The sequence below is a fragment of the Hylobates moloch genome, unplaced genomic scaffold (assembly GCF_009828535.3).
Source record: "Hylobates moloch isolate HMO894 unplaced genomic scaffold, HMol_V3 SCAFFOLD_8, whole genome shotgun sequence".
Classification (NCBI taxonomy): Eukaryota; Metazoa; Chordata; class Mammalia; order Primates; family Hylobatidae; genus Hylobates; species Hylobates moloch.
The window spans coordinates 62,623,711-62,746,192 of NW_026652283.1; the positions used below are offsets into that span (position 1 = coordinate 62,623,711).

The following is a 122,482-nucleotide window of genomic DNA, read 5'->3' on the forward strand; positions in this document are numbered from 1 at the left end:
TATTTTGAGCTATTTATGGCCTTTAATAATTAAGGAAGGTATACTGCTATTATCAAAATTTGGAGCATGTTTGTTTCTCTGTCTCTGCCCAGTTCCTCCAGAATTTAGAACCTATCTGTGAGTATTCTTAACTTATGGCAATATAGTTGTTTGCATCCATGCAATAAGAATCCATTTTTCTCCATTGGAGAAAGTGGTTATTTTACCAAGGCTTTGACTGGAAGGATATGCTTCCTTTTAAGGAGTTAATCTCAACTGACAGAGCCAATAAAAGCCCAGTGGGGAAACTGGCCTCATACCCTTGTCTACACAGTCCCTGTACAGTGTTCCTGACCTGTGGTCAGTAAAGAATGTCACTTTCTAACAGGTCTAGGAGCTCTAAGTTTATCTTGGGACCTTAAGAGGAGAGGATCACTAAACACACAGGTGTTTAAGGATAGAAACCCATGGATGGGCTCAGTTTTAAAAGGTCTTATCTGAGACTCCTTTTGGAACAGACTTCCATCAAAGCCAATCTAAAAGGCCTGTATAAAAATAATTATTCTTGCTGCACTTTATGCAAATAATCAGGCCAATTATAACACTAAAATCTATTTAAACAACTAATTCCTATGATTATTTGTTTCTTAACAAAAATGAGGACTGGAGAGACAGAAATTATGTTCCAAAACTTATCATACATTTGTCACTAAATTCTAAACTCATTAGTTGTTTTTGAGTTTTTGCCCATATTTTAGAGTAACCCTGCTTGCTCCTGTGAACCAACCAGCAATCCCTGGCTGCAGCTCAGAAAGAACAAAAGGGATGGGTAACATAGAAATCTGGATAAAAAGTCTAGTTCCGAGCAATTATCCTGCAAATCCTGCCAGCTGATGGGAATAAGTAGGATGTCCTAGACTTGGAGGTTTTCTTTTGGGGAAAGTAAGACCAAGGGAGCTAACCAAAGCCGAGCATCATGCACCCAAATCCCAGCAAGCGTAACTACAGCTACCAGTTATCTGGGTGTGTCACAAGACATCTTTTCCTCTCCCTTGTTGGAGGAGGACTTAATTCCACAGCCTCACTTTAGCATTTGGCTTATGATAAGGAATCCATGCAACCCCCCAAGATACATTCTTGTCCCAGACTCAGTTCCAAGTGTTGAGTCAAAGCCCTAGGAAGAAAACTGGATCTGAGGAATCCAGAGGCAGATAGCAACGAGGTTAAACGGCACAGCACAGGCGAGTGTGGCTCATTCCTACTGATTAAGCCAAGCCCAAGCTTCCTGTTTCATGGATAAAGGCTATATTAATATCCATAGCATAAATGTGATCTAGGGAACGCCAAGATTACTGACAGCAGGGGAAACGGCATACGTGGGTAAGAGTGGATGACTCCCCTGCGGCCCCCCCCGCTTCATGGGTGCAAGTCACTTTAAAACCCATGGCAGCGCCTGCCAAGGTCACTGGAACTTGGGGATGCAAGGATGGAAGATGAAAAGAGGACACTCTTCCCTCTCTCCCTCGTGTATCCTGTGTATCTGCTAGGAAAAGAAGGGAACCAGGGATGTCTGCTCTCCTCTTTCTAGACGGGTAGTGATTCATCTTCAGTCTGTACCCCTTTCGAATGCATCCTGAACCCCTGGGACTCCTTTAAAAAATGCCTTCTTTTTTCCTTTTTCCTCCTCAGTTCTCTCTTCACAAATAGGTAGTTGCATCTCCATACTATGAGACACTCACATCAGATGCATCCTCCAAACTGGAAAGAGTTAATTTCCCAAACCTTAAACTGGTTGGCTTAGGATTGGGCTCAGGGGAAGGAAACCCAGAAGCCCAACATTCCGGCAAAAAGGTGAAGTTTTTTACTTTAAAAAAAAAATTTTTTTTTAACCAGTCGGGCTTTTGGCCTCCCTCTCCCTGTGCAAACTGTTAAAAGACCTTGGAATTTTTGAGCTGTCTTTGTCCCTCCCTTTGTTTTGCTTTGATATATGTTTTCTAATAACCCGGTTTGTTTGTCCTTGCCTTCAGGCCATCAAACTCCAAATGGTCATGCAACCAGAGCCTCTGACAATGGCCCTTTTTGCCAGAAACCCTTAAATAGGCCTCTGAGGAAGCTCTGACTGCCGTTTCCCCAAAACAGCGCCACCTGTCAGCAGGAAGCAGTTAAGATTGGTCTTTGTCCTTATCCTTATTCTAAGGGCAGTTAGATGTACTTCTTTAGATGGGGGAATGAGACAGCCAAGTGGGAGAAGGTCCCTGGAAAAACTCCAACCGGCCTGTGCACTGGGGTGGAGCCTAAAAAATTTTCACCATTAGTAGCGGGGAGGAGCCTGGCTCCTCCTCTTCCCGTGTGGAAACTGGAGTTTGAACTCCAGGGCAGGAAGCACTCTAGCAAGGGACTCTGGCCTTGCAGAGAATCAGAGAATCCCTGTTTCCTTTTAATTCTTCCTTTTTACTCAATAAAGCCCTGTCTTACTCACCATTCAAATTGTCTGTGAGCCTGAACTTTCATGGCCGTGGGACAAAGAACCCCGACTTGAGCTGAACTAAGGAAAAATCCTTCAACAGCACAAAGCAAGAGCAAGTGCAGCCATCTCTGTAGAATAATAAGTCATGTGGTTTGGCCGGAAAGCAAGCATGGTGGGCATAGCAGTGGGAGGTAAGGCTGGGAAGATAGGTTACAATCAATTAGAGAGTTTTGAATGACAAAGGAGGTGATAAACCAGTGGCAGCCATGAGAATGTGCCTCATGGATCTCTAATATAGTTAGTATAGGCAGTATAATTGACCAAGCTCTTTAGCTGCTGTACTTGAGATACATTTCTATGCTTGTGCTAAGTCTTGCTTTCCTATGAGCTGTTTTCAGCCAGTGGCTAAGTATGTTAGAGAGACTTGGGACACCTTTGGTGGCTTGAAGACTTCTCAATGGCCCTGATGAATCTTCCTTAGACTGCACAGCAGTCTAAGATGTTTCTACCCAACCTTTCTCCCCTCTCTTTTTCACTCAGTATCAGACTTGTATTGCAATCTGATGACTCTTCCAGCTTTTCACTCCTTTATTTTAGTCTTCTTTCAGTTACTATAGCAGAATATATAAAGCAAAATAAATTTATTTTCTTTTACAAAGAAAAGAAATGTATTTCTTATAGTTCTGAAGGCTGAGAAGTTTAAGATTAAGGAACTGTCATTTAATTGGCCTCTGGTGAATGTCTTGATCTGCAGTATAACATGGCAGAGAAGTGAAAGCGGAAGTGGACATGTGCAAAAGGAAAGAGATGGCTGCCTGAATTCCTTCGTGATGCTGGAACCTCCCTGACCCAAACACCTCTCACTAGGCTCTACCTCCCAACACTGCTGCATGGAGGAATTAAGGTTCCAACTCATGGACTTTTGGGGGACACACTCAAACCTTAGCATACTCTCTCTTTGTTTTCTTTCAAATGGGTATTTTCCTTAATAAAATCCTTGCATATTTAGTCTCATTTTGACATCTGACCTGGATTAAGTAGAATCTAGTCTTAGAAGCCTTTTACTTAGCTTCATTAATCCATTTAGTCACAGGGCATAATGGGCAAGAAAGTGAGTCCTGTTAACACATTCTGCCTCCTTGGAAACAGCCAAAGTTGCAGGTCAGTAGCGGCAGCTTCCAGGATGAAAGACTGATGATACGAAAGAGGCTTCCCTTTTTATCCTCATTATAATGTGGATGCTGGATTCTTTCTGGGTTAAGCATTTGCAATCTTTACTATTTGAAGTTATTGTTTCAAATTTTATTACATACCATGGCCCTAGTATTTTATTTAAAATATCTTTATTTTTCTGTAAAGAACAAGTGTGCCATATTTAGCTTTTGATAGAAAAAATTAAGAAACTATCATAAAGAGAAGAGTTAAAAGAAAGGTTAGTAAAGGGAGCCATCACAAGGAGAGATTTTGGAAAAGAGGGGTGTCTTAGTGCATTTTGTGTTTCTATAACAGAATATCTGAGACTGGGTTATTTATAATAAACAGAAATTTATTTGGCTTAGTTGTAGAGGCTAGGAAATTCAAGACCAAGGGGCCAGCATCTGATGAGGGCCTTCTTGCTGTGTCCACCCATGGCAAAGGTGAAGGCAGAAGGGAAAAAGAGTGTGTGGGGAAAAGAGGGAGCCAAACTTGCTTTTATAACCAACACACTCCCGAGATAATGGGATTAACCTTTTCATGAGGGCAGAGACTTCACCTAATCACCTCATTAGGCCCAGCCTCCCAATACTATTGCAAGCTCCAAACACGTAACTTTGGGGACGTATGGAAACTATTGAAGGTGATAACCAGTTGACATTCTTTACAGGAGAAGAACAAAAATTGTAAACTGCAGCTGGAGCACCAAGGCTGAACAGAAGGAGGAATTTGTCCTTGGAGAATGGGAAATTTCATGGGCTACTCTCTGAAAGCAGTTTTTATTTTTATTTTTGAGGGATCTCAGACTAATGGTTTCCAGATTTAATGTACACAGGAATCATCTGGGGAGCTTATGAAAACTGTGGATTTCAGCAGAGATTTCTATTCAGTAGGTTGAATTATTACTATATTTTTATTCAGGAATCTTCACTTCTATAAGCTCCTGAGTTATTGTGATGTAGGTGGTCTGTGGCTAATATTTTGAAACAAACTACTCTAGATGGTTTTCCTGGGATAGTTTGATGTTCAGGATATATGGAGGCAGAAGGATAGACTGATGAGCCTTCTTTAACCTTTGAGTCAACCTCAGAGGCAGGGTTCTCTATAAATAAACTGTTTACATTTTTCAAAGATACCAGAACATTTGGAAAGATTTCAAGAGATTTCTAAAAATTTTAGGGATATAAATTTAATAACATTTTCCTAGTGGAGCTATATTTCCTCACTGATTTAGCATTAACCTGACAAATGCTTTTCAATCTCTTCCACTGTAGAAGTAAGATAACAACCATAGCTACTAAATGGGTAGTGATAATGATGAAATAAGGCAAGTTATGCAAAACAGTTATGCAAGTTATACATATTATAAAGCAGGAATTATCAAACTTTTTCTGTGGCAGGTGAGAATGTAAATATTTTAGCCTTGTGGGCCACACGGGTTCTGTTGCGACTACCCAACTCTACAATTTTAGCTTGAAAGCAACCACAGAAAATAAATGAATGAGTGTGGCTGTGTACTATTGTAAAATTTTATTTACAAAAACAGATAGTGAGCTAGATTTGGCCCACAGGCAGTGGTAATTCACTGACCCTTGCTATAAAGGCTTGATAAATTTTATTAGTATTATTAATACAATGACTTACAAATAATCTTTAATACTTAACAAAGCAATATATTTTTTAACCAAGAACTAAGTATATACCTCATTTACAATTATTTTAAAACAAATTTGCTGATGGGAGCAATGAAAAAAAAATCTTGCCTGTAAATCCTGGTGTAACTTAATTGAATTTTAAAGAAAAAGTTTTAACTACAGAGACTGACTGACATTCCATTGTTCTCCGTCCCTGAGGGAGAAATACAGGCCAAAATGAAGAGCAATGTTCACAAAGGCTTGGTAGAAATAAGAGGAGAAATTTGCTGAAATCTTCAACATCTCCGACCTTTGTTCTCTCTTGGAAGGGCTTGGTTTGGACTCAGGACAGAGCTTACCTTGCAAAGCACAGTTCAGGGAAGGAGCAGCTGTAACAAATGTTCCCTTAGGAGATGTTTGTCTATTATGTTGCTCAGTGTCTATTGACATTGAATTGCTTTTGTTTGTTTCAGACTTCAATTCTAAAAAAAGTTTGTCTCTCCTAACAGATCAGTATACTTCCTTTTACCAAATGTTAGAGGTACATATTGCTTATTTAGCTTTTTGCCTTGGTTATCTGTAAGACTGGAGTTAGATTCAAGTGTCAATCATTATAATGCTTTGCATCTACTTGGGAGATACACTTTTTTTCCTCAATTCTTATTTTTCCAAAATGTCAAAGATTATCTTAAATGTTATTGCATAGGTATCTTTCATTGTAAATTCCTTCAGCTTTTTAGATCTAGCTGAAATATAAATCAAAAATTATAAATAAAAGTAATTTGGTCATATTTGTCAAAAAGAATGCTGTTTTCTATGTAAAGCGCCTCCCAAAGTAGCAGATATATGAGTATAAATAAGATAAACTGTTAGTAAATCTTTATAAATAATGAAGTGTTTTGTAAATAAATATATTACAAGACAACGTTATGATCTTTAGTTCTAGAGTTCAACAAACCTGGGTTCCAATTCCAGCTGCTTCACAAGATCAGCTGCTCTGAATCTTAGTTTCATCATCTGTGAAATGACTATAATAGCTGTAACCATCTCACAGAATTGTTGTGAGAATTAAATGAAATAATACATATGATGTGCACATAGCACAATGTCTGGCCTATGATAAGCATTAAACATATATATATTTGTTAGGTAGCTGTTATGGCATCTTAATGTTAATTTTTCCAGCAGTATCTCTGTCAAAATATAGGAAGTGTGGCCATTTGCTTAGCTCTTAATATGAGGTCTTAAAAGTTCATCTGAGCATCACTGATATTTTCTAAATCTATCCTCTCACTTTTTTGTCTAGTAGTTTTGAGTGATCCCCGACTGAGCAAATGAAACATGACCTAACATCTGAGAACTTTGTTACCAAATAGGGTGGATAGAAGACCATCAAAAACATTGTTCAGGAGTTTTAAATATTTACCCACAATTTAAATTGTCTAATAATTTAAACCATGGTCTGCTTTCATGCTGTGTAATTCTACTATTTTTCCATACAACTCCCCTATATCAGGGTTGGCAGCACTATTTACCTGAGCCAGTCTTATTTTATGTTTTGGTGACTTTGGTGAACTAAGGGAAGAGTGGAATGGCAAAATTTCATGACAAAATTTTGGTTTTGTACATAGACCTAATTCTGCTAATTCTTTACAGTTTCCCCCTCACCTGTACTATCTAACTCTAAAATCTATAATTAGAACATGAATTTAATATTTTTTCTTCTAGTCTTTTTTTTTTTTCTTTAAGAGGTAGTGACTGACAAGATAATAAAGCCCAAAGTGTTATGCTGACTAGGACCACTGAAGTTGGCAAAAAAAGGCCACAACAACAGCAAGAAGGCCCAGGATTTTCAACAGAAAAGAAACTGAGAAATTAGATGAATCCTTCAGGGCCCGAGTCTTTAGTGGCGTCAGTATCCTTTGTTTCTGGGTAAAGATGGCACTCCTGGCTCCTTCCCATTGTCCAGGCCCAACCAGGCGATACTGATAGGAGTTGCAGGGTCCGAAATAGAGTCTCACAGCCAGTTTAGGATCTTTGAACAAGAGAGAGCAGAATTCTGGCTTCGCACCTATCTCTAAGGCGAGCTCGTCCAAGTAGTCAACATAATTGGTCTGCAACGTCTGGCTCTGGCTTTCTCCAAACCTTAGTGAAGAAAGTAAAAAGGGAATATTCACAGAATGTTCTAAGTTTTCTAGAATATTAGGCATTCAAAACTGCTAAAGGAATGAAGGAATGAGTGAATATGTGAGTGAGTTTTGAATGAATCTCGGTGGAAAGTCTGAGTTCATCATACCAGGAGGCTCGTATCTCAGATTGAGAATACGCCCTCAAATAAAGAGCCATGAATTCATGGATGCTCTAGAAATGTGACAAGATTGGTAACCATTGTTTGGCATTTTTTAAGCAGTGGCAAATCTCCAGGCAAGTGCATGCTAGCCAGGATGACTGCAGGAATTCATGAGATAATGCATATGAAAGCATAGCTTGGTGTCTTGCTCAGAGGAGATACTTAATATTTGCTTGTTAAATTACTAAAGTACCTGGCAGTCTGGATGGCATACAGTAGATACTCAATCAATGTTAGGTAAATTTGAATTTGAACATGAGAAAACTCCTTACACCTGATATAAGCCCCAAATCAACTTTCCAAGGGTACTCGATCACTTTTGAACCTCATTTTACCTCATCACAAAGCACAAATCCTTGAACCTTCACACCAACCCCTTCCCAATTTATTTTGATGGGGATTCTCTAAATTTTCACAGCTATTCAAGCTACTATCACCACTACTGTCTCATCCCATTCCCTCTCTAACCACAGAGTGTAGGTGGCTTGAGAAGTTATGGAATCTGACATGGGCATCATATAAAACTGAAATGAAATTAAGCCAAGGAGAAGTGCTCTGATTTGGTACAATTCTTATCTTTAAGTATTTGGTTCTTAACCTAGTATGTATAAGAATCGCTTAGGAAGAAGATAAAAATGCAAATTTTTAGCCTCACACACAGCGTTTCTGATTCAATCATCTGGGCTATAGCCCAGAAATTTGCATTTTACCAGGCAGCTAGGCAGTTCTTGTAAGTAGTTAGATCGCTGTACTTTGAGAAACACTGTTTCATGTAAAGAATTAAAAAGAATTCTTACAGGTCAATTCTTTTTTCATTCCTTTTGATAATGTCCATCATCATAGTTCTCTCTGAGGGCAGGCTACACAAGCCTAAGGAATAAAAGGTTGGTTTGAATAGTAAGTTTGAGTCAATATCATTACTTTATCTATTTGTTGATTCTTAAAATTAAGCTCTGGATGTTGAACCATGTCATACCAGTCAGGGCTTCTGTGCTGCTGAACTTCAGGGGGTGCCACTCCCATAGCACTCTATGTGACGCTGTCCAGGGAGCACAGTCTACGGCATGGACTACAAGATGGAGAGGGCCAAGAGAAGAGGCTGGAAAAGGGAAGCGTGTCTGGGAGCCTGGCAGCCATGACTAGTGGTTTGGGCTCTATCCCGAAGGTGACAGAAGGCCCCAAATCAAATCAGTGGAATAGTATTCTGAATGAAGTGAGAAGATCAGATTGATTTTTTGGAAAGATCTGTCTGGCTGCTGAATTTAGGAAAATGGATGCCAGGGAGGCAAGCCCAAAGTTGGGGAGACCAGTAAAGGGGCTGTTGAAATAAACCTGGTGAGAGATGAGAGTAGGGCAGTAGAGATAGGGAAAGATTGATGCAGGGGTTATTATCGTGTGCTCATGACTCCATCGCCTGCCCACAAGTGTCCCCTGAGCTTTGGATGTGTTGAAATATGGACAAGTTCCCTTGCCTAGGGTAATCAGACATCTCATATTCAAGTAGTCCAGACCTGAGCTCCTCACTGAAGCCCTCCTGTCCAGACTTGCATCACTTTCTGCACACCCCCTCTTTATTCACAGCAGTATTGTCCACCTGGTTTCCAATGCCAGAGATCTGTAAGTCCTCCTTGATTCCTCTCTATTTCTCTGACCTTCCCACATTGAACCAATCATAATGTCATGCTGATTTTTCCCTCAATGATTTCTCACATTTATGGCTTCCTTTCCACTTTGTATCTCTGCCCTGGCCCAGGATGCGTCATATTTTAGCATAGGCTATTTCAGTAGCTTTCTCTTTCATCCCTGAGGCTGTAGTCTTTCCCAATTTCAAATCTATATTCCACACTACTGCTGAAACAATCTGTCTAAAGTGTAAATCTGCTAATGCCTGTTCCTTGCTTATAACCCTTCATTGGTGTCCCGGGCTGAAGAGCTTTCTAAAATGCAGATTCCAGGTCCCTTGGCCAGTCTTACTTAATCAGGGTCCCTAAGGATCCATCAGATGATTTTCATGTGTGGCCATATTTGGGAAGAACTGATCTATAATTTATAATCTAAGCTCCATAGCTTAGAATTTTGCATGTCTTACAAAATTCCTGTGTCCTGTCTCCTTCTTCTCCAAGAGTAATCGCTCATCTCTCTCTGCCTCATACGTCATGCTCTAGCAATGTCAAATAGCATGTGCCTTTCCATATGGATCATTGCCTCTATGCTTTTGTTCAGGCAATTCCCTTTTCTGCCCCTGAGAAATGCAGTTATCCAGGACATTTTCCTTTATCATGTGCCCTTCCCTTATTCTACCGTGATAAATGCCCTTTCTCTCCTTCTCTGAGCACTCCATATATTACTCAATCAAAGCATTTGTCATGTTATGTTGAAATGATCTGTTTAAATTTCTCTCTGTCCCACCAGTTCCCAGCACAGGGCTAGGTATTCAGTAAGCTTTTGCTGAACAGAATTGAACCCTGGAGGCAGGGAGATAACACCATTCTGAGGAGTATGAAGTGCTACACAGACACTCAGAAACCTTTTAATAATTTTATAACTTGTAGGGATTTGTGAGGTTGAGCTGCTCGGGTGTTAAGAGTTAAATTGATTTGCAGATATGCTGAGGAATTTTTAAACAACACATAGGTAAAACCAGGAGACACAGATCTTTTTCTTAAACTTATCTCTCATGATTCAAAGAAAAGTTAACATGCACTTAGCTTTATGCCAGTTGAAATTCTCTTGACTGTCTAATATTTTAAAAGGATGATTGCAGGTATTTATTATTACTAAATTCCTGTATTTGTTATTGTTTGAATTCTCCAGTAACTTTTTAGAATGTTAGTCTTGTGAGAGCAGCCAAGGTTGTCAAACTTTTTCTTGGCAACCTTTTTATCTCAGGCAACCTTCTTATCATTATTGATAAACTTCACCAGATCTGAAATGCTTAGCCACTCACCTGCCTACACACTTACCTTTGAAAACTCTTGTCACCCAACGAGCTTGAAGTTCAGCAGTTGGGAAAATGGAACCTAGGGGCTGGATGAGACCAATGCATGCAAGGGTTGACTTCTCCAGGTGAGCGGGGAATATATATTTATACAGTGAGACCATATTATTCTCTACTTTAACAAGTGAATCTTCAAGGAAGGGAAAAGAGAAACTATATCCTGTTGCAAAAATGATGACATCAATGTTCTCCTCCACTGTTCCATCCTCAAAGATGGCAGAAGTTTCTGTGAGCTCTTTCACTGTAGATTTCACCTTGATGGCTCCACAGAGTAGACGACTTGGGACATCATCATTTAGTACAGGTTCCTTCATAATGTATCTGAGACATACAGAAGAAAAACATTCTGAAGGATCATTTACTGAGGAATCTTGATATTTTTGGGGTATGGCTCTGAAAATAAAAGGGCTTTTCAAATATCTGTAAAACTCTAACTTAACTGGTTGTCTGTTCAAATCCTTATTTTCTGACTTAATTCTCATGTCACAAATGTCTCCCATCAATAAATAAGGGAAAACATGTAGGCGATGTGAGTGAAAGAGATTTTAAGGAAGGAAGCATCCCCAAGGGCTTAGACAAAATGCCTGTGCCTATGGTCAATCCCCAAGTATTATCGTGGTTATTATACCATTTCTGTTTTTAACCTTTTTCATGCTATCTAGCTTTTATTATTTTGCTGTTTTATTTAACCCCTATTTGATCATAAGAAAGAAAAAATTTGCTAAATTTCCACTAGTTTTGAAATCTATGAAGAGATCAATGTGAAAATTAATGTATAAAATTAGGTTTGGTGATATTTGTTAATCCCAAATATCCATGGAGTCTCTGTTAGTAATAGCATGGATGTTGATGCAAAGTCCACCTATTTTTTTTTGTAGATTTGAGAACATTTTCTTTTTCTTTTTTTAATAGACAATACATGTCACTTATGTCAGATCTTAGAATATGGTAGTTACATGGCAGGCATTTGTTAAAAGATTCTAAAGCTCCTCTGTTTTTTTAAGGGAAGAAGCCTCTAACATCTCAAGCAAAAGAACCATTCATAACATTTGCTTATGCTTAAATCACTAACATATAACTTTGACGTCAACAGAGATTTGTCTTTTAGCAAAGAAGAAGGAATGTGTTTTCAAAGGTTTCCCATGGAAAGAACCTTCATGCTATAGGGTTAGCAAAGCATAAATTATTAGATGGAGAATTACATGTTTCCCACCACATCCCTCTGAAAGGCAGGTCGTAGTCTCTTAAAACAGTTTTCTCCAATGTTAGATGACTCTGGGCGTTAGAAAGTTCTCCCCTAGTTTTGCTTTCTGGAGCAGCTTATAACACTTCTCCTTCATCTTCTTAAGTATTTTTTAAAGGCATACAGAACAAATTTAGAATCCAAACTCCAGGACCTATAAGGTACTCATATTGTTAGATTGTAGTTTTAACTACCGTCTTAGCAATTTGAATCTTTGTTAAGGGAGACACCTTCAGACAACTTTGCTCACCAACGAGTATACCATTAAAAAAGCAAAATAACTCTACTTGTTTTGAGGCTCAAGGCCGTAATTTTCATGGTTGAACCACCGATTCATCTGTTGTTCTATCATCCATTTTACAGCTGTTCGTGGCAGAACATTGCGGAGCATAGAACGAAAACGGGTGTGGAACACCGAGTCCCAAGGATAGCCATCTTCAGAGATACGGCTCATGACCCAGGTGCCATGCCTGGTGCTAATAAAAACCTGGCAAGCAAAAAGAAATGCAGTTTAAATTAGGGCATTGTCCCATTTAGGAGGAATCTACTATGAAGGTCATGTATCACATGTGTAGCCCCAGAATTTACAGAGGTTCTCTTTTAAAGATGATTGACCTCAATATAAAGTACCTCCTAAATAGGGGTACCCAGTGGCATTTATGCTGATGCAGGAAGACTGCAACAAAGTCTTGAGAACTTCATGGAGACATCAGAAAGTCTTTGGGCTAACTCTGATGACAAAATCCACAAGTCTTTCCCATGTTTACAGTTGTGGTTTGCTGCTCCTTAAGAGAAAGTTCCTCCCTCCCTCCTCTCATGTTTTCCACTCACCTAAGTTTCTTCTATAGTGCAGGTAGAATGATTATAATCCTTGGAAATGTTTGATTATAGCCTAGTGACTACACAAGTATAAGCGTATGCATCTGAATATCCCTGGATGGAGAATAACAAGGGAAATAATCTTCCTTCCATATTTAAAAGACTTTATTATTGTGTGTGTGTGTGTGTGTGTGTGTGTGTGTGTGAGACAGGGTCTTGCTCTGTTACTCAGGCTGGACTGTAGTTGTGCAGTCATAGCTCATTGCAGTCTCGACCTCCCAGGCTCAAGTGATCCTCCCACCTTAGTATCAGACAAGTACCACCACATCCAGCTAATTCAAACACATTTTTTGTAGAGACGGTCTCACTATGTTGCCCAGATCGGTCTCAAATTTCTGGGCTTAAGCAATCCTCCTGCCGCAGCCTCCCAAAGTGCTGGGATTACAGGCATGAGACACAGTGCCTGTAATATATTTTAAAAGTTAAAAACTCTGAACTTACACTCTGATTCTCTTTCTCTTAAAGTGCACATCTGAATCCTCTTTCAGATGTATTCTTTACCTTGTTTACGAAGATTTCCCTTGTTTCCAAAATGTACATTTAATCTCTTTTCAAATGTATATTTTGCTGTGTTTACTGTTACTCCCCCATTGGCCAAATGCATACTTGAACTGCTTCTTAAATTTTTACATACCATCCAGTAAGTTTTTGTTCAAGGCTATACTTGGTAAACACATAACATTCACTTGCAAGGTAACCAATTTACTTAAGAGGTTTGGATACAGACTGCTTGGGTTTGAATCCCAATCACACTACTGTGGGTGAACTATTTCAATCTGTGTTGCCATGGCTGAATTATTTCAATCTCTCTGTGCCTCAGTTTCTCTCTCTGTAAAATGGGGGTATTAAGAGTACCTACCTCATGGCATTCTTGTGTAGATTAAATGAGGTGGTACATATAAAGTACTTGAAATATTGCCTGGCAAGTGATAAGTACTGCTAGCTGTTATTTTGTAAAGTTAGGCTGGAAGAGAGGAGTTTCATACAATGCCTTATGTCTGGAGTGAACCAGAATTTGGAGACAAATTTTGTGGGGATGGGCCTTACATTCCTTGCTTGTGAAGTAGCACCTATACCAAGCATTCCCGTATTGCTGGTCTGTGTGTGGTATATACCTATGTTGTGAATGTCTCCTGCCGTTGCCCTTGTAGGCTGACTTGGCAATACTTTGATTAGATATTAGATATGAAAATATTTTCATTAGTGTCTCTTTCCATTACTTACTGTCCCCTCTTCTTTCTCAGGGGCAAACCATGTTTCAAATGGAATGCTCTGCCTGTTTGATTCACTCTTTTTCTGTTGTGACCCTCCCTACAGCAGGGGAGTCTAACCTGCCTTAGTGACACTAGCTGCAACAGTGAGAGAAACATGAGGATTTAGGCTCAGGCTGCTTTCTCTGAGACGCATGCTTTAGGTCAAAGGCCAGAGATTTGCATTTTGGTCGGAAGTATGTAAATGACTAATATGGTTTGGCTGTGTGTCCCCACCCACATCTCACCTTGAATAGTAATAATCCCCACCTGTTAAGGGCAGGACCAGGTGGAGATAATTCAATCATGGGGGAGGTTTCTGCTATGCTGTTCTCCTAATAGGGAGTAAGTTCTCACGAGATCTGATGGTTTTATAAGGGGTTCCCCCTTCGCTCTCATTCTCGCTCCTGCCACCCTCGTGAAGAGGTGCATTCCGTCATGATTGTTAAGTTTCCTGAGGCTTCCCCAGCCATGCCAAACTGTAAGTCAATTAAACCTCTTTTCTTTATAAATTACCCAGTCTCAGGTATGTCTTCATAGCAGCATTGAGAATGTACTAATACAACGATGCAGCACCATCCCATATGATCTTGAGTGGTGCTTTTGGATTGTGGTAGAGGGTGCCGTATCCTTATGAAGGTGAATTTCTTTTAACAGAGCAGTGCACACTCAGAATTTTGGTGAGTTCAGGTTGTAATTTCAAGTTTTGCAGATGCACCTAGTTCCGTTCCTAGCATGTATAGCTCCTGTAAAGTCTCTGGTTAGTCTTTTCACAGAAGGCTTGAGAGTATATTACTCTGTGTAAAAGGTTTTATCATAGTTATAGATTTATGTTGCTACTCTAATAAATATTGAAGAGATTAGTGCAGATGAATGATTATAATCCTGGAAATGTATGATTATAACATTATATTTAGGAGGAATCTACTATGTAGGTGATGTATCACATGCATAGCCCCAGAATTTACTGAGGCTCTGTTTTAAAGATGATTGACCTCAAAGTGAAGTACCTCCTAAAAAGGGGGCACCTAGTGGCATTTACACTGATAGAGGGAGATGGCAACAAAGTCTTTTGCACTCTGTGCAAAAGATTAAGGAGCTGTAAGGCATGCAAATAGAGCCAAGGTAGTTTCTTAATATTGAATCTCGCACCATAAGTCTTTCTGTAGGGTAAGACACATACGAGGAACTGGTTCTTGCCATCTAAGATTTGATATCTTTGGAATGAAGAGATCTAAGTCCAAATCACTAGTCTGACAACATGCAGTAGTCTAGGATGGATCTTCACTTGGCTGACTGCTGTATTAGCTCCTCACATACTGTCCCATTACACACTGTTCCTAAGGCTTTGCGGGTATTCCTAGCATGAAAGAGCCTAGAGCTGGTACTCTCACTTTCTGGCTCTGCTCTGCTCCAGGCTGTCACAGTTCCTGCCTCCTCACTTGTTCTTCACACTGAGGTGATAAGTGACAAGAGGTTTATTTTCACAAAGTGAAGACTTACTGAGTCTAGTAAGTCTCTTTGTGGTGTTAGTGACCTGCTCTGTTCCCAGGCTGGCACTAACTGACTGATAGATGACTCTGACAGGTCCCAATATAACCCTTTCATTAACCTGCTGGGCAGGTGTCATGTTTGCTTATAACTTTTGCCACTGGGTATCTAGAGTCCTGAAACTGTAAGACTCAGGATGGAAATGATTTGTTGGTTGTGCATAAGGCCATGGTAAGCCCTGGGTGGCCAGAGACATCAGGCTGAAAGAGCTAGGGTAAGAGTGATTGGGCATCTGGTTCAGGCCTTCTTGAGAGGGGATACTTTGGGAGAGGACGTTTAGTGATTTTTCCCTTCTTTGCCTAGGTCTGTCCTTGCAGAAGGAGTTTATTTTTTGCTATTCCTGACCACCACTGTCAGCAGCATCATCATGTAATGAATGTTTGACTTTTTGGCAGCTCAGCTGGTGTCATTCCTGAGCAGGTGCAAAGATGACAGTGGTTAGAAGGCCTCAGGAAGCACCTAAATATCTATGATTTTAGTTGAGAGACCTACTATCTATTTAATCTTTCTTTTCATAATATTTGGGTAACTGAAGGTTATCTATATTTCAAATATAATTCAAATATGCACTAAATTTCTAAAAGCCACCCTCCAGAATATGAACAGATTAACCTCTCATTAAACATCCAGGTAGAAACAAGGCCTCTTGGCTGAGTGTGGCTGTGCATGCCTGTAATCCCAGCATTTTGGGAGGCTGAGGCGGGCAGATTGCTTGAGTTCAAGAGTTTGAGACCACCCTGGGCAACATGGCAAGACCCTCATCTCTACAAATATATGAAAATTAGCTGGGTGTGGTGTGGCATGTGCCTGTAGTCCCAGCTACTCAGGAGGCTGAGATGACAGGAAGATTGGAGCCCAGGAGGTCAAGGCTGCAGTGAGCCATGTGGACGAAAGGCCTCATGTATGGAAAATCATCTGGTCAAAAGTTCCCATTTTAAAAATGAGGGAGCCATCGCTCAGAGAAGTGAAATGAATCACTCTAGGATTCATGGCTGGTTAGTGACAGAGCTAGGAGGTAAACTGGTTTCTTGACTTCCAGATTTTCTATGCCACAATGAGCTACCAACCAATTAGTTAATGAGGATTGGAGCCACGATTACATGGCTGGGGTTCTCCAGTATGGCAGTCCCAATCCTCCCCTCCAGGTACATGGTAAGCAGAGAGCATCACACCTGAGCAGCATTCTTACTCAGCTCAACAGCAATATCTGAGCCCGAGTTTCCCATTCCAATCACCAGGATGCGCTTTCCCTCAAATCCATCTGGATGCTTGTATTGGCGGCTATGGAAATATTGGCCTTTGAACTTCTCAATACCTTCAGGGGGAAGAATAGAGAAGTCTATGAACTCCAGAGCAACTATGTCAAGCTAATTTTCAATAAAATTGCATTGCCAGCTTTTCCTTTCTGGAGTCAATAATTTGTTTTGCCTCTTCTCCTCTATAGGAGTAAAGCACATAAGCAAACTTAGGTGCCAGACCAGGTGGGGGCCTGTAATCCCAGCGCTTTGGGAGGCCTAGGCGGGTTGATTGAGCCCAGGAGTTTGAGACTAGCTTGAGCAGCATAGCGAAACCCTGTCTCCACAAAAATTAGCTGGGCATGGTGGCGCATGCCCGTGGTCCCAGCTACTCGGGTGACTGAAGTGGGAAGATTGCTTGAGCTTGGGAGGTAAAGAATGCAGTGACCCCTGATTGCATCAATGCACTCCAGTCTGGTTGACAGAGTGAGACTCTGTCTCAATACCAAAAAAAAACCACACAAGACCAAAGGGGTTGATTTTTGATTTCAGAGGCTGCAACTTAACAGCTGCGGTTTCTCTATCAGAGACAAACAAATGGTGATGAATACAGCAGGACCAGATACTGTCTTCTGGCTTCCCATTATACTATTTTGGACTATATAATGACACTTGACACTTTAATATCACATATTAGGCAGGGTGTGGTGGCTCAAGCCTGTGATCTCAGCACTTTGGGAGGCCAAGGTGGGCAGATCAACTGAGGTCAGGAGTTTGAAACCAGCCTGGCCAACATGATGAAATTCTGTCTCTACTAAAAATACAAAAATTAGCCAGGGGTGGTCATGCACTTGTAATCCCAGCTACTTGGGAGGCTGAGGCAGGAGAAATGCTTGAACCTCTGGGAGATGGAGGTTGTGGAGGTTGCAGTGAACCGAGATCATGCCACTGCACTCCAGTCTGGGTGACAGTGAGACTCCATCTCAAAAGAAAAAAAAATCACTTATCAGATACTCTTAAATATTTCTTAAGCACATTATGAAGTGCTATTATAATTGTGTAATAGAATACAATTTAGCAATCTTATTTTCCAAAAGTAAACTAAAACTAAAAACCAGTCACATAAGAGTTGGTTTCCATATTGTGTAAGTCAGTGACTTGCTGGTGGTTAATCACAGACAAGCTTCTCTGTGTCCTTTCCTAGTTACTACTTTTATGCTTCCCAGAAACACATGACTTTATAAAGTATTTGCCATTGATGGTGGGGTTGCTTGAAAGAATCTTTAGATTATTGGTTCTCAAAGTGTGGTCACATGGCCAGAAATATCAGCATTGCCTGGTGTTAGAAATGCAAATTCTCAGCCTCATGTCAGAGCTACTGTCTTAATTTGTCTTCTATTGTTTTTAACAAAATATCTGAAACTGAATATTTTATAGGGGAAGGAAGTTATTTCTTCTGGCACACAATTGTGGAGGCTGAGAAGTCAAGGTTGAAGGGCTGCATCTGCTGAGAGCCTTCTTGCTGGTTTGGACTCTGAAGAGTCCCAAGGCAGCATAGGGCATTGCATGGTGAGGGAGCCAAGCATGGTAACATGCTAGCTTAGGTCTCTATTCCTCTTCTTATAAAGCCACCAGTTCCACTCCTGTGTAACCCAATAATCCATTAACCCATTTATCCACAAATGGCTTAATCCATTCATGAGGGCAGAGTTCTTATGACTCAATCACCTCTTAAAGGCCCCACCTCCTCATACTGCCCCATTGGGGATTAATCTCAATATGAGTTTTGGACAGGACATTCAAGCCATAGCACCTATTGAATCAGAAATACAGAGGGTGGGGCCTAGCAATTTGTGCTTTGAAAAGCCCTCCAGGTGACTCTATTTGAGAACAATTGCTTTAGATGAGCAGGCCTTAGTCCTGACTATATATTAAAATCACCTGAGCAAACTTTCATTGCTCTAACCCTACTCCACAGTGTTTGAATCTTTGGGGGTAGGTCCCCAGGCCATCAGGGCTTTAGAAGCTCCCCAGGTGATTCTAATATGAGGCCTGGACTATGAACCACTATATTACATATTTTCCTAAGGGCCTTGGGAAAGAAGTGTGTTCTCTGAGGAAAGACTTGGGTGGACCAGAACAACTGGATGCAGGGTTCTATTCCTGCACTTCTCTCCCCATCACTAACTTGCAAAGCATTTCTTTCTAGGAGCTCTCCCCTTGTGTGTGAGCATGGCCCTGTGAAAAAGGCTTGGTGTTTGGCAGGGTAGAAAAAGGCCAACGCAGGCACATGGCTAAAAGGGCCTCTCCAACAGAGAACCAGTTTGATGTGAATTCTCTAAAATTATGCCAAGGACTTAGTGACTTCCAAGGAAGTTGGCTCTGAGATCTATGTGTGATGAAGACTCAGAGGCCAATAGAAACAAAGATGGTGTTTGGTGTCTTTCATCTTTCTAGCTCTGTCTCAATCTTATTGAGCCAAGTTGTGCCCAGTTGCAGCAATGAATCCTGCTTGTCAATACAAACTACATATAAAGTACCTGGAAACCTACTCCAAAAAGCTGGGAATCCCAGCAGGTCTCACCTGGAAATGACTTCAGTGGGATATGAGGTAGAATGTGGTGGCCACTGCAAACCATAACTGCGTCAAAGACAGCACTCTGCTCCTTGCCGTTGCTCTGAGTGACAACTTTCCATTGGCCAGAGGATGAGAAATCTGGACATTTTCTCACACTAAGGACAGTTGTCTTGAAGAAACACAGAGAAGGCATCATTGAGAATTACTCCAGGATAACATGGGCCAAGTGTGTCCTTCTCATTGCTGCTTCGTGCAAGAGGCCTGACTCAGCAGTGGGACTAGTCTGTTAAGGGTGTTGAATGCTGAATAAGGACTTGAAAGAAAAAAGCAAGTTCTTATGAAAACTGTCAGAATCCAGATGGAGTCACTAATGTTAAGAAACCCAAAACAAATAGAAGTGGGAAAGGCCAGAAAGAGCGGATTCTCATGGTGTGTGCCTGATAACAAAAAAGACTACAAAAACCACCACTTTGCACAAAGACCATCATAATCTTACACAAAAATGACTTCTACAAGAATATCTGCTCAGTAACTGTCCAATCTCAGCCTGGCATCACCCCTGTTATTGCTCTTTATATAATTATTTCAAAACAATTATGTAATTATATTTTTTCCCCATTTAAAAACCTTTATCTTCCTTTAACTCCCTGAATACACAAATAGTTTACCATGGCATGTACATTCTCATTACAATGCTCTATTACCAAATAAATTTCTTTTAAAGAACTTCTCTCTGTCATTTGATAGTCTGAACAAGGAAACAAACTAATTCAAGTGATCATGCAATTGGCATATGTCAGGAACGTTTTATGTAGCCGCCTCTTTGTGGACTTTGTATTAGAGAAGATATTTCACGCAAAACACTTTGCAGAGTGCCTGACACATGGTCAGCATTCCACTGAATGATAGTTTTTAACATTTACTATTTTTAAAACAGAGTACATCATGTGAGCAAGACAGTTCATGATCTCGTTTGAATAAAATGATTTCTTGGTTCATTGATTTTTTTAATGTAGCCCACTGGAGGTCTGTTAATTTTTAAAATTGTACATAAATGTTTCATATCTGCTGGATTAAGAAACAACGTCAAGTGGAAGCAAAGTTTATACAAGAGGAATGGCATGCTGCTCATTTGCAAGTATTTTAGTGTTTTATATATCTCAGATTTTCAGACATTTTTCCAACTGCTGTGTTGGTAATTTTTAAGCTGTCTCAATTTAAAAATGTATATGGAATATTAGTAGAAATCTTGTAAAAGGGCTTTAAATATCTGGGCAGTTTTCAGATGAAAGAAAAGATTTCAGATGGTAGTTCAAAGTAGTATATTAACTAAGTGCTATAGATCCTTGCTATTCAAAATGTGATTTGAGGACCAGGATCTTCAGTATCACTTGGAAGCTTGTCAGAAATGCAGAATTTCAGAACTTACCCCATACCTATTAAATTAGAACCTACATTTTTAACAAGATATCCAGGTGATTCATGTCCACATTAAAGTTTCAGAAGCACTGATGTAGATTACATTGACAATCATAAGCAACAGGGCTTGTTACAGTTTGCCTGCTTCTCGAGTTGAGCTCTAACACCTATGACTTACACCAACTCAGAGACCAATAAACAGAAACCAGTCTTCCCAACCCCTCTTCACTCTCCAAAAAACAAAAGTAGCAGTAACACAATAACCAAGAGAAATGACTCCCTTGCAACTCTAACGTGATCTTTAAAAGAATGGAAGTTATATATCATAAGAAGGCAATATATTTGTTAAGTAGATTGATAGTTAAGTGCACAAAGTTACAAAACCTTCTGGTATACATAATCTGTTATTCACAAATTAGATCTACCAGGAATTGGTGAAAAACTACATTAGGAGAACTGGACATTTTAATGGAATTTATAAATACAAATTTTCATCAAAATTTACTATTGTAAGTTGATATTATATAAGCCTAGCATTAGAATTACTAAGAAAATGAGATGTATTCAAAAATAAGCCTCACTAACAGTTATTTATCCAGAAATGTTAGTTATTTACTTTGAGACAGGGTCTCACACTGTTGCCCAGGCTGGAGTGCAGTGGCACAATCACCACTTATTGCAGCCTTGACCTCCCAGGCTCCAGCGATCCTCCCTTCTCAGTCTCTAGAATAGCTGGGACCACAGGTGGGTATCAACATGCCTGGATAATCTTTTAAAATTTTTTTGTAGAGACAGATTTTCACAGTATTGCCCAGGTTGGTCTCAAACTCCTGGGTTCAAGTCATCTTCCTGCCTCAGCCTCCCAAAGTGCTGGGACTGCAAACTTGAATCACCACACCTGGCCAAGAAATGTGATTGATATTTTATTTTCTAAGCATAGTAGCTATTTCTCAAAGTATAGACCATTGATAAAAATTCAGCATGCTTAATGAAAATATTGTTTTTTGTTGATTTTGAGGAAGCACAGGAAAAGGTAATTCCAAGTGTTTTTCAAAATGATCTGGCCATCTTTAGGTTGCAAGAGATTGCATTCAGAAAAAAATGATAAGCAAAAATACTTGCCACAGCCTTCTAGTATGAACAGAGACCAATGAGTTTATTTAATACACATCTAAGAAATCCCATTTCTATGAAGAAGCTAAGAAAACAAAACAGTGATTTAATTTTGGTATATGCCCTTTCAAGGCAAATGAAGCTAGGTGTATTCAATGATAACAGATATTAGTTTAAATGAATTTTTGAGGCTGGGTGCGGTGGTTCACACCTGTAATCCCAGCACTTTGGGGGACTGAGGCGGGTGGATCACTTGAGGTCAGGAGTTCGAGACCAGCCTGGCCCAAATGGTGAAACCTAGTCTCTACCAAAAATACAAAAATGAACCAGACATGATGATGTGTGCCTGTAATCCCAGCTACTCTAGAGGCCGAGGCAGGAGAATCACTTGAGCCTGGAAGGCAGAGGTTGCGGTGAGCTGAGATCATGCCACTGCACTCCAGCCTGGGCAACAGAGTGAGACTCTGTCTCAGGGAGAAAAAAAAAAAGTTTTGACATCAATATATTATTATTCAAACCTTTAATTTTAACAGATGATTTTCCTCTTCAATTAATGTATATAATCTATAATATCAAGGGTAATGACACTACTTTTTGGGTTTTATATGAGGCTGTTATATTTCAACAAATACTTAGAATGGGATACTTCATTCATAACTGCTTTCATTATCAGAGTCACTTTTCTATTTAAATATGAGCTGAACTAATGTAGAGAAACCCATTTCCCCAAAAATACAATACCTGGAACTGAATATATTTTAACAGATCAAATTTTTTAGCAAAAATCCTGAAATATTCCAGAAGTTTAGAATTATGCAGGAAGTTTGGAAAATCTTCAGGCATTGGAAAGTCACTGAAACAGGACATTTCTTTGCTGGTGTTGGTAACGACAGATTGATAGATACTTGCTCGGCCATCTTCCACATTCTCCTGAAGGATCAAATAAAATAATTAGTGATAATGACGCATTCAAAAATTTTTTGTTTGTTTTTTACTCTTCCTACATCTAACCCCTGGGTAATGTGATTGTCTTTGGTTGCTGCAGTGTGACCACAATGTTTAGGTAATGAGTGCAGTCTATGTGTTCCATCAATCATTCTGTGATGACACCAGTTTGTTGCCTGCCTGTGACGCTCACTGTGAGGGGTAGGGATAATATTGGCAATAGTGAGGTTGGGGACAGGGACAATTATTTTGGCACATTGCAAGATACTAGCATCCTAGGTCTCTACCTATTTAATGCTAGTCTTTGTGACAACCAGCTTACTTCCTAAATTCCCCCTGGGGAGGCTGTAATAACCACCACCTCTTTAGAAACCAATAAACCCTAGGACACTGGGCAGAGAGCATAATAGAGAATTCCAGTGTTATAAAATGAGTACTTTTGGAGGAAGAGAGTTTGCAAATTTTGATTTGAATCCTTTTATACAAATCAATCATTGTCAAGTGATAAAGGTGAGTAGCACTGATACAATCAAATCATTTTTTTTTTTTTTTGAGACAGAGTCTCACTCTGTCACCCAGGCTGGAGTGCAGTAGCGTGATCTCGGCTCACTGCAAGCTCCGCCTCCCAGGTTCACGGCATTCTCCTGCCTCAGCCTCCCGAGTAGCTGGGACTACAGGTGCCTGCCACCACGCCCGGCTAATTTTTTTTTTGTATTTTTTAGTGGAGACGGTTTCACTGTGTTAACCAGAATGGTCTCAATCTCCTGACCTCGTGATCCACCCGCCTCAGCCTTCCAAAGTGCTGGGATTACAGGCACCATCATGCTTGGTTCATCCACTGCACCCGGCCAGAATCAAGATTTAAATGGTAGCTTTGCTGTAATTTCAAGTAACTTGGTAAAAGCTTATCAGGTTAAGGTATGCTAGCTTTCTAGGTAGTTAGAATTTAGTATGGTGTTATTGTTAACTATATATATTAAGATCCAAAGAGAGTTTGCACTAGAATACAAGGGGGTTTCTGTCTCATATACAAGGATACAATAATCTGAACTCTGGATAAACAAATCACGGTACAGTGTTTTATTTTCAAACACTGGCTTCAAATGGCATAATACTGATGTCAAACTGATGTGTAAACCATTTCTGGATGTTTCAGCATGATTGAATGTAATGTCATTGGCAAGACAATGAGTTTCTTAATCAAGTTCTCAAAATGGGAAATATTTTATGAAGCAAAAAAATACTATTTTTTCTCAAGACCAGATTATTATTGTTATTATTTTTGAGACAGGGTCTCATTCTGTGGCCCAAGCTGGAATGCAGTGGAATGATTATGGCTCACGGCAGCATCAACTTCCTGGGCTCAGGTGATCTTCCCACCTCAACCTCCCAAGTAGCTAGGACTATAGCCTCATGCCACTACACAGGCTAATTTTTAGTATTTTTTTTTTTTTTTTTTTTTGTAGAGATGAGGTCTTACCATGTTGCCTAGGCAGGTCCGAAACTCCTGAGCTCAAGCAATCCACCCACCTCAACCCCCAAAAGTGCTGGGATTACAGGTATGAGCCACTGTGCCCAGCCCCAAGACCAAATAATTTTATGAGTAGTATAGAGTAAATAGGAGGGTTCTGGAGTCACACTAACTGGGTTGATGTCCTAATTCTGCCACCTTTAATGGCTTTGTGACCATGAGCAAGTTACATAGGTCAGTTTCCTCATTTTCCTCTGTAAAATGGAGCTCATTGATAACTTAAACATGCAACAATTGTTTCAAGGCTTTAATGAGAGTGAATAAAGTGCTTAGCAGAATCCCTGGCCCAAAGTACATACTTAAAAATATTTATCCCTTTTCTGTTATTATTGGCCACTAGAGTTAAATTTACTAAGCCAGCCATAGTTTTGAATCAGTTAAACTAAGACTGTTACACTGCAGCCAAAATTCTAGTTTTTGAAAGACCCAACAATTTGGCTTAAAAATGTGGTTGGCTCCTCTATCAGGTCAATTTTAAGGGAATTTTGAGTGATGAGAAGAGCTGATTTGATGTCTGAGGCCCTACAGTAATCTTAGGGCCAGGGCAAAACTCGCCTTTGGGAGATTTTACTTGTGTAGTCTGTCAGCAAACAATAATGACCTCACTATTTTTCTGAAGATCAAGTGATAATCCCTTTTTTTTTTTTTTGAGACAGAATTTTGCTCTTGTTGCCCAGGCTGGAGTGCAATGGCATGATCTTGGCTCACTGCAACCTCCCCATCTTGGGTTCAAGTGATTCTTCTGCCTCAGCCTCCTGAGTAGCTGGGATTACAGGTATGCGCCACCATGCCCAGCTAATTTTGTATTTTTAGTAGAGGCGGGGTTTCTCCATTTTGGTCAGGCTGGTCTTGAACTCCCAACCTCAGGTGATCTGCCCGCCTCAGCCTCCCAAAGTGCTGGGATTACAGGCGTAAGCCACCGCGCCCAGCCAAGTGATAAACTTTTATTGTTGGGTTAATTGGCAAATAGCAGCTAAAAAGACCCCCTTGTCTTTATATGTGCTTCCTTCTACATTTAGTTTGCTGAAGTAGGCATCTGTGTATTTAAACAAATCTGGGTAAAATTGGCATAGTTTTCCTAGTTATGAAGAGATGATTAACATTGATTTAATAGACAAGTATGTATCAAATGCTTGTCCTGACCAGGGTCTGAGCTTGGAGTTAGGGATAAGATGCTAATAGTACGAACATAGTTTATATCTTTATGGAGCTTATTGTTATATTAAAATGCACTTGAACTTTGGAGATCTGAAAGTGGAGACAGAGGGTTTATTGTCACTCAAGAGGAGGACAGAGACACAGTTTTCAAAACAGATAAATTTAACTCACATATTTACTTAAGTACTAGTACTGCCTGGATAATGTATTTAAGCATAAATATAGTCTGAATTTCCTTATGTATAGAATTTGCTATAATTTGTTTAACATAAATTATCACATAATAAAGAATTCTTCTAATAGAGAATTTTCAGAATGTCAGAAAACTCTAGCAAACCAAGTTAATTCAGATAGCACTTGTTTAGAATTTATGATCTTTTGATCACGAGCTGAATTGAAGTTTGTTTGACTTCATGACAATAAAAAGGTTGTAAACACTAAGTTTTTTTTTTTTTTTTTTTTTTTTTTTTTTTTTTTCTCTGTCGCCCAGGCTGGAGTGCAGTGGCGCGATCTCGGCTCACTGCAACCTCCGCCTCCCGGGTTCACGCCATTCTCCTGCCTCAGCCTCTCCGAGTAGCTGGGACTACAGGCGCCCGCCACCACGCCCGGCTAATTTTTTGTATTTTTGGTAGAGACGGGGTTTCACCGTGGTCTCGATCTCCTGACCTCGTGATCCGCCCACCTCGGCCTCCCAAAGTGCTGGGATTACAAGCGTGAGCCACCGCGCCCGGCCCGTAAACACTAAGTTTAAAGAAGATTATAAGGGTAATATTTAATCTACTCAAGCAAGGAAATTTATTTTATTATTATTTTTTTCATGGAAAAACCCTCTTGTTTATTTGATTAAACAAAATTAAAATAAGCTGCATAGGAACAATTTTAAAGTCCAAAGAGATACCAACTTTGTTTTAAGGCTGTAGTAGCTGATACAGCGTCTCCTTGCTACCTCCTCCAGCCTTCTCTGTGGACCACAGTGATACATTCAGAAGCCTGTTAGCTAACACAAGAATTTTTGAACACTTTTCCATTGGTTCTTCACCTGCTCATTGGCTGTCATGTCTGCGGCCTGCAATAGTAACATTTAAGATTTAAAATGTGAAAGCCAAGAGGCGAGGCGAAAAAAACCAAAACCAACCAACCAAAAACTCACTTTTGCCTAAAGGTTTGGGGGGAATCTTCATTTCCCCACCCATCTACTGAATTGATGGGATTCACATTACCACGGCAATGCCCATTTAAAAGTGGCAAATGGCAGTCAGCACCCCACCCCGTACAGGCTTGCAGTGTGGTTTCTGCGGCCAGGGGAGTTACTACGGTAGTGCATATTCCTTATATCATGTCTGCCTTGGACAAATACAAATTAAGAGGTTTAACTTAGTCATTCTAACATAAGGCAACTTGCCCACATTAATTCCCCCAATTCTGTTTATTAAAAAAAAAAAAAAAAAGACAAAAAGACTCAACCAAGTCACATGTTTTACCGTTAAAAATTAAAGCATTTTGCTGACGCGGCATGAGAGCTAATGGACAGTATTAAGCAAGATTCAGTTTAACAACCCTCCCAGCCACCCAAGTATAACTAACATGCTAGTTAAAAAACAACACCCCTTACCCACCCACCCTTACCTCCATCGATTTTAGGAGAAAAGAGAAAAAAAGAAAGGAATCTTACCACCCTAAAAGCAAGAAAACCCCAGAAATGTGAAAAATCTTCCTCTGAAGAAAGGCAACTACACAGACTGCTAGAAACACAAAGAACTTACAGAGTTACAGAGTTGGTTATTTAAAGAAAGTAAACACGTTGCTACACACTTCAACATTCAGTCAGTGTGCTCTGAGATAGAATCTTAAGAAAAATACTACCTGAGCTTGTAAGTTAATACAATCGTTAAAAGGAGGTCTAAGACCATGTGCATACACAAAAGTTTTAGAACCATTATTGGTTAAATGATGATGGAAAATATCCCACCAGGCTGGCTTGTTAACCCGTAAGATCAGTTTTAAAAATAGACATCATTGAGGTATTTCTTCACCATGACATTTATAAGCCCCTCATGATAATGACAGTGGTCTTAGGACCCTCCTCTCTTACAAACAACCAAAAATTAAGGCAGAAGAGAGGTGGGAGGGTCAATACAGTATATCCTGGTAATGTGCTTCTCAACTTTATCAAGTATTTAATAAACAAGGAAAAAAAACCCGTCAACATGTTACCTTTGGTAGAAAAAAATCAAAACACAAAACAAAAGAGCAATACACACTTCAACAGTCACTGCTCAGTCAAAACAGTGATTGTTGTAACATTATGGTGATGAACGTCCTGCTGGGTCCAGAGAGCTACAAATACAATCATGAAGTCGAGAGGATTCTCATTCCCTTCAAATATTTGATGTTTCCAAGAACTAGAGCTTTAGAATTGCTCCTAAAGGGTATTATTTGCAGACATTCGAAATACAGATAAAATACTTTTCTCTTTTTTTTTTTTTTTTTTGAGACGGAGTCTCGCTCTGTCACCCAAGCTGGAGTGCAGTGGCGCGATCTCGGCTCACTGCAAACTCCGCCTCTCGGGTTCACGCCATTCTCCTGCCTCAGCCTCTCCGAGTAGCTGGGACTACAGGCGCCCGCCAACACGCCCGGCTAATTTTTTTGTATTTTTAGTAGAGACGGGGTTTCACCGTGTTAGACAGGATGGTCTCGATCTCCTGACCTCGTGATCCGCCCGCCTCGGCCTCCCAAAGTGCTGGGATTACAGGCTTGAGCCACCGCGCCCGGCTAAATATTTTTCTCTTGAAGAGAAAGAGACCTAAAGGTCTTTATTTGTAGTTAAGTCCTCCAATAGGTCAGATTAACCAGTAGTTTCATAATACTGAACAACAGTAATGGCATGCCTAATTCTTTTTGAGGGGGAAAAGCCAGATTGCTAAGAACTACTTGGATTTATGACTACATTAAGCAAGGAAATTTATAAAGCAGAAACAGATTTACTTATTATAAATGTGAATTACAAAAACTTACGAATTTAAACTTTTTCTTTGTGAAACATCATTATATTGACCCTTACCAATCAATATTTTTGCTTTCATGGGTAGTTATCATAAGCAGTTAGAAAGAATAAAATTGCCTTTCTTTAAGAATATTCTGTGATTCTATCATTTCACTCAGATGGACCTTACATCTATCTGCTCTGTTACTTGAATTGAATATGATTGAAACTCTTCTTACTTCCTTGTCCTACAATTAGAGGCAAAAATTGCAATTCCCAAATGCCAGTCAGTGGACCAGTTGCATTAGAAGATGGGTCCAGATGTGTGGTGGCACAAGGCTGTAATATCAGCTAAATCGCTTGAACTCAGGCGGTGGAGGTTGCAGTGAGCCGAGATTGCGCCACTGCCCTCCAGCCTGGGCAACAGAGCGAGACTCCATCTCATAAAAAAAGAAAAAAGAAAAAAGACGGGCTCAGATTTCTGTATTTTAGAAGTTCTCCCTGGCTGCTTCTGCACAATGAACTTTGTGAACCACATCTCTATTAGAGTATTGCTATCTTCTGTCATCTTTCATTAGGCTGGTGTCTCCCTTGATCACTGGCCTTGATCACTGATAGAGCCCCCTAATTAAGCTCCCTGGCTCAGGTATTTACCACTTTTTTTCTGCTGCTTTCAAGGTAAAGGGTATACACTCATTGGCAGTATGTTTGGAATATTGGATCTTGGGGGAGCCATGTTGTAAGAGAGAAAGTGATATTTCAGATTGAACTTAGAGGAAGAAAACCAAGATTGAGATATGTTTAGCGAGTATTACATGGAAATTAAAATAACTAAACATATACATCTGGAAAAGGAAGAGATCCAAATCCAAATATTACAAGAAAACCCACAGGAAAAAAAATGTACATGGTAACTCCCACGTGAATACAAGGTATTAGGAACAATAAAGGAAACAGAGAAGGTTAGCGGCTGAAAGAAGATCATGTTTTCCTCCATCAATACTTCAGCAAGGTTATTAAGTGTGAGAGCTCCGAAATTGTAAACCCTCATTTTCTTCCCGCCACCTATGTTCCCCTGAGCAAATTCTTTATCTGAAAACTGTTTCTTCTTAATATGTAAATAAAGATAATCATAATACATACTTCCTAGCAGTATTGCAAAGAAAAGAAGGCGATGCTTGCCAAGTGCTTCCCGTTGCTGGAAACAGAACGGAAAAATATATGCTAATTACCCACCTGTCCCATGGTCCATATGTGCCACTAGGGGGTGCTGGAGAGTTTGGAAGAATTCTGTATTGTCTGGGTTGGGTATAGGACAAGGATTCTTAAATTTATTTATTGTTAATTTGTCACCACCAAATATGTTAAGTAATCTCAGGATTTGTGTAAATACAAAAATTAATAAATAACCCATTTAAAAAATTGCTTCTGGATGGTAGAGTAGTGAAAAGGCAAAGTTTACCAGGGAAGGGCATGAGGCTCCCAGCATCCTTCTTGGAAACTCCCAGTCACCTGGTAACCAAAACCCTCACATAGCCCTAGTGCAGGCAGCCTGTGAAATTTTGCTTATTTTATGTTTCACTCTGCAGGGATACTCTTTGGACTCTTTGACTTCGTTGAGTGGAGACAATAGTTTACATTCCTCTTTTGGATATAGTTTTGAGAGAAATTTGAAATGTGATACTGTTACAAGTTCCACAGTTATATACTTAACCTTTAATATTCAATAAAGCCTAATTAATCAGGTTTTAATACAGTTTTTCTAGTGAATAGGAAGGTATCTCTAACCTGAAATTTTAGATACAGGCAAAAGGATAGTTGGAGCAATATTTTACCCCAGAAAATACCTTCTTAGAATTCATCAAATCATATTGTTGGCAGACTATTCAAACTAACTCTTGTCTCTTTTGCTGACAATAAATCTGTGGGATGTGAGTATGCAAGGATTTTGGTATACTGGGGGAGGGAGGTTGTGGAGCCAATCTCCTGCATATACCAAGGACCAACTGTAATTTCTACATTTCTTGTTTAGGTTAAGAATCTACCTGGGAGCAAAAAAAAAAAAAAAAAAATTCCAGCTGAAATCTACATGTGAACCTAGAGTGGACAAAAATATCTTTGGTTAAGACAGGAATGACCATCATATCACTATCCCAGGAAAAACTAAAATGATGTTAATCATCAGCTTTTAATAAGAAATGAACGTGATTTAAGCTGTTTTCTTTTTGCAAAGCTACCTGTCTTATAGAAGAATCAATTTCTCCCTTCTCCCTCATTAACTCTGAGTGTGTTTAGATAGTAGAATGATCAGATTTTTAAATTAGGTGTTTGTGTAACAATTACCAAATTTGTCTTATCATAGGACTCATTTGAGATGTTTATTAAAAACCCCCAGAAGATTTTGATTCAGTAGATTTGGGGTGGTGCCCACAAATCAGTAATTTTTTTTTTTTTTTTTGGTGGCAGGTTTAACCAAAGGAATCAATATCTTTCAGAAACTCTCCATGGCTGGGCATGGTAGCCTAGGCAACAGAGTAGGACCCTGTCTCAGAAAAATATTAAAAAGAAAAGAAAAGAAACCCTCTAGGTGTGGTTTATGGTCATATGTACTTGAGAAGCCTAATGTTACATGTTAAAAAAGATCCCTGTTGGCATGAGATTCAATTTGAACTGACAAAGCACGCACAGGTCCTGGATCACCTTGCCATCCTCCTAACTAGTCAGCCTGCAGTGAGAGCCCTTTGTATGGTCTCTGCTGATATGAGTTTGATTTTCATGTATTCAAACCTTTTGCTCCCATCTGGAATATTCTTATGTGTTTTAATATCTCAGAGATACCTGATTACATAATTCTAAAGTCATTGCTTTTGGGTTCTGAACTTAAACTTTTGTTGAATCTTTTTGAGCAAGAATGCAAGTTAGGGCATGGTTGTAAGTCAGGGCTTATCTGTTTAGAAGTCATGTAGGCCCTGGTTTGGAGGCCAGTTCCTCCAGTGTGTGGCCCTGGCCATCTCACTTAACCTCCCTCACTTTCAGTTTGCTCATCTATAAAATATATAGTTATTATTAGTAGCTAACATTTATTGAACTCTATTATGAGTCCAGAACTTAGATCTAAGTTCTTTATATGAATTATCTCCCTTAATCTTCAAAATATCACTATGAGGTAGTCACACTTTCCTGTTATTATATCCATTTATAACTGGGTAAATTGAAACACAGGATGTAAATAACTTGTTCAAGATCTCACAGCTAGAAGGTGGTAAGCTACTACCTATTGAGAGGTTGTGGGAAGGAATAATTGTAAATCCTTATAGCTATCTATGCAAATTTCTAATTTTTATACAAATTGTGAAGGATAGTGATATGGTTTGGCTTTGTGTCCCCATCCAAATCTCATCTTGAATTGTAGTTCCCACAATCCCCACATGTCGTGGGAGGGACCTGGGGGGAGGTAATTGAATCAAGGGGGCAGCTACCATCATGCTGTTCTCATGATAGTGAGTGCGTTCTAATGAGATCTGATGGTTTTATAAGGGGCTTTCCCCCCTTTGCTCAGCACCTCTCTTTCCCACTGCCCTGATTGTAGGTTTCCTGAGTCCTCCCCAGCCATGTGGACCTGGGAGTCAATTTAACCTCTTTCCTTTATAAATCACCCAATCTCAGTATTTCTTCATAGCAGCATGAGAATGGACTAATATAGACAACTAGCATTATCAATATTTGGTTTGATTAATAGAATAAATTTAATTAATAAAACATTTAACAAAGAGTTTCACAGCAGTTATACTAGAATGTCATTGATAAAGCTCAGTAAACAAACATGGTTCATTTGTCAGAGAAAAATAGTAATGATAAGAGCATGGTCTCTAAGGAAGCATTTGGTTTAATAATTGAAACAGAAGTGATATCTTGAGAAGAATCCCTGTACTTCTATTTTTGTAAAATGTTCTCTAATATTAGTGTATTAAAGAATGACAAAAGTATGGGCTGTAAGACAATTGCTGAATCCAAAAGAAGAGATCTTTTACATGCCTGGGTCGGCTACCTGGGTTGGGTTAGTATTGACGGGAGGAGAGATGCCAGCCTATGACTTCAGTTCCATTATGGCCACATCAATAAATAGAAATAAATCTGATCAAAGTTGTTTAATAAATTTCTCAATATGACCCATCAGTAACTACGATTCACCCTGAAATAACAACACAACCTGTTCAAGACCCAAGAAAATCTCACTTACTTTGAACCTCCACACTCCTCCAATATCTTCAGTTCTCTCAAAGCAAGTCGGTTCAAGTCCCTCATCCACACAGCACTTCAGAGAAATCAGGCCACTGACCCCAGCTCCAATCACAGCTACCTTCTTTGCCATCAGCTCCTGTCAAGGAGTTGATCAATCAACATTATTTAACTGGGGCAACCGGTAAGAGAATCCTTATGATGTGGTCAGGTAATTGGCTTTAAACATTGTAGCAGTGGTAATTTAATAAGCAGCACTATTGAATAAAGAGCCAGTCAAAAATCCTGCTCTCTTCTTGCCTTTGAGAAAAGCTGAGTTGTCTTACGGACTTTGTTGCAAACCTTGCTTACATCTAGCTTTTACATTTAAAAGCAAGCCATTCAACAAAGCCAGACTATGCAGTAACATACTAGGGATGTGAGCCAAATTTCCAGCTAGAGTTCTGAGCTTTTCCTTTTCAGCTTCTTTCCCCAGCAATCATCCTTACCTTTGTTTTTGCCTTTTGGCACCGTCTCTTTGACAGAATAGTTTTCTCCCTTGGTTGTGTGCTGGGAGGCAGTTGGAAGCGTTTTTAAGAGTTGGAGGTGGCTGTGAGAAATGGGAGGAGCTCCATATTCCTCCAGCATTCTTCCAGCTGAAACTCCAAAGACTTAGCTAGGAGTCCTAGAATTAGGCAAGAGGTGCATGCTCTGAGGTCAACAGTAGTAATACAATGTCTTTACAGTAACAGCATATACTCTTACACAGTAGCAACATATACTCTTACACATACAGTTTAAAAATCCTTTTTATAATGATGTAATAAATATTCATTCACAAATGAACATATAGGGATAAACAACAACCTCCTAACTCACCACCCAGAGGTAACTGCTGTTGACATTTTGGTATATCCTTCCACCTATTTGTAGATACATACACACAAACAAAAGTGGAATAGCAGTCTAATTTCCAACTTGATTTTTTAACTTTCTAGTATATCAATATTGTGTACCTATAGCAGCGTTTTTCATTGTTGCATGAATCTCATTTAGTTGATGGTTTACTTATCTAACAAATATTCAGTTCTTACAGTTAAGCACGATTTCTGGCAGATTACCATGCCTGGATGAACAAGACAGATTATGTCCCTGATCTTATGGAATTCACATTTGTGTTCTGGCTTAGTTTTCATAGACTTGATGATTTCTGGGTCCTAGCATATTGTGTTCATCTTTTCCCAGATTGCTCACCCTGTCCAGACTCATATCTTATTTTGATTTTTCTGCCTATGTGTATGGTGGCTTGGATGAACCTAGTGGGACTTCTAAGACCTTTCTATCCACTGCTCTCTTTTTGCCTTGATATAGAACTGGATAATTACCTCTGCTAACAATTTCAGTTATTAAGGTTAACATTTATTAGCAGACTAACTTAGGAGACTAGCAAGCCCTTGTGTATCTTAGATAGAGTCTAACTGATGAGGTAAAGAACTTTATTCTCCAACCCCAAAAGACCAGTTTCTCTAAGGACTCTGAGACGTTTTACATAAACTTATTCAATAAATATTTACTGAACACTTCCTAGGTGCCAGAAACTTTCTAAGTGATGCAGGTACAGCAGTGAATAAAAATGACAAAACTCTCTGCCCTTGTGGAGTTTACTTTGTAGTTGAGGGAGCCAGACAGCCCATCAATAAAATAAAACAAGTGGTGACGATCACTATGGAGAAAAAGAAAACTGGAAAGGGAGGTCTGGAGTGCAAGAGCGAAGAGTTGTTTTATAATGTCAAATAAGGTGTTCTAGAAAAACATTTTCCCTGAAATTTCCTAAAATAAATTGGTCGTGATAAAAGGCCTTCTCTGTGTAATAAGTACATCAACTCTATGACAAGACTAACAGATACAACAAAAGTGATGATCAATGACTAAGGAACAAAAGAGCTGAACACATTTCTCAGTTAAAATGAAAAAAGGCCAGGCACAGTGGCTCTTGCCTGTAATCCCAGCAGTTTGGGACGCCAGGGTAGGGTATTACTTGAGCCTAGGAGTTCAAGGTCAGCCTGGGCAACATACTGAGACCTCATCTCTACAAAAAACAAAACAAAATCAGCCAGGCATGGCAGCATGCACTTGTAGTCTCAGCTACTTGGAAGGCTGAGGTGGGAGGATTGCTTGAGGCCCTGGAGGTCGAGACTGCAGTGAGCTATGATTGTGCCATTGTACGCCAGACTGGGTAACAGAGTGAGAACCTGTCTCTAAAAAATAAGTAAATAAAATAAAAGGATACAAAAGAAAAATTTAAAAAAAAGAAAATCAAGCCACTTCATTGACAGTCGGGTACACATTTTGTAAACAGCCTGTTAACAATTCTCCAATATTATCTTTGCAGTGTCTTCTCTAGTTATGATATTGATGGAAGCTCTGTTAAAAATAATTGTACCTGACCAACACACAGAGAAAAGAAAATACCTAGGTATAGAAGCAAATTTTTAAACTGACTGAACCCTTAAAAGATGATCGAGGCAGATGGCTTAGTTCTCCTCCAGGAATAACTGATGTGGGGATAGTAATGCCCTTTTGCGTCAACTAAACATACATCTGTGTTCACGGCGGCATGCATCAGCAGAGGAGCAGGCATCTTCTAGGTACCAGCACCAGCTGAGAAGAACCAGCTTGCTTTATAAAGTTAGCCTTGTCTGGCAAATGGTGTATCCATAGATGAACCATAAAGCACCTTGGCCAATTTTCTATAGTGGAATTTTAAGTTCTTTGTAAGCTTTTGCTGTTATAAAAAATGCTGTGTACTTAACCTAATCATTTTCTCAGGATAAATACCTAAAAACAAGGATTGCTTAGTGAAAGTGTTTGCGTATTTTTAAGTTTACAGAGCTCCTCAGACTTTAATGTGCAAATGAAACACTTGGAGATCTTGTCAAAATGCAAGTGGGATTTAATGGATGTGAGGTGGGCCTGAAATTGTTTCTTGCAAGCTTGCAAGTGATGCCAGGTGTACCTTAGACCATATTTTGAGTTGCAAGTTTCTAATATGCTTTGCCAAATTGCCTTCTATGAAGTAGATATGTTTTAATAGTATCTTATGTTTACAAAGTGTTTTAAGTTGTAAAAATACTTTCATATATGTTAATTCATTTACTAGTTCAGGACCATAGGCCTTACCACCTATCCATCTTTCATGCATGTGGAAATAAGCTTGGCTTAGCTACCAGAGAATTTAAGAATAACCAAGATGGCAATGAACTTTTTAAAGCCATGTCACATAAGGGGCCACTGAAGAAACTTCCGATGCTTAGCCTAGAGGCGATATTGAAAAATCCATGATAATTGCCTTCAAGAAGGTTCCTATATGGAAAAGGTCATACAAGCCTATTTTGGGTAGAAACAAAAGTCTCTCTAGGATTACATATGTCAATGATACAGAAAAACTGAGTTTGTCTCAACGTGAGAAAGAACTTTCTAGCCAACCGTGCTGTACAAATATAGAGTGAGTTGTTTTGTAAAGTAGTGAACTCCCTATCACTGTAAATATCAGAGGTTAGATGACCACTTGTTAGTGGATAAGAGAGGAATTCAGGCAGCACGTGAAAGAGGAGTAATGTCACTAACTGCAAGAGTCTAGGGTCTGACATGTGAAATCTTATCAATTAAAGTTTTAAGATAGGCATAAAAATGCTGAGAAGTATTTGGATTTGAAAGTACTCCGGTTACTATAGGAGAATAAGAGGGTGTTGGCCCCCTTCACCCCTCTACATGGTTAGGGGTCCCATAGTCACCCCCCTGAACCATTCTTGGATGAGTCCAAGCTCCCTTAATTGTGTATATTATCATAAGAACAATATACATATCAGCCCTGGTATCTCCTCCTTCGTTTTTAACTTTCTGTTACATATTTCAACAGAAAACTCCTTAAAACCACGTTGTACTTTTTGAGAAGCACAGAGTTGTGAGGACAAGTTCTCTCATTAAGTTGCCTTACACCTTAGAGAAATAACAAACCAACAAGTTCTCTCATTAAGTTGCTTTATACCTTAGAGAAATAACAAACCAAACTGGTTTTCTTTTCCCTCGCCTATGACTCAACTTGTTTTGTTTTTTTTTTGTATGAACTCATCTGCATTTCCTGTATGACATATATAGTTCCATAACTTCTCCGTGTCCTCTATATTTTTGGGGGCAGTTCTTTTTAAAAATAGTCCCTCCAAAGCTTCTGAATCAACAGTGGACTGAGCAAGCACATTTGCTACCCCTTTCAAAAATCTCATTAAAGTGGTGAGAAAGTTATACAAAAGAACTAAATCCATGACAGCCCTGAGAAAGTGAAGTGTTCTGTGCATCAGATTTTTAAAAAGCAGTTTTGTGATGTAATTCATATACTATAAACTACATCAATTTGAAACGTAAAATTCAATGGTTTGGAGTATATTCACAGGTTGTACAATTATCACCACAATCAACATTAGAACATTTTCATCACCACCCCCTCCCCCGAAAAATCTCCTGTATCTGTCAGCAGTCTCTCTCTATTTTGCTTCAAGCTCCCCTCACTCCCAGCCCTTGGCAACCACCAATTTACTTTCCATTTCTATAGATTTGCCTATTCTGAAATTGTATATAAATGAAATCATACAATTTTTTTAAGACTGGATTCTCTCACTTAGTGTAATGTTTCCAAGGTTCACACGTAGTACAGCATGTATCAGTGGTTCCTTCTGTTTTTATTGTTCAATAGTATTTTATTGTATGAACATCGTATTTTATTCATCCAGTCATCAGTTGATAGACATTTGGGTTGTTTCTACTTTCTGGCTGTCATGAATAATGCTCCTATCTAAATTCTATCTAAATTAATATGCAAGTTTTTGTATGGACACATGTTTTCATTTATCTTGGGTATATGTTTAGTGGGATTGCTGGGTCATATGGTAATTTTATCTTTGGCATATTGAGTAACTGCCAAACTGTTTATAAAGTACATTTAACATTTTTTATTCTCACCAGCAACGTAGGAGGGATCCAATTTCTTCATATCCTCTCCAACTCTTCTTTTTGGTTATACCCCTTCTAGTGGATGTGAGGTGGTATCTCATTGTGGTTTTGTTTACATTTTCCTATTATTTACCATCTGGCTAATGATACTGACCGTCTTTTAATATACCTGTTGGCCATTTGTATATCTTCTTTGGAGAAATGTCTGTTTAGATCCTTTGCCCATTTCATCTTCCTATTTAGCTGTGAGAATTCTTTATATATTCTAGATACAATTCTCTTATCAGATAAATGATTTGCAAATATTTTCTGTTTTTCGAGGCATCGTCTTTTAACTTTCTTGATGGTTTCCTCTGAAGTACAAAAGTTTTAATTTTGATAAAGTACATTTTATTGTTTTTATTTTGTTTGTGCTTTTGGTATCATATCTAAGAAGTCTTCACCAACCCGTAGACTAGATATCAACAATGTTTCTGAAACATGGAATTTGCATGGGAGCATCTTGACAAACTAGAGGAGAAACCATGCCCCAGAATGGATGAGAGAAGCCTGAAGCAGAGATGGGAGGAATTCTTATCAGTAGAAACTGTGAGAGGCTCCATAACCCCTACCATTTATGTAGTAGTTATTATTTACCAGGCACTAAGTTTTACCTAGATTAAGTTGCTTGTTACCACAATCTTATGAAAAGTAAATCTTGTTAGCTGCAGTTTCTGAGTGAGAAAGTTGATACCCAGAATAATTAAGCAAAATGCTGAAAACACAAGGAGGAGGGTTTTAAATCTAGGCCATCTATGCACTACATGCTCTTAATCACTGTTGGAAGAGGAGTAGGTTGTGGGATGTTAATCCAAGTAATTAAATAAATGAGAGCTTATGTAACAGCCGGGATTATTTTTCTTCCTTCATGCTTCCACCCATCACCTCCCAGCATGGGGATTAGGAGCAGGAGTATTTGCCTCCAGAATTAGTTCTAATTAACAGAGGAAAAGTCAAAGTCCTATGTATGAATCAAGACATTATATTATTACAACAATTTATTGAGGCGTATGCATTGTTCAGCTTGCTTTTTTGCTCGTTGTTTTTATGAGATCTATTTTCTAATTTAAGCAACTTAGTTTTATTCTTATTATGTGAAAAACTCTCTTATATAGATATAATTCATTTAGCTCTTTCCCATTGATATTTATATTCTTTCCATTTTTTCTAATACAAACAATACAAAAACATTCTTGTGCTTGTTTACTTGTACACCCATTCAAGAGTTTCTCCAGAGTACATGCCCAGCTGTGGAATGGCTAGGTTGTTGAATATGCATATTTTCAACATTACTAGATGGTGATAAATTGTTTTCTAAAATGTTAGTACCAATTTATGCTCCCTGCAACAGTGAAGGATTCTTTTTGTTCCTCATTCTATCTGATACATGATATTGTCAGACTTTTATAATTTATTTACTGATTTTAAGATGTGAAAATATATTTTATTGTGGTTTTAAGTTGCATTTCCTTGATTACTAGTCAATGCTATGAATTAAGAAAAACTTGGAGATAACAGTACAATCAGAGAGTAACTTACAGTTGATACAATAATTGGTAGAATGGCTTCTCTCTCTCTCTCTTATTTATTTATTTATTTTTTTGGAGACAAGGCTCACTCTGTCGCCTAGGCTGCAGTGCAGTGGAGCCATCATAACTTATTGCAGCCTCGACCTCCTAGGCTCAAGTGATCCTCCAACCTCAGCTTCCTCAGTAGCTAGGACCACAGACACATGCCACCCTGCCTGGCTAATTAAAAAAAAATTATTTGTAGATACAAGGTCTCCCCATGTTGCCCAGCCTGGTCTTGAACTCCTGGTCTCAAGCAACCCTTCTGCTTCAGTGTTGGGATTACAGGCATGAGTCACTGTGCCTGGCCAGAGCAGCCTTTTTTTTTTTTTTTGAGTCAGAGTCTTGCTCTGTTGCCCAGGCTGGAGTGCAAAGGCATGAACTCAGCTCACTGCAACCTTGGCCTCCCAGGTTCAAGTGATTCTCCTGCCTCAGCCTCCTGAGTAGCTGGAATTACAGGCACGTGCCACCACTCCTAGCTAATTTTTGTATTTTTAGTAGAGGCGGGTTTCACCATGTAGGCCAGGCTGGTCTCAAACTCCTGACCTCAGGTGATCCACCTGCCTCGGTCTCCCAAAGTGCTGGGATTACAGGCATGAGCCATGGTGCCCAGCCCAGAATTGGCTTCTCTTATAGCCCATATACTTAAATTAGACCTTAGAGTCTCTCACCAACTTTTTGCTTAGCTTCTAGGAGGCACTATCCTTGAAGTGATGGCCAAATTGCTTGCAAAACACAGAGACCAAGTTCACCAATGTCCACCTTATGTGCTGCCTGAGGGTTATCCCATTTTCCATTCAGCTGATAATGAGAATTTACTATTCTTCAGGGAAAATCCATTCTCATAAAGAAGAATATCTTTGGTCTCTATGGTCAGGGCAGAACATGATAATAGGTTAATAGGATGAGAATCTAATAGAATAACAGTACACCAGGCACAGTGGCTCATGCCTGTAATTCTAGCAGTTTGGGAGGCTTAGGCAGGAGGATTGCTTGAGTTCAGGAGTTTGAGACCACCCTGGGCAACACAGTGAGACCCCATCTCTACAAAACAAACAAAGTGAAGCAAAACAAAAAACTGGTAGACTGTTAGAATGACAGTAGAGATATCCCAAAGTTGGAGTTAGAAAGCCTGAACACCATGTGGGTGACTCCAACAGTTGGGGCATATTGTGCTGCCAAGGCCAATATCATTCTACCCCATTCTTCTCTCAGAGGACCTGCTGCGTATTTCTTTAGCTGTATTCTCAGTTCTACTTTAGTACCCTGGAAGTTAAATTATGAGTAAACACAAACTCACAGAAGTTACCCAAAAGCTGGTTTTAAGCATACATTGGTCTAGCTCCAGATTTATGAAAAAATAGAAAAACAAGGCTAAACATTTTACTGGGTCTGCATGATTATAGTTTTGCTAAAACACTCAAGTTTTATTCCTTAACAAAATATTTGCTTTTTACAAATACAGTTGAATGTGTGTAAACTGGTTCATGTGTAAGGTTATTCACTGAAGCAAAATAGTAAGATTGAAAATGTTGAGACTTACAAACCAATACCCCAAAATATGGCACTTTAACATGCTGAACTGAAGACGACCACTCAGGATCTCTCTGACCTTCCCTCTCTTCCTGTATCTCAATCCTCTGTATCCCCCAAAGCTCTCCCAAAAAACAGGGTGAAGTTGTTCTCTGCAGTTCCCTTATCTGCCTAAAGTCTAGACTTGCCAAAGAAGAAATCAATTACCTTTGGTATCTTCCCTGAGTTTTCATTAACTGAACTCATACTGCAGGAAGAAAGAGGTCTGTCAACACACCTAGACAGACTTGTTATAAGCCATTGTTTGCACTGCGGGCCCAACATACTTTATTCCTGGCCATTGTATGTTCTTCAAGCCCATTGAGTCCCCCTAGAGATCATTTCATAGTAACGCTAAAATCATCCACACTTTCTCATCTCCCTGTCACCTAAGGAAGGGGTATATAAGAATCTGTACCCCATTGCATGCTGGGATAATCATTATGTGATTTTTTTACCCCAACTCCTGTGGAAGTTAATAAATTTGTGTACATTTTCTTCTATTAATATGCCTTTTGTCAGTAGATTTTTAGCAAATCTTCAGAGAGCAGAGAGGAATTTTCCGTCAACCCTCCAAAAACTAACAAAATGTCCATCAACAGAATATTGGTTCCATATCTTATGGCACATCTCTACGATCGAATAACATGTAGCTTCGAAAAGAATGACATGGCTCTCTATATATCAGTTGTCAAGGTATATTATTAAATAAGCAAGATACAGAACAGCATATACACAATGCTATGCTTTGTGTAAAAAAGCGGAAAATACAATTTATTTTTCTCATACCTGCATAAATAAATTCAGAAAAATATTCAAGAAATTAGTAAGAGTGGACACTTGAGAGGATCGGGGTGGGAACTGAAAGAAGAGGGCAGTGTTTAGGCAGATAGAGGCTGGGAGTGAAAGTAAGATTTTTTCACTTAAATTTTTCTTTTGAATGATGAGAACATATAACTGTTAAAACAATAGCACAAACACAGCACTTATTGTTAGCCCATGATCAACAAAGCATCGACATTTGGGTTGATTCTCTGATTTCATGCTTTCCTAAGTAAAATGTCTGAGCACTTGTCTTACATGGTCATTACTGAAATGATAGAGGAATGAACAAAGGGAACAAAGGGAAGATATGCCCAAAAGGCAAATCACAGTTCCCCGCTCAGGAAGACACACACTAATTGTGCTTGTCAAAAGTTTTTCAATTTCAGAACATTCTAAGTTCTAGTCTTCACAAAACACTTGTTACAAATAAATGCTCATGATTAATCATCTAACTTAGAATGCCCTGCCTCCATCTCCATCTATCAAATTTCACCCATTTTTTCTGATTACCCCAGCCAGGAGTTAAAGCTCACTGTTGCTACTATTGAAATGTAACCTACAGAAATTCCTCTTATGTGCTGTACCTCTTGGACTTCTTTACGACACTTATCAACTCCAGTTGCTTCTATCAATTTAGTTTGTCTCAAATTTGTCCTCTTATCTCTATTTTTCCTGCTACTATCATGGTTCAGATACTCACCACTTCTTACTAAAAGTCTTGATTGTCTCCTCCCTCTCAGTCTTGACCCACCACCACCTTCCCACTCCAACCACTTCTAGCCCTCCCCCTACAAATTCATTCTTTACACTACAGCTGAAATTGAGAGAACTTCAGATTAAATATGGTGGACTGAACACACATTTTCCTCTGCTTCCTCTTGAAATCTCACGAAAGTATTTTAAAAGGCATAAACTTAGAGGATAAATGAAGTAAGAGATTTATTACAGTGAGAAGAAATGTCAACACACTATTTGAAGATGAAAAGTGAGTTGACGAATTATCAGAAAAGAGAACGCTAACACCAAAGACTTGCAAACGGGATGCTAACATGAAAAAAGTGAATGCATGCCAGATGATTTTAAGATAGCTTAGTGAGTGATTGGAGGCATCAGGAACTGCAAAGATGTTGGTAATGGGACATAACAGAGGAATTAGTTGAAAGTCTGTTTATGAAATGGATATTTCTCATCCCCATTCTGCAAACAACTATGAGACTGACCTTCCTTCATCTTAGATGGAGACTGGAGGTTTGATCTTTGTGAAAATTGAACTGGTAAAGTTCCAGACCTGATAACATAAAAAGGACTCAAAACCAGGGCACTTCACCATGAAATTTCAGAACCCCAGAGATAGAGATTCCACAACTTTTCAGAAAAGGAAATACAAGTCACATATAAAGGACAGGAAGTAGAATGAACAATCGGCTTTTAACAATACTGAAGCTCGAAGGCAATGGGGCAATGACTTTAAAAGTCTAAGGTAGTATCATTTTCAGCTTATACTTTTACATTTAGCTGAATTACTAATAAAGTGTGAGCATGGAAGTAATATATTTCAGTTACAGAAGAGGTATAACACATACTGTTTATTGGTTACCCAAAAGTTGCAAAGTTCACTTTTCTCTTTTTACCTTCCACTATAGGCTGGGAAAAATTATTTATCATTATTTCAGATGCCCTTGTACTTAGAAGTCACCATGCAATCTCTATTCTGACCAATGAGGTATAAACAGAATTCTCCCAGTGGATCTCTAGAAAACCTTTTGATTCCTTCCTCCCTCGGTCCCCTCCCTTCCCCTCCCTCCCTCCCTCACCTACCTACCTACCTACCTACCTACCTACCTCCTTCCTTCCTTCCTTCCTTCCTTCCTTCCTTCCTTCCTTCCTTCCTTCCTTCCTTCCTTCCTTCTTCTTGTTTTCATCTCTCCTATCTCTGGACATAGCTTATCTTTATTTTATTTGTTTTTATGAAATTAGGATATTTTACTACATTCCTTATTTAGTGGTGCTCTCTTCTGAAAAAGTAGAAAAGTTCAGATATTTAACAGTTTTCCTTTTGTTTGTTTGTTTTAATGATGATGATTGGGGAAGAGTTTTGAATCCTCCAATTTTATGGTTCTTTTTTTGTCTTATAGGACCCTAATTTTTTTCTTCCTTTTATTCTTCTTTCTCTCTTCACTGCCAAATTGCCACAGGGCTTGTCTTCCTTCTTTTTGCCTTTTCTTTTCTCACTCAGAGCTATGCATTTCAAAGACCAACTTTTAAAATGTAGTCTATCCTTTTAAATCTCACCTGTCTCTTTATATTGCATCAATCCTTTTCAATGGTGCCTGGTCCTTTAAATAGCAAGTATTTGAAATTACTTTCTAGTAGCCGGTACTCTGACTTGCTTACATGCTTTTTTACAGTTTCTGATGTAAACTAGTTTTATTTTATGATACTTTTTGAATTTACTGTAAAGAGACTCCAGTATGGCCAACATGGCGAAACCATGTTTCTACTAAAAGTACAAAAATTATCCAGGTGTGGTGGCTCATGCCTATAATCCCAGCACTTTGGGAGGCCGAGGCAGGAGGATCACTTGAGGCCAGGAGTTCAAGACCAGCCTGGCCCACATGGTGAAACACTGTCTCTACTAAAAATATAAAATTTTGCTCAGTGTGGTGGTGTGTGCCTGTAATCCCAGCTACTTGGGAGGCTGAGGCAGGAGAATCACTTGAACCTGGGAGGTGGAGGTTGCAGTGAGCTGAGATTACACCACTACACTCCAGCCTGGGCAACCGAGCAAGAGTCCATCTCAAACAAACAAAATGTAAAGAGACTGACTAGTATTTACCTTTTAGGATGTCAGTGAAAATTGGTGAAAGCTTTGAATAATGATTTATTTAAAAATAAATGCAGTATGATTACTTTCAGGTGTGGTGAGGACCTTCAGGAGCACTTTCTTTGCAAAGAAGTAATTATTTATAATTGTTATATTTCTTAATTGTACTGATTTTATGTTAAAATGTACCCGATTGCATTTTGTTTTCTTCAGTAGTCTAAGTTCCCGCATTGAAATATTGTTCACTTTATTTATTTACTCTGCAAACTTAAAAACAGAAGTTATAGTTAGCAGAAGTAAATTTTAGCTCAAGCTATACCCATGACATTATGAATTTTACATAGAAATTTACTGAGACTTATAAGGAGTTAGTATGTTTATAAAGCTTCCTAGAGAGGGAGATGCTAAATTTCTCTTTATCACTCATTCTTTTAGCTGTCCTCACCACCAGGAAGTTCTTTACTGTGTTTAATCAAATCCTTTAAATCACATGAACAACTGTTAAACTAAAAGTGGGACGAAGGAGGCCTGTGTGTGAGTTCCTAAATGCAGCCCAACTCAGCACTTAAACAAACTGAAAACCTAACTTAGGAACAGAATCTCAGCCAATCACAGACGGCCAATTCTTCAAACCATGTTCAAATAAGACAAATGCGAGCTATAACCAATTGGGCTATCTCTGTACCTCAGCACAGTTTTCTGTATGTCACTTCCTTTTTTCTAGTTACACATATAACCTACACATTTGGTGGGGTAGAACATTCTGAGCCATTTTTGAACTGAACTGCTGCTCAATTCTAAAGTCACAAATAAAGGCCAATTAACGTCTGTAAAACTAGATTTGTTGTAATTTTGTCTTTTAACACAACACATTTCCAATATGACTAATGTTTAGGAAAACAAACAACTTGAATTTTTGCTGGCTTGCTTCTCTGCAGATACATTCATAACTTTTAATCCTACTATATTTTGTGTGATTTAAAATTATGTTGTTTAATTTTATAAGTCAAAGATAATTTCTGGTCTATTTAAAAATATTTATATACTAGGATTGCAGCTCATATTCTGTGAGAATATGTTATGGATAAAAGACTTTTTTTCCATAGTAACTGGAGGCAGGGTGGTAGGTGGAGGTGGTAAAGCCAGTAAATTGGTGTGATATCTGAATGGGGTGCTATTTTTAAAGAAATGATGAGTGTATGTATTTATTTAGTAAATATTTATTGAGTACACATTGTGTGCCAGGTATTGCACATCCTTGAACTACTGAACAAGTTCTTGCCCAGTGAAAGTCTTTCAAGAACATATTTTCAAAAGCATGTAATGGTTTATAACTAGTACATTAATTGTGGGAATGTGATTGCTTCCACAGTATTTAAAATATTTTGTGTTGTATAATATTTTAAGCTTTCTCTTACAATTTTTTTTATAGTACTAAGTATTCATGAAATATCCCTTTTATAGATAAAAGGAAAGGGACACTTCAGCCGTGTTCTTGTCAAAATTGTCATAACTTCTGAATTAGTGAAATCAGGCATAGATTGTTGCAGTGGCTTTTCAACAGGTGTTCTTGTTTGTAGTCTTTCCCATTTATAATAAATTCTCTGCCTTGAAGGTAAAAGTATTTTCCTATACTGTTAAATCAATTTTTGCTACTTCCCTGCTTAAACACCCCATTGGTTTCCTATTTAAACATTGTTTTGAGTCATTTAATGAGCTGTAGGTGAAGAAACAGAGATTTTCTCTCTACCCTGCATGAGTTCTTATTTGGGACAGACCTTTGTAATAAAAGACAGATTAATAATAGAAAAACAAACAGAAGTTTAATCACATGTGTATCTTATCTATACGTTTTCAGGGAAAAATGAGGAGTTCTCTGGAGTAGATCTGAAACAGGTGGCTTTGACTTCGAGCTTAAATACCATGGTTCCCTGATACAAAGAAGTATGTGAGAGAGACTCAATTATGACAAGAAAAAAGTTATGCCAAGAAAAGCCTGTTAAACAAGAACAAGGTTTATTATGCAGATTTTTGCTGATGACTTTTCCACCGACAAGAATTTCTAATGATTAAGTAATCCTTCTCTTCCTGGTACAGAGAGGGAGATACTCTCACAAATGAAGATTTCCTTTATAGATATAAATTTTCCTTACAAAAGAATAACTTCTGTTTTCAAAGCTTCTCTTGTGTCTGCTATTTCTCAAAATAATCAACTTTAAATAATTTCTGTGCCAAAGAGGCATTCTTAAGGTGGCATATTTTGGTCTCCTACAGTTATATTGGGGTGGTACGTCCTGAATTTCCTTAATACTTTATAAATATTTTGAAGCAATCACATTTTTGTTGTGTGTAACATATTTATAAAACAAAACCATTATAATATGTATGAATGAAACAGGGAGTCTGATCAACAACAAGCTTTGTCACACCAGATCTTTAAAAGGAATGCAAATACCTGTTATTCTGCATATGTTAAAAGTTTTGAGATGGGGTATAGAATTATAATCTATCCAGAGAAGAGATGTGGGAAAAATCTCCAAATTTTAGAATAAAATCCAATTTTCTAAATATAGTTTTCTTGGCTCTAACTGTAGAGAAAGCAAAATAACTGACTTTTTCTTCTTTTCTACAACCTCTTTCTGATTGCAGATGCTTCTTTATAGCTTCTTTTACCTTTCAAGCCTGTACTGGATGTATCTGTCACAGGACAAACAATTATGACACATGAGGAAAAGTAGTTGTGTCGACCATTCCCAGATGTTTTCAAAGGATAATCCTTTGTTAACTGAGATAATAGATGTTAGGGTACTGAGTTGGAAAAGCCAGAGATAACTGAATTGTTCTAATGAGAAAAGAGTGGAAGCTTGGAGGTAATGGGATTGAGGATACATTGCTTCAAAATATGACAGCTTGGCATTTGAGAAAACAGCACAAGCAGAAAGTACTCCTTGACTTTCTTGCTGTCTTTCTTCCCTGAAATAGGCCATAAAATAATTCTTTGACTTTGCTCTGAATAGGCAGTTAGTCTGGAACCAAGGATGGAGAAGCTCTGGGGAGGAAGGGTTGATAAAAGGGTGGGGGTGACAAGTCATCTGAGAAGAACTTTGAGAGGAAACAGAGATCTAATGAGGATTTTTTATTAATGTTCTTGTTGTCTTTTGGTGTCAGGTGTATTCCTTTGTCTTCCTATAGAAAAATTGGAATGATTTGCTAACATTTCATAGAATCAGATGTACTTTTAGGGAATAGCCTAGTCTTACTTTAAAGTGGGAACAAGAACAGGTTGCTAACAGGAGTAACTTATTTACTTTAAGCCCAATGTATTTCATGTTCAAATCTGAGTGTGTGTATGTGTGCATGTGCACGTGCACGAGTGCGTGTTCGTACATGCTTACGTAGGAATTCAGGAAGCATATAGATATCTTGTGGTTTGACCTTGCCTCTTCTATTCCCATAGATGTGTCTATTTTCAGATCTTGGTGACCTAATAACTACAAATAGCTAAGGAGACAGAGACAATAAAGGTTATTTGTAAGATTTTAAGCTTGGTGGATCATGATATACTAGTGTCAGTTGAAGAATGACAAGGTTCATAAATTTGTGGAGAGCTTTATTTCTCATAAATGATTATAGCCTGAAGGGTTGCCCTTCTGATGAGCCTGGAAGCATGGCCTCTGGCCAGAAGCTAGAAGCAGGCACTTTGGGGGGGGGGGTGGAGGTGGGGCAAAGGGAACATGAATTTATGTTGAACAGGGTGGCTAAATATGCAAATTCAATATGCTATAGGAGGAATCATGAGTATTTATGAAATGAGAAATATTTCTGTGCACAACTGAGCCTCATCTTCCTTCATGGGACCCATGTTCAAAAAATGGCAGGATTAGCATGACCCAAGGGTGGCGTTTTTGGCCCTCTGGTGTCAAAAGGTGAAGCAGAGGCCGGGCGCGGTGGCTCACGCCTGTAATCCCAGCACTTTGGGAGGCCGAGGCGGGCGGATCACGAGGTCAGGAGATCGAGACCATCCTGGCTAACATGGTGAAACCCCGTCTCTACTAAAAATACAAAAAAAAAATTAGCCGGGCGAGGTGGCGGGCACCTGTAGTCCCAGCTACAAGGGAGGCTGAGGCAGGAGAATGGCGTGAACCCCGGGGGGCGGAGCCTGCAGTGAGCCGAGATTGCGCCACTGCACTCCAGCCTGGGTGAAACAGCGAGACTCCGTCTCAAAAAAAAAAAAAAAAAAAAAAAAAAAAAAAAAAAAAAAAAAAAAAAGGTGAAGCAGAGCACACAAAATCCTCACTGTACATTCTCTGCAGACTGGCCAGAACCACTCTGTGGTCATCAGTGATCTCTTATCAGTCAGGCAGTTGGTTGAAATCCGGCATGGAATCTTTTGAAAGGGCTGGTTTCTACACACACACACACACACACACACACACACACACACACACACACGAATATTATTCAGCCTTAGAAAGGAAGGAGATCCTGCCATTTGCAACATGATGATCCTAGAGGACATTATGCTAAGTGAAATAAGCCACAGAAAAAAAAGTACTCCACATCTTTCTTATATGCAGCATCTTAAAAAATGCTGAATACACACAAACAGAGTAGAAAGGTGGTTACCAGAGGTAGGGGGAGATCAGGAGATGTAGATAAAAAGAAACAAAGTTGCATTTTTGTCAGATAAATAAATCTAGAGGTCTGATATACAGCATGTGGACTATACAGTTAATAGTATTTCTGATACAGGATTTTTCTGTCACTTTTGCTAGCTGGAAGTGTCTGGCTGGTGATGCCCCAAACTGGGCCTCACTTGGCCCCAGGCCTGCTGCAGGAGGTACTCTGCCCATTTGCACACTAGCTCACCCCATGACTGGCCCAGGAGTGCCCCAGCCCACCTGTGTTACAGCTCATACCTATGTTCAGCAATTCTTGTGTTCTTGTCCTGCATCCAAGAGAAGTGAGGTTACATTGACAATTGAAGGGTGAGAAGGGCAGAGAAGAGCTTTATTAAGTGACAGAACAGCTCTCAGCAAAGAGGGGCCATGAGGGTGGTCCACCACATGAAGTCGGGTGGTCTCCCCTTCAGTGTGGCTGGGTCTGGGGCTTTTATGGGCTCAGAATGGGGGAGTGGTGATTGGTTTGTGAGTATGCAAAAAAGGTTAAAACAAAGGCACAACTCAGTGGGCATGGCAATGTAAAAAACCAATTAGGGAAGAGTAGGTATATGTAAAATAGGTGAAGGGTAGGGATCATTCAGAGGAAAGTGCACCAAATGAGAAGAGGGATTCTCAATCCAGTCTGTGGATTTGACTTGTAGCTTGGCTTTCAGGCTTAAAACTGTCTTTGGCTTGAAGGTGGGGTTTCACCAGGGACCTGCCCCTGTCTGCCTAGGCATTTGCCTGCCTCTTGTGGACATCATTGTATTGTATACTAGAAATTTGCTAAGAGAGTAGATTTTTGGTGCTCATACCATACACACACATGCACCAATTAGGGAAGGGTGAGATGATGGATATGTTAATTGCCTTGACTGTAGTCATCATTTCAACATGTATATGTAAGGATAGGTACGGGCAAAGAGGAATGAAGACAATGGTCCCCAGGAAAGCCACTGTGCAGAAAGAATAAAGATAAATAACAAAGAGCAAGAGTTGTCCAAGGCTATGGTTATAGAGATGTGTGTGGGGTGATGGAAGGTATCTGTGACCAGGGGAACAGCAGGAATTGGAGAAAAGAGGTGAGGATCATTATGGTATGAGTTTAGGAAATATCACCAGCCCAATACTACCAGAGTATTAAGAGGGAGCAAGGAAGAGGTAAAAATGAGAAAGAGTAGAGCCAGATCGTAGAGGGCATCATTTGCTCTTGAGCTTGGGCATTATCCAAAAGGTGATGAGAAGCCTTTGAAGGGTTTTGAGCAGGGCATGCTATGGCCAGACTTGCAGCAGAGTTGAGGATAGATGGGGAGGTGGCAGGGCATTATCACAACCTATGGTCATCTCTTTCCAGATCTCAGCATTGATCTGGGTGATGCATTATGAAAAAATTACATACATTACCTGGGGACTTTTGCGATTCCATTATTCTTCACTTTCTCATGTACAGGGCAAAGAGGCTGAGATCTTTGAACTCCCTTTGAACTTTGAGAATGGTGACTGGAAGATGACAATTCATGTTGTCTTCAGGAAAGGTAAGGAGAAGTTCACAACTTGCGCTCAACCTTTTGTTGGCTTATCCACAACTGTGTATTCTGGTAAAGTGCATTCTAATGAGTGTATACCTCATTAGTCACAGCCCTCTCTGGCAATAGCACAATTAATATTGTTATATAATGCACAAACACAGTCATCTTAACACAGGGAGTAGTAACATGACACACAGGACAAAGTAGTGTCATTGAGAAAGCAGAAAAATAGTTTGCAGTTGAGACTAAAATTCATACACAAGATCTTTCATTTTTCTCTTGTCTTCACAAGGTTCACCAATCAGGCATCTTGTAGGTGCTTTCTAGACTAAATGGTACCTATTTAAAAAATTATTTTCTTACATATAAAACAAGTCATGTATGAAAATGTCTTCATTGAAAAAACTCAAACAATGCAAAAGTATGTAGAAACAAAAGTGCAGTTCTTACTCCTTCCTCCCATTTCCAGCCCCAGTCTAATCTTCAGAGAAAACTACTGATGGCAATTGGCTTTCAGACATTTCCTTCTGTGTATAAATAACAGTTATATACACATAGATGCATGGACTTTACATAAATGAAGAAATACTGTTTACTTATTACTTGCTTTTTTCATTAAACAATATATTTTGAAAAGAGTTCCATGTCAGTATAAATAGGTTGATCTCATATATTTTACTGTATGTGATTTTATACTATTGTAGATATTTGAATTGTTTCCAGGTTTTCATGATTACAAATGAGACTGCAATGATTTTCCTTGTTCATCCATCTTTGTGCATTAATGCAAAAATATCTATATAACAGATTCCTAGAAATAATTATTCCTTTTTAAATATTCTATTAAGTTATGAAGACTCTAGTTTGGAATCAGTTCAGTGTTTTGCTTTGAGTTTTTGAGCAGGTAGCTGTGACTCCTGCATTTGAACCTCTTTCTATCTCACAGGGCTGGTGTTTGCCACTGTGAATGAATGGTGGCTGTACTAGGTAAATGCCAGAGGCAGTCAGTTATCTGAAGGCTGCTCCAGAGGGTAATGAATGAATTTTGTGTCCAAAGAGGTGTTAAAGAGGAGGCTGTATATTGTAGAAAGAACACAAATATCAACCAAGGGTTAAATTAGGAGATCTTTACACTCCCTTTGAACCTGGAGAATGGTGGCTGGAAGATGGCAATACATATTGTTTCCAGAGAAGGTAAGGAGAAGGTCTTGAAGTGGAGGTTCTTCGGCTGAAATCTGCCCTTACTGAATTTTCTCCAGCCCATCTAAGACTTACAAATCTTTTTTTAAAAGTTGTTGCTAAACATTAAAAATCCAGAAAACAACAGATGGAAATATCAATACAAGGCTTCTCTAAAAAGTTTAGAAAATCTGGTTGTCCTGGGCCTGCAAATATCTTTGTGGAAGTAAAGGATGATTTCTCTATGTTTAATGCGCCAACAGAATGGTTAATATGCAATCTGTCTGCTTTACTCACTTATTTTTTCAATCTAGTCCCCAAAAGTATCTGGATTTGGATGTCTCATATGTGGGCAAAGCCTAATGGAGCTTAAGGATTTTCTTAATACATTAAGAAGGCAGGTATAGAACATGAGTCAGTTCTTAGCTACGAAACTCATTTGATGATTAGTTGGGTGGGGTGGTGATGAATCTGTGATATATTAGTAAACCAAATACCTGAAGATTACATTGTCTTATTTCAGAGAGGAGAAATTAACAAATGTAGTCATAAAGGCTCTGGTTATACTTCTTTTATTATAAGAAAAGGTAATCTGTGAATCTATCTATACCTTATTAAATCTAAGGAAAGGGCAGTTGAAGGCACCTAGATCACTGCAGTTCAATGTAAGATGTAAATTTTAAATATATGCATAGAAATTTCAGCTATCATTTCCTTGTGGCTTAAATTTCAGCTATCATTTCCTTGTGGCTTCATTTTTTAATCTAATTATTCATTTTGCCTTCAAGTACTTTTTACTAAAAAGCCATATTATGACACTGCATCCAGATATACCTTTGTTAATTATCAAAGTATTATAATCATCAATGTAATGTAGAAACCAGATTGTGGTTTATATCCTTAAAGAGATTGGTAGATACAGAGCAAGGTGCCATGTCTAAGGTCCTGCCTTTTGATCTGTGTAGCTGCCCAGTAAGGCCCAGACCGCTGAGTATTTGGTATAAGAATCTCCCTTATCACTAGAGGCATTGCCTTCCTCTCCAGCCTCACTTTTAGCCTTTTCCCTCCCAACTCTGTTTGAAACCATAAAAGGTTTTCTCCATTTCTTCAAATATGCCATGCTTCCTCTTATCTCCAGAACTTTGCGGATAGGGGCCTCTCAGTACGGAGCACTCTTCCTGCCCCTTCCCCTTCCATTTGGCTCTCTTTTACTCATCACCATTCGAGAAAGACTACTTTTATCATACCCTGCCAACTTTGCTAATTTTCTATTATATCTGTTTTCCTAATCTTATGGGTTAAAATGGCATTTTATTATTTGAATTTGCATTTTTTATGTTAATTGAGATTGAAATTTCAAAAATATGTTTATGTTTCATGTTTTTTTCCTCCTGTGACAATTTTTTGTTTAAATCCTTTGTCATTTTTCTCCTATCTCCTCTTTCTCATAATTCTTTCAGATGGATTTTGGAATTGTCCTATTGATGGGCAATTTGTTGGGTTTACTAACTCCTTGAAACTCCTTTTTCTATTCCCCTGCACATTACTCTCTCCTGATTTCCTCTTCTACGTTTCTAATTATTCCTTCTTAATTCTCTTTTTTCCCTTTCTCAACTAGGATTCTTTTCCTATTTTCTTCTACAGTTCTTTCTTTCTTTTACTTCTTTCTTTTCCTATTTTGTTCTACACCCTCTCCTTGGCTGGTTTCATCCCTGTCTATGGCTCCAGTGGCTGTTTTTAACTATACTAATCTGAAATCTGTCTTTTCTGCCTTCCAGATTCAGATTTCCAATTTCCTTGGGGGCATCTTCACAGGCATCTCAAATTTAGCTCATCCTATTTTCATTACTATTTTGTACTCAAGACCTAGTCCTTTGGGATTACTTAGTTCAGATGGAAGAGTTATGATCTACTCAGTTTCCCAATGGAAACAGTAATGTTTTCCTTGATTCTACCATTCCATTACCCTGTTCATTCAGGTAGACACCTGTCCATCCTCCACACTACTGCCAGAGTTTTTGTCCTACAAAATTCAGGTCATATCATCGCCATTTCCTTAAGATCTCTGTGGTAGCACATCATTCCACCTCAGTATGACATGTAAGGCTCTTTCTTGTCTGACCTAGGCTTCCTCTTCATCCTTATTTTCTACTACTTGTCAGTTTACATTCTTTACTCTTAGTACTGAACTTGTTTTACCATGGCTTTGAAGAATGTGTTCTTTCTGCTTAGAATACTCTTTTTCATCTTCTCCTGCATATTCACAGTCCAGATCAAATGGCACCTCCTCTGGGAAGCCTTTCTTGAGATGCCAGGACAAATTTCTCTGCTCTCTACATTAGTCCCTTTACATCTCCTTTATGATTTTGGTCAAATTTACACACACACACACACACACACACACACACACACACACACACGTATTATTACTCATTATGAAGTGGGTAATATTCTTTATAGATATGATTAAATGCATTGTGCCCATTTTATATGCATATGCATGTATAGTATATACATAAATATATATTGTGCCCATTTTATGTACATACATGCATATTTGTGTGTATTAGATACACATATAGATCAATAAAATAGGCACAATGCATTTAATCATATTTATGAAGAGTACTGCCCACTTCATACATGAAAAATATTGCATAAGTAGTGATATAAGTATGTCCTTCTGGCTCTCAATTCTCTCATGTGCTGTTTAGAGAAAATAATAGCCAAATAGTTATTGGACAGAACCTTGGATTGGAAAGCAAGAGGCTTAGCTCTACCTCTATACTATCTCAAAGTTTCCATTTCCTCATTATAAAATAGGGCAGAGTGACACTAACAGAGGAAATGCCATATAAGTTAATAGATAAATGTTTGTAAAAGATTCAGATGTGACACTATACAGATAGAAGAGAATCAACATTAATAAATTCCTATGACTACAATGCTGTATCTATTATTTTTATTTCAGTTTTTAAATTTTTTTTTACTTTTTAGAGACAGAGTCTTGCTGTTACTCAGGCTGTAGTGTACACTGGCATGATCATAGCTCACTATAACCTTGAACGCCTGGGCTCAAGCAATCCTCCCACCTTAGCCTCCCAAGTAGCTAGGACTGCAGGTGCGTGCCACCACACCTAGTGTATCAGTCCATTTGTAACCAAGCAGCTTGGGTTCAAACTGTGTTTTAAGACTTTTTCTTTCTTCCCTTCTCCCCAGTTTCAAGATATAACTTCTAGAAATCCAGCCTCAGAATGTGCTGTGAACCTCCACTCCTTTTCTTTTCCCATTCTATGCTCCCATGTCTTATGCACATTTAGTAACCCAGATGCTTGTTAAGTGCTCACCAGGCTCACTTATCTGGTCATATATTTCCTTAGAAGCTTCGGGAGTCAGATCCTGATGGGGACCAGATACTTCTGGAATTCTCTTCCTAGTCAAGGCCAAAACTCACCCCTGGCTAGAAATTAATTGCAAAATGGACTGCAATTAATCTGTAACGTGGTTGGGCCCAGGATGGCACCGGCCCCTTCACCAAATGGAACAATAACTCAAGCCATTGGAGCACATCATGCCACTTGACACCCCTAAGCCCTTTTCCTCTCCTGCATTCCAAACCCCTGTCTCTTACAAAAAAACCCTATGTTCCTCCCACAAATTGAAGAGTGGAAATTTTGAGAAAGAATTCTGCCCACTCTTCTGCTTGCTAACACGGATGATAAAACTCACTCTTTCTCTGTCACATCTCGCTCTTGTTATGTTGGCATCTTTCTACAAGCAGCAAGCAGCAGGACCCTTTTGCCAGTTACACATTTTGTGTTGCTATAAAGAAATACCTGAGACTGGGTAATTTATAAAGAAAAGAGGTTTATTTTGGTTCATCATTCTGCAGACAGTACAAGAAGCATGGTGCCCACATCTGCTTCTGGTGAGGTCTTGAGACGCTTGCAATCATGGCAGAAGGTGAAGGGGGAGCAGGCATGTCACATGGTGTGAAAGGGAGCAAGAGAGAGGAGAGGAGGTGCCAGTCTCTTTTAAACAACTATAATAGCTCTCATGTGAACTAATAGAATGAGAGCTCACTCATTACCCTGGGGAGGGCACCAAGCCATTTATGAGAGAATCACTTCCCACAAGGCCCCACTTCCAACACTGGGGATCACATTTCAACATGAGATTTGGAGGGGACACACATCCGAGTCATAGCACCTGGCTAATTTTTTAATTTTAATTTTTTTATACAACAAGGTTTTGCTATGTTTCTTAGGCTGGTCTCAAACTCCTCTCCTTAAGCAATCTTTGTGCCTGGGCCTCCTAAAATGCTGGGATTCCAGGCATAAACCACTACTCTTAACCCTATTTAAAAAATATGTTAATTTATGCTGGGATTTTAGAGGCAAAGTAAAACATTAAAAATATGGTTTCTTCTGTGTCTGATGATGCAAAACAGATTAGTTTCTTAACTGTGAGATTTGCTGTCAATCTGACTGAAAAGCTGTGATTGTCTTTGGGAATCAACTGGTAAAAGGGTTTTATTTAGTTAGTTTATTAACGAGTTTGTCTAGTATAGTCCTTACACTAGATTCAATTACAGATTGTATATACACACAAACATAGATTTCACAGATGAGCAGGCTACCCAATCAGAAGAATAAGGTGCATGAGTTAGCTTTGAGTCAGCATGCTCCCTCGCCTTTTGTCACTCCTTAACGGCTCTTTGTTCTCACTTTATTTTGCATAGTTGGTAAAGATGATGGGAAGGACCATATTTATGTCTACTTACTACACAGGACCAAATACACAGAGGTTTTAAACAGCATTCCATCAAATTTAATTTAGTGCAAATTAATATTATCCATATGATTGAATAAAATATCAAGAAGTCTGAATTACAAAAAAAGTTTCTAGTTGGCTCAAATAAACTAAGTCTGAAGGGCTCAGCAGTCCACTTAGCCAACTTTCACTACAGTCTTTGTTGAGGAGAACATCCCTCTAGTACTAGGTCTGAGGAGGGAATGAGACTTTCACATCCTGAAACATGTTCCAGAAAAGAGACCCCCACTCAAAATATGATTTTTCTTGTTCTTCCCAGGTGTGTCTCTCCAAGATTCCAGATTAGTCTTCATTGGTAGTCCCCAGATTGAACAGAGGACTCAGAAATATGTGCATAGGATATTTGGAAAATCAGCTTACAATTCTTACAGACTCTTTCTGTTACACAATCTAGCATCATACTAAACACAACACAACACTAGCATGTGTGTACACATACACACATGTACACAAGAATACTTTGGAGGCACATCTGGTTTGAACCAATTTTGATTACTAGGATAAATTATATATATTCTAAAAACAAACTGAGATAGTTTGGTATACATTTTTCTTTTCAAGTCTGAACTTTTTCTACTATGTCCTATCCATCTCTCCAATTAGACAAATTGAGTTAGAATATTCATCCTGTTTTCATTAGATACAAATAATATGGATGTCATAAGCATCAATGTACTTACTATATTCTTTCCTAAAGGAATATTAGAACTGTTCTTAATTTTGATGAAGTCCAATTTACACAATTTTTAAAATGAATATTGTGCATTTAGTATTGTATCTAAGACATTTTTGCCTAACCCAAAGATTTTCATTTTCTGCTAGAAGTTTTCGGGTTTTAGTTCTATAATCCTCTTTCAGTTTACTTTTTATATATAGTGCAAAGTATTGACTGAAGGTTTTTTTTTTTTCATATTGCATGATATCCAATGGTTCCAGCGTCATTTGTTGAAAAGACTCTCCTGTCTTTACTGAATTTTCACCTTTGTCCATATTGTGTGGTTCTATTTCCAGACATTCCATTCTTTTTTATTGACCTATTGTTTATCTTCACACCATAACATACTGACTTGATTATTGTAGCTTCATAAAATAAGAAATTTTGAAATCAAAAGTCAGGTAGTGTTAGTGCTCCACATTTGTTTTTTCTTTTTTTTTTTTTTCACAACGGAGTTTGGCTCTTATTGCCCAGACTGGAGTGCAATGGCACGATCTCGACTCACTGCAACCTCCACCTCAAGTGATTCTCCTGTCTCAGCCTCCCGAGTAGCTGAGATTATAGGCATGCACCACCATGTCTGGCTAATTTTGTATTTTTAGTAGAGATGGGGTTTCTCCATGTTGGCCATGCTGGTCTCAAACTCCCCATCTCAGGTGATCCGCCTGCCTTAGCCTCCCGAAGTACTGGGATTACTGGCGTGAGCCATCATGCCCTGCCTTTTCGAAGTTATTTTTAACAATTTTAGGTCCTTTAAATACCTCATAAATTTTAGAATCAGCTTTCAATTTCTATAAAAAAGTATGTTAGGGGATTGATTAGTATTGCATTGAAATTATGGATCAACTTGAGGGTAATTGACATCACCACAATATTGGTGGTTCAACCCAGGATATAGTATATCTCTCCATTTATTTAGACCTTTAATTTCTCTCAGCTATGTTTTCTAGCTTTCAGTGTATAGTTTTTAACCTTTCTTATGCTGGCTTATCCTAAATATTTCATATTTTTGGATGTTATAAATAATAGCTTACAATTTTCTAATTTTCTACTGTTTACTGTTAGTATATAGAAATATAATTATTTGTTCTAGCAATTTTATGTAGATTTCAAAATAATTTCTGCACAATCATGTTGTCTAAGAATAAAGAAAGTTCTACTTCTCCCATTATACTTTTGATATCTTTTATTCCTCTTTACTTTTTCCTTATTGCACTGGCTAGAAACCCCAGTAGGATGTTGACTAGAAGTGGTGAGAACCAAGACCTTTATGTTGTTCCTGATCTCAGAAATACACATTTAGTTTTTCACCATTGAGTCTCATGTTAGCTGTAGGTTTTTCATAGATGCCCTTTTTCATGTTGAGGAAGTTTCCTTCCATCACTTTGTTGAGAGTTTTCCTCAGGAATGGATGTTGGCTTTTGTCAGATGCTTTTTATGCATCTATTGAGATGATCATATGGTTTTTCATTTTTGGTTTACAAATGTGGTGAATTACATTGACTATTAAACCAACATTGCTTTCCCAGAATAATTCTTACTTGGTTATGCTATTCATTTTATAAACTGTTGGATTATATTAACATTTGTTAAGAATTTTTGCATATCAATATCCTTCTTCATGAAGGATATTGATCTATATTTTATTTTTTTAGAATGTGTTTGTCTTGTTTAGGTGTCAGGGCTTTGATGGCCTCATACGAAGAGCTGAGGATTATTCTGTCCTCTTTAATCTTCTGGAAAATTTTGCATATAATTGGTATACTGCTTTCTCAAATGTTTGACAGAATTAACCAGTGAAGACATCTTGGCCTGTTGTTCTTTGTGGAAGAGTTTTTAAACTACAAATTCAAGTACTTTAATAGATTTAGGTTTATTCAGGTTATATGTTTCCTCTTGGGAGAGCTTTGGCCGTATATATCTTTCAAGCAATGTGTTCATTTTATCTTTGTTGTTGTATTGGTATAAACTTATGTTTCTATGTTGATTTAATGTCAAGAACTTCAGTTAATGTGAAAAATACATTGGTTGATATACTATAATGGACAAAATAAACTGCCTTTACATTTTATTAAACTTTTTCAGCCTGAAAATCTGTGCTCATGCTTATTCGACTTCCTGTCTTACCTTAAGCATCCCCAAATTTGCCAATTCAGCATGTGAAAAGCCTTTTAGAGAACAGATTCCCAACAGAGAGAGGCTGAGTATTTTCCATTTTACTTATACTTTAATTCAAATGGGCCAAGACTGATTTTTATATCCTCAGCAAAGGAGAAAGGAACTATGTTGTGATTGTGTGTGTGTGTGTGTTGTATTGTGTGATTACATTTCTACGCTGAACTTTGAGACCTCAAAGACTTTCTCCTTAATAAAATGGAAGTGTAACAGCCAGAAGGAGTAATGGGAATGAAAGCATTTTAGGCAAATTGTAAAAGGGGTGGGGTCACTGAGCTTCACTGACAACTCTTGTCCTGGTTGGCTTCACTGTCCGGTTCCATTGGGTCAGGATGGCATTTCGGGCCCCATCCCACTTCCCTGGTCCCATCAGTCGAAACTGGTGTGGGCTGCAAGGGCCCAAGTACACCTCCAGGGCCAGGCGGGGATCTGTCAGGAAGAGCCATGTTATGTTAGGCTTGGCCCCTATGAAAGAGCCCAGCTCATCCATATATGTGATGTAATCTGTCTGCAAAGTCTGGCTCTGGCCAAACCTGAAGAAGAGAACACACTGGAATAAGTGTTACAGTTGCAAATAGGAGCATTAATTTCTTATTTTTTCTTTCAGAAAAATAACATTTTAGGTGGCACCTCCATTTATGCCCTTCTTTTCCACAAAATTGAATTTATTGTTTTTTCTTTGGCTAAGTGAGCTGCTTTTCTCCTCCTTCCTAATCTCTATTTGAGGTTGATGTAATGTTGGACTTTTGCCTTTGGCCTTGTGGCCTGGAGTAAACTGACCCTTTGGTTTAAGGAGACTAATTAACTTAGTTTACTCGTTAACACTTAATTATTCTTTATAAGACATTGCTTAGAATCTGCCCCGATGTTAGACTTTCAGATTGGTTTGTTTAAAAGTGGGATCATGGATGGTTTTAATACTCCTGTAATCTAACAATATAAATTGTTTCATACTAAAGAAAACAAAAAATATTTTACTGCAAAATATATACTTCCTTGACAGATTTTGAGATGGCTATTCAGAAGGCCTGCAGACAGAAACAGCCCTGAAAAGCTGCCTTTTGTGAAGGAGATTTTTATCTGTGGAGAAAATAAAGGGAAGTAAACAGAAGATGGAAACTAGGCTTTCTCGGAGGCCTCCGTTGCCCACTCTAGGAAAGATTAACTTGCAGGAGACAGAGACTGAGAGTCAGGCACCGCTGAATATATAACAGAGAAACTTTCATCATAGGCTACTGACTCTGAGAGCTGCTCTCTGTGAGGTTTCGTCTGCAGAACAGGACAGCCTTTGTTTGACATACTTTCCTCCCTTTAGTCTCCCATGTCCTGTGATGTTACCTCTGAAATCACCTTTAAAAAAATTATGACAGTGAAAAAAATGTGAAAAAAAATGTAATCACTCCATCTTTCTTCTAATCTCTAAGCTGCCATTATTCATTCCTGAGCATAGGCCAAGCTAACTATGGGAGAAATTTAGTTTACGGTTTAACTTTGAAACAAAGATGGTAACAGCCCTTTCCCAAAACAAACCCCCTCCTTGCTTGGAGATCAGACTGCTTTTGTAGAATTAACAAATTAGCCACAAGATAAGAAATTAGGGTTCAGGAGTCATGCAGTCAGAAGTCCGCAATTGCTCCTATGGATAACATCACCATTATAAAACCTAACATTGGTGCTCAAGATATTTTTCAGACCCTGCATTCTGATGGGCCAGCTGGCACTACCCAGACTGGTAAACTGGTTCATCTTGTCATGTGGTCTCCTCCGAGGAAGACCAGAAGACAAGCTTTGACTCCCTGTGGTTTCATCCCTGACCCAGCCAATCAGCATTCCCCATTCCCTAGCCCCTGACTACCAAACTATCTTGAAAAAAACCTAGCCTCTGAATTTTCATGGAGGCTAATTTGAGTAGTAATAAACTCCTGTCCTTCTGTTTAGCTGGCCAGACCCCAAAAGAGGGTTCTTGGACCTCTCACAATAAAGAATTCAGGGCCAGTCCATAAAGTGAAAGCAAGTTTATTAAGAAAGTAAAGGAATAAAAGAATGGCTACTTCATAGGCAGAGCAGTGGCATGGGCTGCTCAACCAAGTATACTTACAGTTACTTCTTGATTACATGTTAAACAAGGGGTGGATTATTTATGAGTTTTCCAGGAAAGAAATGGGCAGTTCCCAGAACTGAGGGTTCCTCCCCTTTTTGACTATATAGGGTAACTTCCTGATATTGCCATGGCATTTGTAAACTGTCATGGTGCTGGTGGGAGTGTCTTCTAGCATGCTAATTCATTATAATCAGCATATAATGAGTAGTGAGGACGACCAGAGGTCACTTTTTTCATCATCTTGGTTTTGGTGGGTTTTGGCCAGAATCCTGTTTTATCAGCCAGGTCTTTGTGACCTGAATCTTGTGCTGGCCTCTTTTCTCATCCTGTAACTAAGAATGCCTAACCTCTTGGGAATGCAGCCTAGTGGGTCTCAGCCTCATTTTACCCAGCCCCTATTCAAGATGGAGTCACTCTGGTTCAAATGCCTCTGACAGCTGTGTGTTTATTAAACCCTCTCTATTGGAAAAACCTGCTGTTCTCAGTGCATCAGCTTTTCTGGGCAGTGAGCAAGATGAATCTGTTGGGTGATTACACCTCCCCCAAAGCCCAGAGAAACTTGGTCTGGGCTGCTGTTCTTTGGACTCATTAATTTCCTCTGAAAAATCATTTACTTTTATACTTCCATCTCCCCTAACCCCAGTGAAGAGAATATTTAAACATGAACGAACTGGCCCTTCTTTGAGTTCATGTTTTGTAAGGCTCTCATGCACACATGTGCACATAATCTGTTATGTTTTTCTCTTGTTAACCTGTCTTTTGTTATAGGGGTGTTGGCCATTACCTTTTATGACAGAGAGAAAAGAGATCACCCCCTTTCTGCCTCTATAGTTCTTTTAGTTGGTATGTGGCCTAATTTGCTTTTTGAAACTCTGAAGAGCAGCTTATCATTTAAGCAATAAGATGAACATTTTAACCTCTCTATTTCCTCATCTTTATTCCTATTGGGCGCCAGAAGAAAGGATATCAAGCTGCATGAATTGTTAGCACATAAAAGTGCCCAACTCTGAAAGTTGTTCTGTGAACTGGATGAAGTTGTGCAGATGAGGTTTTGTTGAATCTGAGGGTTCCATTTCTTTTCTTTTTTAGGCCCTGAATGGGTGACTACATTGTGGCATTCAATGTGAGAGAAGAAAAATAGCTCAGAGGAGTCTGTGCTATGTGAGGTATGCAAAATTTATCAAGCTCAGAGAGCGATGCATATGGGACTTGTCATGCTGCCCTCTACCAATGCCTGGGGGCAATTGTTAAAAGGCATTTTTATTCCTGACTAGCTGTCTCACTCATCATCTCCATGTTCCTAGAATTTGTGATACGAAGAACAGTATATAGCCAATCAATAGCTTATATAATTTTAATGTAAGTTCTTGGTAAACAACTTAGAAGTTGACTCTTTTGTTTTTCCTTTAAAAACCTACTTGTAGCTGCTGCCAATGGAGTGTGTGTTCAGGGCAATTTGACACTGTACTCCTGGGTTGCAGTCCTCAAACTTGGCCCAAATCAATTCTCTTTTTATATTAAGTTTGCCTCAGTGTTTTCCTTTAGGTTGACATATCAATGCCATGTTAAATGTCTGAAAAACTAAAGAAACTTCCTATATCAGTTGACTTTGGAAGAACTCAGGGGTTAGGGGCATTGAGCCCTCTTGCAGTTAAAAATCCATGTATAACTTTTGACTCCCCAAATACTTAACTGTTAATAACCTGTTGACTGGAAGCCTTACCAATAATGCAAACAGTTGATTAACACATATTTTGTATGTCATATGTATTAAATACTATTCTTACAATAAAGTAAGCTGGAGGAAAGAAAATTTTATTAAGAAAATTATGAGGAAGAAAAAATATGTTTACTATTCACTAAGTGGAAGTGGTTTATCATAAACGTCTTCATCCTCATCTTTATGTTGAGTAGGCTGAGGAGGAGGAGGAGAAACAGAAGGGGTTGGTCTTGCTGTTTCAGGGGTGGTAGAAGTGGAAGAGATGGAGGGGGTAGAATTGAGGGGCAGGAGAGGCAGGCCCATTGGTGTAATTATGGAAATACATTATAACTTGTCTGACTTTTGCTTTTTTATTTCTCTAAAAATTTTCTATATAGTAGTAATCCTTCCTCTATCATTTGCTGTAGTTTCAGTGCCTGTATCATAGAAGGGTCTATGTTATATAAAAGAAGTCAAAAGAAGTCTTAAATAACTGGAACCCATCTGCCAGATTATCTAATGTCAATTTATTTCTGGCATGGCTTTTTCTATGTCTTCTTTCTCTTATGGCACTGCTTTGGAAGCACTCATCTCCATCAAGTCATCTTTTAGTTCCTCTAGTGTGGAATTAAAAGTGTCTATTAGTGGTGTCTATTAGCTGTTGAATTTCTCCATGATCCATATCTTGAAACCCTTCAACCTCGCCTTTTTATTTTGCCATATCCACAATCTTTTTCACAATTTCTGTGACTGGCTCTGTTGTAAATCCTCTGAAGTCATATATAACATCTGGACATAGTCTTCTCCAGGGGAAATATGTTGTTTTAGGATTGACGGCTTTCATGGCTTTTTCTATAACAATTAGGGCATCTTCAACGGTATAATCCTTCCAGACTTTCATGATGTTCTCTCTGTTGGGTTATCTTCCACAGCATTGACTATCTTTTCCATAGAGTATGGTATGTGATGAGCCTTAAAGATCCTTATGACTCCCTGATATAAAGGCTGAATTAGAATGTTGTGTTTGGGGGAAATTAGACGCCTTTGATGTTGAACTCATGGGGTGCTGGGTGGTCAGGGTCATTGTCTATATCAAAAAAACTTTAAAAGGCAGTCTCTTATTGGCAAGGACTTTCTGACTTCAGGGACAAAGCATTGACAGAGCTAATCCAGAAAAAGAGTCTTGTATAACCAAAAGATAGGAAGCCGATATTCATCTTTTCCCTTCGAGGCTTGAGGGGCGTAGCTTCATAGATAGGGGCTATCCTGATCATAAATCTGACTGCATTTGCACAAAACAGTAGTTAGCTTATTCTTTCCTGCCTAGTCTTGGTGCTCACTTCTGCTCCTTATTAATAAATGGCCTTTGTGGCTTTTTATTTTCCAGAATAGGGCACTTTTGTCTGCATTAAAAATCTGTTCAGGCAGATATCCTTCCTCCTCAATGATTTTCATAATGACATCTGGGAATTCATCTCCTTCTTTTTGGTTGGCAGCAAGCATGTCTCCTGTTATCTTGACACTTTTTAAGCCAAAGCTCTTTCTGATATAATCAAATCATCCTTTGCTGGCATTAAATTTTCCAGCTTTAGATCCTTCACCTTCCTTTTGCTTTGTCATATAATGACTTCACTTTTTCTCAAATTATATTAGAGTCTATATGTATAATTTCTTATAGCAATCCTGCACCAACATAAAAAGCTGCATTTTCAATCCAAAATAAAAAGATATTTTACAAAAAGTGCAAGATTTCATGTCTGCTGGCATAGCTGCACTGGATTCATTTATCTTGAAATGGTGGGCAACTATAGCTGCAGACCTTAATGTATAGTATACATTAAGCAACTCAATTTTTTTTATTATAATGCCGTAACTTTTCTCTGCTTCTTGGGAGCACTTCCAGCATCATTAATGACACTTTATATGGAGCCCATGGTGTTATTAAAGGCTTAAGGTATTGCACTAAACATGATAAAAATATGTGAGAACCTTGAGAGATCACTTTTTACTGTGATGCAGAATTTACTGGAGGTATGAGCTGCTCAGGTGAAAATTACTAATGTCACACAGCATTTTAAGTAGATACTCAAAACACTTGAGCTCACTGCAATACCAACAGGAGGTGGCTGCAAAATTATTATACTAGTACATTATGTACTACATTTTATGCAGTTATGACAATATTGCATCTTTATGTTTGTTTACATTTTTCTTGACTATGAATGGTGCCATGTATAGTCTGTAAGAGTTTGTATGCGTTTAGTTTTAATAAATTTTAAATTTTTAATAATAGATTTGTGTATATTTTATGGTAGTAAATGATAAAATAGACTAGTATCTACATATATTTTATACATGGCATCTTTTTCTTAATTTTTTTCAATATTTCTAGGCTACACAATTCATCTTTGAGTTTTTTTTTTTTTTTTTGTGAGACGGAGTCTCACTCTGTCACCTAGGCTAGAGTGTAGTGGCGTGATCTCGGCTCACTGCAACCTCCACCTCCCTGATTCAAGCAATTCCCCTGCCTCAGCCTCCCGAGTAGCTGGGATTACAGGTGCACACCACCACGCCCGACTAACTTTTTTGTATTTTTAGTAGAGACAGGGTTTTACCATGTTGGCCAGACTGGTCTCGAGCTCCTGACCTCAGGTAATCTGCCTGCCTCAGTCCCACAAAGTGCTGGGATTACAGGCGTGAGCCGCTGTGGCCAGTCTGCATTATGTTAATTGAAAAAAATCCACGTATAAGTGGACTCGTATAATTCAAACCTGTGTTGTTCAAAGGTCAACTGTAGTCATTTATAGAGCTGTTTCTTAACCTCAGCACTATTGACATTTTGAGCCAGATAATTATTTGTTTTGGTGGACTGTGCTCTGCATTGTTGGATGGTTAGCAGAATCCCTGTTCTCTACCCATAAGATGCTGTTAGCATGCCCTCTCCACTCACAATGACCAAAAGTATCTCCAGATTTTGCCATATGTCCCCTGGAGGGCAAAATTATCCCTGATAGAAAACCTCTTTTCTTGAGTTACACAAGAAAAGTGTAATGACTGTTTACTATCTAAATATTGTTTGATTATTGCAAGTGTTTGGAAAATGTAAACTCTGAGTAATGACAGTATTTAGAGCATATTAATGTTTTTCTACATATAAAGGCACATTTTAGGACTTGCTCTATTAGCAAGTACAGTTGCTTACCACTTGAGTTTTTTCCCCATTTTCTCATCAATGTCATCCATCATTTCATTCGTGGTTGGCAGAGTACATGAGTCTAGAAAAGAAATGAAGAGAAAAATATTGAAAAACACAAATCAGAAATATATAATGACATATGATGGAAATAATTTGGTTTTTATAAACTGTATTCCTGAAAACTTTTGTATTAAGAGGAGCTGGAGATGTCTTTGATATCTTTAGCAAAATACCAGTTCACAGAAACAAAGACTTGAAAAGTTAATGAACCTTTGGGAATGGCAAAGCTGGCCTGTTGTGAGATAGTGACAGCAGAGACATTCGTAGCTTCAAATCACTCAGTCTCTTATTTCTGTAACATTATGGAGGACCTAATCCTCAAAATATGTGCTCAGTACACTTCATGCATATAATAGCTTAATAATTTCTTCCTTTTTTATTCTGTATCCTCTTCTTAAAACTTCTCTGAAGAAAGAATCTGGTAAAACAGTTCCCTTTAAGGTTTCTGGCATTTTAAATGAGGTAATGGAAGGAAGCACAGGATTTTAAACATCTTCTGCAGCTGTGTAAGCTGTTTTAAGGGGCAGCAGACAAGTTTTAGCTTTTTGCGAATTTCACTACATCAATGCAACTTCTTTTAACTGGTGATGGTAGCTTATTTGCCTTTGTAACAGTGGAAGAAAGTTGCTCTAAAATTTGTGGTGCATGAATATTTCCCAGTCATCGTTAGGGTCTTATGTCAGCCTGGTAGTACCCTATGATTGATATTGGCTGGACACCCTGCTAGAAAGTAAGAGGCCAGGATTTTGTTCTGCTTCATTTGTTGTTGTGTCCTAAGTGCCAGGTTAGAGCCTGACACAGTAGGTGTTCAATAAGTATTTGCTGAATAAATAAATGATACCATTTGCTTCATGTAAATTTCTTAGGTTTATGAACTATATCCAGTCTTCTCATAATACCTCAGGGTCTTGGCATTGTTGTGCCTTTCAAAGGAAAAAGGCAATAGAAGTATTTTGCAGGGAGCACCTTTACAAAAGATTTCATGATGGGGTTTATTTAAATAATGATCTTTCATGGTGTATTTCAAATAGAAATTTATTTATCTACAAAGTTTTAGACAATATATATATTCCATGATTGTAATGTTTTATTAATTACCAATAGTGTAAGTTTTTATGGATTAGTTATGTTAAGTAAGTTATACCTATATTGGTCAATATTTTGGAGAATACTTGAATAAAAACACTTTTCAATAATAATGATAACATTCAGTATGACTGGAGTAAATTAAATCAATATATTTGAGACATTGCCTTTCTCCATGTAATCCTCATATTCTTGATTTCCTCACACAAGCATACTTGTGGCCCCTGGAGACCATGAAGTCTAGAGTAGAGGGAGAGAAGAAGAAGATTGTCACGAGAATCAGAGTGGCCTGACTTTGTTATTCTGACAGAAGTTGACACCAGTGAGGTTTCTAGCACACCTCCAACACTCACCGGGGCCTTTCCAGTCTTCATAATGTAGCCTGACATTGCAGTTATCCTCTGCTATTTTTTTCTTGCTTAAAATCTTGCAAAGTCCTTAATCCCTTTGAGAAGTTTAAGCTCTTTAACGTGGCTTATAAACCTGTATTTCTTGCCACTCCCTGCCTCTGCTTTATATTCCCTTCCACCAAAATGTTTCTGGGTCTTTACGCTTTTCATGCTTTTCCTCACCTTTATGACTTCCTGTATACTGTTTGCTCTGTGCAAAATAATTCACTGTCCAACTCCCCTCACTAGAGCCCCCCCCACAAATTTCCCCTATTATGGCATCCTCCACACCCCATTTTAAGCTTTGAGAGGCCAAGGAACATGTTTGTCTTGTTCTCATTGTATCCCTAGCACAGTGCTTTGTATATAGCAGGTGTTCAGTAAATGTTCATTGATAAAATGAATGAAAGACAGAATGGCCCACCTACTTGCAAATACTTTAGCAGCCCAGTGGGCTTGCAGGTCTGCTGTGGGGATGGCAGCTCCAAGGGACTGAACCAAGTCAATCACAGCCAAGGTTGGCTTCTCCATTAGTGGGGGGAAGATGCCTTTAAACAAGGTAACCTCATTGTTTCTGCTTTTCATGATGGTCTCATCAAGGAAGGGGTAGGAATAATCATAGCCTGTTGCAAAGATGACAGAGTCAATAGCCTCAAACACGGTCCCATCCTCAAACACAGCTGAGGATGGGAACTCCTTCACACTGGGCTTGATGGACAGAGTGCCACACAGGATGCGGGATGGGAGCTCATCATTGAACACAGGCTCTTTTCTCAGGGAACTACAGAAATTAGAGGCAAACACCCTTGCTGTAAATAGCTCATTTCCAAGAAATACCTGCAACAGCCCATATAACATTGAAATGACATCGAGCAGTTAAACATCAGCATGAGTGCCATTGAACTCTCTTCTCTCATGGCAATTCCTTTCCTAAATGAGACTAAAACTAATTTACAGACCTAATAAAGTTGTTAAGAATGCCAACTCTGGAAGCAGATGGCCCAGGTTCGTAACCTAGCTCGGTCTCTTATTAGTTGTTACTTTTCTGTATTTGTTTCTTTATGTGTAAAATGGGGATGATGATGGAATCTTCCTCATAGGTTGTTGTGAAAATTAAATGATCAATTATCCTTAAAGCACTTAAAACAGTTCCTGGCACATGCAAGCACTGTTGTTATAAGTGCACTATTATCATAACTTTAAAGTCTTGTCTTATATGGGGAAATCAGACGTGCAGTGGTGGGAAGTTTTATTGCCATGTTTGGTTTTCTTTCATCAGCTGAGTCCACAAAAAAGTGTAACAACTTTGATATTGCATTTTAGTTGCCAAAATTCTAGGAATCGTATTTTTCAGGATGATATATTTCATTTTAAGTTTCCTTTGAAATTCTGGAATTTCCTGCAAGTATCTCAGACACAAAGAAACCTTGTAAATCTTGAAATTTGTCTCTATACTTCCACATGATTTTCTATCTAATCCTACAACCTCTTCTTTTGCCTTACAAGGTAGCAAAACAGACCGTAATGAAACCTGTTTTTCCTCCCCCTTTCTCCCTCCAGAAACTTAGGGTAATTAGAACCCTTTCCAAAAGGAAGCTTAGTTTTTAGAATGAATGAATTTCCAAAACTGTGTTTTATTGTCTAAATGGCAAGGCCAAAATATAATTTATAGTTACTCTTACAAGATAAAAAATCTTAACCAGCTCAAGCTATGGGACTTATTATATTAAACATAAATTTTAAAAACTTTTATTTTAGGTTTGGGGGTCCATGGTTTGTTATATAAGTAAATTGTGTGTCACAGGGGTTTGGTGTGTAGATAATTTCGTTGCCTGAGTAATAAGCATAGTACCTGATACGTATTTTCTTCTGATTCTCTTCCTCCTCCCACCCTCTACCCTCAAGCAAGCCCCAGTGTTAAACATAATTTTAAATGCATAAAATCAACATTTTTTTAAAGGGTTATAGCAGTCTGCAAGTCTTGGTAGTATAAGTGCTTTGGATTGACAGTTTAGCTCCTAAATCTGGCATTTGCTCTTTTGATTTACAGTTCCTCCTTTTTCTTACCCTCTTTCTCTAAACACAATGAAACTTTTTGGCTAGCATGGGCCAGGAGATAAAATTTCTCAATTCTTTCTTTTCTTACCAACTTAAATATTCTTTTTTTCTATTGATATGCTGATTCTTCTACCTGGAACGACTTCCTAATTAGTAAGTGTTGGGCCCTGTCTCTATAAAGAAGTAAATAAATGAATCTGACTAATCTTACAGGCCACGTTAGTTGTGACTCTCCATTACTTTACGTGTTCCATGCCTCCTGATGGTTCTGCAAAAATGTCAACATTTCAGGGGTGGAGGAAGTGTGCACTTTTGTTTTGAGACTTCCTACTTGCTGAGGCATGTTGATTAACACTATTTTGTTATTTGCTCCTTTGAAGCACATTAGAAAATTTGAGACTAAGGAGAACCATTTTTTTTAAAGCTTTATCATTTATGAAGCAATTTTTATATTTTTATATTATTGAATACCACAACCATCTTGAGAAGCAGGTATTATTATTGATGTCTTCGTTCACCCATAAGCATGGACAAGATATTCTTCCAAAAAACCAATCTGAGTTTGTTCAGTCCTCAAAGTTCTATGCTATAGCTTGTAGCTACCACAAATGAGTCATGCATGTCAGGGTGATTTATCTGTCTGCATCATCTCCATTTCAGATTTTTCCATACCCTTTCTGTACTGGACTAATTTCAATAAGTTTTCTAAGCCATACATGGTCTCTGGGTGTATTCCATCACCTGTGAAACCTTGAGTTTAATGTTTCTAGGCTCAATGAGACAACAAAAGTAAGTTCTAGAGAGAATAAATTCATTAAATGAGTGCCTCCCCTTTTTTGAATAAAAAAATTTCCATTTTTAAGTACCCATTTAAAGGCATTAGGCCATAGTTCTCATGCTTAAACCACGTGTTCATCTTCTGGACATATAACCAGTCAGAGACGAATGAAGGACGGACATTCCGGAGAAAGGATGCAAAGCGGGTAACATATATCATATCCCAAGGACAGCCATCATCCCAGACCCGACTCATGACCCAGGAACCACTTCTGGTACTGACAATGACCTGGTGGGGAAAGGCAACACAGATTTCAGTATTACTCTGTAAGAAATAAGCAAACACAACACACTTCTTTGGGCACTTCCATGCATTTTCCTCAATATCCAAGTAGGAATACTTTTAAAAGGCAGGTCTAAATAAATTGTCTAGCAGCCATAAAAAAGAATGAGTTCATGTCCTTTGCAGGGACATGGATGAAGCTGGAAGCCATCATCCTCAGCAAACTAACACAGGAACAGAAAACCAAACACCGCATGTTCTCACTCATAAGTGGAAGTTGAATGATGAGAACACCTGGACACAGGAAGGGGAACAACACACACCGGGCCTGTCGGGGGGTGGAGGGCTAGGGGAAGGAGAGCATTAAGACAAATACCTAATGCATGTGGGGCTTAAAATCTAGATGAAGGGTTGATAGGTGCAGCAAATCACCATGGCATGTGCATACCTATGCATGTTCTGTACACGTATCCCAGAACTTAAAAAAATTTTTTTTTAAAGTCTAAAATTTAAACTAGTAGAGACAGGATTCTTTCACTACCCCTGAGGGCTGGTGTGTAGTTGTTGAAAGGATTGGAACCATACCTCTAGGAACAACAGGGCTCTGTGTTCAACTGTGATGGTTTAATCTTCACATACTCATAGACTAAGATGGCAAGTCTGGTAGGGACCAGATGATCCAGTGAGCCCCAGTGGTTGTGGCTGGTGATACTGGACTAGGTGGGGGAAAAGTGTAGCTAAATCTCTAGCTGAAATTAGGCTGACGAGATGTCAAGGATTTAATTCTGTTCTCTGTCTCCAGTTGTCTTTTCCAGTTCTCCCTATACACATACCCCAAGGACTTCTGAGCAACCCAAACCATGGCAACCGCCTCAGCCCTGAGACGAGTCTGGCTGCTTATCTATTTTACCATCTTTGCAAAATAGACTTTAACTTTGTGATAACTGAAGGGAATTTTTAGTTTAAAAAATTTAGGTTTTATTTACATCCATTTAAGAATTTATTTATTGAGAACCTGTTTTCTTAAAAATATGTTGTTTCTTTAGGTTCTATCAATGATGCATGATTCAGCTTGGAGTCCTCTGGGAAGTCTTCCTTGACCTCATCCAGGCTAAGTTAGATTCTCTTTTCCCTGTGTTGCTATTGCCACACCTAATTCTACTGGAAGACTCACCATCTCCTCTGGTGATAGTCTGTGTGTACCTGTCAACTCCATCTCCATCCATTGACTCTTCCTTGAAGTCAGGAACTAGTCTAACTTATTTATGCATTTATTTTTAGTTTATCATAGTTCTGACACATAGTAAGCATAGTAAGTGCCCAATATTTGTTGAGCATCTGCTGCTGATTGAATTAATGTTAGTAAATACCAAGTCATGCATATCTTTCAGACCTTCAGAGTGGTAAACACAGTGTTTTTTGCATGATAGGTTATAATAAATACTGTTAAATAAATAAAGATTAAGCCTGACCAGGAGCTAGTCTATTTGGAGGTGATCAGAATATAAAATGAAAACAAGAAATACACACATACACACTCATCTATACATACACACACTCATGCACTTACTTCTGGATTCAATGGAATGTACTTCATTACTAGCTTCACATAGAGGATGTCTCAAGTCCTCCTTGATTTGAAGGGCCACATACAAGAGGTGAATCTCTTGTGGTGTGACATTGAAGTACCATCCTCAGTGCCTTGGCTGCTCATTTAGTAGCACAGCCCTACCTTAGGTTTATTTCCCAAAACCTTTATGTCATGTACCTGTGTAGCCAGACAGCTGAGCTCAACAGTAATGTCAGATCCAGAATTCCCCAGACCAATCACAAGGACCCTCTTCCCCTTGAAGGCTTCTGGATTCTTATAATCCCGGCTATGGAGGTAGTTGCCTCGAAACTGGTCCAGGCCTAAGTGGGACATGGCGAGTGGTTTGAACTGATTTTCAGAAATTATGAAGACGTTTTCTTTGTGTCTTTTTAAACCTATTATCAGTTGTAATTAAAAAATTCCCTAGTTGAAGTGCATTTATCCATTTAGCATTTTTTGACATTAAGCCCCCTAAAACTTACTTTTAGTTCCTTAAAAAATCTTAAGGCATGAGAATGTATGTTTTGATAATAATAATGGTTAATATTTATTGAGTTAACTCTGTCGGCTAGATCCTCTGATAAATGCTTTACATGTTTTAACTATTTAATCTTGATAACATCCCTGCATGGTGGGCTATTGTCCTTATTTTAAAAGAGGAGGAAATTGAGACAAAGAAGTTAAGTGGTAAGGAACTAGTGGAATAATAAGTTGAGGCCAGGTGTTCTGATCCCATGCTCATAAACATTAAATATGCTGCCCGTTAACATTAAGAGTTTTAGTCTTATATTCCTCCTGGAATTTTTGATTTGCCTTGGCCTATGGACATCATACCTAGACATGGGAACTCTAATATCTTTGAGTAGATTGTGTTCCTGTGGCAAGAAAGGAAGGAAAAATGGAAGGAAGGCTCCATCTATATTGTATTTATTTGAGGTTTGCCACTTTTGGATGGTAATGAAGTATGCTGCTATACACACACCCATGTGTGTACCCACACACAAATCACTGAGATTTCTAAAGTTTATTTGCAAATTGTGGATGAAGATGAAATTAGAAACTTAGGAGTCTCCAATAAATAACAAAAGTAAACGTGTCTTTCTTTAAACCATTTTGCAGTTGGACTCTACTTTTTTTTAATGTAACTGTGCTTGAAGACCCTGTGTGCTGTCAGAACTTATATTTGAGTTACGGTCTGTAAAACAGGAACTTGTGTTTGTCTGATCTCTGGCTTGCAGTCCTTGATTATTTTAATATAAGGACTTATGAGGCTATTTATTACTACATCCTATCATTAAACTTAATTTTTTTCTTTTGAAATCTAAGAATAATCATTATGTAATATCTATAGAAAGATATGTTTCTAACTCTTGATGTTTGCATATAAGTCCTTAGGTTATTATGTATTTTCCAAACTTACCAGGAAAGGAATCAGTTGGCAGATTGGGGTATACGTGATGTCCTGAACAAATCATTACAGCATCAAAAATAGTAGATTCCTGTTTCCCATCCTTTTCAGTAACAACAACCCATTGGCCCATGATTAAGAAGCTGGGACATTTCTTTCTACTGGAAACCAGGGTCTTTAAGAAAACCAGAAAATTTATTTTTCTATTTATAATTCTACATGTGAAAGTTTTTTTCCTTCTTGCATTGTTTCTGTGGAGGAAATAATTGTTATGAGCTCTCTTGGTCATTCAGAAATGTATAGAAAGATATTAAAATTGGAGTCACAGTGAATCTTCAGTGAGTCTTTGAATCTCACAAGAAATATTACTGGAGTATATTTACTTTTTGACATCAGGTTAGTTGATTTAGGGGTAAATCACACTGAATATTTTTGTGAATGATGTCATATAACAAATCTGTGTTATTTTCTTATGGCTACCCTCTACTGACATGGCTTCCTCCTTTTCTGACCTCATCTTCCATCTACTCAATAAATATGGGAATATCTCAAGGTTTGATAGTTGGCGTCTCTTTTGCTCTGCATAAATACTCTATCTTAGAAATATAGCAACTTTACGGCCAGGCGCGGTGGCTCATGCCTGTAATCCCAGCACTTTGGGAGGCCAAGGCAGGTGGATGATGAGGTCAGGAATCAAGACCATCCTGGCTAGCATGGTGAAACCCCATCTCTACTAAAAATACAAAAAATTAGCCAAGCGTGGTGGCGGGCGCCTGTAGTCCCAGCTACTCAGGAGGCTGAGGCAGGAGAATGGTGTGAACCTGGGAGGCAGAGGTTGCAGTGAGCCAAGATTGTGTCACTGCACTCCAGCCTGGGCGACAGAGCGAGACTCTGTCTCAAAAAAAAAAAAAAAAAAGAAAGAAATATTAGCAACTTTCGTGGTATGAATATACAAATACATCTATCCTTGGTCTCTCTTCTATCCAGTTTAGCTTGACCTTTCCATCTGGAGGGCCACCTAATACTTCCTCATATGTAGCAGGTTTTGATTGACCTACTTAAATTTCCTTTGAAACTGGCATCTGACTTTCTTATTTCTTTGAATGATGACATGAACCTCCCAGCCACTTATGTTTCAAATCCATGACTTGTTTTCCTTGTTATTTCTCCATCCTTGCCTCATGTTTAAACAATATTTCTCTCCCAATCTCACGCTTTCTTTCCATGATTGCTAACACTGCCTTCATTCAAGTCCTTATCACCCCCTTGCATGGACTACGGCAAGAACCTATAACTAGCCTGTCTTCAGCCTCCCATTTCCTACAAGCCATCCTTTGTCCTGCTTGTCAGATTAATCTTCCTAAAGGACCATATTCATTTAATGTCTCCTGCTCAATTTCTGTTACTTCACAGCCTCTAAAACTTATTCTACATTTTGAATGTGATTACTATTAAGTCCATACAATTTTGTTCCAATTTACTCTTTTAGTTTTATTTTCTGTTATTCCCACAGACTTTTCTGGAACATATTCTGCAAATTGCTTCCCTAATGTCCATTCTCCCTTCATTCTTACTAACAGAACCCTGATTTTGTTTGGAGTGACAACATACCCAGAAAAGGGATGCATTTTCCAGGTTCCTGTGCAACTAGGGTGGCCTGTGAGATATAAGCAATGTTGGACAGTTTTTTCGGGAGAATTTGTAAAAGGGGAGCTGATTCAGCTGAGAGAACATCCCTTTGCCCTTCATTATTTTCTTTACTTTTTTTTTTTTTTTGCCTAGAAGGCAGATGTGATGGCTCAAGCTTCAGCAACTGTTTTGGACCACAAGGCAAACCTCAAGATGTAAGCCTCATGCTAAGAAGGGTGAAGCTGAATCTTTGATGACTTTGGTGCCATCACATAAGCTCTGGATGTCCCTTCTTTGGACTTCTTTTACATGGTTGCAAAATAATCCTCTATTTTTCAAAGTCACAGTACACACTAGTTTACTGATATATGTGGCCATATCTCATCCTAGCAGATATATCTCCCTCTTAACCCACTTGGTTTGCCTGCTGTTCTCCAAATGAGCAGGGCATTTTCCCACCTCTCTAATTTTACTCATGCCACTCATTTATCTAAAACACCTAATAAATACAACTAAATTTTACCTCCTCTAGAAAATACCTTCCCCCAAAGCGTTGCCTCTTGCTTCATGATCTCCATAGCATTGTTTTATTTATAAACAAATCATAGACAGCCTTAAAAAATTTTCTCTTTGATTGAAATTGTTACTGGAATCTTTTTACTTACTCTTTATATATTTATTTTGAAATAACTTCTTGAGAGCTAAGTCTTAGACCTCTTTTTCTTTTACATATAGCACACAGCACAATGCAAGTACACAATAAGAACTTCATTAATGTTTGTTGATATTAATACCATAATGGAAGTAAATGAATGTAATGAATGAATGTAATAAAATGACTATTGGAAAATTTTATTTTAACTATACATTTGGGGCTACTCCAGGTAAAATAATGATGTAAATATCACCACGGTTCATAAGTTTGCTGATTGTTTTTCCCACTATATGCATGTGTTCTGCATTTAGCAGCAGTTAATTGAGGTTAAGAGTTCCAAACATACAGACAGAAATGCTCAATAAAGAGTCCCAAATAAATGTAAAACATTATTCTCACAGAAACGATGCTGAAATCTCAAGTCTTTTTTAATAAAAAAACTAACTGAGTGGGTAAAAATGGGGGCAATGACTATATTTCCCATTTAAGTTGTTAACCTTTTCATAATGTAATGGGAGAATTCCTACCAAATGCTGTGGTTTTTTGAACCACAACTCATTGGCATTGAACTGACAAAATTCCTAATATATACTAAAGCAGTTTGGATTATTTCCAAAACATCAGAGCATGAGGGTGGAAAGTGGACAATGACGGGATAGCTGCCTCCATTTTCTAAGGTAGTCTGAAAGCTCTCAGAGACTAGTGAACTAATAAGTCTAGGAGAAAAAAAATCAATGCATGAATGCTTTATAATCAGAGCCAGCATTTGATGACTGAGGTGCCCAAACATTTGGCTCTAATTTTGATAATAGTTTGCTGCCTCCTTTTTCTCTAACCCACACATATCTTAATTTCAACAGTACAAGTTATGAGACCCCTACCTCAAACTGTATGTATCTTAAAAGAGCCTTCTTTTGAGCATATGTCTTTATATATTCCTGGAGCTTGCTGTGGTGCCTATAGTTTGGGGAAGCATCCGGGTAAGGGAAGTCTGGAAAGCACATCATTTCTTTGGAAGAGTTTGTGAATACAGACTGGTAAATGCTGGCTCTGCCTTCTTCTGTGTGGTCCTAGGGAGAATAAGAAAGCTTAAAGAGAAAGCCAAGAATTGTGTTCCCTTCAGTGAACACAGTGGTTCAATTCTTGGTTGACTAAAACCCTTTTAATGTTTAAAAGCATAAACAAAAATTAAAAGCTCTCAGTAAGATATAGAATGGAAAGCCCTTCGCGTAGCACCTGGCACAAAACTGGAGCTCTTTCCACATGAATCTTCTTACTGTAATTACCCTCAGTGTTAGCTCTGTCTTTATAGTCATTTAGTGGTTTTTGCTTTCTCCTGTGCCACCACTGGTTCTGATCTTATACTCAGGTTAAAAATAAACAAACAAAAAAACAAAAAACAAAACTGTCTAGAGGAGGCTCTGACTCCTAGCCTATTTATTTGCTTTTGGAGTTTAGCAAACTCTTCCTTGGCAGCAACCCAGTATTGAAGTGGTTTCCCAACTTTGGCGTAATGAGAATCACCTGGAGGGCTCCTTAGACTGTAGATTCTTGGGCCCTATTCTTAGAATTTCGGATTCAATCTGTCTGGGGTGGAGTCTGGGGTGGTTTGCATTTCTAACAAGTTCCTGGTGATGCTAATGCGGCTGGTTTAGGAATCACACTTTGAGAACCACTGCTCTGTTGTAAATGAATCCTATTCTTTGGCTCACCAGTTGCTGGCCTTCACTCCTCACCAAAGAAACACAGGAAACCAGAGCCCTTAGAACATGTGTTAAATCTTGGCGCTTCATTTTAAAGCCTCTGTGTAATTGAAAAGTGGCTTATTTTTTAGAAGCAGTCAAAGGCTAAATTGAAAATAAACATTTCCTCTCAGTTGCGAGGTTAGGGTAAAAGTGCACACAATGTGCTGCCTTGAAAATACATTTCAGAGCTGGCAGCTTCTGCTTCCCAAGGTCCGGAAGGGACTCTTGTGCAATGGGGGAAAGAGATGGAATGTCACGTTGCTGCTGGATTCAAGATGTGTATCTCCCTCTCACACCAGATGACCTCTGGAAGAGGGAGACAAAAAGTGCTGGAAAGGGTTGAGAGGATTGTGTCCCAGTGGGGAAGTGGGGGGCTGCCCAAAGCCTCAGTATTTTTTCTCAAGTTGAAAACATAATCTTCCTCTATTCATGGTTGCTGTATTTCTCATAAGCGTGGAAGTATAGGAATTTAAACTTTTTAAAATTTTTGTGGAGGTCAGAAAAAGGGTGAAGGCTCATGTCCAGCAGTTTGGCAGGCTGAGTGCTTCCCTTTCACCCACAGCTAGTGCCTTCTACTGATGGTTGTGAGAAGAAGGAGAGGTGGGAAGGAGGTTTTTTCAGCTGCCTATTGAAGGAGGCAGGGCTGAACTGTGGGATGGAGCATGGTTAAAGAATGTAAGACTCTGTTCTGGGAAACAGATGCTAAGGCCTTGGAATATTTCCATCTTGAATGAATCTCTGCTTTTTTGCCCCTTGACCTCAGCCAATTATAACACAAGGAGAGAAGAGTATGTACATTACAGCTCCTTGGAATTTTTCCTAAAAGACTGTTCTCCAAACAAACACAAAAAAGCAAATGTATTATATAACAAGTCAGTTGCTCCAGGGAGCATGCATTTTTATTATTTCAGTATGAGGTGTGGTTTGAGCCAGTAGGAGGAAATTCAACTTTGACTCTGCCTCTAGCTGAGGGAGCTTACCCTAGAACCAGAGATCTAAGGAGCTGTGGGCACCATCTGTCTTGGATGATAACTGTGTTCATCTCTCATCTTTCTCATGAGAACATAAGTAACTTGAGGGCAAAGTCAGAGGTTAATTTCAGAATGTTGTACATGCATCTAAGCAGTCTACCTTGATCTTCTTTCCTATTCCAGCTCTGCTTATGAGTCCCATATCTCCTTGTCTAAATATGCCCTTGAAATATGCTCAAAAGTTGCCTTCAACTTTCTCATGCCTTTCTTTATCTTCCCTCTCAGCTACTACCAAATCATCTTTAGCTTTACTAAGCTCCCATTATCCTTACTGCCCTAATTATATAGTCACTTATAGTTATTCTAATACTTGTTTTCTCACTGCTTTTAAAGTGCTGGCTGGCCTCTTGTCTGCAGCTATGCTTACTATAGTACCCTACACATAAAGTACACAGTATGTATTCATTGAATGAACAAAGGAATAAATGAATGGGAAAAAGTTCAAATAGTCCTGGTTTCAGCTTTTGCAATCAAAATGCTACTAACCTATTGTTAAGCATTTTTTTTTTTTTTAGATGGAGTCTTTCTCTATTGCCCAGGCTGGAGTGCAGTGGCGTGATCTCAGCTCACTGCAACCTCTGCCTCCTGGGTTCAGAGATTCTCCTGCCTCAGCCTCCTGAGTAGCTGGGATTACAGGCACCCACCACCACACCTGGCTAATTTTTGTGTTTTTAGTAGAGCTGGGGTTTTTCTGTGTTGGTCAGGCTGATCTTGAACTCCTGACCTCTGGTGATCCACCCGCTTTGGCCTCCAAAAGTGCTGGGATTATAGGCATGAGCCACCGCACCTGGCTGTTAAGCAACTTCTTATTACAGCAGTAATAAAATCTTTTGAGGACACGAGGCCCTATTTAGGAGTGGATGAAACTTAAAACACACTCACATTCAGCCTGCTAGTATTTAAATCCCATTTGGTTTTCATTTCTCAGAAAAAGCAAATAGTGAAAAGTTCAGAATTATCAGGTTTCTGTCTGTTAGAACACCTTCTAAAAAAGGCTTACAAGATAAAGTCTTATATAACACATAAAAAAAATCCCTCTCTGATTATATATTGTGCCAAGCAACATTTCTAAGAAAAGAAGGAAGGGTTGGGGTATGTGGAGGGGACTAAGGTTTTGAGTATTTGTACGGGTCCATGTCCTCACCAGGCCTTTGAGTAGAATTTTGCTTATAGACATGGCCTTATGGAAAAGAAGATTTCTTCTTGTGGATAACTCAGAATCCAACTTTGAATCTTATTGATAACTCAGAATCCAACTTTGTATCTTACTGATCTTTGTATCATATTATTGCTTCCTTAAGTAAACTTTCTGATCTGGCTATATTGGCTAACTCATGGATCCCTCTCTGCACACACCATGTTCATTGCTTTTTCTGTGCCTTTCACAGATTGTTGGTCTCTCTTACCTGGTGCTGGCACACTGCCAATGACTGCATAGGCCTATGGAGTGCCATTCGCAGACTTTGTTGGGAAATGCGCTCTCTAGGAGTTGTGCCACAGGTGGTCCTCTATTTTGCTTGTCTGGGATTACCCTTCAAGGCTAAGTGTCATCCCTGTGGGAGGTTTTCTTTGACCTACTAAGATTTCCGTAGTCCGCCCTCTTCTAAAAGCTCGAGGCACTCATCCATTGAATTGATGGTGACAAGGTCTATCTTGTTGTTGTAGTTATATAATCTCTTATTTAAAAGTCTTAGGGCCAGATATATTTTGGAATGTGTACATTTTTGGATTTTGCTCCATAATACTGCTAGTCAGATCTGGGGCAGCAATCTGTCAAATGCAATAAAATTTCTGCCGTGCAACAGAAAGTGAGCCTTAGCTTCATGTCGATCCAATTCACGGTATTTAACCTTATGATTTCAGAAGAGGTTCTGCTATCAAATGAGTTTTTGCCCATTTGCTATCAAAGGATTGTGGAATTATATTATGGCTTGCTTAATCAAATGAAATGGAACCATTTACAAAGAGTGATTATATTCCATATTTGTCATCCCAGTACTTAGCACAAACTACCAGAATAGATGTTCAAGCGTCATTTAATTGTTACTAGGGAGATGGTAGAAAGCCATTTTATGATTTACTCTAAGCTGTCCACATTTCCCTGAGCAAATGTAAATAAGGAAAATCAAATTCTTGAAAAATATTAACTCTTGATTACCCCTTACTGGGAAATAAAAATGGAGTGCTTTCAGGGTTACAAAACCAAAACTTTTTTTAAAAAAGGCTTGGAGAAGCATAAAAATGTGTTCTAAGTTAGCACTGATATACTCTATTGGAGGAGGCTATTGGTGCAGGCAGAGCAGTAACTGAGACCAGGACAGGAAGTAGTTACAATATGAATGATGTGAATATAATGTTTTCAAGCCAAATATGTATCATCGACAACTGATTACAATGGCTGGGAAATTCAGGACAGAAGAACTAGAAGTTTCTCCAAACTTGGCTTTGAAATTAAAAAAAAAATGTGTTTACAAGGACTATTTCCTAATTATATTATTTCTACAATGATCCCAAATGGCAAAGACCGTAATTTTTCTCTCTGGATTTGGAGCTGATAGGCTATTCAACAGCCACACACACATCACACACAATCATCATCTATAATAATTTCTGTCTGCCCAATAGACATAAGTTAATTATGGAATCATATCCTCCGCATTTGACAATGAGCATTTGAGGTCCAGGGAAACAAAAGCAACTGGCCTGAAATCTATCTGCCTAGAAAACCTACAAGTTGAAATTAGAACTCAGGACTTCTGACCTCAGGATCTCAGTCCAGGTTTGTTTGTCTCTTTTCTAATCGTGTTCCTGGCATTTAAGAGCAATAAAGAATAGAACTGTTTCAGCTACCTGGGAAGGCCATGGTATATTTTTGACTAATTACTAACGTTAGTGCCCTTTACAGCTTGGAGATCTGGATTTCACCATGCAGGTGATGGTGTTTAATGAGCTGAAAATGTCCTTTTCAGGACAAATTTTGCTGGTGTGAAATAGTTTTCTGGTCATTAGTATGGTTGGAGAGGTAAGATTTTACTTTCCAGATTTGGAGCTTTTGTGATCTGCCTTCTAAATCTGAATTAGAACTGACCAGATTTTGTTTGCATTGGAACCCATCTCCTTCCACTGGTGTTCTAATGATGTGCCACTCACCGAGAATTTCCACAGGCCTCCAACATCATTGCTCCTTTCAAAGCAAGTGGGCTCCAGCCCCTCTTCCAGACAGCACCGTATGGCAGCCAAGCCACTGACTCCAGCTCCGATGATGCCAACCCTCTTGCTCATGATTGCCTGTAGGAGAGTGTGGAGAGAACATCTTCAGAAGAGTGTCTTTAATACTTATGATTTTTTTCAGTAGAAATTATCAGCCAAGGTTTATGTATCAGGATCCTCACTCAAACATAAGAAGACATAGATGCACATTGATAGTATATGCTCATTATTTTTACCGCTTTTGCTATAATAAGATACTAAAACTGGCTGCTTCTGATTATTCAATATGTCAAAAATAGCAGATTCAGTGAATGCTAGAGCAGGAAGGACCTTGAAGATCATCAATCCAATGCTCTCAATTGCAGATGAAGCTTTGGTCTGCCGAGGCTAGAAACTACTTCTTCAAGGTCTCAGAGGTAACAAATAAAGGAATTGGAACTAGACATCCAGCCTGCTGCATGATATCCTCTGTACAAAATCACTCCTCATTTTGAATGCTCTAAGGGGCTTCACCTCTTAAGCAATCACCTTTCTATCCCCAGAGAATCAGCAGTTCTTGAAATGTGGAAGAGAATGGCATTTAACAATATCTTTTGATGTAAAAATTGGGGAAGGGGGAGGAGTTATTCTTAAAGTAAAAATTCCTTTTTTTCTTGTATTTTTAATGGTATAGAGCCATAGTAAAATCTGAAAGAGAAGGACTGAGTGTGGTAGGGATAAGAGAAGAACAGGGGAGGGGTGGGTGGAGTAAAAAGAAAGGGATAGGAAAAAGGCAAGAATGAAGTCTCTGGTTCTTGTTACAAAAAGTATAAAACAGTGACTGCCATGGCCACTGGAGCTGTAAGGTGAAACTCCTGGGAGATTAGGGGAACAATGATTCTTTTTTTTTTTTGAGATGGAGTCTCGCTCTTTCACCCAGGCTGGAGTGCAGTGGTGCGATCTCGGCTCACTGCAGGCTCCGCCCCCCGGGGTTCACGCCATTCTCCTGCCTCAGCCTCCCTTGTAGCTGGGACTACAGGCACCTGCCACCTCGCCCGGCTAATTTTTTTTGTATTTTTAGTAGAGACGGGGTTTCACCGTGTTAGCCAGGATGGTCTCGATCTCCTGACCTCGTGATCCACCCGCCTCGGCCTCCCAAAGTGCTGGGATTACAGGCATGAGCCACCGCGCCCAGCTGATTCTTTTATTTATTTTTGCTTTGGAAATATAGAATATATAAATAAAGGCTATGCACCTGGACTATAATGAAACATTTTGTTGTGCCAACAGTGAAAAGTAGCTCAAATTTCTGGAAACTTAGGACCTGATCTGAGTTGCTGAACTAACCCTTGTAGATGAGCTTGTAAAACTAGTGAACTCAAAAGACAGAATTATGGTCTCTGAACCTTGTCTCTGGCTCCCTCCGGCTTCCATACCTGTCCTTCCTGCTTCTGTTTCCTTCCTTTCCTTCCGCTGGCCATTCCTTTCATTGTACTTACAGCCTACTACATGTCATGCATTATAATAGTCTTTTGGGGGATTCAAAGGTGAGAAGACACAGTGCTTTCCATCTGGAACCATGAAGTCTAGTGGTGAGAGAGATGATAAATGTCACAGTGGAAGTATGGTTCAGTGTAGTGCTAGCATGTAGGGAGAAAAGTCTAGGTCCACTTGCAGGAAGAAAGAGAGTCTTCAAGGAGTGTGAGAAGACAGCTGAGTCTTGAAGGAAGAATAGATGTTTTCCAGACAGATAAGGGACAAGAAATAGAAAACAGGCAGAGAGAAAAATATGTGCAAATGCATAGAAAAGTAAGAACACGTGACAGGGGAACTACAATTAGTTCAGTTTTGCTGGACCGTAAGTGATGGGAATAGCAGAATATGGGTTAAACATGCAGGACATAGGTTATGAAGGATACCAAAGTGCCACAGTCACAGGTTTGGATACCATCTTCTGGATTACGGTTGTTCATTTGAGAATTTTGAACAAGGAAGTGACAACATCAGACAAGAACAGATTCACATGGAGGCTAGAGCAGATGGTGACTAGAATCAAGGAGACCAAAAACCCAGGATGTTATTTCAACAATCTAGGCCAGAGAGACTGAGGACTTAAATTAGAGTAGCATCAGAGGAATGGATAACAGAGACAGGATATATGAGATATTCAGGAATTAGATGTTTGGGGACCTGCTGACTGATTATATGCTTAATGCCTCAGCAAAGTACTTCTGTTTTTAAGATTTCATATTATGATTTATATGCATATGCTCATGATTTAGTGCAGGAGATAAAAAACTATATTTCATGAAGAAAGGTATATAATACAGGGAATTAGGTGCTTACAAAAGGTCAAAGAGCTGAAAGACCAGGAACTAGGAGGTTGCTGCAGGACTGGTGAGGTCACACCACTAAAGGTACTATCCAGAGGGCAGGAAACTGCTTCTATCACCACCAATGCCTCCAACATACAAACTGGGGGGCTAAAAGGTGGAACATGGAGTTCAGCTGATGTAAGCACACCTATTGGAATACATTTGCCCATCAACATTGTCACGAAAATTTAGCTTTTGCTTCCCTTTGCCTTCTGAGCCTAGATGTCTATCTCACTGGCAAAACTAATTGCATCCAATGCCTAACTGCAAGAGAGTCTTAGAAATGTGGTTTTTAGCTTTCCAATTCTTGTAATACATATAATATTAAATGAAAGCCAGTTCTGCCTTCTTATAAATTTAAAAAATATTCATACTGTTATCTAATAGTTAAAAACTCAGTGATTCGTCTCTTTGGCTGTATATTTTGGGATAATTCTTGCAGGAATTTAGATCCCTCCCCTGTAAGATAAGCAAATTGGATTAAGTAATTACTAATATCCCTTCAATATTTTACAAATCTCTTAATTTCCTGCATACACCTCAGTGTATTAAGAAATTAAGAGATTTGTAAAATGTCAGCTTTTCAAAGACAGAAAATATAATTTTCTGAAGGGGTTAGAAACGTTTCCATCAGCATCATGGGGAGGAGGAGTGCAAGCATAAGGCAATAAAGGAGAAAAGCCTCATGCTTCCCTTCCAGGACCTCAGGCTTCCCCTAGCTGCAGGCTCAGCTGAAGGTAATACCGAAAAGATTATAGCTGAAAGTAAAGTCCAAGGTTTTGATTATCACATATGATGGGATCTATTTTCTGGATTGAGACTGTGTTTGTGATTTAATGAGATCACAGAAAGGCCTGTTACTCAAAAATGATCAGGAAAATCAGACCTTGTGGATCTCCTGCTTCCCACTGCGTTCTCATAGCTTGGCAGTGTCTTTAGAGCTATAAGAAGGTGGTATCCCAGGTACTTAATAAACTAAAAGATGAAGTCCCTGGAGTTATTTGATAGGCCAAAGTGAGCAAGATCATGAAACAAGGGGAGAACATTGTCCACAGTGTCTTGTTCTTCTTCCTCAGCGCCAGCAGTTCTCTACTGGAGAACCTTCTTCCGGCTGGCCCTGAGCACTATGGAGGACCCAGGAGGAAGAGATATGTTAAGGCCAGGGAGAAAGGTGATCATTTCCAGAGCTCCTCTACCCCCCCTCAACTGGGAATCTACCTCTTTGTGGCCTTTCCGTGTCTCCTTGTACTTAAAGTTCCATGCTTTTCCCTTATAGCTCAGGGCTCTCTAGGTCATACCACTGAGGCTTGCAGCCCCCAGTGGTTCACACTAGCCACTCCAAGAACAGGATTAAGAATAGATTGAGATTAATAAACATCTTCAGAATGCTGACAAGTATTTAAAAGTGCTTTTCACTTATTTTCTTCCCTTAACCTTGTGAGGCAGGTATTATTATCCTCAATATACTAATGAAAAACTGAACTGTTCAAATTTGCTAAGCCAGCAAAAATTGATGACTTGATGCTATGTTTTTTCCAATACCCTATAAACGGGAATAGTGAGAAGACATACTTTAGAGAATATGAAGAAGATACTCTTACTTTAGAGAGTATGGAAACTTCAGAGGTTTATTCAACAAGTATTAATCGAGCATTTACTGCATGCCAGGCATTGTTTGCAATATTACAGATACAGCAGCAACAAAAAAGGACAGAGTACCGTCTCCTAGGAAGCTAAGTTCTAGTGCAGACTCTGGGACATGGTATGTAAAATGCTTCAGACTGTGCCTCACAGTCAGGAAATGATGGGGGAAAATACCACTAAAAATAATCACTTTAGAATGTGCATTCACTGGGTGCCAGGAACTAAGCTAAGCACTTTAGACACATTATGTTATTTGTTTTCAAAAGTACCTTATAAGGCAAATATTACTGTGGCCATTTTTCTGAAAAAAGACTGGGGCTTAGCAGGTTAACCTGGCACAATCATACAACTAAGATGTGGCGGGACTATGAAGATGTGCTGCCTCCCCTTAAGAGAAAGAAAAGAAAAGGAAAAGGAATTATTATGTACGAAATATTTAATAGGTATCAGTCACAGAATTAGGCCAGATAGATGGGAGGAAGACACATACATTGTTAACTATGCTACAGTTTTGACCATGATTCACATAGTAACAAAGGCTTAAAAGGGGCTATTTAAACCTAGAAAAGTGAGAAATTTACTCTGTGGGAGGGGACTGGAGGAAGATGTGCATTTGCATCAGTGTTTGAGAAAGGACTTGAAGAATGAAGAAAAATATGTGGTTTGAAATGGGGGGAAAGTGTTGTCAGCTACAGGGACCATGGGAGCAAGAGCACATACCCAAGAGAGTGCACACAGAGAGTTGGGCAGAGTGCAGAATGCAAACCATGAGGTGGGGTATATGACAAATAAAAACTGTATATATTTAAGGCACAAAACATGGTATATATATATATATCCCCATTGTGAAATGATAATCAAGCTATTTAACATATTTGTCACCTCACTTAGTTACCATTATTTTTGAGTGAGAACGTTTAAGATCTACTCTTTTAGCAAATTTGAAGCATACAATACAGTATTTTAACCATAGTCACCATATTGTACATTACATCTCCAGAACATATTCATCCTGCATGACTGAAACTTTGTACCATTTGACCAAGATTACTCAATTTACCCCACCCTCAAGCCCCTGGCAAGCACCCTACTACTCTTTGCTTCTGTGAGTTTATCTTTTTTAGATTCTGCACGTAAGTAAGAATGATCAGTATTTGTCTTTCTGGGCCTAGGTTAATTTCACATAGCAAAATGTCTGTCAGGTTCATCCATATTGTTGCAACAAGATGTTTTCCATTTTTAAGCCTGAATAATATTCCACTGTAGTTAAGTGCCACATTTTCTTTATCCATTTGTTGATGAATGCTTAGGTTGATTCTATATTTTGGTCATTGTGAATAATTTTGCAGTGAACATGGGAGTGCAGACATGTCTTTGACTTACTGATTTCATGTCCTGTGGATATATACCCAGAAGTAGGATTGCAGAATCATATGGTAGTTCTATTCTACTTTTTTGAGGAACCTTCCCATAATGGCTATTCTAATTTACATTCCCATCAACAGCGTTCAAGGATTCCCTTTACTCCACATCCTCACCAACACTTGTTATCTTTCATCTTTTTGATAATAGCCATCCTAATAGGTGTGAGGTGATATCTCATTGTTTTGATTAGCATTTTCCTGATGATTAGTGATGTTGAGCATTTTTTCATATGTCCATTTTTTTGAGATATTTATTCAGGTCCTTTACCCATTTTAAAATCAGATTATTTGTTTCCTTGCTGTTGACATGTTTACATTTCTTATATATTTTGATATTAACCCCTTATCACATGTATGGTTTGCAAATCTTTTCTGTCATTCTATAGGTTGTCTCTTCACTATGTTGTTTCCTTTCCTGTATAGAAGCCTTTTATTTTGAAGCAATCACATTTGTCTCTTTTTGCTTTTGTTGCCTATGGTTTTGGGGTTATATCTGAAAAAATCATTGCCCAGACAAATCTCAAAAAGCTTTGTCTCTGTGTTTTTTTTTTTCAGTAGTTTTATAGTTTCATGTTTTATATACATGTTATACTTACAGTTTAAGTCTTTACTATATTTTGAGTTAATTTTTGCGTATTGTGTGAGCTAAGGGTCCAATTTCATTCTTTTGCATGTGGATATCCAGTTTTTTCCAACACCATTTATTGAAGAAAACTATCCTTTTCTCATTGTGTGTCCTTGGCACTTTTGTCAAAGATTAGTTGGTTGTATATGTGTGGGTAATTACTTGGCTCTCTATAGTGTTTCATTGGTCTGTGTCTGTTTTGGTGCCAGTACATTACTGTTTTGAATACTATAGCTTTGTAATATATTTTGAAATCAGGTAGTCTGATGATTCCAGCTTTGTTCTTTTCACTCAAGATTGCTTTGGCTATCTGGGATATTTTTGGTTCCATATAAATTTTAGGAATGTTTTTTCATATTTGTGTGAAAAATGCTATTTATATTTTGAAAGGGATTGCATTAAATATGTAAATTGCTTTGGATTATATGGACATTTTAACAATATTAATTCTTTCAATTAACACAAAGTATCTTTGCATTCTTTTTTGTCTTCTTCAATTTCCTTAAAGACTATAGTTTTAAATGTCCAGATTTTTCACCTTATTGGCTAATTGTATTCCTAAGTATTTTTTCTTTTTGATGCTATTGTAAATGGAATTTCTTTCTTAATTTCTTTTTTGGATAGTTTGTTGTTGGTGTATGGAAATGCAATCAATTTTTTAGTGTTGATTTTGTATCTTGCAACTTTACTGAATGTGTTTATTAGTTATAAAAGTTTTTGGTGAAGTCTTTAGGGCTTTCTATATAAAATATGATGTCAACTGCAAATAAAGGCAATTTACCATTTTCATTTCTGATTTGATTTTTTTTCTCTTGCTTGATTGTCTGGCTAGGACTTTCCATTCTACATTGAATAGAAGGGGTGAGAGTTAGCTTTCTTGTTTTGTTTCTGATCTTAAAAGAAAAGCTTTTAGCTTTTTACATTTTGCATGAAGTTAGCTGTAAGCTTATCATATATGGTCTTATTGTATTGAGGTACATTTGTTGTATATGTAATTGTTGAGAATTTTCATCTTGAAAGGATACTGAATTGTCAAACACCTTCTCTGCATCGATTGAGATTATCTTCTTTTTTGTCTTTCTTTTTGTGAATTTGATGTATCACATTTACTGATTTGCATATGTTAAACCTTCCTTCTATCCCAAGGATAAATCCCACTTGGTCATAATGTATAATCATTTTAATGTGTTGTAAACTCAGTTTGCTAGCATTTTGTTGAGGATTTTTGCATCTATGTTCATTAGGGATATTGGCCTAGAATTTTCTTTTCTTATAGTATCCTTGTCTGGTTTTGTTTTGAAAATAACACTGGCCTCATAAAATGAGTTTGATTTCCTCTGGTTCAATTTTTCGGAAGAGTTTAAGAAGGATTGATATTATTTATTTGAATGTTTTCTAGAATTTAGCTATGAAGTCATCTTTTCCTGGGCTTTTTTTCTTTATTTTCTTTATTTATTTTTTATTTTTGAGACTGGGTCTAGCTCTGTTGCCTAGGCTGCAGTTCAGTGAGGCTATCTCTGCTCACCACAACCTCCACATCCCTGGCTCAAGCTATTCCTCCCACCTCAGCCTCCTGAGTAGCTGGCACTACCGGTGCACTCCACCTAACCTGGCTAATTTTGTATTTTTTTGTAGAGATGGGGTTTTACCATGTTTCCCAGGCTGGTCTCAAACTCCTGGGCTCAAGCAATCCACCTACCTCAGACTCCCAAAGTGCTGGGATTACAGGCATGAGCCACCATGTCCAGCCTGGTCCTGGGCTTTTCTTTATTGGAAGATTTTAAATTACTACTTAAATTTTTTTGTTTATCTGTTCAGGCTTTTTATTTCTTCTTGACTCAATTTTGCGTTGTTTTATGTTTCTAGGAATTCATATATTTCCTCTAGGTTATTCAATTTGTTGGTATATAATTGTCCATAATAGTCCCCTATCATCTTTTTTGTTTCTGAGGCATCTGTTATAATGTCTCTTCTTTCATTTATTTTAAAATGTAGGCATTTATCACTGTAAGCTTTGCTCTTAGAACTGCTTTTGCTGCATCTCTCAGTTTTGGTATTTTTTTTTTTCTCTCAAGATATTTTAAAATGTTCTTTTTGATTTCTTCTTTGTCCCAGTCATTGTTCAGGAGAATGACTGAATAATGTAAATTTACATGTATTTGTAAATTTTCCAAAGTTCTTTCTGTCATCGATTGCTGATTTAATACCATGTGGTCAGTAAAGATACTTGATATGATTTCAGTATTCTTAAATTTGTTAAGACTTGTTCTGTAGCCTAACATATTATCTATCCTGGAGAATAGTCTATGTGCACTTGAGACAAATGTGGGCTCATAGGTGAAAGGGATTCATTTCCAGATAAGTCGTTGGACTTGAGACTCGGAACTTGGGACTTTTCAGTTAATACTAGAATGAGTTAAGACTTTGGGGACTATTGGAAGGGATAATTATATTTTGCAATGTGAGAAGGACATGAGATTTGGGGGCTAGGGGTGGAATGATGTACTTTGGGTGTTTGTGCCCTCCAAATCTTAAGTTGAAATGTAATCCCCAATATTGGAAGTGGGGCCTGGTGGGAGATGTTTGGATCATGGGGCCATATTGCTCATGAATGGCTTATTGCCATCCCCTTAGTGATGAGTAAGTTCTTGCTCTGGTAGTTCACTCAAGATCTGAGTGGCACCTCCTCTCTTTCTCTCTTGCTCCCCCTCTGGCTGCATAACATGCTTGCTTTCCTTCAGTTTCTGCCATGATTGCAAGTTTCCCAAGGCCCTTACCAAAGGCAGATGCTGGCACTATGCTTCCTGTACAACCTGAAGAACTGTGAGTGAAAAATAAAACCTCTTTTCTTTATAAATCACCCAGCATCAAGTATTCTTTTATAGGAATGCAAGAACAGACTAACATACCACATATAGTATTCTTGATTGGCATTTTATTTTTCTTTCAGCATGTTGAGTATATCATTCCATTTTTGCCTACAAAGTTTCTACTGAGAAATCTACTGATCATTTTATGAGTGTTCTCTTGTATGTGATGAATACTTTTTTCTTGGTGCCTTTAAAATTCTGTCTTTTGACTTTTATGAATTTGATTATGTGTCACAGTGAAGATCTCTTTATGTTTAATCTAACTGAATTCTTTGGGATTTATGGATTTGGATGTTTAGTTCCCTTTCTATATTTGGAAAGTCTGCTATCGTTTCTTTATATAAGCTTTCTATCTCTATTTCTTTGTTCTTTGTGGGGCTCCCATAATGCATATATTGGTTGACCTGATGGTTTCCCATTTGTCTTGTAGACTTTCTTTACTATCTGTCATTCTTTTTTCTGTTTCTCTCACTGGGTAATTTCAACTGATCTGTCTTAAAGTTTGCTGATTTTTTTTTCCTGCTTGATCAAGTCTGCTGTTGAAGTTCTCTGTTGAATCTTTCAGTTCTGTAATTGTGTTTTTCAGCTCCAGATTTTTTTGTGTGTGTTTTTTGAATGGTTTCTCTTTGTTAAACTTATCATTTCGTTTGTGTATTTTTCCCCTGATTTCATTTAGTTGCCTATCCGTGTTCTATTTTAGCTCACTGGACTTCTTTAAGGCAATTATTTTAAATTCTTTTTCGGGAAGTTTGTAGATCTTCATTTCTTCAGTGTTGGTTTACTGGTGCTTTATTCTGTTCCTTTGGTGGTGTCACATTTCCCAGATTATTTGTAATCTTGTGGTCTTGAACTGCTGTCTGCAGATTTTAAAAAGTAGGGACCTCTTTAGTTGTTAGAGACAGGTTTTGGCAGGGAGATCCCTTTACAGTCAGACTTGGCAGTCTGACATGCAAGGTCCATGACAGGTTTGCTATTGAAGTCCTCAGGTGAGCTGGCTTGGTGCCTAAGTTAGCAGATGAACAGGTCTGATGCCTAGGTTCACAGAGGTTAACTTGATGCATAGGTCCATGGGAAAGACTTGGAGCCTGGGTCCAATGGGCTTGGCCTGAAACTGCAGCCATGTGGACAGTCCTGGTGCTTGCATCCACAGGGGCCAGCATGGCTCTGTGGTCCGCTGGGGTAGGCTTAGTGACTGTCCATGGGGGTGCGCTTGAAGCTTATGTCTACAGGAGCTATCCTGGCATTGGGGGCAGTTCTTAGGCCCAAGTCCACAGGGGCTGGCCTGGTACTGGGGTGGGCCTAAAACCTGGGTTCTCAGTGGTCAGTCTGGTTTCTGGGGCCATGAGGGCTGCTGACCTTAAATCTCAGGCAGGCCTGGAAAACTGGGTTCGCAGGAGTTATCCTGCAGCCTAGGACTATTAGATATGGCCTGACACCTGGTTAAGCCTGGAGCCTGGGTCTGTGAGGACTCACCTGGCACTGGGGTTTAGTAGGACAGGCTTGGTAATAGGGTCCAGAGCAAAGTTGCATACTCATTTTCTTCTCCTTACTTAAATGGAGGGCATCTGTCTCCATACTGTGTTGCCTAGGCTTGGGGGAGAGGTGATGCAGGTAGTGTGAAACTATCCCTCCTATCCTCTTCTATGTGTTTTTTCTTATTTCTGTGCCCCATTCAGGTGCTGTAATCTCTCACCTGGATTCCTTAGGTCTTGTGCAGGTATTTTTGTTGTGGATGGTTATTAAAATTGATATTACTGTGAGAGAATGAGCACTGAAAATTCCCATTCCACCAGCTGACATTCTGTAGTGTTTTCTTATTAACAACACGGAAAAGTGATTAAATTCATCTGCCAGGGGATTTTAGGCTCTCTGTTACCTTGGGATTTGGAACAGACTTTATTTCTTACCACAGGAATGCTAAGAGCCATTCTTCCTTTGTTTTGAATATAATATGCTATGTTTATCTTTTCAAGCAAGTCTATGTCAAATACACTTTTTGGTTATTACTACTGGTTGCAAAACACATTCTCTACATTCGTTGTGTTATGGGAACAGCTTCAGGTTTGGATCCACTTAAATCTTTCTTTTGACATGGTCAAGGGGAGGAGTGAAGGAAGGCAGTGAATTAGATCCTGAGAAGTTTTCCAAGTTTGAGATTAGGTTAATCACCATAAAAAGAAGATATTTTATTTTATTTCCTCAAATGGCATTACTGTTTAATCAAAACATTCCCATATTCAGAATCCCCTATTGTCATTCAAGTCTGACTTCCTGGACTGACATTCAATTCAGTTACATTTATTCACTAACTAATCATTTATTTTCACACACACATACACACACACATACATGCATGATGTATTATATTCTAGGTCCAGTTCTAAGCACTGGGGATTCAGCAGTGAACAAGTTCAACAACTAGCTATTGAGAAGTCAGAGGCAATATGGAAATAAATGAAACACTGTTCCAGCATTCATTGATTTTTTTCTAATATGTATGTATTTGTGTATGGAGAAGGATGACAATGAAGAGGGGAGATATTAAGGAGATCTTATAGGGATAACTGTAGTACAGGGCAAAATATAAGTGACACCAAAAAGCATCTAAGTTGCTGTAGAGATTCTAAGGAGAGAGAAAAACACATATATAGAGAGTAAATTAAGAAAGCCTCAAAGGAGGAGGATTTAAACCCATTTGAGATGGGTTTAAAGAAGGCTTCCTGATTAAGTTACTTTCTCTCAACTTCGAACATGTTCTTTTACGCTGTGCTTTATGTTGCTGGGGCTGGGACTTTGCAAACCTCATTCCCCTTTGCTCCTTCTTGGTTGCTTCCTGTTCCTGTTAGTATTGTTGCAGAAAAAGCTCTTCACCTCTGCAGCCATGCTGGTGCTGTAGCTAGTTCCGATTTATAGTTGTTCCCAAACTCCTAGAACAAGTTTCTTCGCATGACTTCAGGGAGAGCAACACCAGCCAGCTGGCACCCTCTTCAGAGATGAGATTCCAGCTCCGCAAGTTCCTCCTAAGCCTCTAAGTTTTAATAATTCCGACCTGTTTCTGTTTTCTCTTCATGCATAGGAGAGGCAACTGCTTCTGTAGAAACTATCTGTGTGACACTCTGAGTTCTCTTTTTGCCTTTAAGACTCTCTGATACCTTGCTAATGCTTTTAAATATTTGTATTAGTCCATTTTCACACTGCTGATAAAGACATACCAGAGACTGGGCAATTTACAAAAGAAAGAGCTTTATTGGACTTACAGTTCCACGTGTCTGAGAAGGCCTCAAAATCATGGCAGAAGGTGAAAGGCACATCTCTCATGGCAGCAGACAAGAGAAGAGAGCTTGTGCAGGGAAGCTCCCCTATTTAAAACCATCAGATCTCATGAAACTTATTCACTATCACAAGAACAGCACAGGAAATACCTGCTTCCATGATTCAGTTACCTCACACTGGGTCCTGCCCACAACACATGGGAATTCAAGATGAGATTTGGGTGGGGACACAGCAAAACTATATCAATATTCTCTATGTTGAAACTATTGATAAGGTTTCTCTTTCCTGAAAGCACCCTGATACAGAAGTTGGTGCCGGGAATGGTCCAAGAAAATGGACACTAAAAAATAAGATATTGGGATTGGTTTGGTCATGTCCTTGGACTTGAATGCAGTGCTGACCTCCTTAAAAATTGTGAATTGTGATACAGTAATCCATGCAAGCAATGGCATCACAATTAACCACATTATCACCTGTATTTGATTGTGAGGAAGTACCTACTGAAGCAAGTCCCTTGGTGGGGCAGGGTGGGGGTGGGGCAGACGACAAGTAGCTGCTACATTTACCTGCATGATGACAGTAATGACCACAAGATCAAGGGTAGGGATGGTAACTTCTGAGTGCACTGAAGCACTTAAGAAATAAGATGACAGGCACAGGTTTTTCAACTCTCGGCTCAAGTCATGCCAGACAGCCAGAGTGCTCCTGTGGTAGATTTAAAATAATATTTTATTTCTTGCAACAAATGTTCAACTTGTCTGAAAATCAGAACAAATTTTAATTTTGCAGGTTTCAGAATGACAACTTATGCTGAATACCCAGCCTCAGCAAGTCTTTTAATGAAGCTGAGAATCTCAAACCTTCGAATCATTTTGAGCTTCTCTTTCTAGTGGAAGCAGCCCACCATCCCAAGTCTGAGGATGTTGAAAAATCCTGTAATAACCTCACTGGTGGCAATTGCTTTGCAAAAGGATAGCTATTCTCAAGATGTACCCCAATCCAGCCTTTACTGCCATTAGATTCATGACTAGAGTTAGATCTCAGCATGCTCCTGGGAACAGGTACAAAGTCTGACCCCAAAGGAAAGAATTTAGATTTAAGATGGGTTTGAAAAACACCTGGATTTCAGGCATTTTTCTATGGTTATATATACATTTCATGTATAACCATAAATATATACATGAAGGTGGGTTTATTCAGGGAGAAAACTCTAAATAGTATAGTTTGTCTGGAACATAGTTACAAATAAGACTGGAAAAGTAGCTTTAGTCATATTGGGAGGCCCCTTGCATGAGATTTAAGTGGGGAGAAAGAAGAACCAGTAAATAATTGTATGCAAGTGTAATGTGTTTTAGAAGCTCACTTTAGGAAGATGAATCTGGCAACAGTATACAGGATAAACTAAGACAGGGAAACTAAAGTCTAGCTGGCCAGTTAGAGGCCTATTCCAACAGACTAAGAAATTATGATAGCTGGGAGTGGGGTGGTATGTTCCATGTACTTGGGAGGCTCATATGGGAGGACTGCTTGAGCCCAGGATTCCAGGCCAGCCTAGACAATGTAACAAAAACCTGCCTCTAAAAAAACCAAAACAAAACATGAACAAAAAATTAAAAATAAAACACCAGGCAGCAAAAGCAAAATAGACAAATAATACTGTATCAAAATTAAAAAAAATGATAGCCAGATCTAATTTGCAACAGTGGGAAATATAAGATGGAAAGAGGCAAAAGACATGTAGAAAGTAGACTTTATAGAACCTATCCTTAGATTGCAAGTGGGGATTCAAGCCAGGGGAAGAGAGAATGAGGCTGAAATATTGAGTCTGGGTATGGTAGCATAAAAATGACAGACAGATAGAGAAGAAATGAAATGAATTGGTTGAAGGCACAGTGGGGTGGGAACAAGCATTGAAGATGCCAAAAAGGAGCATTCTGCTGATTTAGAATGAGATCTTACTGTGATAAAATAGAAGGAATTGCAGCTGGATTTCTGCACTAGAGATTAGGAAAATACAGAACTTCAGAATATTGATAAATTGACTAGAAATCCATCAGGTTTGAGGCTGATACACTGTAAGCAATATAGTTTCAGTAGCTTAAGAAAAAGTACACCTGGGACTCAAAGGGAGTTGGTAACCATTGGCCTCACATGTTTCCTGGGTCACTTTGGTTTACAACCAGAGGACTGGACTAGATAACTTTTAAGGCCATTTGTTTTCTATTATTCTATGTCATGATATGTTCTTCTCTATTAATTTTAATTTTAATTTTTTTTTGAGACAGAGTCTTGCTCTGTTGCCAGGCTGGAGTGCAGTGGCACGATCTCGGCACACTGCAACCTCTGCCTCCCATGTTCAAGCAATTCTCCTGCCTTAGCCAACCGAATAGCTGGGACTACAGGCGCCTGCCACCACACCTGGCTAGTTTTTGTATTTTTAATAGAGATAAGCTTTTACCATGTCGGCCAGGATGGTCTTGATCTCTTGACCTCATGATCCGCCTGTCTTAGCCTCCCAAAGTGCTGGGATTATAGGCGTGAGCCACCGTGTTTGGCCTGTGTATTTTAAAATAGACTATTTTCCCCTGATAGAATGTGACTTTCTTAAAAGTGGGATTATTTTAATATAATTTCATGTTAAATCTCCAGGTCCTAGAATATAGCCTAGTACATAACTAGTACAAAAACTGTTGGTAGAAAGCATGAATTCTGTTTGCCCTTTACTATTATCATTTTTACGGAAACTTTTGCACTGGAAAACATGATAATTATTCTGGAGCTGAAAAACTGTGCTATGATTTGGATATACTTTGCTTGGCCCTGTCAAGTCTCAGGTTGACCTTTGATCCCAATGTTGGAGGTGGGTCCTGGTGGGAGGTATTTGGATCTTGAGGGTGGACCTCTCATGAACTACCTGGTGTCATCCTCACAGGAATGAGTTCTCACTCTTAGTTCTGTGAGAATTGGTTGTTAAAAAGAGTCTGATGCCTCCTCCTGTCTCTACTGCTTCCTGCCTTACCATGTAATTTCTGCACACATCAGTTCCCCTTTCCCTTCCATCATGAGTGGAAGCAGCCTGAGGCCCTCATCAGAAGCAGATGCTGGTGCAGTGCTTTTGTACAGCCTGCAGAACCATGAGCCAAAGAAACCTTTTTTTTCTTTATAAATTATCCAGCCTCAGATATTCCTTTATAGCAGCACATATGGGCTGAGACACCGTGGCACTGGAAAGCTATTTGCAGTAGAGCAGCAGTCTAAAAATAAGCAGATCATGTGACCCCCACTATTATCTATCTGTTTTATGTTCCACAGGAAGAAAACTGCTTGAAAACAGGTTGGGGGAACAACATAAAACACCGACAGGAGTTGTGTTATCTGACAGGATGCAAATGACAAAATTACACAGTGAAATTTAGATAACCATTTGCCATCATCTTGCTGGAAAATTTTCAAAAGTTTAACATTTGTCTTTGAAGGCTCTGAGCTGAAATTCATAGCTCAGAGCCCCTCTTTAATTTACTCAAGCTTGGGAGAGGAGGATTAATAATTGCCAGTTTTGCCTTCACACAGAAGCACATTTTCCCCTAAACACAAAGAAAATTCAGTCTGCTGAGTTTGCTGTTCTGATCACTAAGCCAATCCAAACCAAGGCGGAAGGTGAACAGTGGTCAGCTGCAGGGCCTGGAATTAGTTTTCCTTTGGTAATATTGGTATCTGGTATAAACTCTGCACCTGTTCCCTCACCAATCCTTTGGTAATATTGGTATCTGGTATAAACTCTGCACCTGTTCCCTCACCAATCCTTTGGTAAATCCTACTGGGCTGGCTCCTTCTGGTGGTCATGAGAAGTTGCAGATCTCCAACTACAGGGACCATAATTGACCAATGGACCCAAACTACAGGGAGCATAATTGACTAATGGACCCAAGCTGCTCATTGAATGCTGCCTTTGAACTGAGGCTGTACTTGTTCAGGCTATTCCCAGCCAATGACTGAATATGGCAGAGATACCTAGGCAGGCCTCTTCCTTATAGACACAGGGCTCTTTTGATGCCCAACTTTGTTCAGGCATTCCCCTACAGCTTTGCCAAACCATTCCTAGACTGCTTGGCAGTCTGGAATGTTTTCACCCAACTCTCCTCCCCTCACTTCTTTGCTTGGGGTCATATTTGCATCCCTGTCTGACAGCTCTCCCTGTCTTTTCTAGCTCCTTTCCTATTATCTTTCACAGGTATTCTCCTGATCAATTCCTTGCATGTTTAGTTGTATGTTGTCATATACTCCTTGGAGGACCGTTCTTAGAGAATACACCCATGCTCTATGACTTGACTTATTGGAGACTTATTCTGATCTCCAGGCCACTTGATTGGGACTCTGGTATTCTGTCTGGTTCTTAGGAGTATCCCTTACCTGTAATTAGGGGCTAAATCTTTTCTTCATGTCATTTACTTCTGGCTGGAGTCTTATTCCACCAATGTGTGGGCTATCCAGAATGACATTGGTCTTCTGGAACCATTTGTAAGATTTTGACTCTTGTTACAATTGAGGAACTCATCTTGTCCTCATCGTAGCTATGACTGAGAAACCAAGAAACTCACTATCTTGTCCTCTTGGATGCCAGCTATAAATTGAATCAAGTTGGACACTGGAATTTTGACCACTTTCCACCTTTCTATGGTGGTCAGGTAAGTTGCATAAGCTTGTGATATGCATGATTTTGGACTTTGTTCCTTTTCACACTGGCCTACAGTTGAGGTACCAGATTCTCATACATCAATAATTAGAGTAATAATCACTTATATGAGATGTTGAAATGTACTCCCTTCAAGAAAGGTGACATTTTCAGCTGTTTTCTTAATGGGAAAACATTATTAGTGGGAGCAAATTACATATCCTTCAATGAGATTAGTGTGAAAGCAGAAGAAATGTGAAGGCAGTGGCTATTTGAGTGACGTGAAAATATTCTAAGTGGCACAAAAGCAGAAAGGGAAAGCTGGTAACTTCACAGTAAATCTCATTGCCTCCATGGTTTTTCCCAACATCAGCAAGTGCCTTTCTACAAACCTGTGGCATGAACTTAACAGAGAGAATTGAAATTTCTACTTGTTGGATAACTACACAGTTACACAACAAACAAGAGGCTATACATTTCCATATGGAGACTAATATTACAACTTAATCCTTTTGGAAATCAGAAATGGGCAATTATCCTAACCAACTTATGTTTCCAACTTAGAAAGCTTTCTATTTTCAGGGCTTTATTAATACTTAAATCTGGTAACCAAGCCTATGAAAAGAAGTTTTAAATACAGCAGGTATAAATGTCTGTAGGAAAAGGCTTGAGCAGTGTAGGTACCATCTCAGAATTATAAGAGGGTGGACAGAACTTCTTTTGTTAAATACTATTATCTTAACCCAAGAGAACTGTCAATAGAGAGCTGAGTTTCTGGATTATGGGTGCTTCCCTCCTATGTCTTAAGATTAGCCAGCAGCATGCAAGGAATTGGAAGCATGTCCTTACATGACACAGCAAGAAGGGTGACAATATCCTATTTGTGTTTGAAAAAGTTTACTCTTGCTGCTGCATACAAAATGGAATGTTAAGATGCAAGAATGGAATCAAGAAGGAGGCTCTTAGAATAATGGGTAAGAGTTAATGGTGACTTTGACCTGAATGGAGACTGTGGAAGTAGACAGAAGTGAGAACACTTGCTGATGCTGTAGGTAGGGGAATGGTGAGGTGTTATGGACTGACTTGTGTTACCCTCAAATCTATATATTGAAATTCTAACCCCTAGTACCTCAGAATGTTACTATATCTGAAGACAGCATTCTTAAAAAGGCTATTAAGTTAAAATGAGGTCATAGGGTGGTCCCTAATCCAATATAATAGGTTTCTTCATGAGAAGAGGAGATTTGGTCACAGGCATATACAGAAGAAGACTGTGTGAAGACACAGAAGAAGTTATCTACAGACCAACAAGAGAGGCTTCAGAAGAAACCAACATTGTTGACACCCTGATCTTGGATTTCTAGGCTCAGGAATTGTGAGAAAATAAATTTTTATTGTTTAAGCCACCCAGTCTGTGGTACTTTCTTATGGCATCCCTGCTAATGAATACAGGAGGCAGCTAAAGGAATTGAGGATTATGCCTAGTTTTGCGGCTTGCGACATGGGGTATTTAGAGGTCTCATTACCAGGACGAGTAAGATTGAGGAAAGAACGTGTTTGGGATCCACATGGGAATGTTGGTGGTGGGGAAACTGAGCGGTAAATGTAGTAGTTTATGTGTGGGATGCCTATGCACATGCAAGAAAAGATATCAAGGAGGCAGTGGTATGTGCAAATCTGGAAATCTTATAAATTCTTATGCAGATGATTTAAATAAATAAATTTGAACCCTGTCATCTATTCTCAATCCCTTCTGGATTTCAACCAAAAGGGCTGGCTATATGGGGCTAGCATCATATATCAATGTCAGTAAGTTAGATTGTCCATTACTTTGTATTGAATAGAACTATGTGCTGCGTGATTTCTGTGTCTCTAAAAGTCAACAGACCTTGGACAGACACAAAGGTTTAAATGTCACACTGAAAAACCACTCTAAATTTGGAGGCAGTTGCAACATTCTAAACAAATTTACTAGATTACATATCATGAGATATGGCTTTGGGTTCAAACTCTTCCCTTTTTAGATTAGTGTTCTTGGATCATAATCTCTGAGACTTAGATTTTTCATTCATTTTATAGTGAATCTCATTAGAGGTACTTTACTTGATTTAGGGTATTTTTGGCATTTTCAGGGTGAGTTTTTGTTGTTGCATGATTGAGGAGTTCTAGTTATTAGAAGCTCTGCGAAGTCCTGCAAAATGATTTGACACAAAGCCCTCTTGGATGTGTACTTACAGTTGCACAACTTGAAAATATTCTATACATTACAATTGGGGCTACAGTGACACACACACACACACACACATACACATTTAACACATTTGTGTATTAATTTTACTTCAAGACTGTAGATAAAGTGTTACAAAATTCTAGCTATTAAAAGAGGGCATTGCACCACTGACCTATAATATCTTTTTATTGCCTTTATTATTTTGAATGGACACATAATAATTGTACAGTTTATGGGGCACAGTGTGATATTTTGATGCATGTATATCATGAATAGTGATCAAATCAGGGTAACTAGCATATCCATCATCTCAACCATTTATCATTTCTTTGTACATGGATAAAGAAAATGTGGTGTATCCATTTGTCCATTGACAAACACTTAGGTTTGGCCATTGTGAATAGTACTGCAATAACCATGGGAGTGCTTTCATATTGCTTTCCTTTCAATATGATAGATATCTATCTATATCTATATCTATATCTATATACTCACACACACACACACATATGGGGGATATAGAAATGGAAGAAAGGAAGAAGATCACGTTTTTACCTAATGCTTTCTTCTTTTCTATTGTTACTTTCTTTATATTTTTATCTTTGGAGCTCAGCTTTATCAAAAATATTATATACAATTTTAAATATTTTCCTTTTCCTAATTGTTTACGGTAGCAAAGTAACATTCTGCTTTTAAGGTCTTCTTACCAGATGTGAAATATTCCCAAATATTCCCAAATGAAGCAAAACTTTTCTTGAAAACCTATGTCCTAAATGGAATCAAGTAACTAAAAATTAAACACAGCCCATAAAAATTTTTTACTTCATGTTATAAATGCCACTACAAAAAATAAATAGAAGATTAACTTGCTATAATCCAATTTCTAATATCCTTTTTTTTTGTATGATGCAATGGTTTGAATGTTTTTTCTCTCCAGATCTCATGTTGAAAACTAATCCCCAATGTAGCAGTATTAAAAGGTGAGGCCTTTAAGAGGTGATTGGGTTATGAGGACTCTGCCTAAATAAATTGAAGCATCATTTATGGATTAATGAATTAGTGGATTATCACAGGAATGGGACTGGTGGACCTTTAAGAGGAATATATATACGCACACACATATATTTGCTCCATTGATCTAAGTTGGAAGGGAAGTTTTAGTAAGAAATATGTAGTATAATAACTGGTGGAGTCCTCTGATGACTGATGATTCTGGCAGGTGATTTTATCTGCTCTATAATGTCAAAATTTAAAAATTATAATTATGAAAATTTTAATTATAAAATGTAATACACTATAAAATACAGTTTTAGATTTATTCTGGTACCTCATAAGTTTATTGGGGTAGACTATATAAGACTATAAATCTTTAATCTGTAAGCATTAGATTTTGGTCACAGTTTTGGCTAGATATTTAATTTTTAAAAGATTTAGCTAAAAGGTGTATTATTTGGTACTACACTCATTGTTATTGCTATTATTCATTTGCTGATAGAAGTTGAAACGTTCGTTTCTTTATTGAGAATATAAATAAAACAAATTACTTTGTGTTAACTTTCAATATAGACCAGGTCTTTATGCTATGTTTCTTGGGCAGGGAAGAGGAGGTCTTACCTGGATTATGTTGCACAAAACAAACAAATGAAAAATAATATAATAGCCAAACTCCCCCCTTGACCCTGCAAATAGCTTATAGAAGTAGTCTGAGAGTATCATATTATAATTATTCTGCTTAATTTGCTCTTTATTTAGATTTAAAATACATCTTTCATACATTGTTTAAAAGGAAAAAGGAATCATGTCAAAATGTTTGAGGAAATGATTTAAGTTAGATATAAAGAACATAGTTCTGATTTTGAAGTGTTAGTGGAACCCAAACAGAAATGATTAGTGCTCTCTTAAGATCATGACATGATTCTTAAAATGGCTATTTCAGAATCTAGAAATAACACTGTGTTACTGACTAATGTCTACAGAGTACTGCAAAAGATGCTGAATAGAAAAGTAGGTGGTGTGAAAATTTTAATTTTTAAATAGCAAAGCCCCTGTCTAGGTATTGTCAGTAACTTTCAGAAATCCTAGAGAAAATGATGATTAGGTCAACACAAGGAAAACAGCAATTAACAGAATAGGAATTGCAACGAGCTTCAGCCAATGGAAAAAGAAGCAAGGCTTCTGAAGTCTCCCAACCACTCGTGTCTGCATGGGTTTCAACGACCGGTCCCACTGGGTCAGGATGGCATTTCTGGCTCCTGGCCACTTCCCTGGGCCCACCAGCCTAAACTGGTAGGGACTACAAGGGCCAAAATAAACTTCCACGGCCAATTTGGGATCTGTGAGAAACAGCCATGGGATGTTGGGCTTTGCCCCAATGAAGGAGGAGAGTTCATCCATATAAACAATATAATCTGTCTGTATGGTCTCACTTTTGCCAAACCTGGAGATGGGAGAGAAAACACCACTGTGGATACCCAAACTCTGTGTAGAAACAGAACAGAGAAAATGGCTCACAACTTTATGTCAGTGAGAATTAACATCAATCTCTCTCTCTTTAAAAAAAATTTCCCATACTACCCTGACATAAAACATCAATTTCTTGTATAAGGAGAATGTCATTTGTTTATCCTGTACTTTGTAGTTTTTTTAAAGAACTTTCATACTGGTTTCATTTGGAAATACCCCAGCACTGCAATGCAGCTGAGAAAGACATTTTTTATCCTTATTTACAAATGGATAGATTGCCTCTTGCTCAAGTGATGCTTCTATAATTGTTCATGGCCACTGAGCTAATTAGTGACAAATAGAAATGGAGCCCAGTTCTCCAAATTCATTCTCACTTTGTGAGTCATTTTCATTAGAGGTATACCTTTGAAATATCCTCTACATCTTAGAGGATTTATGGGCTAGAGAATGGAAGTCCACATCCATGTGTTCCCAAACTCCTCTGATTTCAAATCCTTTCTGGGTCTCCTTTCTATGATATATTACAGGAGGCACGGAGGGCTAAAATTGTCTATGTAATGTAGATTCTCAATCCTATTATTCACTCTGTGCCTTGTACTAAAAAGAACTTAATACAGTGTCAGAAGCAACGTAGGTCTTCAATTAATATTTGTTGAATGGATGAATATAGCTTATAGCTGTCATTCCAATGACGTCATTCAGGATAATTTAAGATCAAAACAGTTCCAGGCATTCATAAATTCTCACTTTTCTATGGAAATCCTACACTCCTATTACAATAGGTACTCTTACCATTTGCGCTTTTTCTCCATTTTCTCATTAATATCATTCATCATGTCTTCCATAGAAGGCAAAGTACAAGTTCCTGAAAAAGAAGGAAAGACATGATGGTAATTAAATGAGCCTGGCATAGGACCAGCCTGTAATTTTCCCTTTTTAATAATGAGTTATGAATTACATTAATTGGTGATCATTTTCAGACAGACATCAAATTCAGTTCTAGTCTTCTCAGAACTCATGTTTGTCATAATAATTAAAAAAACATTACCTAAATAGCTTTGCTCTTAAACTGGTTACAAGATGTTTCAAAAAAGTTTCATAGATATATTTTAATCTCTCAGTCATATTTTAAGAATGTTGTCTTTTAAATTATAGCCAAACAGAGGTGAATTAGCATCACTTTTCCAAGATTTATGAAGAAAAATCTTCATAGAAATTAATCCTGCTTTGCCAGAAAATGGAATTTCCAGAAGATAAGATATAGAATTTGGTGAAGGGCTAAGTTTTTCTATGGAAATCCAGTAGTTCTTGAATGTGACTGAGGATATGGACTGTCCACAAGTCACCAAGGACATAAGGGAGACCCAGGAGACTAGATCTGACTTGGGGCTGTCCCAGGATCCAGGTTTACATAAGTTTGCAGAGTTGTCTAAAACCCAGACCAAAACAGGCTTTTGTGTCCAGAAATACTTCAAATTTAGGATGATTTCTTTGGCAATCTTGGAAAGAGAATAAAACTCTTAGCCCAGATATGATTGCTCAAGACCTACAATGGCTTGCTTAATTTCCCATTTCTACACTTCTTACAGGGAGGGTCACTTGAACAGCTTTTGTAGATGTGGCATGGTTCCAGGCCTTGGAACTTGTCATGCTTTTCAGAGGAAGAGATTGAAAAGAAAGAGACTGTTTTTTAGCCCGCCAACTACTGCCATTGGGTTGCTTGTAACTAGCCCCTCTTGTCTTGGTACTCTGGTTTTCCAAACCTAGGTTGTTTGCCTTGTGTCTCATTTCCCTTAAGACAGCCTGTGCCGTGTACATCAATTTTCCCCATAAATTGCCTTGTTTCCTTTCTTCAGAGCCCAAGTTACAACTCTTGTCCTCATAGAGAGTAAGGGTCCCACCCTTCCTTTAATGCCAGCCTCTCTGGGTCTGAACCCTAAGTGAAACCCTGAGTGAAATTTCATGCCATTACCTCCCTGGCTACCTGGTCGTGTGTTCTGCATCTTCCCACAGCTGTATTCCAGCCTGCTGCTGGAATTGCCTGACCTTTCTTGCCTGACCCCAATCAAGTTTGTTGTTTCCTTTGTAAAATATAAGAACTCAGTATTCTCATGTATTACAGACTGATCATCTACTACACTGAGCACTTTCTGCCTCTATTGATCCACTGTTTGTCCTTATTTTGTCAGGGAAGAAAATAGTAGTGGAAAAGCCATTGCCTCCCAGCAATCATATTTTCCATGACTGTGGATATTTGAAGTTGGCTGGATATTGGCTTGTAAACGTATTTTCTTATGAACTTTTCAAGCAATGTAATTCTACTGAGTTTTGCAATCATAATTTTATGAAGTTGTCATCCACTTAGTCTTAAGTGGATGCAAACTTTGGTAGTCTCAAGTCTAATAAATGATCTTAGGTAATTATCAGCTGTAAGAAGTTATAAGTCACAAAATACCTCCTCTAATAATATCTTGTAGTATTTCATACAATAATCCAAACTGGTATACTTTAAATTGCTAACAAAATATAGCACCAAAGAATATAGAATTATAAATTTTCAAAACTGAAGGGGACCTTGTAACTAGGATTATTGTTTTCACAAAGATCCAAAGTTATTGTCACTGGCATTCATCTTCCCAATCCATGAGCCTCTTTATTGACTTACCCTTTATTACTTGTGCTGCCCAGCGGGACTGGAGGTCAACTGTGGGAATGGCAGCCCCAAGGGACTGGACAAAGCCAATCACTGCTATGGTTGACTTCTCAAGTAGAGGAGGAAATACTCCTTTAAATAAAATGATCTCATTGTTTCTGCTTTTGATGATAGAATCATCAAAGAAGGGGTAGGCAAAACTATACCCTGTTGCAAAGATTACACAGTCAATGCCCTCAAATATGGTCCCATCCTCAAAAATGGCCGAGGTCTCTGTGAATTCCTTCACGTTAGGCTTTACGGACACAATGCCACACAGAATGCAAGCTGGGAGCTCATCATTAAATACAGGCTCTTTCCTCAGGACTCTGTATGGAAAACAGAGACAATTATTAGAAGTGTAATATTTCCCTCTTGTTTTATTGGTCCATATATAAATTGATAAGGAAGGAAAAAATGACCCAAGATTTTTTTTTCTGAGCCATAGAGTATCTCTAATATGGCTGAAGAACAAAATTGATGGGAGGCAACATTGGGAAGTAAGAGAAGTTGCTATTTGCTGGCCCCGTCTCTATTTTCTGTGATCCTTCTCTTCCATGGAGCTCTTTCTAAATCCCAGAATAAAGGCTTATGCCCAGTTCCCTGTTAAAGCCTGTTTCAGGAAAAACTCTGAAGTGAGGGTACCTCGGTGTTTACATTTTTAAAGTTGCTACTTATTCAGTGGGAACCTTGATGAGATTGTTTTTTAAATTCTTGGTGTCTCATATTTCTCATCTGCAATGTCAGTAATGTTTGTACTACCTCAGAAGTTCCCTGATTGATATAGAGAGTTTTGCACAGTCTCTAGCATATACATAGAGCTCGAAAATGTTAACTGTTATTCTTAATTCAGTATACTCCAAGGTGGTCATCATAATGTGGAGAAGATCAAATAGGAGGAGGAAAGTCAAAGGTGTGAAAGCTGCAGCTGGGCTCTTGAGGGATGAAGTATGAGCCCTGTGCAGACAGAGGCACCAGTCAGGTGAAGGAGAGAGCACCCAGGAATTTAAATAGGGCCAGAGGGAGGGTGCCAGTTTGAGGCTTTGGCGACTGCAAGTCTGGAAAGAGAGAGCTTTGGACTACTTTTTATTCAACAATGTGTGTGGTGGGAGCAGAGAAATCTGAACCAAGGTATGAATGTGAATACAGTTGAAGGAAAGAGTGTTGTTCTTGTATGGCTGTGGGAGCTGTGAGAGAGTGCTACAGGCAGATTCCACTGGAGAACAAACTGAGCTGGACCATGAGATTGGTTGGAATCTTACTTGGAAAATGGCTTGACTCAATTGCACTTATTACCTGCCATTTATTTGAAACTTGTGGCCATCAGGTTTTCACCTCCACCATCACCACACTGAAACTGCTCTTGTCAAGACCATCAGAATCAGGCTCCCAGATCCAGTGGTCCACCCTCACTTTCCCTTTTACTCAACTTGGCATTTAACATAATTGATGGTTTCCTCTTTCTTGAAACACTGTATTCATTTTGTTTCCAGGTCATCACTCTCTCTCAGTTCCTTTCCTACTTTGCTGGCTATTCTTTTTCTGTCTTTCACAGATGTCTTCTCCTCTTCTCTTCCTAACTTCTGACAATGGCCTACCTCAGGACTCAGCCCTCAGACCTTTAGTCTCCTCCATTTACACGCATTCTTCAAGAGATGTCATCTAGTTCCATTTCTTCAGGAAAAATTTTCTCATGACTCCAAAGTTTTAACTTCTGGTTTGAGCCTCCCTCCTGTCTTGTGTTTCCCACTGCTGGCTCAACATTCTTCTACCCGAATGTCTAATAGGCATTCCAACTTTAATATGTCTAAAACTGAACTTCTGTTCCTCCTGTAGTTTTTCACATTTTAGTAAATGTCAATGTCATCCTTTTTCAAATATCTTGAAGACATTCTTACTCCCTCCTTGCTCTCTCATCCTCTATCCAGTCCACAGAAAATCCTATTTGGGTCTATCTTCATGCTATCTAGAAATCTGCCCAATTCTGACCGCTCATTGCTAACAATTTTGGTCCAGGCCAACATCCCCTCTGATTCAGGTTTTTGAGAGTAGCTTTTTAACTGGTCATTTGGCTTCCTTCCTTGCCCTACCCTTACATTGAATGATGACCACAGCAGCTGATCAATCTCTGCAATACTAATTTAGGTCTTGTAATTCATTTGCTCAGATGCCTGCTGTAGTTTCCCATTGCTTTCAGAATAAAAGCCAGAGTCCTTACAATGATCTACAAGGCCCATGCCATCCAACAGTTTTTATGTCACTGGTTTTATCTCTCCCCTCATTGTTTTCTCCAGGAAAAGAAGCCCCATTGTTGTTTGTTGATCATTCCAGCCCTGCCCGTAAATACCCTGGCTGTGTCCTCAGTCTGGAATACCCTTCCCCAGAGACCCTCATGGCTCATTCCCTCAACTCCTTCAGAGGTTTTCTTAAAAGTCTCCTCCCTGAGACGTACTCTGAGGACTGTATTGGAAATTGTCCTGATAGCATTTGCCATTACCTTTATCTGCTTTGTTTTCTTCCCCAAAGCACACATCGCCATATGATCTTATGCTATTGTTTGTCTGTTTCCCACCACTTAGAATGTAGGTTCCATGAGGACAGGGATTTTTGCATGTTTTGTTCACTACTATATTCACAGGGCTAAACACAGGACCTGGCATATAATAAACGTGTAATAAATGTTTGTCTAATTAATGAATTCACTTTGATGTAAACAGCTCATAACTTGGGTTTTTCACCACGTGTCAAAGTCATTTCTTGTTATGTTACTGGCTTGGAGGATGTTATAGGAGAAGATGGGAAGGAGACTGAAGATGCAAGCATTGGTATGTATGTGTTTAGTGAGAGGAGTCCATTAAGGGGTGGGTGATGAAAAGGGAAAGGTAGGACATGAAATGTTCCCCTGATGTGCTTAACTTTGCCACTAAGTGATAGGTAGTAGAGCAAGTGGCCAAGAGTGAGAGGCTCTAGAATCAGCAGATCTGGGTTTGTTTTGAATGCTGCTTCTACTTCCTGGCTGTGGGATTTTAGTAAAGTTATTAACTACTATAACTGAAACTCAGTTATCTCATCTCTAAAATGGAGATACTAATAGAGCTCTCTTCATAATTGTAAGGATAAAATGAAATAATATATGCCAGAGCCTTAGCAGAGTCTTGCTAAATCTCTGACATGTATAAAATGCTTAAAAGAGGTTAACTTTGATTATCATTACTCCTGGGACTAATTCCTGAGGCATTATATAATTTTCCAGCTGTGTAAATATAGTAAGGAGGATTGCAAAATAGGAAATCACTCTTAATTTTTGCAGTTCTTTATCTTCTGATATATGAGTTGTGATTGCTAATACTTTGATTTGTTTTGGGGTTACGGAACATTAAGCGTTGTTGACACTGAACTAAAGGCCAGCAGGCATATCACTTTAACTCTGCATTACCCATTTAAAGGCATCAAGCCATAGTTTTCATGCTTGAATCTTGCATTCATCTGCTTCACATACAACCAGTCAGAGATGGCTGTCGGTAAATTGTTCCTGAGGAAGGTTCCAAATCGAGTGACAAGCAGCATGTCCCAAGGATAACCATTGTCCCAGACCCGGCTCATCACCCAGGAGCCACTTCTGGAGCTGATCATGACCTTAAAAAATATGAATTCAACTATGAAATTAGTGACCATTTGTAGTAGATATTCTGGTGAGCACCCCAGATCCCTCTTGAGGAATAGATCTATTACCCCAGCTGCAGAAAGTGGTGTCAGAAGGCATCTCTCAGATGTCAGTCCATTTTGACAGTTGCTTTGGCTGAAGAGAGGGGCCTTACCCAACATCTTCTACTCTTTCTGAGTTTCCTCCATCTAGTGACTGGTCAGTGTGGGCATATAAAGGCCCAGTCCCTCACCTCAAATTGGGGCAATGCCAAAGGACCATCCCAGTTTCAAAGTAAACGGAAGCTTCCTTCTCGTCCTGCAGAAGTATTGATCCTGAGAGTGTTCCCAAATAAACTTCTGAACTTTACATCTTAGGGTCAGCCACCCTGTCACAGTGCTGCAGGCAAATTTTCATAGTTTAATCAGTCTCTGCTACAGGTGACTAATAACTGAATTCTAGTCATGTTTTCCCTAGTGCTTATCTAACTATTGCTGTCTACAAATAAGCAATTATGATCTCAAAATAGGCATTTTAAACCAAAATGCCTGCTACTATCTGGAAAGAAGGTGAGAAATTTGGAATCAGAAAACCATACGCTCAAACACTGGCTCTCCTACTTATTAATGATGTGATTTGAAAAAATTCCTTTAACTTCTCTAATCTTGTTCCCTCATTCCCAAAATGGAGAGAATCGAATTTGCCTCATCAAATTTGTGTAAGCGTTAATTCGATGTGATAAACTATGTCACATGGCTAACGTTACCTGGCAGATAGTATGTGGTCAGTAAATGTCAGTTTCCTTTCCTTCCCCTTCTGTTATGCTAATCCATAATAGTGTAGTTTTCAGGCTTTCTTTGTCTTTTTTAAAACCAATTTTTATGTGCCATATCACTTCAAGGCATTTGTTATAAGAGGAACTAGACAAATAAGAAGAGACTAAAGGAGTCCAGGCATGGTGGCTCACGCCTATAATCCCAGAACTTTGGGAGGCCTAGGTGGGCAGATCATCTGAGGTCAGGAGTTCAAGACCAGCCTGGCCAATATGGTGAAACCCTGTCTGTACTAAAAATACAAAAATTAGCTGGGTATGGGGTGTGGTGGCGGGTGCCTGTAATCCCAGCTACTCAGGAGGCTGAGATGGGAGAATTGCTTGAACCTGGGAGACGGAGGTTGCAGTGAGCCGAGATTGTGCCATTGCACTCCAGCCTGGGCAACAGAGTGAGACTCTTGTCTCAAAAAAAAAAAAAAAAAAGAGAGAGAGACTAAAGGATCAATGAATTAAATAGCCTCTGAAATTGATCTTCCCTCTAATTTATCACGTATGCAAATAATCACATATACAAATACAAATCTCTTAAAACTATGAGTTCATCATAAATTTCCTAAACCCAAGAAGCTGAAATAATGATTTACCTTTATTTATGCAGAAATCTATTTTATCCTGTCATTCAAGTCCTTAAAATATGTGATATAACCTGATCCCAATCTTTCTTTCCTGTAACTCAATCCTATAACTACTGTTCCTTGGATTCAGAAGCTTTGACTTTCAGTTCTGTAACCCTTCAGTAGCTCAAACATTAATTTTCTCGATGACTTTCAGAAGACAATTGACATTTCTGGTCCTCATTTATCCTTTCTGTAATAAAACTACCTTCTTCCCACAAGCAAAGGAGCTCGTTTACAGGAAGGTACTTGAATACCATAATGCATTATACAAATTGTTAGCATTAAGAACCTCCATTCCAGCAAGATGAAACTATAACCTACAATAGTCAAATATACAATGCTCATTTTCTTGTCTTCATGCCTCTGCTCATGGCATTTCCAATTCTAAGAAGAGCTGTCGCCTCTTCAGTCTCATGATTTATATTTATTGTTCAAGGACTGGTTCTGTTCTACCTCCTTTGTGAGGCATCCAGTTTTGGAATCATAGCATCTAGTGCCTGAATCACTTGTTTATCCCTTTTTCCAGTGGCAGCTCTTGTTCCAGAGCAGGGATCATGCCTGTTATGTTCACCACTGTCTTCAGCACCCAAGCCAGTGCCTGGCACATAGTAGGCCCTCAATAAGTAGTCATGGGACAAATATGTGCATGCATGCATAAATGAATGAATAAATGAGCCACTCTATATTGCTTAAATCTTGTTCAAAAGCTTTAACTTTATAACAAGCCCCAGAAGTAGGTTCTATTTTTATATGTTTTACCATTGAGAAACTTGCCTCAGAGAGATTGAAGGACTTGCCTGAGTCTCAGAGTCATAACCTTAACTCTAAATCTGTGCTAGTTTTAGAGAAATTGATCAGAGACATTAGGCACCAAATGTCTTGAAGAAGATTGCTGAATGACAGTATTACTCCTTGCTGATGTTCTGCCTTTGTCTATGAAGCAATTTAAAACCTCACCTGTTACTTGGGGAAGCTCAGCTGTGTGAAATACCACTTAGTCCTTACATCAGATAACTTTCCCTCCTCCCCCACATTTCATATCACACCTTTCAAACGGTAATAACTCTTCTGTCAGTAACGAGAGTCACCTGAGTACCCGGGGAGTAGTACCTGTTCTGCTGTGTGGCTGAGTTCTGTGGCAATATCACAGCCCGAATTCCCCAGGCCAACCACCAGGACACGCTTTCCATTGAATACACCTGGTTCTTTATAGTCCCTGCTGTGGAAGCATTTGCCTTTAAAGTGGTTTAGTCCTGAGTGAAAAGTGAGAAATATATGGCAGTTTGAGTCACATATTTAAACAAAGACTTTAACAGAAGCGACCTTGTGAATAGATGCAGTCACAATAATGTGCTATTTTAACACACCAAGCATATTAGATATAACAGAAGTATATTTTAATTTAACCTGCTTGTACTTTTAGAAAAAAGACATTATCGAGATATTAATTTTTGTCAGTTATGTGGCTAGCAGCTTAAATTTTGGCCTTACCTGGAAAGGACTCTTTTGGTAGGTTGGGATACACATGATGTCCGGAACAAACCATTACAGCATCAAAGACGGCCGATTCTTTTTTACCATCCCTTTCAGTGGTAACATCCCACTGGCCAGTAGTTGCAAAATCAGGACGTTTATTTACACTGGATACAAATGTCTAAGAGAAATACAGAAAGAAACCCCTCTTTTCTATGCTAGCAAATGGTTTTGGCAGATACAGTATGAAAAAAGAGAAGTGGGTTAGGAAAAATATTTAATTATTAAGATACATATTACAAATTTAAAATTCCCTCAGAATAAATCAAAACACTAAATGGTATCTATTTGTCCCTGCATGATTTTTTGTGCATAATCAGTATTTTCTGGAGTACAAGACTGACACCCCTTGGAGATATGGCAGTGAATTCAATTATAATTTACAAGAGGTGCACATCACATATACTAGAAAATCTGATGGCCAATAATGTTCTGGATCACATTCCTGTATGTTCTGGTTCAGTACATTAAAGATAGCTCAAAGATAGAGGTACTGAACCAGAACATACGAAAATGTGATCCAGAAAATTATTAAATTCATTAAATTAAAATTAAAACTATTAAATTCAAATTTCTAACATACTCCTAGGTGACGCTGATGTCACTTGGACTATACACTGAGTAGCTTTGACTAGATTATCAATAAATATTTGTTCACAGCTAAATGGCTGCCTGTTGTTGTGCTCCCTGTTTTAAAAAAAATCTTTAAATTCTTCTGATTATATTGGAAAAAAGAATCTATTTGGTATTAATTGTTCTTAAAAACTTTATTATGTACTATTTCATACATATAAGAAAATGCACAAACACATATATGTTACATTTTTGTTAGTTATGAAATATAATAAAATAAGCATTTATGGACCCATAAGACCTAATACATAATTTGTTTAGAATAACTCTGGGATTAGTTAATTAGTTATGCTATTGTATATGGCAACATTTTTTTGGATAGGTTTCTGTTTGCTGCTGGTTTACAGAAATGCAATTCATTTTTATATATTGATCTTATATATCACCACCTTGCCTAACTCTTTTTGTATTGCTATGAATTCTAGTAATTTATATATTTTAGATTTACTACATAGAGAATCACATTATCTTCAATAACTGTGTCTTACTTTCTTTTGAGTTGTCATTCTCTTTATTATTCTTTACTTACTGCACTGTTTCTTAAATTTCTTGACTATTGAAAAGAAGTAATTACTACTGATAATAGTAATTAGGAATTCTTATCTTGTTCTGAAACTTTAAAGTGAATGCTTCTAACTTTTCATCCTTTAGCACAGCACTGACCAGTACCAATATAGTATGAGCAATATATGCAATTACAAAATTTCTAAGACCGGGCATAGTGGCTTACGCCTATAATCCCAGCACTTTGGGAGGGTGAGGCAGGTAGATCACCTGAGGTTGGGAGTTCGAGACCAGCCTGACCAACATGGAGAAAACCCCGTCTCTACTAAAAATACAAAATTAGCTGGGCATGGTGGTGCATGCCTTTAATCCTAGCTACTTGGGAGGCTGAGGCAGGAGAATCACTTGAACCTGGGAGATGGAGGTTATGGTGAGCCAAGATCACACCATTGCACTCCAGCCTGGGCAGCAAGAGCGAAACTCCGTGTCAAAAAAAAAAAAAAAAATTCTAATAGTCACATTAAAAAGTGAAAAAAAAATGTATAATTTAACTCAATCTGTCTGATATGTTAACATTTCAAAATGTAATTAAAATTTATTAATAAGGTATTTTACTTTCCTTTTTTATAATAAGACTTGGAAAGTTTGTGTATATTTTATACTTATAGCACATCTCAGTTTTGTGGCTAGTGGCTACTATATTGAACAGTGCAGATTTAAGATAAATTAAGATAAAGATTAAGATAATGTTTGTGTATGTTTTGCTGGTTCAAGACAATTTTGCTCTAAGTTTGGTGAGAGTTTTCTTTTGATTTTCTTTTTTTTCTTTCAAGCACAAATACGTGTTAAATTTCAGTTAATGTAACTGAATTTTAAATTCTGAATTTGTTAAATAAACATATGGTTTTCTGCCTGTAACAGGTTTTTGTGGTAAAATATATATGTATATTTCTTAGTATTAAAATACCCTTGCATACTTAGGCCAAAGTCAACTCAATCAAGACAGTTAATCTCTCTCTTTTTTAATTATACTTTAAGTTTTAGGGCACATGAGATACCATCTCACACCAGTTAGAATGGCGATCATTAAAAAGTCAGGAAACAACAGGTGCTGGAGAGGATGTGGAGAAATAGGAACACTTTTACACTGTTGGTGGGACCGTAAACTAGTTCAACCATTGTGGAAGTCAGTGTGGCGATTCCTCAGGGATCTAGAACTAGAAATACCATTTGACCCAGTTAATCTCTTTTAATACTCTGTTGGATTCATTTTTGAAGGATTTTTACATTGATTTTCATGAAGGAGATTGGCCTGTAATTTTCGTATTTCATATTATCTTGTCTGCTTTTGATGTAAAGGTAATAATGTCACAAAATAACTTTGGAAATCATATCTCATTTTCAAGGCTCTGAAAGTTTCTAAAATATTGAAATAACTTGTTCACTGCAAATTTGGAAGTACCCATGGAACTGTTAATTTTCTTTATGGGAAGATTTTTAATTTCTAGGTCAAAAGAACTATAAATCATCAAACAACAATTCAGGCTTTCTACTTATTATTGAGTGGGTTTTGATAAGATTTTTTTAAAAAATTGCGAAAATTTAACCAACTTAAAATATTACTTGGCAAACACTTTTATAGTATTCTTGTTATATTTTTTAATTTATCTGTATCCATTTTGTCTACTCTTTCCTTCTCAATATTATTTATTTGTGCCTTTGATTATTTTTTTCCTTGAACTGCCAGCTTTTTATCTATTGTTTATTTATATATTTTTTGAGATAGGGTCTCTGTCACCCAGGCTGGAGTGCAGTGGTGCGATCTCAGCTCACTGCAACCTCTACCTCCCGAGCTCAAGCAATCCTCCCACCTCAGCCTCCCTAGTAGCTGGGACCACAGGCATGTGCCACCACATCCAGCTAATTTTTGTATTTGTTGTAGAGACAGGGTTTCTCCATGTCACCCAGGCTAGTTTCCAACTCCTGGACTCCAGCAATCTGCCTGCCTTGTCCTCCCAAAGTGCTGGGACTATAAGCATGGGCCATTGCACTTGGCTCCTGTTGTTTATTTTATTAGTCTTTTCAAGTAAATAACTTTCAATTTGTACATATGCTTTATTTTATATTTTATAAATTTATTTTTATATCCCCTTCATTCTATGTTCTTTGAGTTTATTCTATTTTTCTTTTACTAATTTCTTAAACTTTCTTACCTTATTTTTAAACTTTTTCATTTTCTAATGTAAACATTTACATTTATAATTTTCATGAAAATATAGCTTCCTGTGTTTCTCACAAGTATTGATACATAGAACTAAATTAACATTCAGTTATAGATATTTTAAAATTCCAATTGAAATTTCTTCTTTGACCTATATGTTATTCAGATAAAAAGAGTTTTTAATTTCCAAATTCACAGGTATTTTACATTTATTTCTTTGGTATTGATTTCTAAATTAGTAGTGATTTAGTCTAAGAACTGTAGGTGGTCAAATTTTGTGAATTTTCCAGGTATCCTTGAGAAGAAGGTAATTCTCTAAACCTAGAGTTAGAGAGGCCACACTGTTAAAAATGTTGACAAATTGCAAAGGGAAACTGAAAGGAACAAATGAGAATCCAGTAGTAGACACAGACTTCTTCAGCATTATGACAAGAGCTAAATTGTTGATAACATCTTACCTTAAATTGTATGTACTTCAGGAGGTTCTTTTCTTTGGCAAATGCAATGATATATTCCTGGATCTTGCTGTTGTGCATAAAGTTGGGGAAGTCATCAGGAAACGGGAAGTCTGGGAAACACATCATCTCTTTGGAAGAGTTGGAAAAGACTGATTTGTAAATGCTAGCCCTGCCCTCCTCTGCATGGTCCTGTGAATGTATAGTTTCAAATGGAAGAGAACTGGTAAATGAGCATACTGATCATGGTCAGGGCTGGTTCCACGTAATTACAGTCATCCCTTGGTATCTATGGAAGGTTCCAGGACCTCTGTGGTTACCAAAATCTATGATTGCTCAAGTCTCTTATATAAAATGATATAGTATTTTCATATAACCTATATACAGATACTTTAAATCATCTCTAGGTTACTTATAATACCTAATGCAATATAAACGCTAAATGAATAGTTATAGTGTATTGTTTTTTGATTTTTATTTTTATTTTTTATTTGTTTTTTTGGATTTTTTTAATCAATGATTGGTTGAATCTGTGGATGCAGAACTTGCAAAAACAGATTGCCAACTGTATACTTACTGAGTCATCCTTTATCCACAGTAAATTCAGTAAGACACACATAAATTAACTTCACTTCAACAATTGATGCTAATCATGGAAACTTGTCAAGGGAACTTAGGATATGGAAGAATACCTTTCTTAATATCTTTTAAGAAAATATATCTTAATCTTTTCTAAGTGAAACAAATTTTAAATTTCATTATGTCCTTTAGGCCTATGTAACTAGAATCCTTTCATTCCCTTGAACCATTAAATACGGTGACAGAGATTTATCAAAATTCAACCTTGCGTAATTTCAATGTGTCAACTCATGAGCACAAGCATCCAATGGTCAATTTATAAAAGCAAACAGTAACAAGAGGTTGCAACTATTGATCAGATTTGTAAATGTAAGCATTTTAAGACCTAATTTTTAAAAAATTAACCTTAGAATTTCTATAATGTATAAAGTAAGGTTAACTATTTTGAATCTAACACAGAATTTGTGGGCATCGCATGCCTTTTGAGCACTTATGTAAGTAACAAAGTTTTAGCTTTCAATGATACAAAAATATCTGAATTTGCTTTAATTCTAAGGAATTATAGAACTATGCTAATAAAGCCTTAGAGGAAATGTTAAGTGATGATGAATAAAGAAAAAGAACATTGAGGAAAGAATGATCAGCAATGAGAAGGTTAGGACATTGTGTTGTGGTTCTTTAGCCACACACTGAAATAAACTGGGAGCTTTAAAAAAACATTGAGCATTAGGTCCCACTCTCAGAGAATTTGATTTAATTGACAACAAGTTTTAAAAGCTCTTCAGGTAATTCTAAGGTGCAGCCAAGTTTGGCAGTCACAATGTAGAGTTCAACAAATAGAAGCTCATGACCAACAGGCTACAGTTACTGTGGAAGAGCTTACCATAGGACACATCTGTTATAGCTGTGAGCTCTGCAAAGCAAGCTGTTGAATGAACAAAAGGCATTAAGTTAAAAAAAATACTGGTAGGAGCATTGTTAGGAAGAGGTGGAGCCTTGGTTTAGCTCTTTTGAAGCACCAAGGTACTTATATCTCAAGTTTCATGATGAAAGATCAGATTGTGGATCTCTATGTGTAGTTGCTAGTTCATAGTGGAAAGTACTGAGCACTAGAAACTTCTAATTAGAGCTTATCTAACTCAAAGTTGTCAGGGCCCCCAGAACATGAAATTTTAGTATAATATTGGAATATTACAATCACGTCAAAAGCCAATGTGGCTGCAGTTTCATTATTGACAATTAATTGGCAGATTAGTTGCCATGTTCATTTCAGAAAGCAGTGTGTTCTTTAAATAGGACATGAGTTTTCTGCTGCTCACACGGTTTGTTGACCCTGCTATAGGCATGTGGGATGGGGAAGTGCAAAAATTTGTAGCTTTCTGTGAGTTCGGTAAGTTTAAAGAGATGATAATCAGCATAAAGAGAGAAGAAACATTAAAGAAAAAAATTGATATATAGTCTAGAAAAAAATCAGAGGAAGTTATAAAAGGGTGGTATTCCCAGAAGAAAGCCTCTATTCATAAAACTTCATGCAAAAATTCATATGATTTACTGATTTATTGTTTGGGGAGCTCCTGAGAAAAGAGGACATTTTACCCAGATCCGTGGCCTATTCAGAAATGTGGCCTGTGATTAGGCCGCAGATCTGGGTGAAATGTCCTCCTTCTGTGATCAAAGAAGGTGAGGGAAATACATCATCGTGGCTCTAGATCAGGGTTAGAAGTCAGAACTAGAAGGGAACTAGAAGGGCATAGAAAGTGCTGTAGTAAACAGCTCCAACAGTTTCAACTATATGCACCCTTAGTGTTAGCTAAGTTTTAACCAATGTTTGGATCTCTCTGAAATTTAAAAAAAGTTACAATAATGTAAAATGATGATGTTAGAAACCAAAGGGAAGGCAAATACAAAATTAAGACAATTTTATAACAATCTCATAATGTGAATACTCAGCCTATTGCTGCAGACTTCTAGTGATCTGAGAAACACTGCTGTTTGCTCCATCATTTGCAATCTATAAGCCCCCTCACAGTAGTAAAATAGGAAACACTGAAAAACCAAAGGTATTAGCTTCTTGTGGCTGCTGTAATAAATTACCACAAAGTTAATGGCTTAAAATAGTAGCAATTGATTCACAGTTGTAGAAGTCAGCAGTCGGGAATCACTATCAGTAGGCTGAAAACAAAGTGTGACAGTACCATGTTCATTTTCAGAGGTCCAAGAGAGAATTCATTCCTTGCCTTTTCTGGTTTCTGGTGGATGCTGGCATTTCTTATTTTTTTCAGTGGCAAGAGCCCACTTGTATGCCTTCACTCATGGCTCCTCTGGCCATCATCAAAGATAGAGCATAGCATCTTCAAATTTCTCTCTTTCTGTTGAGGTCATCACATCACTTTCTCTCTTCTCTTTGTGTTAAATCTCCCTCTGCCTCTTAACGATGTATTCATTGTAGCATTTGGGGATCACCCACATAATGCAGAAAAATCTCTCCATCTCAAGATTTTTAACTTAATTATATTTGCAAATACCCTTTTCTCTTGTAAGTAAGATAACATTTACAGGTTCCAGGAATTTGGATGCGATATCTTTGAGGAGGGGCACTGTTCAATTGTTCAGCCTATTACAGGCCATCCTCTGGTTCCCAAGGATTCACATCCATCCCATCTGCAAAATACATTAACCCAATCCCAACATCCTCAAAGTCTCAACCCATAGCAGCATGAAATCAAGTCTCAACTTTTATTTATATATTTTCAATTCAGAAGTCCAAAATCTCATCATCATATAAATTATCTAAATCAGATATAAATGAGACTCTGGGTATGGACCAGGATAAGGCAAAATTTCTATCTGTGAATCTGTGAAACTAGAAAACAAGTTATCTTCTTCCAAAATACAATGGTGGGACAAGCATGGGTAACACTTATCGTCATTCTCATTTAACCGGGGAGGAAAAAGGAGGAAAGAAAAGAATCACTAATCCCAAGCAATTTTGAAATCCAGTAGGACAAATTCCATTAGGCTTGAAGGCTGTGGCTCAGGCCTCTGCCCTCAGGGCCTGAGGCTCTACCTTCTGGGCTATCCTTTCTTTTTCTTGAAGGGTAGCACATGTTGCAGTTCAGTTTTATCAACCTATGATGCCAGGTTCAAATTTTAAAGTCTTCCTCGAGCAGCAAGAAAGACAAATTAGCTGTCTTTGGCTGTGTTCCTCTCAATAGCCATATCAGCAGTGCGTTCTATCTTCAGCAACGTCTTGCAAAGTAAGTTTGAGTATGAGGCTTTGGTTAAGATCACTGTGTATAAGATATGGCCGGCCAGGAGCGGTGGCTCAGGCCTATAATTCCAGCACTTTGGGAGGCCGAGGCGGGTGTATCACCCGAGGTCAGGAGTTCGAGACCAGCCTGGCCAACGTGGCAAAACCCCATCTCTACTAAAAATACAAAAATTAGCGGGGCATGATGGCGCACACCTGTAATCCCAACTACTCGGGAGGCTGAGGCAGGAGAATCCCTTGATCCCAGGAGGCGGAGGTTGTAGTGAGCTGAGATTGTGCCATTGCACTCCAGCCTGGGCAACAAGAGAGAAACCCATCTAAAAAAAAAAAAAAGAAAAAAATAAACGGGAGTGGGGAGCCAAGATGGCTGAATAGGAACAGCTCCGGTCTCCAGCTCCCAGCCCGAGCGACACAGAAGACTGGTGATTTCTGCATTTCTGCTTGAGGTACCGGTTTCATCTCACTAGGGAGTGCCAAACAGTGGGTGCAGGACAGTCGGTGAAGCGCACTGTGCGCGAGCCGAAGCAGGGCGAGGCACTGCCTCACTCGGGAAACGCAAGGGGTTAGGGAGTTCCCTTTCCTAGTCAAAGAAAGGGGTAACAGACGGCACCTGGAATATCGGGTCAGTCCCACCCTCATACTGTGCTTTCCCAACGGGCCTGGAAAACGGCACACTAGGAGATTGTATCCCGCACCTGGCTCGGAGGGTCCTATGCCCACGGAGTCTCGCTGATTGCTAGCACAGCAGTCTGAGATCAAGCTGCAAGGCGGCAGCGAGGCTGGGGGAGGGGTGCCCGCCATTGCCCAGGTTTGCTTAGGTAAACAAAGCAGCCAGGAAGCTCGAACTGGGTGGAGCCCACCACAGCTCAAGGAGGCCTGTCTGCCTCTGTAGGCTCCACCTCTGGGGGCAGGGCACAGACAAACAAAATGTCAGCAGGAATCTCCAGAGACTTAAACGTCCCTGTCTGACTGACAGCTTTGAAGAGAGTAGTGGTTCTCCCAGCACGCAGCTGGAGATCTGAGAACGGACAGACTGCCTCCTAAAGTGGGTCCCTCACCCCTGAGCAGCCTAACTGGGAGGCACCCCCCCAGAAGGGAAAGACTGACACCTCACTGGGCCAGGTACTCCTCTGAGACAAAACTTCCAGAGGAACTATGAGACAGCTGAATTTGTGGTCTCACGAAAATCCGCTGTTCTGCAGCCACCGCTGCTGACACCCAGCCAAACAGGGTCTGGAGTGGACCTCTAGTAAACTCCAACAGACCTGCAGCTGAGGGTCCTGTCTGGTAGAAGGAAAACTAACAAACAGAAAGGACATCCACACCAAAAACCCATCTGTACATCACCATCATCAAAGCCCAAAAGTAGATAAAACC

At 38.6% G+C, this 122,482-nt stretch overlaps 3 protein-coding genes across 4 annotated transcripts; all 3 read right to left on the reverse strand.

Annotated features, from left to right (window-relative positions):
- Window positions 1–7,067: 7,067 nt before the first annotated feature.
- On the reverse strand, window positions 7,068–32,879 carry FMO2 (flavin containing dimethylaniline monoxygenase 2). The gene is made up of 8 exons (XM_032161011.2): window positions 32,748–32,879; window positions 22,632–22,820; window positions 19,365–19,527; window positions 16,718–16,860; window positions 12,153–12,352; window positions 10,588–10,943; window positions 8,422–8,494; window positions 7,068–7,419 (listed from the first exon to the last, which is right to left on the reverse strand). The coding sequence occupies exons 1-8, from the start codon at window positions 32,877–32,879 to the stop codon at window positions 7,068–7,070; spliced, it is 1,608 nt and encodes a 535-aa protein (XP_032016902.1).
- Window positions 32,880–59,920: 27,041 nt separating this feature from the next.
- On the reverse strand, window positions 59,921–82,642 carry LOC116472300 (putative dimethylaniline monooxygenase [N-oxide-forming] 6). 2 transcript variants are annotated; one of them, XM_032159094.1, is made up of 8 exons: window positions 82,511–82,642; window positions 77,466–77,654; window positions 74,313–74,475; window positions 73,070–73,212; window positions 71,108–71,307; window positions 68,612–68,964; window positions 66,655–66,727; window positions 59,921–60,185 (listed from the first exon to the last, which is right to left on the reverse strand). In XM_032159094.1, exons 1-8 carry the CDS (start codon window positions 82,640–82,642, stop codon window positions 59,921–59,923), a joined length of 1,518 nt encoding a protein of 505 aa, XP_032014985.1. The 2 variants fall into 2 exon arrangements, with proteins under 2 accessions (XP_032014985.1, XP_032014986.1); XM_032159095.1 differs by lacking the exon at window positions 77,466–77,654.
- Window positions 82,643–103,379: 20,737 nt separating this feature from the next.
- Window positions 103,380–117,447, reverse strand: FMO3 (flavin containing dimethylaniline monoxygenase 3). The gene is made up of 7 exons (XM_032159096.2): window positions 117,259–117,447; window positions 113,401–113,563; window positions 113,020–113,162; window positions 110,254–110,453; window positions 106,791–107,146; window positions 104,918–104,990; window positions 103,380–104,099 (listed from the first exon to the last, which is right to left on the reverse strand). Exons 1-7 carry the CDS (start codon window positions 117,382–117,384, stop codon window positions 103,757–103,759), a joined length of 1,404 nt encoding a protein of 467 aa, XP_032014987.1. The 5' UTR covers window positions 117,385–117,447; the 3' UTR covers window positions 103,380–103,756.
- Between the last annotated feature and the right edge of the window lie 5,035 nt (window positions 117,448–122,482).

What these genes read in the sequence shown, in the direction of transcription:
- FMO2 (XM_032161011.2), bottom strand. Translation starts at nt 32,879, where the DNA reads ATGGCAAAGAAGGTAGCTGTGATTGGAGCTGGGGTCAGTGGCCTGATT. An exon ending in GGCCTTGAGCCTCAAAACAA is followed by an intron (nt 10,944 to 12,152) that starts GTAGAGTTATTT and finishes TGTATGTCTCAG; the next exon opens with ATACATTATGAAGGAACCTG. An exon ending in GGTGACAAGAGTTTTCAAAG is followed by an intron (nt 8,495 to 10,587) that starts GTAAGTGTGTAG and finishes TTTATTCCTTAG; the next exon opens with GCTTGTGTAGCCTGCCCTCA.
- LOC116472300 (XM_032159094.1), bottom strand. Translation starts at nt 82,642, where the DNA reads ATGAGCAAGAGGGTTGGCATCATCGGAGCTGGAGTCAGTGGCTTGGCT. An exon ending in TAAGATACATACAGTTTGAG is followed by an intron (nt 74,476 to 77,465) that starts GTAGGGGTCTCA and finishes GTTTTCTTAAAG; the next exon opens with ACCCTGGTTTCCAGTAGAAA. An exon ending in GGCCTAATGCCTTTAAATGG is followed by an intron (nt 68,965 to 71,107) that starts GTACTTAAAAAT and finishes TAATTTCTGTAG; the next exon opens with TTCCCTGAGAAAAGAGCCTG.
- FMO3 (XM_032159096.2), bottom strand. Translation starts at nt 117,384, where the DNA reads ATGATGTGTTTCCCAGACTTCCCGTTTCCTGATGACTTCCCCAACTTT. An exon ending in TGAAGTACATACAATTTAAG is followed by an intron (nt 113,564 to 117,258) that starts GTAAGATGTTAT and finishes TATTTCTCTTAG; the next exon opens with ACATTTGTATCCAGTGTAAA. An exon ending in ACCAAAAGAGTCCTTTCCAG is followed by an intron (nt 113,163 to 113,400) that starts GTAAGGCCAAAA and finishes CTTTTCACTCAG; the next exon opens with GACTAAACCACTTTAAAGGC.